The 137,064-nt window shown below is 32.1% G+C and overlaps 10 protein-coding genes, 1 long non-coding RNA gene, 1 other non-coding gene and 3 pseudogenes across 12 annotated transcripts; 7 read left to right on the top strand and 8 right to left on the bottom strand.

The window, feature by feature from the left end:
* Nucleotides 1-6,821: 6,821 nt before the first annotated feature.
* Nucleotides 6,822-10,530, bottom strand: LOC110637775 (glycosyltransferase BC10-like). Its single transcript, XM_021788108.2, has 2 exons — nt 9,214-10,530; nt 6,822-7,896 (listed from the first exon to the last, which is right to left on the bottom strand). The coding sequence occupies exons 1-2, from the start codon at nt 9,751-9,753 to the stop codon at nt 7,255-7,257; spliced, it is 1,182 nt and encodes a 393-aa protein (XP_021643800.2). The 5' UTR covers nt 9,754-10,530; the 3' UTR covers nt 6,822-7,254.
* A 3,503-nt stretch (nt 10,531-14,033) lies between these two features.
* LOC110637811 (chloride channel protein CLC-c) lies at nt 14,034-21,353 on the top strand. Its single transcript, XM_021788140.2, has 7 exons — nt 14,034-14,571; nt 15,838-16,038; nt 16,669-16,846; nt 17,336-17,598; nt 18,018-18,287; nt 18,573-19,701; nt 21,071-21,353. Exons 1-7 carry the CDS (start codon nt 14,372-14,374, stop codon nt 21,158-21,160), a joined length of 2,331 nt encoding a protein of 776 aa, XP_021643832.2. The 5' UTR covers nt 14,034-14,371; the 3' UTR covers nt 21,161-21,353.
* Nucleotides 21,354-26,624: 5,271 nt separating this feature from the next.
* Nucleotides 26,625-32,800, top strand: LOC110637778 (chloride channel protein CLC-c-like). The gene is made up of 7 exons (XM_058135658.1): nt 26,625-26,906; nt 27,982-28,182; nt 28,476-28,653; nt 29,171-29,433; nt 29,865-30,134; nt 30,413-31,541; nt 32,549-32,800. The coding sequence occupies exons 1-7, from the start codon at nt 26,638-26,640 to the stop codon at nt 32,636-32,638; spliced, it is 2,400 nt and encodes a 799-aa protein (XP_057991641.1). The 5' UTR covers nt 26,625-26,637; the 3' UTR covers nt 32,639-32,800.
* A 1,314-nt stretch (nt 32,801-34,114) lies between these two features.
* On the top strand, nt 34,115-46,122 carry LOC110637796 (dynamin-2A). Its single transcript, XM_021788126.2, has 22 exons — nt 34,115-34,504; nt 35,107-35,157; nt 35,255-35,375; nt 35,558-35,650; nt 36,628-36,689; nt 36,916-37,033; nt 37,199-37,541; nt 37,886-38,033; nt 38,649-38,750; nt 38,841-38,960; nt 39,636-39,719; nt 39,804-39,931; nt 41,028-41,112; nt 41,214-41,343; nt 42,523-42,599; nt 43,076-43,132; nt 43,616-43,763; nt 43,862-44,010; nt 44,223-44,336; nt 44,433-44,500; nt 44,765-44,937; nt 45,586-46,122. Exons 1-22 carry the CDS (start codon nt 34,355-34,357, stop codon nt 45,804-45,806), a joined length of 2,742 nt encoding a protein of 913 aa, XP_021643818.2. The 5' UTR covers nt 34,115-34,354; the 3' UTR covers nt 45,807-46,122.
* A 1,359-nt stretch (nt 46,123-47,481) lies between these two features.
* Nucleotides 47,482-48,261, top strand: LOC110637813 (40S ribosomal protein S16-like). Its single transcript, XM_021788143.2, has one exon. It carries the CDS (start codon nt 47,556-47,558, stop codon nt 47,997-47,999), a length of 444 nt encoding a protein of 147 aa, XP_021643835.2. The 5' UTR covers nt 47,482-47,555; the 3' UTR covers nt 48,000-48,261.
* Nucleotides 48,262-51,679: 3,418 nt separating this feature from the next.
* Nucleotides 51,680-52,371, top strand: LOC110637806 (40S ribosomal protein S16). The gene has a single exon (XM_021788136.2). The coding sequence runs from the start codon at nt 51,735-51,737 to the stop codon at nt 52,176-52,178; it is 444 nt and encodes a 147-aa protein (XP_021643828.1). The 5' UTR covers nt 51,680-51,734; the 3' UTR covers nt 52,179-52,371.
* Nucleotides 52,372-54,168: 1,797 nt separating this feature from the next.
* LOC110637805 (NADPH-dependent pterin aldehyde reductase) lies at nt 54,169-56,751 on the bottom strand. Its single transcript, XM_021788135.2, has 5 exons — nt 56,408-56,751; nt 56,243-56,312; nt 55,955-56,148; nt 55,525-55,697; nt 54,169-54,587 (listed from the first exon to the last, which is right to left on the bottom strand). The coding sequence occupies exons 1-5, from the start codon at nt 56,657-56,659 to the stop codon at nt 54,518-54,520; spliced, it is 759 nt and encodes a 252-aa protein (XP_021643827.2). The 5' UTR covers nt 56,660-56,751; the 3' UTR covers nt 54,169-54,517.
* Nucleotides 56,752-57,651: 900 nt separating this feature from the next.
* On the top strand, nt 57,652-61,787 carry LOC110637804 (mitogen-activated protein kinase kinase 2). The gene is made up of 8 exons (XM_058135670.1): nt 57,652-57,850; nt 57,939-58,023; nt 58,603-58,737; nt 59,888-60,112; nt 60,233-60,415; nt 60,562-60,797; nt 61,152-61,197; nt 61,347-61,787. The coding sequence occupies exons 1-8, from the start codon at nt 57,753-57,755 to the stop codon at nt 61,422-61,424; spliced, it is 1,086 nt and encodes a 361-aa protein (XP_057991653.1). The 5' UTR covers nt 57,652-57,752; the 3' UTR covers nt 61,425-61,787.
* A 4,186-nt stretch (nt 61,788-65,973) lies between these two features.
* LOC110637803 (uncharacterized) lies at nt 65,974-66,456 on the bottom strand. The gene is made up of 3 exons (XR_009143674.1): nt 66,295-66,456; nt 66,133-66,193; nt 65,974-66,040 (listed from the first exon to the last, which is right to left on the bottom strand). It is a non-coding gene; the product is annotated as an uncharacterized LOC110637803 (long non-coding RNA).
* Nucleotides 66,457-70,286: 3,830 nt separating this feature from the next.
* LOC131173623 (small nucleolar RNA R71) lies at nt 70,287-70,393 on the bottom strand. Its single transcript, XR_009143936.1, has one exon. It is a non-coding gene; the product is annotated as a small nucleolar RNA R71 (small nucleolar RNA).
* Nucleotides 70,394-82,870: 12,477 nt separating this feature from the next.
* On the bottom strand, nt 82,871-88,240 carry LOC110637802 (E3 ubiquitin-protein ligase UPL5-like; annotated as a pseudogene).
* An 8,538-nt stretch (nt 88,241-96,778) lies between these two features.
* Nucleotides 96,779-99,824, bottom strand: LOC131173229 (iridoid oxidase-like). The gene is made up of 3 exons (XM_058135233.1): nt 99,346-99,824; nt 97,597-98,044; nt 96,779-97,515 (listed from the first exon to the last, which is right to left on the bottom strand). The coding sequence occupies exons 1-3, from the start codon at nt 99,822-99,824 to the stop codon at nt 96,997-96,999; spliced, it is 1,446 nt and encodes a 481-aa protein (XP_057991216.1). The 3' UTR covers nt 96,779-96,996.
* A 7,762-nt stretch (nt 99,825-107,586) lies between these two features.
* On the top strand, nt 107,587-111,452 carry LOC131173326 (E3 ubiquitin-protein ligase UPL5-like; annotated as a pseudogene).
* An 8,741-nt stretch (nt 111,453-120,193) lies between these two features.
* On the bottom strand, nt 120,194-121,768 carry LOC131173418 (probable glutathione S-transferase; annotated as a pseudogene).
* Nucleotides 121,769-127,843: 6,075 nt separating this feature from the next.
* LOC131173282 (probable glutathione S-transferase) lies at nt 127,844-133,804 on the bottom strand. The gene is made up of 3 exons (XM_058135363.1): nt 133,415-133,804; nt 132,784-132,957; nt 127,844-128,197 (listed from the first exon to the last, which is right to left on the bottom strand). Exons 1-3 carry the CDS (start codon nt 133,727-133,729, stop codon nt 128,009-128,011), a joined length of 678 nt encoding a protein of 225 aa, XP_057991346.1. The 5' UTR covers nt 133,730-133,804; the 3' UTR covers nt 127,844-128,008.
* Nucleotides 133,805-137,064: the final 3,260 nt, after the last annotated feature.

Here is a 137,064-nt window from a genome sequence, read left to right on the forward strand (position 1 = left end):
AATAAATAAAACTTAGTGTTCATCCATAATAATAATTACAAGCATTACTCTCCCAATTCCAGAATAAGAAAACTACTCACTCATGGTGAGTTCAGCAAACATCATGATAAAAGGTAAAAACAGTAAAAAGAAAATCATGTAGAAGAAATAAAACAATAAAAATCTGTCTAAGGAGATGAAATGAAGGAACCGAAGAGAGTTTGCAGCTTTAATCTTGTAGAGCTTCAGCTGGAAAACTCCTTTTGGTACTGATGTTCCTCTCCTCGAGACGGCTGGAGAGAGTGCAGAGTGTGGATTTCTCTCATTCAAAACTCCTTAAAAGTGCTGTCAAAAGATAAAAGAGAGCCCTCCCCTTTCTGATGTTTTCTTTTCTATTTATAATGGTTGCTCTAGGGTTAGGTCATTTTGAGTCCAAAAGGCTTTAGGAGTCTCATTTGAATCTGAAAACAAGAGCGGGAATTCGAGTTATAAAACTGGCTGCCGCATAGTACACGACCCGTGTGTCACTACACGGCCCAGGGCCGTGTAACTTGATGGAGTGGAACTGCAGAGTCTTGCATTGGCACAGAGACTTACACGGGTCTGCGCCAACTACACGGGCCTAGTTACATGGGCCATGTACTTTTGTTCCCATAAGGTTCTTCAAGCTTGTGCCCTGCAGAGACTTACACGGGTCCCTACAGATTACACGGGTCCAATTACACGATCCGTGTACTTTTATTTCTCCATTGGCTCTCTGGCTTTCTTCTGGCAGAAGGTTACACGGGTTTGGGGCTTGGCTTACACGACCCGTGTACTTTGTGTCAGCAACAATACTCAGTCTCTTGACCTCTCCAAGCTTCCTTTTGCACCCCTATACTGTGGGGCTTCACCCAAACACCTGAAATAATGCAAAAAACATGGAATTAAGGGCTTGATAATAGAAATTACAAAAACTAATGAAATCAATTACTATGCATGAAAATACTTGCCTAAATGCTATGAGATAGTATACAAATGTGTTTAAAAACATCTATACAATTCAAGTGTATCACTTTTCCTAGCATTTTGCCTCTATGAAAAAATTATTGAATAGCTGAACAAATATAATCCTCAATTATGCTATAGTATTTCTAGAAGAACAAGCCTGTCAAACCATCCATCCCTGGGGCTTTTTTAGGATGAATGGAAAAAGCCGCCTTTCTAATTTCCTCCCTACTAATTGATCTTATGAGTTCCTCATTCATATTGCTAGTAATTCACAGAGTAATTCCTTCAGTCACCAAGTTGAAGTTGGTCGGTTGACATGAGGAGTAGATAGTTTGGAAATAATCAATAGCAATAACCTGAATGTCCTCCAACTTGTGCTTCTAATTCCCAAAATTGTCTTGCAAACCAGAGATACCGTTCTTCCTTCTCCTCTGAATAACTACTGAATGGGAAAAAGCTAAATTTCAATCCCTAACTTTAAGCCATTATTGCCTAGCCTTCTGAGCCTAATATAATTCCTCATTTTTTATCTCCTGAACAAGTTAATGATCAATTTGTCTCACCCTCTCCCCATTCCAGTTTGACATGTTTCGTTTTGCCTCCTCTAATTGTCCTTGCAGATTTTTAATTTTGCGAGCAGAATTGTAATTGACCTTCCTACTCCATTTAATTAGAGCGGACCTGCATTGTCTCAATTTCTGTTGAGTGTTTCACATGTTATATTCACCCTATTCCTCCATGATACAAAAATTAGCTCCTCCACTTCCTGTATTTTTGTCCATCTTGCATCAAAGTAAAAATTCCTTTTTGGTTTGCTGATTTTTGCCGTTGTACTCAACTTAACAACTCAACTAAGCATTTATCTCAAAATTTTGGAGTCGGCTATATGGATTCGCTTTCTCCACTCTAAACAATTTTGGGTTAAATTCTCAGAAATGTGTAATACTTTTAGGTCATGTTGTACTACTCTCCTCCAAGTCAATTTAGGTCTACCCATTTTTTTCTTTCTATCTTCTAACCTAATGTGCTCTACTTGTCTAACTGGAGACTCCGTATGTCTACGTTTCACATGACCAAACTACCTCAATCTCCCTTCTCTCAACTTATCTTCAATTGGCACCACTCCTCCCTTTTCTCTAATACTCTCATTACGGACTTTATCTAGTCTAGTATGGCCACTCATCTACCTTAACATTCTCATCTCTGTAACTCTTATCTTGGACGCATACGACTCTTTAAATGCCCAACACTCTTTCAGTGCCCAACATAGCTGATTTTTGGCGCTGTAATCAACAAAATTAGTCGATGGTCTGACCCCCAATCATTCAAATGCAAAACATTTGATACAGAAAAAATAGCCAACCAGTTAGGACTAGCTAAGACTCAATCAATTCTTTCCTGTACATTTTGTTGCCCATTTCTCCTATTATTCCATCTCATCACTGGCCCAACAAAGCCTAAATCCACAACTTTCATATCTTGAACAAAATGGTTGAATAAATCCTTTTTAGCTCGAGAATTCTACTCCCCACCTTTTTTCTCATTCAAGTAAAGGAAAGCATTAAAATCTCCCATCAAAGTAAAGTGAGCTATAAGTTGAGTCTTATAATTGACTGAAAAATAAAATTGAGCCCGCAGAGTATCAATATCATGATAGATATAGAGTAATAAAAGATCTCATACATGAATGAAAAAGGAATCAAATAAGACGAGTTCTACATCACAATAATCCTCCCAAGCTAAACATAGCCTGCGTGGATTACCTTTAGGATCCACAAAATAAAAATTAGACATCCCACACCTTCTTAATTATTTCTTGACAAAAGGTTCTTTATTCTTGGTTTCCATTAAGAACACCAAGCTAACAAAATGGAATTTATAAATTCCTTTTAGATTATGGATTGTCAAGGGGTTCCCAACACCCTGACAATTCCAACTCAAAACACTCATTTATCTGGTTAGGCCCATTTATGGCTAGCAACCTCCACTAATTCATCATCATATTCGTTTACACATGCCTTCTTTGATTCTTGTTGAGCTCCCTCATCATTTCTGCTTTATTTGTCAGGCAAGATTAGTGCTGCATCATGAACTTTTTATGCTGGTTCTTGTGTAAAAGCAAGCATCTTCTTAATTGTTACGACAAAGTGTTGAACGAGAGCAAGACGCTTCCATTTTGTCGTAAAAGTAGCTCCTACTGTTGTTTTGGTTGTAAGAGCATCATTGTTGGGGTTTAAGTTGGTATGGGCATCATTTCCATTTGGAACATGTTCCAAGTCTGTTGGAGATATGGGCTTAAACAAATGCACTGCAAGATGGACCATTGTATTCAATGGAACCCATTCCTCTAACTCAATTCCTCGTTATGGAATAGAAACTACAGGCTTTGCAGTAATTGGGCAAGGGGTTGGGTTTTCTTGTTGCTGGGTTGGGCTTTTGATATTAGACAGGGAAGATAAGGGTGTTGGGCTTGTGGTAAAATTTTGAGATGGTAAATGGGCTGGGCTTCTGTGTTCTCATTCTTAGCCCAGGTAAGGAAATTGTATTTTTGAATGTCCTAAGGGAGAGAGATTCTCTTTATCTTCAAGTTGGAAGGAGTAAGAAATAGGGTTGAGGTTTTTCAGAGCAATGAATGCTCCTTGTTGAAACAGGTAACTGAGAAAGGGAAATTTTTGAAAAGATCTTTTGTATTGATATTTTTCATACCCGAGAGGGAAAGATATTCATTTAGCTTCTGCAGCAATTCATATTTAGGGAATAGATCTACTACTATAGGTTTAAAGGTCAAAGATTGCACATTGCTCGAGGTAATACCAACAAGAAAAGTTTCCTGAATGGGTGATCGATTGGTCAGACCATGTTGACTACCTTCTCTTTCATGTTAGAAATGGAAGTTTTCAACATCTGGTGGTTCCTTCTCTGTTACTCTCCCATCATCAATTCACAGAATAGGGGAAAAAAGAACTGTGGAATTTTCTGGTGGATTATGAGGTTTTGTGGTTTGGTTGGTGTTTAGTTTGCATATTGGTACTTCGACATGAATGTAAAGGGGACAACCAAGTTTTTTGGTTGGTGTCTTAGGCAGGAGAAAAGGATTTTTGGTCCTATTTGCCTATTGCTGTTGAACTTTATTCAATAGGCCTTACCGGTAGCCAAAGTAGTTACCAGGGATGGATGATGTCCCTTTACTACTCAAATACACTTGTTGTGGAGTTGACACCGTTTCTTGGCTAAGATTCTTCTTAGGATTGTGAAAAGGAGACAACTTTCACCAAGGCCCAAACATCAATTTTGTTGTTTCGGATTGTTCTTTCTCTACACAAGCTTCTTTGTTCTTGCAGTCCCTTCCAATATGCCTAATTAGTCCACAGTTGTAACATACATTAGGCAATTTCTCATATTTCAGATGTATCCAATCGATTGTATCATCCACATTGCTGTTATAAAACCCTGGTTTGATGGGTAGATTTAGAGGCATCTCTGTTTTGATTCTCAAGAACATACTGTAGCCTATTGCTCCATCCTGAGTTAAGTTTACTTTAAGATATTTACTGACAAGATCACCAATCAGTTTAGCATTATGTGGGTTCATTTGATTAGGAGAAAGGCCATGAGCTTGAACACAAATCGGGGTAGTGTTGAAGCTGAGTTTATCAAAAGGAACATCAGGAGGCCATTCCTGTATAGCTAATAATTGATTGTGCACACAGCAAGGCCTATTATGAAGAACTTGCTAAGCGTCCACCTCATGGCCAAAAGTTATGAGAAAGATGTTGGGTTTTTTAGGAATGATTTGAAAGTCTTGCTTGGTTGCCTAAGACTTTGAGAGAGCTGCTTTTAGGGTAGATACACTAAAAGTTTTTTGCGAACAAAGTTTGGCGACCAACATTCCTTTGTATAGGTTTGTACTAGATTGGTCAAAGGATTTGAGTTGCAAAGCTTTGTCATGGCAATTAAGGTTGATGGCTTTATCAATAAGATCAAAGACATTTGCTTCATAGTCAGACATGGTCGGGATGATTTGTAGAAGTAATGGTGAGCAAGATGGAGTAAATGGAAGAGAGAAGGGAGCAATAGGTAAGTCAATGATGGTGAAGGGATTGGTAGGTGAACAACACACTTGCTACAAACCTTTAGGAACTAGCTTCAAAGGAAAGGGATGGAACCCCAGAGAACAATATTGATGACTATAGTAGCGATGGTAAGGTGTCAAAGAATATGTTAGCTCCCTTTTTTATTATTATTTGATTACCTTAATTAAAATATAGGAGAAATTATGTTTTTTAAATAAAAAAATTTATGAAGTTTATTTTTATAGTTGTATTCTCACTGCCAAAAGGGCACTAGTCCTCTTGGAATTTTAAAAAATTTTAGGAATATATGTAATTTTACAAATATCTAAAAGCCTCTTTTTGAAGTTACAATAGGCGTAAATTTCTCTATCAAAATTCTGATCAATAGTTTAAGTTTCTCTCCATTTTCTTCTATTTCCACAATACTATCAAAGCTACAACTATTAAACCCAAAAATAAGTCTTCTCTCAACTGTTAATAACCATTATTAATATGTGTATTTCAGTTTGAATTTTCAATTTGAGCATTTGATTTTCATAATGCACTCATATATTTGAGTTTGGGTTTTCAATCACCCAGCTAATTAGATATTTGATTTTCATAATGCATTGAATTTTTCATAATGATAATTAGGTATCACCACATTTCACCAAGTTAATTTTTATGCATTATATTTTAAATAAATAAAATTTAAATATTTTATAGAATTATTAAATTTTAAAATATAAATTATTAGTTAAAATATATAAATTAAATGAATTTAATAATAATAATAATAATAATAATAATAATCAATTTTACATACTGAAAATCTGAATCAAATCTAAAATTTAGAGTGATTTTTATAGATATCCAATTCATTTTCATTTCTATCTGTCCTGGGTCGAAAATTGGCTCGATTCACCACAGCCCTTCAATGGGCATTTCAGCAGTTGGATGTCCAAATGAGGCGTTGGGACTTGATAGGTAGGGAACACAATCTTGGTGGCCAATCATTCAAACTCACATCTATTCAACGAATAGTCTCTGACTTCTTCGTCTCAATTTTCGAATTTCCAGTAACGGTGGGCTGTGAGAATGGTCGAAATTTATAGTCTTTGATGAAACGCCACTAGCATTGCTGGAATTCGAGGTCAATGGGGTAGCCGAAATCACCATTCTAACAACTCATGGCATGCTTTCTTTCTCTTTCTTAAACTCGAAAAATTATAGACCAAATACCTGATGTTAATTCAAAATTGTCGATAAAACTCTAATTTCTCATAAAATATTATATTAAATATAAAATATCTGAAAATATATAAAATTAAAATTTAGAATATTACATATAAAAATTTCAACTTGGCATATGGTCGTATTATAGCTAGGGAAAATGGATGAATAAGATTTCTAAATTAGGCTCTGTTTGTTTCACAAGAAAATATTTTTTTCACTTTTTGGTGTTTCAACACTCAGAAAAAACAGTCAGTGAAAAATATTTTTTTATCAAAAAAAATTTTAATTTATTTTTAAAAAAAATAATTTCATTTTTCATTTTGTAGAATTAAAATGCGAAAACATTTATATATATATATATATATATATATATGAAATAAACAAATACCATCAATTTAACATTATAATCAAATAATCAAAAATATTTTTCATGAAAAACATTTTCCATATAAAGTTATTTAAGTGAAACAACAAACCCTTAATATATGAATCAACATATATCTAAGGTTGCATTTTTGTTTAGAAAGAGAGAAAAAAAACAACAGAGGAGAACACGCTAGAATCTAAATCACTAAAATCTCCTTGAGGTTTGCCATAATATTCTCATTTTACAAAATTGAATTTGAGAACAGTACTAGAATAGTGGAATCATAACTCAAGCACAGTATACTCTAGCAAGCAGTGAGAGAACTACAGCATCTGCAAAACTTTTCTTATGCCAAACAAAAATTTAAGACCCCCAACTGATCATCATCCAAAATGATCTCAGGAATCATTGGCATAAGTTTTCTGAGTTGTTGTTTCTCGTTGAAAAGCTAGCTAGAACTCTAAAAATTTGATCAAAAAATGGCAATTCATAATGGTCAAGAACCCAATGACCTATAAAAAAAATCAACTATACAATTGTGCCTAAACAAATTTGTTAGAGCCGCCTGCAAATGTCTAGGAGCATTATAGAAATGATGTCATACCTCTGCCAAGAAAAGAAAAAGAAAGATCAAAACTCCATTACTGTTGAGGTGAGGTTAAGCAAGGGCTCCAGTGCACTTGGATGAAACTTTCGAGCAAAGAGGTAACAAACAGAAGTCATCTCTGAATTGTATGAACATTCTGTCCCATTACTCCTAATAGACTGTATAAAACTTTCTGTAACATTAATTCCCCTGTATGTTGCTGGATGTGGGCCCCCCAGGGACCAATCAACCCAAGTCACAGTGCGATTCGAATTAAGCGGCCCATGAAACATGTTCAGATAAGTTGGAATGTAATGCTCATCAGGATAGCAAGCAGGCTTACAATATTTCTTGAAGATAGCATAGTACTTGGTGTCTGAGACTATATGAACAGCCAGAGCCCGTTGGATCTCAAACCATTGAGACCCCTTCCTCCACTGAAAGAGCTTAATATCAGGAAGCATTTTACGGTTGTAGCGTCCACGACCATAACGAGAGGGATCATCATATGACTCAACAAAGCTATATTCAGAATGAATGAGATACTTGTAGACAATTGGGAAATTATAGATTGGGATGCAGCTCTCAGAGAGAAGAACAAAACGCTCATTTGAGAAATCCAGAAGGGCATTGGCTAGAAGGCGCTTCTCTGCATCAACCAGTGAAACGGTTCCCCATTCAACATCCTAGAGATGGGATAGGAAATACAGAATGAAATCAGCAGTAATTAAGCGTCAAGAAAAATATGGAAGGTAGAGCTTCAGCCCAATAAAAGAAGTCAATGCTCTTTTTGCACACAAAGTATATGCAATAAGTCCAATCATTTCAGCTTAGTCACTGAATAAGTCCATCTAAAAAATATTACCAGCAATAAATTCTTCACACAACCGAGCATATTTCTCATACCTCTTATTGTCAATATAAATTAAAAGATTAATTAATAAATGGCAATGACACTCTCATATTTCATAGAGTATAGAAGTGCTTCATACAGTGTCAGTGCTTGTTTTCTCACATGCAGTAACACATAGAGAGAGAGAGAGAGAGAGAGAGAGAGAGATGACAAAGAATCCTACATAATCTGTAAAACTAAATTTTTGCACAATTTCAATCAATAGCTATGACAATGAGAACCAATTATCCTGTCTCCTATCAAATGGCAACCACTTCACATTATCAAGCTATTAAAGTTCTCATCAGAAACAAATCATCAAATAAGTAAAATGAATAAAGTAACATTCCCATAAAAATTTAAACACACCACACCGCTACTTAATTCAACTAAGCCTCAGCCTCAAACTAGTTCAGGTTAACTGAATAGTCCATCGAAAGCAGGGTGCACAAATCCAGAAAGGAAAACACTAGAGACAATCCAACTCTTTGGCCTTATTGCATAGATGGCCAAGGCCTGAACCTTCAGCCTAGCAATTAAAAGTCAAAGACTTGAATAGACTAGACTAAAGACTATTTTCATATGGTTCTGCTTCACCACTGTTTCTCAAACATGGCATAAGCATATCTAGATGTTCCACCTTGATTAACAACGATGGCAATAAGTTCCTAATATATCCACGGTTTGAAATTTGTGTAGGATTCTACTCATAATGTCAATGGATCTCTCTCTCCATTTAGCAATTGCATGGTGTCTTAAACTCCAAGAGGCTTTTCCTGGCCGTGAATTGGATTGGCTAAACTTCAAAAGACAATCTAGAAAAAAAGCACCGCCATAATTCATTTTCGTGAATTTATAAGCAAACTTCATCAATTTCTAATAAAAATAAATAAATCATTTTAAGGAGAATTTACTACACTTAATAATGTTTCTTGCTAGCCTAGTAACATTGGTATGAAACTCAACCCCATTTAACCGAGAAAAATAAAGAAACAAAATCTGCCATACCAGCTAAAACATGCCATTCTAAAAATAATTTATACAGAGCCAAAATTCTTATAACTCAAAAGCATTGGCAACAACAAGAATAATCAGAAACCAACCACTGTACCTGACTTGGTATCTGCCTTCTGTAGAATGGAGAATCCATTGAAACATTGAGCACATATTCAGGAGGCGTATGGATATAGATAGAGAAATATTTCTCATGACCTCTAAAGAACCTCTCCCACAATGGCAACATTGGCAAAGGCCCTCTAGTCAAAAACATGAAAGCCACTTTAGGCAATCTATCGAAGGGATACTCTTCCTTAGTTGGCATCAAAGAAGCCCTCCAAAAAAGCTGCTTATCAGTCATACTATGAGTCAAGTTCTTGGGATGAAGAAAAGCCTCCATACTCAAACAATCAACTGTCTTGCAAGGTCTCAAAATCGTGCAATTACCACCTGGGATTTTTGTTGCTGCTATGTTGTTAGTGAAGAATAACCGAGCTTGTGAAGTGAAGTACTGACTGATGTGAGAACTTGTTGCCAAGCCCATAATTATACCCGCCACAAAAACAACCAAAAAAGATAAAATCTGCACCAGTTTTAGCAAACCCATGTGCCTATCTAGTCCACCATCTTCCTTGTCTCCTCTACGCCTTGCCATTGCCTTTTCCTTTTGTATCTCACTTCATTCAATTAAACAAATCTCCACAACTCTTATGGAAATTGAATTCTAATAGCTCCAAGCACTTCCTCTCATGCAAAATTTGGGCTGCTTTAATACAAAATTAAACGCTAAAATCCAGTGATCACCAAAAAGAAGAAAAAAAAAATTGAACGATCAGTAAAATTGATACCACTAACAGAAACGAGAGAAACCCACCACCTACACTCGAATTAAAACTAAATGAAAAGTCCAAAAACCCAAGATTTAAAGTGCCTGAGTATAAAAATCAAGCAAAAAAAATTGCAGAGAATCAAATTCCAAAAAAAAAAAAAATCCAAATCAAGAAATTTAGTTCTCCAGGATCAATGGCAATGGATCATACAGTCCTATTGCGAAACCCAACGGAAAAAAGAATGAGAGCCAGGGATTTTGATTAAAGATTAAAAGAGAAAGAGGTACTATACAAGCAGCGGATAGGATCTAAATCACTATCAAAGAATCAATACTTTAGAATCACGTCACCAACCACATACAAACAGAGATAGTTACGTAAACGGGTAGAAATAGAGGAATCTGTAAGAGGGGTAGGTAGAGAATTTGGGTGAAAACGACAGGACGTTTTCTTAGCGTGGAGAAAAAGAGGGGAGCAGATGCAAATCGAAGGATCCAATGAAGAAGCAAAGATTTGGAAGCAGAGGACAGACTTCCGGCGAGACAAATGTCGACGGCAGCCCCATGGAATATATCAAATTAATTAATTAATTAAATTCTTTTTTTTTTAATTAAACGCAAAACGGGAAACCGCCGCGTGCTGTTTTGCTGTGTGAATGGTTTGTTTGCATGCGGCTTTAAAGAGAAACGGTCTGCAGCTGAGGCGGCTTTTGCGCACGTGCTAGTTGTGTTGCTTTTCTTGGGTCTCGAGGATATTTTTATTGGGCCAGCCCAAATCCGAACCCGATCCAACATTTATGGGTCAGGGTCTTGTGGCCCTATCACACTCAATTATGGATTCTCTCTTAACTTAGTTGTGTTGAGATTCGTTAATGATTGTTTATAGAATATAAAATAAATTAACTATGCCAAATTAAGCTATATTATATATTTATTATTTAATAGAAAGTTAAAATTAATGGGGATATTTTATTAATAAAATAAAATTTCTTAGATTTATTTATTTCATATTAAAAAAATTAAGGATATTTTTTATATTTTTCTATAATCAATAATAACTTAAATAAAAATATATACATAATTTTATATTATAATTTATTTACAAATATATAATTGTCATCACCGTCCCACTAAATTATTTAAATTTATATTATTTATTAAAATTATAAACTTTATTTGATGCTTGAAGATGACATGCACGTCTCATTATTAACGGGTCAAGCATACGGAGCACTCCGCTTATAATATCCTTTGGTGTTGACAATTGATAGCGTGTCAAATTTGCAATAACTCGTACTATGGGCGGCTCAAAGACGTATATATCTATCCTCTGTATCAATGAAGTTGGTATACCAGCCAGTTATCAGCTTCCACGTGTTTTATCACGTCATTTCTTTGTTTGTGGGCGGCCACTGCACGGGAGTCTCCTATTTTATTTTATTTACTCTAAATTTCAAAACCTAATTAGTTAATTAATAAATAATATAATTTGAAAAGTTAAATAATTAACGAAATGGATTTGATGTATATGTATATAAAGTTTTTAAAAATGTGATTACAATTTAAGATTTAATCGTCTAATTTAATTAAAAATGACACAATATTTATTTAAAAGATATTTTTGAGATTTTTTTTTACTTTTCAATTAAGAAAGTATTTAATTTAATTTATAAAAATTAATTTATAATATAAATATTTAAAATTTTAAATAGTTATATATTTAATTAAAATATTTTTAAATAATTGATAAGTAATTAATATATTTAATAAAAAATAATTTATAAATATATTTATTATTAAAATTGATAAAAATTTATTAAATAAAATTTATAATTAAATTTTAAAAATTATTATAAATAGTGAAGTTTATAAGCTGATTTATAAATTAAAATAAATATTTCTAAATTTTATTAATATTAAAAACTAAGGTTTTAGTTTTATTATAATATTGGTTGAATTAATGAGTTGATGTGCATTTTACTATTCTAACGTCATTTTATACTTTATTCCCACTTAAATAATTATGTGAGTTTTGGATAATAAATTTTAATGACTTTGGTTCGTGAGCTAATGGATGGGTTGAACGTAATAATTGATGATGTTAATTAATGTTTATTTATTTAAAAAATAGTTTTTAGAATATAAAAATGGTAGGCAAGTCAACAAGTAATGGTTATGCTTGCTGCATGATCTTACTTTTTTTTAATAAAATTCAATCTATCATGTATTTATTAAAAAAATTTAATTTTTTTAATATTTGATTTAATTTAATTTAATTTACATTTAAATTAGTCTAATTAATAAAAATATTATTTTTTAATATTAAAATATAATATAAAAATAAATTATTTAATAACAATATAAAAATAATATTTTAATATTATTTTTAAAATATTTAATTATTTTATTTAAATAATATTTAAAAAATAATTTTTATAAATATTAAAATATTATTTTTATATTATATATTTAATTAATTAATTTGTTTATATATCAAATAATTTATTTAAATAAATTATTTAATATTTAATTATTTTTTAAATATTAAAATATTATTTTTTATATTATATAATTAATTAAATAAAAATATTATTTTTATTTTTATTAATTAATTATACAATATAAAAAATAATATTTTAATATTTAAAAAATAATTAAATAATTATATATTTTTATTAATCGAGTTAATTTGAATATAAATTAAAATTTATGAATTAAATTGAATCAAAAGTTAAAAATAAATTAAATTGAACCTCAACAAGTATAAGGAACAAATCAAACCTTACTCATTTTTTTCTATGTGAAAATGATTTTTATAATAAAAAAATTATATAACCCATTAATAATTATTAAATTTCCATCAAATTAAAAAAAATTGATTAATATCTAATTGTCTTCTTCCTCTCAACAAAATATTTAGCGTACTTCACATTTTTCTTTTATTTTTTAATAAGGAATTTAGCTTCTTTAAGCAACTGGTTATAGAAAATTGTAGTGTCCTGCTATATTTTAAACTGTCAAATTGAGAAACAATAGGCAAAATCTTTAAGCAAAAGAAAATAAAACTCTGGTGATGGTTGAGTAGAGCTCTAATATTTTGGAAAAAAAATCCCAATTTCATTCATAACGAATACAAATATTAGGCGTTAAAACTATATATATATATATATATATATATATATCAAATGAATACAAATTTTTTTATTTATTAAAAAAAAATAAAGAGGATAACCATCCATTAAAAACTCACTGATGACCGTCAGAGGATAAGATTAAAAGAAGAAAAGAAAGAGCAGAGCATAAATAATGAGAAAGATTGGCCAATAGAAAGATACCTGTCTTCTTCTTCTTTTACTTTTTTTTTTTTTTTTTTTTTTTTTTTTTTTATAAAACGAGCCGGTTAATGCAATTAGGTAATCCTTATCTTATTTTATTTTTAATAAGTTCATATTTATTTTATTATAATATATATTTTTATTTTTCCTTACTTTTTTTTATTTTATAGAGTTATAATTTTTTTTATGAAGTTAGAAAGAGTATTTGATTATTTTTTAAATATAATTGATAGTTAATAAATATTAAAATAAATAAATTAAAATAATTGATAATCTCTAAAAAATAAATTTGTTAATTGATCGATAACCTTTATAAAAATTATTGATTACAATCTGTATTAATTTTATTTTATTTTTTATTTAGGTTGTATTATTTTTTTTATATAATTTAAAAATTAATATTATTAATGTTATTTTTTATTTATAACATAAATATTTTAATTAATGTATTATAATTTTATTAAAATATTTTTTATTAATAATATAAAATATAAAATATTTATTTATTATTAAAAAATATGCTTTTTTCGTAAAAACTTAAAATTATAATTTTTCCTATTAACAATATAATGTAATGTAAAATAAAATTTAGAAATCAAATTATAAACCTCCCACCTTTTGAATCTGAAGTCACATGCAATGAAAACGAAAATTTTGTCTTTTTGTCTGTTAACAACGTAATAAATGCATTAAAGTTTATTTTAATAATATTACAAATTATTCTGAAAATTATAAAATAATAAGTTTGAAGGCATGGATGGAATTATCGAAGTGCAAGCATAAAAAGAAACGAAAAGAAAAGAAAACAAAAGAAACTAAAAGAAAAGACAAGGACAGAGAGACATTCAAATTTATCAGTTGAGATTTCTTTTTGTTGTTCAGTTCATTTCACAGCATTTCTGTAGGAGAAGATTTCTTTCCTTAGTTTCCTATATATCTGTAGGAGATTAAAGAGGATTTTTCTTTGCATAATTGCATATATATATATATATATATAGATTACAGAAAGAGAAAGAAGAAGATTTTTGGAGACAGAGAGAGAGAGAGAGAGAGAGAGAGTTTTGGGAAGATTTTATAGATATGTAAGTATTTAAAATAGAGAGAGAGATATGGATCGGGGAAGAGAGGTGAAGATGGATCATTCAAGAGAGGGAAGTGATATAGAGATAGAGGGATCATTTGGAGGAAATACAGAGGACAAGGAATTCAGTTCATTGAGAGAGCCACTCCTCAGGAACAGGAAAAACAATACTTCCCAGATTGCCATTGTTGGTGCCAATGTTTGCCCCATTGAGAGTCTGGATTATGAGTACTTTTCTTCACTTTCTTTTTCTTCTTCTTATTATTTTTATCAAGCTGCCATTTTTTATTGCTCTTCTCTTTGTATTTTCTTTTGTTTATTTTGCCTCGATAAAGAAGCGGAATATCCTCTATTGTTGTTTTGATTGATTTCTGAAATATTATTCCTATTAGGTGTACTGGGTTTGAGATGGATTCTTTATATTTTGATATTTTGCAGTTGAATTTTTAGTATTTGAGGAAAGAAAAATACTTAATTTTATATTTTTTTACTTTAAATAGGCTTCAAAAAATAAATGGCATTACTAAACGAGAACTTTGAGTAGAATCATCCTCAGGGGTTCTGGTAATATGAAAAGGCTTACATTTATTAGCTAATTTGGTGCAAAGGCAATAACGAGGTTTTTTTTTAACTTTTTAAATTTACTTTATATTAATTAGAAAATAATTGGTTTATTGAGTATTTGAGTTTTAATCACTCAGGAGTAAATTGGTTGTTTGGTGCAATATTCTGATGTGATGAGATGTTATAAATCATTTTTGACACAGGTGGACAAAGCTTCAGTTTAATGTTACAATTTTTTTTTTTTTTGAAAAAGAAAAAAGTAATTTAGGTTGAAGGTAGCTTATGCTAATTTCAGAATTTGTATAGTCCTAAGGCTAAATGTTTATTTGGCAATATAAAGTCTTTTTCTTTTTTGCATTGCATCTATTAAATCTGTTGCTAGGTGCTTGAAGTCTTGCAATGGATGAATATTGATGGTGTATCTGAAAATTGTGACTTTGATGCTTTATATTGCTCTCTCTCTCTCTTTCTCTCTCTCTCTCTCTCTCTCTCTCTCTTATAACTTCTAAAAAAATATGTTTATTTTTATTTAGAATTTGCAGTTGATTATATTGTTTATCTGTCTTCTTGAGTTTATGTTAATTTGCATGATACTCCTAATATCTACCGGATGTGTTGCAAAAAAAATTTGTATCCTGGTATGATCAAGTCTTTTATGTGAAAAAAAGGATAGTGATGAAGTATCACTTCAACATTCCATTTTTTTAATACATGAATAATAAATTATGCCATGTGACACAATCAGTGGTGGATTGAAAGTGATAGGAACAAAAAACTGTAGTGGCCAAATTAAACATAAAACTGTTTCCTACAATTGAATTGCTGTAAGAGTATCCCAAGATGCTTTTCTCTAATACTGCTTTTGTTGAAAGGCATACTTGTTGATGGTTATGTCAGATCTGCCTCACTTTTTTTCTTTGCATTTTGCAGGATTGTGGAGAATGAACTTTTCAAACAAGACTGGAGGTCTAGAAAGAAGGTTGAGATATGTCAATACATTTTTCTCAAGTGGACATTTGCACTTCTTATTGGGTTGGGTACAGGACTTGTTGGCTTTTTCAATAACCTTGCTGTTGAGAACATAGCTGGTTTCAAACTTCTGTTGACTAACAGTCTCATGCTTAAGGACAAGTAAGCCAAACTATCACCTCCTTTGCCCTTGTCTGAATTTCTTAATGTAATCAAACTTTAATGCACTTCATTAAGCAGTCTTCTATGTTATTATATTGCACTTACTATGGATAATACTTGTTAATTTTGTAGACAATTCTAATTTAGTTTGAAATTTGAAGTCTTGAAAAAACCACCATAATTTATCCCATGTCTCTTGGATCTGGATTACCTATTATTATTATTATTGTTGTTGTTGTTGTTGTTGTTGTGTCTTCCCCATGTAATTTTATCTTTTATTTAAATTACCCAACAACTTTATAAGTTTTGTGCTTGAATTTTGTGTTCCGAGGATTTAACCCAAAATCGTTTCCGAATATTTAACCCAAAATCATTTAGAATGGAGAAAGAGAATCCATATAGCCGACCCCAAATTCTTGGGATAAAGACTTAGTTGAGTTGAGTTGAGTGCTTGAATTTTGTGCTTTTTGGTCATTGATTTGTTGTTAGAGTAATAGAGTGTAATCAATATTCTAATTGTCCACTTGGCTTTATTTCTCCATGAAACAACTTTTGTGCCTTGTTGAATTTATCTTGCAATAAAAATTACTTTCTTTGGAGTAACTGTGAACGATTTGTATTCCAGTGCAGGTATTATCTGGCATTTGCTTTATACGCTGGTTGTAACCTGATTCTGGCCATTGCTGCTGCTGTCCTCTGTGCTTATGTTGCTCCTGCAGCAGCAGGCTCAGGCATTCCAGAGGTTAAAGCATACCTGAATGGTGTAGATGCTCCATCTATTCTGGCTCCTACTACTCTTTTTGTAAAGGTGAGCCAAAACTTGTTGCAAAAATATAGTGCAAAAGATTGGAACTGAATATGCTCTCATGGAGTACATGAGGAACGGGGTATAACAATCCATTCTTCATTTGTTTATAGCATTGTCCTTGGCCATCAGAAACATAAGCAAACATTAAAAATTGAAAACAATTTCAATGCAGTCTCTTATGTTGAGAAACTTTGGCCGCTGGGATTATTTTTGCTGCGCATTCCTGTTATCCAGTGAAATCTTTTAATTTTGTCTGTCACTGTGGATGTGTTGTCATGCTTTTCCTTCATGCCTTTCTTCTTCTTCTAGCTATATCTAAAACATTGTGATCATTTGAAATTTGTTGATGTGAGCTGAAGAGATCAAGATATAGGATTACATCAACCTTTCTGTTTCACGTGGTTCTTAGAAGTCCATGGATTATTATTTTTTGTAAACAGCTGGGGCTTTGTTGGAAAACAAAATTAATATTAGTTCTGAACTTCTCAGATTTTTGGATCCATTTTTGGAGTTGCTGCCGGATTTGTTGTTGGTAAGGAAGGACCTATGGTGCACACTGGTGCTTGCATTGCCTCCTTGCTTGGACAGGGTGGTTCTCGTAAGTACCATTTAACTTGGAAGTGGCTGAGATATTTCAAAAATGACCGGGACCGTAGAGACTTGGTTACTTGTGGTGCTGCTGCTGGTGTGGCAGCTGCTTTTCGTGCTCCTGTTGGTGGTGTTCTTTTTGCCCTTGAAGAAGCTGCTTCATGGTATCTATTTTTCTGTCCTCACCCGTTTTTCCTTCCTTGAATCAGAGCAGCAGCTTCTGTGTCTACTTAAAACTGTTATAGTTGCTTCTACGTTTCACTAAGTTTCAGAAGTACAGAGTCATACGTTAAATTGCAATCTAATTTAAAAATGTTGCATCTGTATTTATGATTTGAATGACATGCTTAAAGAAGTATGGAGTCTGGACTTGTTCAGAATGCAAGGGATGGTGGCTATCTTCAGGTGGTTAATCGTTTTTAGCGCTAAGAACATATGGAATTGTGTTGCAAGTAAACAGAAATTTCAGTTCTGAATCCATTACCTGTTTCATGATTAGAAACTTGTTATGTTAATAAAATTTTGAGCATTTCCTTCCTGTTCTAACTTGAATGGCATTGTGCCATTTTCTCATGTAATTCAGGTGGAGAAGTGCTCTTCTTTGGAGGACTTTCTTTACAACTGCTGTTGTTGCAGTGGTGTTGAGAGGCTTCATAGAATTTTGCCGGACTGGAGAATGCGGATTATTTGGGCAAGGAGGTCTGATTATGTTTGATGTAAGTTCAGCAAAAGCCACTTACAACACAGCTGATCTTCTGGCAGTTGTATTCCTTGGAGTGTTGGGGGGAATTTTGGGAAGCTTTTACAATTACTGCATTGACAAGGTCCTCCGCACTTATAGCATCATCAATGAGTATGCCCCAAAAAGTTTTTTCTTTTAATGCTTTTTATGTTTATTACTATGTTACTATTAAGCACCATTAATATTTTCACAGAGCACTTTTGGAATTATTTTATTATGCATAGGTGAATAATTTGCAGACTGAGTTTATCACAAATGTTGCAGTATAATTTGAATCATCAATGAAACTGGTTGATTCAGAATGAAATTTTTTTTCAAGTGCTCATATGAATCTATGTCTGAATATGCAAAATTCTCTCTAGTTTTTCTCATGTTTATTTTTTGAATGACTTACAGGAGGGGTCCTTCGTTCAAGATCCTGCTTGTGATCATCATTTCCTTTTTGACCTCATGTTGCTCTTATGGCCTCCCATGGCTCGCACCATGCATTCCCTGTCCCACTCACCTGTCAGAGATATGCCCCACTGAAGGTCGTTCTGGAAACTACAAGAATTTCCAGTGTCCACCAAACTACTACAATGACCTTGCTTCCCTTTTTTTCAACACCAATGACGATGCGATACGCAATTTGTTAACATCAAGCACTGAAAAGAAATTTAAGCTCGCACCCCTTCTGGTTTTCTTTGTTGCTACTTATGGCCTTGGCATAATTACTTATGGCATTGCTATTCCTTCTGGACTTTTCATCCCTGTCATTCTTGCTGGGGCCTCTTATGGTCGCCTCGTTGGAAACCTGCTTGGTCCCCTCTCAAGTCTTGATGTTGCTCTTTTTGCCTTGCTTGGAGCTGCCTCTTTCCTTGGGGGCACCATGAGGATGACAGTTTCTCTCTGTGTCATACTTCTTGAACTCACTAATGATCTGTTGATGCTTCCATTGATGATGCTCGTTCTCCTCATTTCAAAAACTGTAGCAGACTGTTTCAACAGGGGTGTTTATGATCAAATAGTGAAGCTGAAAGGATTACCTTACATGGAAGCTCATGCAGAACCATATATGAGGAATTTAGTTGCAAGTGATGTTGTATCTGGCCCGTTAATTGCATTTTCTGGGGTAGAAAGGGTAGGGAACATATTACATGCTTTGAAAATAACAGGCCACAATGGATTCCCTGTGATTGATGAGCCACCTTTCACAGAAGCTCCAGAGCTATGTGGACTTGTTCTAAGGTCTCACCTGCTTGTGTTGCTCAAGGAAAAGAAGTTTACCAAGGAGAGGGGGATGACAGGATCAGGCATTTTGAGTATGTTTAAAGCACATGATTTTGCAAAGGCAGGTTCAGGCAAGGGGGTCAAGCTCGAGGATTTGGAATTTTCAGAGGAGGATATGGAGATGTATGTGGATCTCCATCCCATTACTAATACATCTCCGTACACTGTGGTTGAAACCATGTCTCTAGCTAAAGCTGCTGTTCTCTTCCGGGAGCTTGGCCTGAGACACTTGTGTGTGGTACCTAAGACACCAGGGGTAAGACTCACTCATTCTGCTTATATCCATTTTCGTTGCTAATAATTTCAGGGTTTTAAATATTTTATTGTTTCTGATTGGCCTAATAACAAAAAACACAAATTCAAACCTTTTTAAGAAATTGCATTTTAATCTAGTGGCTTTAGTTTTGGCAATTTGGGTATAGAGATACAATCTATACGACAGACTCCAATTAATTTGGGATTAAAACTTAGGGCCTGTTTGGATTAACTGTTAAATACAACTGATAGCTATTAGCTGATAGCTGTTACTGTTAGCTGATAGCTGATAACTGATAGCTGATGATAGCTGTTTTATTTTAAGTGTTTGATAAAATTATATTTAGCTGTTGCTGTTAACATGTGAAATGACTAATAAGGGTATATATCATATAATTTATTTTATTATTTAAATAAATATAAAATTATAAATTTATTACATTATATTATTTATTTTATTATTAAATTAAATATATAATTATTAAATTAATATATTATATTATTTAAATAAATATATAATTATTAATCTTTTATATTATATCATTTATTTTATTATTGAAATAAGAAAATAATTATTTTTTAAGATAATTAAATAATTTTAAAAATATAGATAAAATAATAAAATAATTATTATTGTTAATAGAAAATTTTATAATTAATTTTAAGTTTTTGGATATAAATAAATATTTTATATTTTATGTTATTAATAAAAAATATTTTAACAAGTTGAAATACATTAATTAAAATATTAAAATTACAAATAAAAAAATAAAAATATTAATAATATTAATTTTGAAATTAAATAAAAAAGGATAATATGGTCAAAATAAAAAATAAAATCAGATTAGCTATCGGCTGATGAGAAACAGTTCTAAAAATAGAGCTGAAACAAACTGCAGCTGATGGGTATCATATCAGTTGCCCATCAACTATCAGCTCTATTTTTTTAAACTTGCCAAACATCACAATTTATCTATTTGGATGCCTATCAGTTATCAACTGCACCCAACAGTTAAACCAAACACCCTCTTAGTTGTTGTTACTTTTGCTTAAATTAGTTACAATTTTATCCTTAAGGTGAAATTGATTTGGGGGAAGTATGCCAATGAAATAATATAATATTAAATGATGAGTTTCATGTGATATGTGATTAAATAATAATAATAATAATTAAGGTTGGCTTCTTTAACTTTGGTTAACCAATATTAACCATGGTTAAAGTACATTAAATGAATAAAAAAATGGGCTAAACACATCATCACACACCTATGTTATTTTTGTAATTAGACCTTCTTGTATTATAGAATTATGAAAACACTAATGCTGAAGAACTATTTTTCCCTTTTTTTTTTTTTTTTTCCCAATTGCAGAGGCCTCCAATTGTTGGAATCCTTACCAGGCATGATTTCGTGCCAGAGCACATATTAGGCCTCTACCCGCATATGAAACCCCACAAGTAAAGAAAGCAAAGAGTAATTAGATCAATTGCTGCCTTCTCCATTATTTGTTATTGTGCCATTATCAAAATGCTATTTACTTTGTCGTTGCCCATTTCAAATTCTGGAGTTCTTTTGGATGCACCATAATGTATTTGCTGCATATTAGTTAGTCAAATTTTATTCCTTCGCAAAAACTGTGTATTTATATCATCAATTTTGGGTTATTTGGTTTGACTAGATTACGGCTCTTATAATTTTAGAGGTGACTTCAGTACCACTGAGTTAAAGCTCATTGTGAGAATAACAACAATAATAATAATAATAATAATAATAATAATTTATTAATAGCTATCAATTTAAAGAAAATTAGTCATTAATATATGATTTTACATTCTTAAAATTAATACATGTTGTAATTTATGTAATTAATTAATAAAAACATGATAATTATTTTTGTTGTAATATTGATTATCATTCAATTATCATAATTATTGTTATTATTTAAAATGAAAGTAATTTAGCTTAATACTATAATTACAGCTAAAATTTATAAAATATATAACTATATTTATTTAATTAAATTTCAATACTTTCAAAATTATTTATTTATTGATCATCGTGATGAAATTTTTATATTTGTTAATCTTTTTCATTTGTTTTTTCTTATGAATGATGATATATCTAAAGTATGTAAATTAACTAATTTTATTGAATATATAAATATTAAAAGTAAAGCATTAAAGTGAAAGTAGTATAGTTATTGATAATCAAATTATAAAAAAATAGTAAATAATTTTAATAAAAAGTAAAACAATAAAATTTAAATTAGATATATAGAAAGTTAATTTTTATTGAATTTTTGCATAGTATAAATATTTAGTTAGATATATTGTAAAAATTAAAATATATCATTATTATTGACTTACTATCTTAATTTTTATTATTTAAATTAATTCATTATTTCATGGTCAATGTTTTCAAAGACTGTTAACTTAACACATGACACAAATCTCTAGGCTAAGATTTGGTCAATATTAATTCGATTACTTTATGATTTAGACAACTACCATGACATGGTGATTAAATCATATATCAAAAATAATTTAATTACTTTTATTGTTGAAAATTTTCGATCCTCATATCTTTTCAAAACTATCCATGCAAAGTCCATATATATATATATAGAAATTTAAAAATAATATATAGGGTATACAAATTTTTTTATAATTTTATAAATATTAATATAAAAAAAATACATATAACGTCTAACTAATTTGATATTAATTATGGTGGCTGTCACGCTCATCAATTCCACCAGATTATTTTGGCTTTCATCATTTATTGATGTTGTCTCTTATAACGTGTCAAATTTGCTTTCAACTCAAATTGACAAGTAATATGCCTTACCTACCATATCAAATCAAGCTAAGCATACTTTTTCAAATTATTAGTTTTTTTTTTTTGAAAATAATATTAATATTATTAATGATGATAATATTTAAATATTTTTATCTCAAATTATTTTATATTTTTAATATGTATTTTTATTCTATTATTATAATTTGTTATAATAATTTCTTATTTTTATAACAATTAACAATAAATTAAAATTATGTGTATATATTAAATTGTAATTCTAGGCACGTTATCCTACGTGAATCAGGGTTACGTGTTAGCGGTTCATAGGTAGATGTATATGTCCACGGTCTACCTATGAATGGAAGTTGGTCTACTAATTGTTAGTTATCAGCTTCCACATGTCTTATTGATAGTGGACAGCTGGGCCACTACTCGTTATCACTGTTGATAGTGGACTGTTTCTCACCAAATTAATAAATTGAAAAGATTCAATACCACCACAAAATTAATAAAGGGGAATTTATAATTTAAATAAAGGGTAATTTACAATTTAATTTTTAAATTTTATCTTTTATTATATTTTAATTTTTTAAATTTTAAAAAATTAATTATTTAATATTAAATTTTATTACTTTTTAATTTTTAAATTTTAAAAAATAAATTATTTAATCCTTTTAATTTTGATATATAAAATAATTTAATCCTTATAATTTTAATATTTATAATAATTTTATCCATTAAAGAATTATTAAATCATCTTATATATTAAAATTATAGAAATTAAAGTATAATATAGTCTAAAATTCAGAGACTAAATAATTTATTTTTTAAAATTTAAAAACTAAAGTATAATATAGAGTAAAACTTATGACTAAATTGTAAATTTTCCATTAATAAAATACCTTCAAATTTTAGATAAGTAACTAAATGAAATTAATATATATATATACATATATATAATTTTTTGAAAAAAAATATTATAATTTAAGATTTGATAGTCTAATTTAATTAAAAATGACACTATTTATTTACAAGAGAATTACATGATATTACAGTGAAAATTAATATGATTTAAAAGATTTTTTTTCTTTATCTGTTGATTAATTTCACTAATAATTTTTTTTCAAAATTAAAAAATATAGATATTATTTTAATTTTAAAACATCAATTGAATTAATTACTTATTTTATGGAATTGAATTAATGACTTGATTTGTGTATACAAATATAGTAAAATATAGTTCACTTGATCCTTAAATTTATTTATCCATTCAACTAGATAGTTATAAATTCTTTATAAAAAAACCAAAATTGTTGAATTTATAATTTTATTTTTTATTTACTTGATAAAAAAAAAGACTATTCCAATGTTTTTGTGAATATTTTTTTTATAGATAGAATACAAGCACACATGTATTAATGATAGAAATGGATCACTGTTAAAATCATGACAATTTTAATAGATTTACACATAGGTACACTCAATATTCAATGTGGGATCCTGAAAAACAAACCTTTAAACATGCTCGACTCACTCGTGGATCTCAATCAGACCACACCGAAAAACTCAGCTCTTCTTTATTTTTATTTAGATAACTTTTTTTTTTCAATAGATAAAATACATGCACAAATAGGTTAGTAACAAAAATAAACCTCTAGGTTAGTAACAAAAATAAACCTCTGTTAATAATTGAATATATATTATATTACTACTCTAATTGCACAATCAATCTTATAATTTATTTCTACTTAAATAATTAGCTGAACTTCTAATGAATGGGTTGTGCTAATAATTGACATGTTAATTACTGTTTGTAAGTTTTATATCATTGGTGCTACTATGAGTCTCCTTTAGCTAGTTTAGTTGTTTTAACTACCTGTAGCACAATGAAAATAGATAAAGTCGGTGACTTATTGATTAGTCATCTCGATATTCAAGTTAATGTTTCATTCAAAAAGAATTTGAAATAACGAAGATAGAGTTCAATAGTAATTTTAACAGAATAAATATACATAATTTATACCTTATTTTAATATTTATAAACTAGAACTAGAGAGCTGTTGGAGTTAATTTCGAAAATTTTGGAATGATCGGCTGCTATATCGAGATTCTTGCCTGTAACTCAGCCACATCTGTTGAATCATTATGTCAATGCTTGGTCAGTGATTTCTCGAGCTTATTGGGCGAGCATCTAGTTCAAATATTGCTCAGATTGCTCCATCCAAAGATATATTCGATTTGAACCAGTCTGAGCCATCTAATGTTTGAACAAGTTATTCCTAAATTTTCTTGGCCGTTTGACTATGTTGACTCTTTGACTAAATCCTTTAACTATTTGACTATCTAATCGTTACATTCATTTTTTAACTCGATTTTGGGGAGATTATATCAATTATTTATTTTAAAAAATAAAAATTTGGTAAATTATATATTTAAATTTAAGATTGAGATTTACAGGATTGTAAATTAGGGTCCATATGCATTGAAAATATAAAATAATTAGAAAAATAATTAAGTCAACCTAGCTTTTCTTTATATGTACACGTATAACGTGGAGCAATACAACTCATATCTTATGCACACTACACCAGTGGCGTGAGATCCTGAAAGAGGCCAGCAGCATAGACATGCCAAGGCAGGAAGGGTGCTTTACACCAGCCTAGCGAGTTAATGACTAGCGTTAGGTCCATGACCCACATTTTCCTCTACCTATATCATGTGAAAATGAAGTTTATAATAAAAAATATTACATAATATATAATTCATTAATTATTATTAAGTTTTCCATTAAATAAAAAAATATTGATTAATCTAATTCTCTTCTTCATCATCCTCAACAAAATATTTAACCTACTTTACATTTTTTATTTTTTATTTATTTTCTTTTCGAGTAATTACTCATTTAAAAATATTTTCTCTAATATTTTGATTTTTTTTATTTCAAAATTAACATTTTTGGTTTATAAAATTAGCTAATAACTCTATCTTTTAATACTCAATTATAAAATTTTTATTACATGTTAATTATATTAAAACATATTTTAGTCTTTAAATTTAAAAATTTTAATTATTATTTTTTATTTGTTACTAATTTTATAATAATATAAAACAGTCTCCATAATATATTATTTATTTTCATCCAAGAATAAATTTTATATTTAAAATTAATGGGTTTAATATAATTATAAGAATATAAGTCTTACTCTCTTATTAATTATTTTAAAATTATTTAGAAAATAAACTCAATTTTAATTTATTTAAAAATAATGTGATCATAAATTAAAAAAAAAAATTATATTCAATATCTAACACCCCATGTTGCCTCTACAATTGTAACAACTCCGTGGAGTTACCAAGGCTTTAGCTGACTGATATTGTAGGCAATGAATTGAAAATCTTGTTTTTTTATTAATAAGCCACGTAATAAATACATTAAAATAAATTATTACATAAATATAATTTTCAAAATAAATTATCATTATTTTTTAAATGATATTTAAATTTTAATCCACAAATATTAAAATTACCTTGAAAATTATGAAATTTTAAAAGGTAAATTATACTAATAGTACCTCAATTTATGAGTATATAATAAAAAAGTACACAAACTTCAATTTATAATATAAAATTCTTTAATTTTAATTTAAGTAACATAAAACTCCATGTGATTTTGAGCAGCCGATTTCTATATTTTTTATGTTAATATAGCTTTTTCAAATTGAAAATTTATATTTCCATAAATTGATAATTTTAGATAAATAGGTTATAAGTTACTGAAATGTCGATCAATGTAATTTAAATTGTTAAGACTTAAGTAGATAGAGAATAAAATTAAAATTTTTTCCTAACATGCCTCAAATCAATAAAGGGAGAATTTAATTTTTAATTTAACAAGTGTCATGCTAAGCCAAAATAATCTGAAACTGGTTATTGAATGTTATTAAATTTTATATTACTTAAATTAAAAATTAAAAAATTTTACGTTATAAATCAAAGTTTAGTTATATAATTTATTAAATTTTAATTGTTGAAGGTGAAGCAAAGAAAAGACAAGAAAGAGATAGAAGGAGATTCAAATTCTAAGTTTTGAGCCAAGTTGAGGCCATGTTAGGAGGAGAATGGATACATATAGATAGAGAATGGAGAAGAAGAGAGAGATTTCTGGGAAGATTTTATATATATGTACAAGAGAGAGGGAGAGAGAGATGGAGGGGCTAAGAGAGGTGAAGAAGGATCATTCTAGAGAGGGAAGTGGTATAGATATAGAGGGATCATTTGAAGGAACCACAGAGGAGAGGGAATTCAATTCAATGAGAGAGCCAGTCCTTCTCAGGAACAGGAAAAACAATACTTCCCAATTTCACATTTTTGGTGCCAATGTTTGCCCCATTGAGAGTCTGGATTATGAGTACTTTTCTTCGCTTTATTTTTATCATTTTCAAGCTGCCTTTTTAATTGCTCTTCTCTTTATATTTTTCTTTTGTTTGTTTTTCCTAGAAAAAAAGTGGAATTAAGGGTGAGCAAATTAAGTTTAAATTGAAAAAATTAATCGAATTGATCTTATTTAAAAATTTGGTTCAATTTAATTTTTAATTTTAAAAAATTTAGTCAATTCAGCTCGGTTCAGTTTTAAAACTAAATTAAACTGAATAGTTTAATTTTTATAATTAATTATTATTAAGTCTTGAATTAGAATTAAACATAAAAAATATGATAGAAATTCAGTCTAAAATGAGTCCAAAATAAGAAAAAGAAAAAAACAAAAGCTGAAACCCAAAATTTTAAATTGAACATAACCAAACCAAATCTTTGGGTTTGATCTGCTAAAAAATTCAATTTGTTCAGTTTTCTTCCTAATTAAATTCGGATCGATTTGGGTTTTCCCGCTAAAAATTTTGGTTTATTCAGTTTTTTTATTTTTCAAACTGAATTGATAATGCTCACCCCTAAGTGGAATATCCTTTACTGTTGTTTTGATTGATTTCTGGAATGTTATTCCCACTGGTTGTACTAGGTTTGAGATGAATTCTTTATTTTGCAATGTAATGCTCAATTTCAAATTTTGTATTATATTGTTTTATTTTGCATAGGTTTCAAAAAATAAATGGCAAACTTTGAGTAGAATCCTCCTCAGGGATTCTAGTAGAATGATATGGCTCTCATTTGACCATTAGCTAATTTGGTGCAAAGGCAATGCAGGATAACAAGGTTATTTTTTTATTATTTTTTAAATTTACTTTATATTAATTAGAAAATAAATTGGTTTATTGAGTCTTAATCATTCAGGAGTAAATTAAAGCTTCAGTTTAATGTTACAAAATTTCCTGCAATTGTCAAATTAAACTTACAACTCTTTCCTGCAATTGCATTGCTGTAAGTAGAGTATCCCAAGATGCTTTTCTCTTGCACTGCGTTTGTTGAAAGGCTTCCTTGCTGATGGTTATATTAGATTTGCCTCACTTTTTTTCTTTGCATTTTTACAGGATTGCGGAGAATAAATGTTTTAAACAAGAGTGGAGGTCTAGAAAGAAGGTTGAGTTATATCAATATGTTTTTCTCAAGTGGACATTTGCCCTTCTTATTGGGTTAGGTACAGGACTTGTTGGCTTTTTCAATAACCTTGTTGTTGAGAACATAGCTGGTTTCAAACTTCTGTTGACTAATAATCTCATGCTTAAAGACAAGTAAGCCAAACTATTACCTCCTTTGCCTTTATCTGAGTTTCTTAATGTAATCAAACTTCAATGAACTTCATTAAGGAGTCCTGTATGTCATTATATTGCACTTACTGGAGATAATACTTGTTCTTTTGTGGCAGATAATTCTAATTTAGTTTGAAGTCTTGAAAAATCCGCATTCTAAGTGTCCATTTGGCTCTATTTCTCCATGAAACAACTTTTGTGCTTTGTTGAATTTATCTTGAAATAAAAAATTGCTTCCTTTGGAGTAACTGGGAATGATTTTTATTCCAGTGCAGGTATTATCTGGCATTTGCTTCATACGCTGGTTGTAACATGATTCTGGCCATTGTTGCTGCTGCCCTCTGTGCTTATGTTGCTCCTGCAGCAGCAGGCTCGGGCATTCCAGAGGTTAAGGCATACCTGAATGGTGTAGATGCTCAATCAATTCTGGCTCCTACTACTCTTTTTGTAAAGGTGAGTCCAAAACTTGCTGCAAAAACACAGATCAGAAGATTGGAACTGAATATGCTCTCATGGAGTACATAAGGAACGGGAGATAACTATCCATTCTTCATTTTTTTATATTTTTCCTTGGCCATAAGAAACAAAAGCAAGCATTAAAAAATGAAAACAATTTCAATACCGTCTCTTATGTTGATAAACTTTGGGCGCTGTGTTTTTTTTTTTTTTTTTTTTGCTGAGCATTCCTGTTATCCGGTGAAATCTTTTAGTTTTCTCTGTCATTGCAGATGTGTTGTCATGCTTTTCCTTGATGCCTTCTTCTTCTTCTTCTTCTTCTTCTTCTTCTTCTTCTCCTAACTACATCTAAAAGATTGTGATAATTTAATAATGAGCTGAAGTGATCAAGATATAGGATTACATCAACCTTGCTGTTTCATGTGGTTCTTGGAAGTCCATGAATTATTATTTTTCTATATACAGCTGGGGCTTTGTTTGAAAACAAAATTAATATTAGTTCTGAACTTCTCAGATTTTTGGATCCATTTTTGGAGTTGCTTCCGGATTTGTTGTTGGTATGGAAGGACCTATGGCGCACATTGGTGCTTGCATTGCCTTCTTGCTCGGACAAGGTGGTTCTCGCAAGTACCATTTAACTTGGAATTGGCTGAGATATTTCAAAAATGACCGGGACCGTCGAGACTTGGTTACTTGTGGTGCTGCTGCTGGCGTGGCAGCTGCTTTTCGTGCTCCTGTTGGTGGTGTTCTATTCGCCCTTGAAGAAGCTGCTTCATGGTATTTCTTTTTTCTGTCCTCCTCATTTTTCCTTCCTTGCGTTGGAGTAGCAGGAGGTTTACTCCCTCAAACTATTAATAGTTGCTTCTATTTTTCACTTTTAAGTCTCAGAAGTACATAGTATCATATCATACATTCAATAGCAATCTTCTTCAAAAATGTTGTATCTGTATTTATGATTTGAATGACGTGTTTAAAGAAGTATGGAGTCTCAACTTGTTCAGAATGCAAGGGATGGCAGCTATCATTAGGTTGTTAGTCGTTTTTAGCACTAAGGACATATGGAATTGTGTTGCAAGTAAACAGAGATTTCAGTTCTGAATCCATTGCTTGTTTCATGATTATAAACTTAGTATGTTTGTAAAGCTTTGAGTGTTTCCTTCCCGTTCTAACTCGAAAATGGAATTGTTCCATTTTCTCATACAATTCAGGTGGAGAAGTGCTCTTCTTTGGAGGACTTTCTTTACAACAGCTGTTGTGGCAGTGGTGTTGAGAGGCTTCCTAGAATTTTGCCAGACTGGAAAATGTGGATTATATGGGCAAGGAGGTCTGATCATGTTTGATGCAAGTTCAAGGAAAGCCACTTACAACACAGCTGATCTTCTGGCAGTTATCTTCCTTGGAGTGTTGGGGGGAATTTTGGGAAGCTTTTACAATTACTGCATTGACAAGGTCCTCCGCACTTACAGCATCATCAATGGGTATGTCCCAAATAGATACTTCTTTTGATGCTATTTATGTTTATTACTATGTTGTTAATGAGCACCATTCAGATTTTCAAAGAGCTCCACTGAAATTATTTTACTATGCATAGGTCAATAATTTGCAGACTGAGTTTATCTCAAATGTTGCAGTCTAACATCAATGAAACTAATTGATTCGGAGTGAAGAATTATTTAAAGTGCTCGCATGAATAGATGTCTGAATATTCAAAATTCACGCTAGTTTTGCTTGTGCTGATTTTTTTAATGGCTTACAGGAGAGGTCCTTCATTCAAGATCCTGCTTGTGATTTTCATTTCCTTTTTGACCTCATGTTGCTCTTATGGCCTCCCATGGCTCGCACCCTGTATTCCCTGTCCCACTCACCTGTCAGAGCTATGCCCCACTAAAGGTCGTTCTGGAAACTACAAGAATTTCCATTGTCCATCAAACTACTACAATGACCTTGCTTCCCTCTTTTTCAACACCAGTGATTATGCCATACGCAATATGTTAACATCTAGCGCTGAAAAGAGATTTAAGTTTGCCACCCTTCTGGTTTTCTTTGTTGCTACTTACGGGCTTGGCATAATTACTTATGGCATTGCTATTCCTTCTGGACTTTTTATCCCTGTCATTCTTGCTGGTGCCTCTTGCGGTCGCCTTGCCGGAAAGATGCTTGATCCCCTCACTAGTCTTGATGTTGGTCTCTTTGCCCTCCTTGGAGCTGCCTCTTTCCTTGGGGGCACCATGAGGATGACAGTTTCTCTCTGTGTCATACTTCTTGAGCTCACGAATGATCTATTGATGCTTCCATTGATGATGCTCGTTATCCTCATTTCAAAAACTGTAGCAGACATTTTCAACAAGGGTATTTATGATCAAATAGTGAAGCTGAAAGGATTACCTTACATGGAAGCTCATGCAGAACCATACCTGAGGAATTTAGTTGCAAGTGATGTTGTATCTGGCCCGTTAATTGCATTTTCTGGAGTAGAAAGAGTAGGGAACATATTGCATGCTTTGAAAATAACAGGCCACAATGGATTCCCGGTGATTGATGAGCCACCTCACACAGAAGCTCCAGAGCTGTGTGGACTTGTTCTAAGGTCTCATCTGCTTGTGTTGCTTAAAGCAAAGAAGTTTACCAAGGAGAGGGTGATGACAGGATCTGGCATTGTGAATATGTTTAAAGAACTTGATTTTGCTAAGGCAGGTTCAGGCAAGGGGGTCAAGCTCGAGGATTTGGAATTTTCAGAGGAGGAAATGGAGATGTATGTGGATCTCCATCCTATTACTAATACATCTCCATACACTGTGGTTGAAACCACGTCTCTAGCTAAAGCTGCTGTTCTCTTCCGGGAGCTTGGCCTGAGACACTTGTGTGTGGTGCCAAAGACAGCAGGGGTAAGACTTGCTCGCTCTGCTTATATCCATTTCTGTTGCTGATAACTTCAGGGTTTCAAATATTGGTTGTTTCAGAGAGGTTCAGTCCAATCCCTGTATATTGTTTCTGATTGATCTAATCACAACAAAATTAAAATCTTTTTGAGAAATTGCATTTTGTTCCGGTGTTTTTAATTTCGGCAATTTAGGTCAAATTGCTTAAATTAGTTGCGATTTTATTCTTTAGGCAAAATTGATTTGGGAAGAGTGTGCTAGTCCTGCCCAATCCGGGCCTGGCCAGGGGGATGAACTAGAGCTGGAACGATTGGCCACAGTTCTGGCCGGTTTCAGTTATAGTCCATTTTAATTTCGGTTTTGGTTTTTGATAGTTTTGATTTTGGTCGAAAAACGGTTTGATTCACATGACGCTCTCTAAAGTCATCATTTAAAAAACAAAGTTTAAATTAGACTAAAATCATGATTTTGGTCCGGTTCTAGTTCAAGATCTCAAGATGCGACCTCTAAGTAGCTCCCTAGAACGCAGTTGGGGGTTGGTCCAATTCGCTGAAACTTTGAGCAGGTCCTAATCTGGTTCAGGGTTGAACGGACCCTTAATCAGGCCTAGAGTTTGCCGATGCTAATTATGCCACATGGGTTGCCATGTCAACATTGACATACTCCCCCAAATCAATTTCACCCCTTCAGTAATGTTGCTGCTGATTTAAATAATTTGGTCAAAATTACAAAAATTAAAATCATTGGATTAAATCGCAATTTCACCACTAATTTTACACTATTTTCGTAATTAGACCTTTCTGAATTTAAAATTATTTCCAATTATTATTTAAAACCTTATTTGCTAATGATTTAAAAGTTTTATAAAATCAGTGACTGATTCATTCTATTTTAGCTCGATTCTGTCTGGTTTCACAACTTAAAACCTTGAATGGTTTGCTTGTATTATAGAATTATGGAAATACTAATGCAGAAGAACCATTTTTCTTCATTTTTTTTTTCCATTGTTGCAGAGGCCTCCAATTGTTGGAATCCTTACCAGGCATGACTTCATGCCAGAGCACATATTAGGCCTTTACCCGCATTTCAAACCCCACAACTAAAACAAGCAAAGAGTAGTGAGATCGATTGCTGCCTTCTCCATTAATATTTATTGTGCATTATCAAAATGCTATTACTTTGTTATTGTGAATTAGTAATGGACCCGATAAGGACTAAAATCGAAATATCTCCAATACTATTAAGTTAAAACTCGTTGATTTTCCTTAATTACTAGTGTAGATTGTTGTTTTGATTTTTAATTAAGATTTAAATTGAATCACTTATTATTTTGGAGTAAATTACAAATTAATTTCATTTATATATAAATTATAAATTAAAAGTCTGATTAATGCATTCTCATTATATAATTAAAATCTTAACATCCTTACATGTCTCTAATCTTACACGCGGGTGAGACAAAGACTATAAAATATTTTAACATGCTTAAATTAAGCAAAATCAGTTTAGCTCATCGATGCTATAGTTTTATCATGTGGTACGCTGAGATGTTTGATAATTTCTTAAGCCTTGTCAAAATTGGCTTTCATTACCGTCACTGACAGATACAGTCCACCCCAAAACCCAACCCTCTCCAGCCATCCGGCAAGTCAGCAACCGCCAGTCCACCACCCACTTTTTTTTACTAAACTATAATTTAAACTTTAAAATTTAACAGAATATATAACTTAATTTTAATATTTTTAAAATTAAATAATTTAATTTTTAAAATTTAATAAATTTTATAATTTAATTTTATATTTTTAAAATTAAATAATTTAATTTTTAAAATTTAATAAAACTTATAATTTAATGGCTGTGTTGAAATTTTATTAAATTATAATTAATTTTAATAAAATATCAAAATTCTTTTATTTTTTAATTTTAATATGAAAATAATTTATTACTTTTTGTTTTCTTAAAAATTTAATTTTTGAAATTTAATTTTATTTATTTTATTTTATTTTTAAAATACTAGTCCATTAAATTAAAAAATTTTAAATTTAAATTACTAAAATACAAATTAATTACTTTAAATTTATATAAAGACAAAAAAACATTGAAATTGTATAAGAACTCTATAATTTGAATAATTTTGTGATTACTTTGTCTAAAAGAGAAAAGGTTACTTTATATCAAACAATTTAAATTTTATTTATTTTATCTTGCAAATTTCAAAAAGTAATTATTTCATAAAATATTTATTATAATAAATTTTTTATAAATAATATAATAAAGTTATTTTTATTATAATCTAATAATATATTATAACATTACTTAAATATAATATTTTATTATATTAATCGTAAATACCTCATATTTATATATTTTTTGTTAATTTAATATATTTTGTGTAAAAGTGATTATTTTATAAAATTAAATATTATTTGAAGTTAAGATAAAATATACAAATTTTATAATATTTAATTAACTTATTTAAAAAAAAAAAGTAGTCCATAATTGGATATTTATTCATTTCGAATAAAAATAAATAAATAAACATGAAATTGGAGTATTTATGGTTTTAAAAAAGAGCTACTATTCCATCACAAACCAAAACCAAAAAAGCCAACATAAAGCATCTTTTCAACTGCATTTGGGTTCGTCATAATTACTTCTCATTTCTCAATTTTTTGATTTCAATCTTCCTTCTTCAGATCCAAACTTAGGGTTTCTCTTCAATTCGATCTCTATTTTCATACGCAAAATTTGTGCCTCTTTGGTTTGGAATCTGTAAATCCATAGAAGTATAGATTGATAGTTAGATTGAGATATTGAATATGGAAGCGATCGAAGAATTGCAACAGCTATCGGAGTCTATGAGGCAAGCCTCTTCGTTGCTTGCAGATGAAGATATTGATGAAACGACGACGTCTTCCTCCTCCAGACGATCCTCCACTTTCCTAAATGTCGTCGCTCTTGGCAATGTTGTAAGTTCTTCCTCTTCTGTAATTTGTGTATTTGTTATGAATCTACATTTTGTATCTGTGGTTATGTTGCTAGATCTTTGGATCTATTAGGTAATGCATCTAGCTACAGTTGTGAATCTTAAGGGCGTGTTTAGATTCAGAATTAGAAACATCTAGAAATGTAACACTTGGTTTTGATTTCATGAGATTTCTTTTGTAATCCTACATTGATTTTTTAGTCTCTTATTAGTTGTGGAGTTGCTATTTGTTGAGGAAGACATGTAAGGAAATGAATATATGTGTTTATATAAGCCTCCTTGTCATTTGATATTTGAGAAGATGGGATTAGTGGTGCATTGCTTCAGTTGATGGTTAAATATCCATAATGTCTCATTTTGTAGATGTATTTGCTTGCTCATCATTTTTATACGACTATGCACTTGGAATGAAAGTAATTGCATGTAAGGGATGCTGTCTCTGCAGTATTAGAATGTGAGTGATGGAGAATGGTTTTTGTTCAGGATAGAACATACTCCCTTAAAGGATGTGTTTTATGGCTGTTTTGATGGCAATGCTGTAAGATGCTTTAATAAAATTTTCTTTTCTTTGGATATCTTGAGCAGGGCGCTGGTAAATCTGCTGTATTGAATAGTCTCATTGGACACCCTATTTTGGTAAGTTGAATTTAGTTTTATGCATTTTCATTCTGGTGATAATTTGATTGTCCTTCATGGATCTATGATTTTTCTTTTTTTGATTTGTTTATGGCAGCCAACTGGTGAAAATGGTGCAACTCGGGCCCCAATAAGCATTGATTTGAATAGAGATAGTTCATTAAGCAACAAGTCAATCGTTTTACAAATTGATAATAAATCTCAGCAAGTTTCTGCAAGTAAGGCAACTTAAAATTGCTTGTGATTTCATGCTGTTACCTTAGTGGAGCTTCATGTTATATGGTTATTGTATGCGAAGGGCACTTGTGCATGCTTGTAACTTTACTAATGTCTCTGTGAATTGGTATTCTGATGTCTCTGACTCTGATTGTCGTTGGTCTTTTAAATTGGCAAATCATAGGTGCTCTTCGGCATTCTCTACAGGACAGGCTAAGCAAGGGTTCCTCAGGCAGGAGTCGTGATGAAATATATCTGAAACTGCGCACTAGCACAGGTTGGCCCTTGTCTTATTTGACTTTTTATTCCATACTTACAAAATGAATAAGATCTGTTATTTAGTTAGTATTACTGTGATTCTTTTCAATGGACAAACAGCTAGTTTTTATGGCATTTACACTTTAGCTTGTGTTGATAATAGAAATGATGGCTTGAATGCTATTTCCTGGGTCATAACATGGAAAAAGGTCATAACATGGAAAAAACATAGGGCTAAAATCTCAATGTCAAAGCACACATGAACTCAGCAATAATGAGAGGATTTAGGCTTTTTAGAGGTTTACTGATGATAGTGCGACATGAGGGCCTGCTGCTTTTGGTTTGATGACCAGTGCACATTTATGCCCCCATGGATTAATCTGGATCAAATGCTTATAGTGCACAGTAATGACCACATGCTGGTTTAGATAAAGGATGAATTTGGTGAAGAGATAAGAATTGGATTATTAAAGCTGATCTCTAAAATCCACTGGGATAAAACACTTTGAAGCAAATAAATAAAAGATTTGTTCATTTGAAAATGAATTCTCATGCTTCGTCTGCATATGTGCATTATCTGTAATTCAGTTGAACATATAAAACAGAGCCAACAGGACAGAGGGTAGAGACTAAGGAGAGCTGATAGGCTTGGGAGAGAATTTGTTGGAGGCTATTTTATCTCATTTAGTTGTAGCTTTGATATCAAGAAGTTCATTAGTGAAATGCTATCAATTTTTTCCTACTATGTTAAATTCTATAGAAATGAATTCAATTAACACCATTTTGGGTTGCAAATATGAAATGTATATGTATGATATTGCAAATGAAGTTTACTAAATTGGGTAAGGAGGGTTTTGATGTGTTTCTTGACTAGCAAAATTACCAGAATATAAACATGAATTGGGATACTTGTAGACATAAACATAAGTGCACAAATTGCATATATGCCCCAGTTTGCTTCTTTTATGAATGATGTTTTTCTGGTAAAATCTTCAGCTCCGCCATTGAAATTGACTGACTTGCCGGGATTGGATCAAAGAATCGTGGATGATTCACTGGTAATGTTATCTACTTTTTGTTAACATGTTTTAGCTGAAGTTTTTATTTGATTCTAAAGATAATATTTTCAGTCTGGTGAAGCTCCACACCCCCAACCCTCCACCCCCACCTCCCAACACACACACACACACAGAGAAAAAAAAGGAAAAAAAAAAAAAAATCCCTTTTTGTGTGTGTTTTACTGGAATCCTGTCTAATAGCTTTATTTCTTTTTAATGGTCTCAGCTCAGTGAATGTGTTGAACACAACGATGCTATTTTGCTAGTTATAATTCCTGCTGTTCAGGCACCAGAAATTTCATCTTCTAGAGCCCTTAGAATCGCGAAGGAATATGATGCCGAGAGTGGGTTCACAGTTCAGCTGTCCTCTTCTTTTGTTTTCGTTGAAAAAAAAAATTATGAAGTTATTTTCTTCATATTTTTGGTTTTTAAGTTTGTTTTGTGTTAGATTTACTTCTCATATATATATATATTTTAAATTTTTGTATGTTATTCTGTGTTTTATTTAGGTACTAGAACAATTGGTGTTATTAGTAAAGTCGATCAAGCAGCTACAGAGTCTAAAGCTCTTGCTGCTGTTCAGGCACTCCTCCTGAATCAGGGACCTCCCAAAACATCTGATATTCCATGGGTTGCATTGATTGGCCAATCTGTTTCCATCGCTTCAGCACAGTCTGGAGGTGCTTCATCTGAGAATTCTTTAGAAACAGCTTGGCGTGCTGAGAGTGAAAGTCTAAAATCTATATTGACTGGAGCCCCCCAAAGCAAGCTTGGGAGATTAGCTTTGGTGGAAGCTCTTGCTGGTCAGATTCGTAATCGTATGAAACTTAGGCTTCCCAATCTTCTGTCTGGGTACTTGACCTTTTCTCCTACTATCATTTGATCCTTGCTTAAATGAGCTTATTTCCTTTCTTGAACAATCATTTAAAACTTATTGTCAATTCTTTCTCTTTGCTGCATTTATTTATGTGTGCTTATTATTACGATTTCTCTGATAGATATGGACTGGATTAGAATATTACATGTGAATAGATATGTAAAACCCCATTACCACCCTCATATCCCACCGAATTGCTACCCTGATGTGGGATATGAGGATTGTAATGGGGTATTACAAGATAATTACTAGATTAGGTCAGGGATTGTCATGTGTTATATTTGACTTCTAATGCTGTCTTATGTTAATTAAACTGCAGGCTTCAGGGGAAGTCTCAAATAGTTCAAGATGAACTTGTAAGGCTTGGTGAGCAAATGGTTAGCAGTTCTGAAGGTACAAGAGCTTTAGCTTTGGAACTCTGCCGTGAGTATGAGGACAAATTCCTCCAGCATCTTACAGGTGGTGAAGTGAGTAGTTTCTATTAAAAGTAGCTTTTTGTCATTATTTTTTTTTTAATTGTAAGAAGAAACTGGTAACAAGACACCACTTTCTCTTCATGCAAGATAATTATTAGCACATTTTATGCAAGAAAATGGAATCTGAAACGTTGAAGTTTGATAGCATGCTGTTGCTGCTTCACTTGTGTGCTTTTTTTTTTTTTTTTTTTTTTTTAATCATTTTAGATGTAGTAGTTTAACATGAAACTCAATGTACTTGAAAGTTCATAATGTGCCAGAAATTCCTTAATGTGTGACATCAACAAGGTTACTTGAGGAGTGGTGAAGAGTGATGGATGTAATTAATGGCTTACTGGAAATGACAATTTGCATGTTAACCTAGGTGCAAGTGTGATTTTATATTAATATTTAATAGATGGTGACAATTTGTTTAATTATGAATCTTAAATAACCCCATAGGTACATATTTATTGGCTTCTGGTTTAGCATTCAGTTCCCACCCACTTAATTGGATTTGGACACTTCATTTGAAAATTGACTGCTTTCTCCTTGCTTTGTTGTTAGGTTTCTCGGGATATTCTGTTTTAGGATCATTATGGTTATTTAACACATTTATTTGCACAGGGTAACGGCTGGAAGGTTGTTGCAAGTTTTGAGGGAAATTTCCCAAATCGGATCAAGCAACTCCCTTTAGATAGGCATTTTGACATGAACAATGTCAAAAGGGTATGCTTTGACTTTTAGGTTGATCTTTTATTCTGCCTTTCACTATAATGTCTTTATGTGCTTTTATAGTGGTCCATTTCATGACCTCAGATTGTTCTTGAAGCGGATGGTTATCAACCTTATCTTATATCCCCAGAGAAAGGGTTAAGGTCCTTAATAAAAGGTGTTCTAGAGCTGGCAAAGGAGCCTGCACGCCTATGTGTAGATGAGGTATTTCTCTATATGTGCTATGAAGTTATACGCTTGTGTTCTTCTATAGGTTCTTCAACTCTCATAGATTAAAACCAAGATATAGCTATTTGAACAAGCAAATAATTCAATTCAGTATTGGTAAGAGAACTTGGAATTCTTATTCCAGTTTGATATATGTGTGCTTATGTGGCTATTTTACACTTTCATTGTGTTCTGCCGTAAGTGGCATTGGCGCTGCTTGTTTAACGCCCTTACTAACACTTAACAGTTAACAGTTGTACATCATTTGGAAAAATGCAGATGTCTGGTGGATCCATGATAGTTTGTGGATAAAAAGCACTCTAGAATCTTCAGTATTGTTGATATCCGTTCTGAAATTGTTGATCATTATTTTGCATTGCCTTGTCATTACAGCATGTGTTAGGTCTATCAGACTATTGACGTCACTTTTACTATTTTTATCATGGAATTTCCCCATTTTATGTTGTTATTCCCCAGTGTCCAAATTCTAGGCAGTTTCTGATCAAAAAAGACATTTTAACCATTAATAGAAAGACATTGTTATATTATCATTTACATGGCATGTTTGCTGTACATCTAATCTGAACAAGCAATGCTTGGATCTTCATCTTGTTTTTCCTGCTATAATACAAATGGTTCTTTAAGCAAAATTTGGAATGTATGCTAAAATAGGTTCATCGTGTGCTGGTGGATATAGTATCTGCTGCAGCAAATGCAACTCCTGGTCTTGGAAGATATGCTCCCTTTAAGAGAGAGGTACTACTGCCATGCATTCTTATATGCTTTTTATAGGGTGTTTGCTGGTCTATATTTATTCATCTCAGTTAATTTTTCAATTAGATTGTGGCAATTGCAAGTGCTGCACTTGATGGGTTTAAAAATGAAGCTAAAAAGATGGTGGTAGCCCTAGTGGATATGGAGCGTGCATTTGTTCCACCTCAACACTTTATCCGATTGGTTCAGAGACGGTATGATCCTAATTGAAAATGTTGATAAAGTGGGACTTGTGTTTGCAAAATACAAAATATGTGCTACTCTTAAAGTTCAGCTTAGACTTTTCTAAATGTCTCTTCTGGCAAGGAATTTTGTTTTTAGTTTCTGTTAAATCTCATTTAGTTTATAATTGGTAATTTTACTTTCATGTTTTGTTTAATATAGGCAGGCTCTTTAATGTGAATTTTGAGTAGTTTATTTTGTTTGATTGTTTCTATAGCTGTTGCATAAGGGATTGATCGAATGCTGTATCTTTTCCATACTGCTTCCACTCTCCTACAAAGATGGGCTTCTATTTTTACATAGTTTAAGAAAATATAGTTAATATAGTTAAAGCAATACATTTTGTTTAGTACTTTCTTAATATACCTTCCACTCATATTACTCCATTAAAAATTAAATAGCTCATGTTACTAATTATTCTTAGAACTAATGAATTTTACTTTTTTTCAATGCCCATTAAATAGGGCCATATTAGGAAATAAATAAATGAACTGCTATTTCAAAATAGCAAGTGGCTTATAATTTGGGACATATTAAAAAGCAAAATAAGCTTATCTTTGTGGGATAGAAGGAGTATATTTTAGTGCTACTGATTTGGCAACTTGAGAACATCTCTAAAAGTCAGAAGATGGAACTCATTTTTATCATTGGTTAACGATGTAAGCTCCTAAAACATTTACAGGAATACATTTGGTTTAAAAGCTCTAACGAGGAGGAATTACATGCAGAGTTTTTTGCCGTTTATATTACCTTGAATATACATTTTGTTGCCATCCCCATACTTTCTTGTCTGCAGACTATTTCCTGTATAACTTTTTGAGAAGAATATACAAAAGATAGTGTATTAAAATTAAAATCAAAGGCCTTTTAGTGTTTTTATTTCCGCCTTGTGTACGAGATAGGTAAATGTATGCATATAAGTTATGTTCTGTATTAATAGTGTTTTCTAATTTTTATAATGAAATGTTTTATTATTTTGGTTCATAAAGAGTGGTTCTGTTTGTCATGTAGCAGTTCTTGTGGTTTTCTGTTTTGCATGTCTGATCCTTTCATGTTTAATTCTTCCAGAATGGATAGGCAGCGCCGTGAGGAAGAGATAAAGAACAAATCCTCCAAGAAGGCAAACGAGGCAGAGCAATCCATATTAAATAGGGTATGAATTTATTTACTTTCTATAAACTAAGTTCATTGTGTGAGGTCATAGTATCTTATGTTATTTGTGTTATTCATTAACTAATCATCATCTTCTCTCAGGCAACTAGTCCTCAAACAGGAGCCCAGCAGTCTGGAGGAAGCTTGAAATCAATGAAGGAAAAATCTGATAAAGATTCACAAGAGGGACCAGCCTTGAAAACAGCTGGGCCTGGCGGTGAGATAACAGCAGGTGTGTGCACAAACTTTCTAAATATTAGCATCTAAATAATATTGAAGCTGTTTCCTAGTTGGACACTGAAAATGTATGACATGCTTCATTTGCTCTGAAACTGGTGCAAAAATACATGCATATAATTTGGTTGCTTTTTTTTTTTGGTTATTAATGAGTTCCGTCTCCATTTCTGTTTTCATGTTCTTGTGTTGGTGTAGATCTGGCCATGGGTGTGGCTGGGCCCAAAAGTCTTGGAACCATTGGTTGTGCGTCAGAGATCAAACGGAACCAGGATTGTGTCGGCTCTTACTGGTTCTAGTCCGGTCCCATGTCCAACCTGGTTTTTGGCCAACCCAGATGCAAAGACAATTTTTTCATAGAAAAATATTTCATTGAGCAAGTTTTCAAAAGTTTAAAGACAATCCTTAATTGGATTGAATGACAAAGCAAATATCATATTGGGAAATTCAAAATTTTGAATAAAATCCTTAATTGTATTGAATGAAAAAGTACAAAGAATATTTGTAAGAGTAGATTGCTCCTCAATTATTTTTTGCTTTCAATGTGGGATAAATATACAACTTGCGAGTAACTACATTTATAAGGAAGAGTTGGCTCTTCAAGTCTTATAAACTTTCAATGTGGTGCAAGTTATGTCTATTTATGAGAGGAGAAAGATAGCTTTGAACATAAATTTTCATTATCCTACATCGAAAGTGAATAAGTGTAAAAAAATTGTGCTTATAAAAGAAGCTTTTAACCACTAAGAAGATATTTGCTTGGGCTTGTATAATGTACAATACTTGAACCCATTAAAGGAGTAGCTTTTTTTATTATTATTTTATTGAGTTGCTCTTTTTCTTTATTTTTTTAATTTCCAATTTGAACCGGACTGGACTGTGGGATAGTTAATTAAAAATTTGGCTGTCTTCCTTGTTTCTTGCTTTCTTTTATTTCTCCCTTTTTAGGAGAGATGGCAAGTACTGTGTTTGTAACTGTTGTTTACATTCTTTTTTTTTAGTGCATTTTGTTAATTGGTATTGGATGACTGGAGCCCCTGTGGAAATGTCTTTTATTAATATCTTGTCTTTTCCCTCTCAAAATGTAAAATTTCTTTATGAATGTGAATGCGCTTTTGACAACTTAATGTTTTATGCAATTTAACTGCTTATAATTGATTTTAGTCTGTGTCTGCAGGATTTTTATTGAAGAAAAGTGGAAAAACAAATGGTTGGAGTAGGCGGTGGTTTGTATTGAATGAAAAAAGTGGCAAGGTTTGTTAGCATATAGGTTTTTGGCTAACTTGAAGTGAAAGTACATGATTGTTTATCTTTTCTGGTCATTACTGTTGATGATTCTTTGCTAATGTGGAATCTACCTTTACTTTCCTGGCTCTTGCGATGTTATAACTTACAACATCACACATTCACGGCATTTTTTCTGATTTAGGATTACTATGGAGTGTTTCACTTAAATTTAATATGGTGCCTAAATATTTGAAAATGGAAAAGCAAATATGACATCTCTGATTCAGAAATCTTATCATTTGAACATTTTGAATGTTGAAAGTTGCATTTTATTGCCTTTTTTAAAATTGTGACCTATCTGAAAAAGGGGTCTGAAATTAGAAGGAAAAATTTATTGCCCTCTTATTAGGTCTCTGAATATACTTGTTTACATAACTGCCATTGTTTCACTCAAACCTGTTTCTTGATTGGCATATCTTATAATATTTTAAATTGTGTTGCAGCTTGGTTACACCAAAAAGCAGGAAGAAAGACATTTCCGTGGTGTCATTACTTTGGAGGTAAGAATCTCAATGACAAAATAAAGAAATAAATAACTACCCTTCGATTGCAATAACTTAATGTGAAACTTGGATTACTTGTCAGTTGGTTACTTTAGCATTCTTAGATTTATGGTTAAAAGTGGCAAGGACTGACAAACGTCCTCTCCATGACATTGTAATGGGTTTTTAAAACTTGGTACATGATGTCAACAGATATGGTGTAGATTCATACATATGATAAATTATTTTTAATTTTGAATTGATTTATATTTATTAGAATTTAGAAGTTGCTTTTTAAATTTTGAAGTGCCTTGATTTAACTCCTGTTGGTTATAGGATTTTTTGGTACATGTTTAGAACTGACCTTTTTTTCTGGTGATCTAAATGCATGTTTGATAATGAGTTATTACATTACTCCTGCCCTATTGTTTTCTACAGTTACTGAGTTCAAACTGCTCATATTGTAATTGTCTGCATGCTAATCTTTGGATGAACTATCAGGAATGCAATATTGAGGAAGTTTCTGACGAAGAAGAAACCTCATCAAAAAGTTCCAAGGATAAAAAGGCAAATGGACCAAGTTCTGAAAAAGGAGCCAATCTTGTTTTTAAGATAACTAGTAGAGTTCCATATAAGACTGTCTTGAAAGGTATTATTGTTTATCTTTGGCTTTGCGTCTCTATCTTGTTTACATGGTGCTGCTTCCTTACTCCCTGTGCCAATTGATTATCCTTCTTCTTTTTGCAGCACACAGTGCTGTTGTGTTAAAAGCCGAGAGTGTGGCTGACAAGGTTGAGTGGCTAAACAAGCTCAGAAATGTCATCCAGTCTAAAGGAGGTCAAGTTACTGGCGAATCTGGCCTTACCATGCGTCAAAGTCATTCTGAAGGTTCTCTTGTGAGTTACTCATTGTTACACATTGATTTCTGTTGTCCATATTTTTACTTAATTGGATAGCATAAGTAGATAGGTTCACTTTATCCGTCTGCTGTAAGTTGGGACTTCCTACTTACCCAGTTAGACTTAATTTTTAAGAGACAAAATGATAGCTTTTCAAGAAGGAAATCTGTTGAACATTTATCTTGCTATTTTCTTGCTCAAATTTGTAGGATACAATGACTAGAAGGCCAGCAGACCCTGAAGAAGAGCTCCGGTGGATGTCTCAAGAAGTGCGTGGTTATGTTGAAGCTGTTCTCAACAGCCTTGCTGCCAATGTCCCAAAAGTAGTTCCTTTTGCCAATAATAACTGCCTTCGCAGCATTTAGCTCTATTATATATTTGTGTTTTCTAATTCATAGGCTTTTTTTATGGTTGAGCAGGCAGTTGTTCTTTGCCAAGTAGAGAAAGCTAGGGAAGACATGCTTAATCAGCTTTATAGTTCCATTAGGTTGGTAGCTTTTTTTTTTCCTCCTTTGACTTGTGGATGTGCAATATCTTCTTCTACTGAATGTTAAATGCAAACAATTGATTTTGTTGTTCTGTCAATAATATTTTTGGTATGCTTTTTCTGATGGAAGTTGGCCTATGTGCATGCATGTTGTGCTTAACAAAATCTTAGGCCTCAAGTATAGTTGAAACTTTTGTTTCTAGATTTCTTTTTTGGTTTCTGAATTGTTATTAATACTTCGTGCTTTTGCTTTGGTGGTGGTAGTGCACAAAGCAGTGCAAGGATTGAAGAACTGCTCCAGGAGGACCAGAATGTAAAGCGTAAGAGAGAGCGTTATCAGAAGCAGTCTTCTCTTCTTTCAAAACTAGTACGGCAACTAAGCATCCATGACAATCGAGCAGCAGCTGCATCCAGCTGGTCCAATGATGGTGGTGCTGGTAATGGTGGTTGTGATGAGCATTCCAATTAACATTTTTTGTTTGCTGTGTTGTGTGACACGTGCACTGACACAGTTGTCTAGCATGTGCGGATTTGCTTTTATTTTGGTCTTCAGTAATGCAATTCACAGGAAAATAATTATCAGGATCAGTTTCTTTAGTTGATGTTTTTATTTTTATTGCCCAAGTAAAATATGTGTTTTACATGTTGACAGTGGTAGTTGGAACTTAGTTTAGGGTGCTTTTTATTTTTTTAAAAATTCTTTTGCCAAAATTGGTGATATTTGAGTTCTCAAGGATTTTGACCTTAGTGTTTTGGGTTGATTATGCCAATCTTTTTGCCAATTGCAGGTTCTTAGTGTTGTATTATTGAGGCATAGCACATGTGAGAGCAATGACTTTTTATCGTTTTAACAGTTTGTTTGAGGACTGATATTCTAAGACAAAAACTGGATTTGTTATAAACTGCTTCAACTCCTAAAATATTTACGAGTAATTCCTGTTGTTTGGAATTTTCCATTTCATAACAGTTATGGCTAACCATAAATCACTTGTGCTAGACTAACAAAAATCAAATCTGTCTTGAAAATCTATGATTGTCATTTCCCAATTACTTACATGTACTTTTGGAATGTTAAATTTGCACAGAAAGTAGTCCAAGAAAAAGCGGACGTGCAGGGGGGGAGGACTGGAGGACTGCATTTGATGCTGCAGCTAATGGCCGTGCTGACCCATTGAGGTCTCACAGTAGACGGAACAGTGATCCACCTCAAAATGGTGATGCAAGCTCAGGCACAAACAGCAGCCGCCGCACACCCACTCGGATGCCACCAGCACCGCCACCATCAGGCTCATCCTATAGATATTAGATAAAAAGGTTTGATACCCAATTGATAATTCATGCATTCTTGTTGGATGGGAGTAGCTTTTCATCTCACTCCAGGTGGAGCATTTCTCAACCTCACATCCATGCCATATTAGCTTTTGTAGAAGTGTTATAGGTTTGTAGATATATAGAGTTGCGCTTACATGTGGTTGATTTTGATATGTATCAATGTTCATTAAAAATTTTTCCCCATTTTCCATTTTGTTGTTGACAAGTCCATCGCTCCATTCAGTTTTCAATCAGATGCAACAGTTGTATTTGTTGTGCTGAATCTTACTAGAAAAGTAATTTTTCCCTCACTCTCTACTAGTTATTTCTCTCAAACTTGGTCAGCGTAAACCATTAACTTCAACATTTTATGCTTTTCTAATAATCTTAACCGCTTATAGTAATAATATCTCTGAACCATAGAATACTGTAATTGGGTGACTTTTATTGTCCAGTTCTTTAGTGGGAAGCATAAGGTAGAAAATTTCAATGGCTGGCGTGGTAAAATTTCTTGTTGTGGGGTCAAGAACATGTGTAACTTATTCCTAGCTTTAAGCAAATCATTTATTTTTTTAGAAAAAAATTAATGGAATCGTATAGAAAATTTTATTTTTTTAATTAATTATTATTAGATTTTAAATAAAAGATATAATTGAAATTGAATTTGAAATGTGTCTAAAATAAATAAAAAAATTAATTTAAATTTGATTAAAATTTGAAAAATGAAATTTTTACTTTTAAAAAATAAAAAATTTTAAAAAATTTTAAATTTTATTGAATTAAATAAATCGGATCAAAATAGATTAAATTAAACTGAAATTAAATTGAAATTAAAACTATTCAATCAAATCCTAATTCCCAATTTTGAGTATAATTTTGTTTAGTATTATATCTTATTCACTTAGTTTATGACTGCTCGTTGAACCACTAAATTTGCAATTATTTTTCATGTTTTTCGATATTTAAAAGGTGACATTCTATGGGTTATCTGGTTACCCTCTCTGTGGATATTTTGATTGATGATACTGATTGGTTTGGTAATCTTAGTACAGTAAATTATTTTTTTAAATAAAAATATTATTAAAAAAATAATTTAAAAAATTATTTTATTATTTTAATATTTTTATAATTAAAATTTATAAAATTTAATTTTAAATATTTTTTAATATTCTCTCATTAATATATTTAAAAAAATAATTTTTTCAATTGTAATCTAATATACCCTTAATTACATTCCACTACTAATTGTTTCCATTTTTTAATATATTAATTTTTTTACCATTTTAATTTATAATTTTAAAAATAATTTTAATACCATTCAATTAAAATTTATTATTTTTTAATTAATTTTAATAATAAAAAATAAAACATGAAAGTAAATGTCATTCAATTAAAATTTATATTTTTTTACTAAAATATTTTTTATATATAAAATAATTTTCATAAAATAAAGAGTCTAAGGTATTAAATATTTAATTTATGGTAAGTGGTAGAAAGTAAATTGGACTCTACTTGAATATCAATGAAGTTTAGACATATTTGAGTTCAATATTATATTAAAATTTTATAATTTCACTTATTCCTAGACGCAACGTGGCAACTTCGTAAATTCAAATGGTTTTCCCACGAGTCTTATTACACGCCAAAAACCCTAATGCCCCCACAATATAAACCTATATCACTCATTCTTTATTGATTTTCTCTAGTATCGTTCAGTTTCCTCTTCTTCTCACAAGCCCTAACAATGGCAGCGCAAGCGGCACCAATCGAGTCTGTCCAGTGCTTCGGCCGTAAGAAGACCGCCGCGGCCGTCACCTACTGCAAGCGTGGGAGAGGACTAATCAAGATCAACGGCTGCCCAATCGAGCTGGTGGAGCCCGAGATCCTTCGCTTCAAGGCTTACGAGCCCATCCTCCTCCTTGGACGACACCGTTTCGCCGGCGTTGACATGCGCATTCGCGTCAAGGGCGGTGGGCACACCTCCCAGATCTACGCCATCCGCCAGAGCATCGCTAAAGCTCTCGTAGCCTTCTATCAGAAGTACGTGGACGAGCAGAGCAAAAAGGAGATCAAAGACATTTTGGTCAGGTATGATAGGACCCTGCTTGTGGCTGATCCTAGGCGCTGTGAGCCTAAGAAGTTCGGTGGTCGTGGTGCTCGTGCCAGGTTCCAGAAGAGTTACCGTTGAGTTGGATTTTTATTTTCTGTGCTTCTGTGATTTTGAAGGATGATTTTAGAACTAAATTGTTAATGGGTTTTTGTTAATGTTGGTCTGTGAAGGGGTTTCTCTTTATTGACCAAGTTCTTAATTTTGTTTTCAGGAAAATTTAATCTTCATAGCTAGTTGATTAAACGTATTATATTCACTTGTTGAATGTTTTGCAAGATACTGTTTGTGCATGTTACTCTTCTCCACATTGGCCTTGATCAAAGGCAATTCTTCTGTTCTACTTGTGGTTTTCTGACTTTTGATTCCTGTATATTAGTGGGTTTTGTTTTCTATTTTCAAGTTAACTTTGATGTTTTAAATTTAATTGTTTTCCATTGGAATCTTTGTGCTACTTTATGCTCAGTTGGTTCTTTAATGTGTTAAAGCTTGAGTAACTGGTTGTGTATATTTGGTGGATTGTTATTATTATGTTGGGAAGTGTTTGGTTTTTGAGCTGCAGGGATCTGGTTTGGTCATACCTTGCTTTAATATAGTGAACGAGCCATTTACACTTTCACACTTTGATAGGGATTATGGGTGCTCTTTTACTCATTTTTGTTACGCTAGTTTGTTTCTTATAGAGGATTGTTTTGCTTCTGTGGATCACAAGTACCTGACGCATTTGATTGCCTTTTTCTGGCTTTCTACACTTCAGTCATGCAGAATGTCTCGAATATGTGTTATGGAACTTGTAATGAGTTTGAGAATTGTTGATTTGGATTTTGTCATTATGGAACCCCACTCTTTCTAGTCTGTGGTCTAAATGCTTTGGGGGTTTAGCGTCAACACGCTAGTTTGCATATCTATAGATATGGATTGTCAAAGGTAGTAAAAATTGGATATGCTGCATGAAATTGTGGAGCGTGTTTGTATGATGATTATTAGAGAATGTTGGGGATTGGTTTTGGTGGGAAGTAGAAGCTGATTGCCATATTATAATCCTTGGAACCGGTAGTGATAGTGTGAGCTTATCTTTTAATTTAGGTTCGCTAAATTTCCCTTCTGTTTGATTGTTTCAATTCTTCTCTTGCTGCAGCAGTGGGTTTTTTTTTTTTTAATTTTATGTTATTTTATTTTATTTAAGTGGATATAGCTCTGTGGTAGTGTGTTAACCTTGGAGACCCCGGATCAACTCCCCCCTCCCTCCCTCCTACACATGTAATAATAGTTTTAAAAAAAATAAATTATCTTCTTTTGCTATCTGCTGGTGTAAGTTGCTTTTAATAGTTTTCATGTTGTAGCAATGGTGATGTTCCTTTGGGGAGAGGGATGGTGAGTGGTGAGGAATAGTAGTTAGCACAAGTAAATCTTATCTTTACATTTGTGAAATTGAATTTGAAATGAAAGTGAATTAATGTTTTCTTAGATGATTTTCATTTAAATGCACATCCTAATAGATAAGCTCTCGTCATTGAGGGATTGTGGACAAAACTTGATTACAATAGTCATGTGCTTTTATATTTCTAAGCTCCCAATTGTACAACAAGTGAGACTGCTTCATGTATAGAGTGATATTGCAAAATTGGGTCTGCAGGTTTGCTATCTCAAATTGTAATTTCTCTTATAATTGAAGTGTATATTTTCTTTCGTTATTTTGGTGCTTGTGCAAGAACTGTAGAGATTGTTGTTTAGAAGAGTTTGCCAAGCACATTCCTTTCCAACCAACAAATAAAAAAGATGTTCCTAGGGTTACATATAACGCCCTAACAATTTAAAAGATGTTTTTAGGGCATTTAACTACAACGAAATGCATTGGTGATTTCAATAATAATCCCATCACAAATTATTTCCAATTTCCCTCTGCTGGAAATTTTAAAAGCTTAAATGTCTCGCAAGATCATAATTATATATTACCTCAACGATGTTTCACTACTAATTGTTGTTTCCATTTTTCAAAATTATTTTATTTATATTTATTTTTATTAAAATTTTAAATGTCACTAAATTGAAACTTTTTTTTTTAATAACAAAAAGCAAAATATCACTATCAACTCTCAAATGTGCAAATCACTTATTTAGCTGCAATCGTGCTCGTGATGGTAAAAGAGCCTGCTATTTAAATATTTAATTTACTGCATTGCTTGAAATTTCACTGAGGTGGAAAGTAAATTAGATTCTATTTGAATATTTATGAAGTTTAGACGCATTTGAATTCAATATTATATTAAAAATTTTATAATTTCACTTGGAACAGAAATTTATGTTTCCAATAATTTTAAATATAGAGACAAAAAATAGTTATAAATTATTATTGACACTAAGTGAAGGTAACTTAATAATCAATATTTTGCCTAAATCCTTTATAGTAGATTTATTACACTATAAAAAGTTAAATTTACATATATTAATAGCTTAAATTTTTGACATAATGATAAGTGTTTGGTCTTACGATTATAATTATATATCTATATATATATATATAATATATATAAATGTATGAAAGAAGAAAACATTAGAATTAGTTAAAATATCTCTAGTAATTTAATATTATTACAATGAATGATTAATTTTAATTGGTTATTATTATTTTTTATTAATATTTTTAAATAATTTTAATTCTAATATATATATATATATATATAATTAGAAAAATCGTGAGTGTTCAAATTCTAGTTACAACAACACACGCGTATAACTAAATATAAACTTTAATTTACTATGTGTCATGTTCTTTTTACTAGCAAATGATTATTTAATAAATTAATATTTTATTAAATTTCTTTTTTAACACATTTTAACTAAATTTCTTTATATTGTTAATTATTACAAAGATTATTCAATTATTCATAATGATTAATATTTTATTTATTATTTAATATTAATTATTTATAATTATTATTATCGTATTTATTTACTCAAATTAAAAATTATATTAAAATTATTAATTACAAGATATTAATATGTAAAATCATAATTGTATAGCTATAGTTATAATTATAATATAATTATAATTTAAAATTTTAAAATTTAATATTATACAATGGTGACAAAAAATATTTAAATAAATCATACATATTAAATTGGGATAGAACTATAATCATATTAGAATTTTTATTTTAGTTTAATAACTCCTCTAAATTGAGATTAGATTGTTATTATTAATATATTTATTTATATATTACATATTAATAATTAAATTTAATTATAACAGATAATTTTCATAAAATATAATTTAATTAATATTTTTATTTATAAATTAATTAAATTAACATTAATATTATTATTTTAATTTAAATAATGGAATTTAATATTTAATATTTATCTATAAATTATAAAGAGAATAATTAAAAATGAGTAGAGATAAAATTGTCATTTTCATTATTATAAGATATAGGTTTTAAGTAAAAATTGTTTTCAATTTTTATTATAAAATTTTATAAAATTTTATAAAATTTAATATTTTAAAATACTATAATTTTAAAAATTTTTATATTTAATGGACGAATATTAATCTGATACAATATATTTAAAATTATTAAAAAATTATATACAAATAAAATTAAATTACAAATATTAATAATGGGTATAATTAACGTGCTAAAAAAAAAAAAAAAACTAGTACTTCCTAAACGCAACGTTTTATTTGTGGCAGCTTCGTAATAATTAGAAATTCTAACGGCTTCCCATCACAGGCCAACAACCCTAATACCCCAATATATAAACCTAGCTCACTTCATTCAATTTTCTTTCTTATCTCTCAGTTTCCTCTTAACAATGGCAGCGCCAGCGGCACCAATCGAGTCCGTCCAATGCTTCGGCCGCAAGAAGACCGCTGTGGCCGTCACCTACTGCAAGCGTGGGAGAGGCCTAATCAAGATCAATGGTTGCCCAATCGAGCTGGTTGAGCCCGAGATCCTCCGTTTCAAGGCGTACGAGCCCATCCTCCTCCTTGGACGACATCGTTTTGCGGGAGTCGACATGCGTATTCGCGTCAAGGGCGGTGGGCACACCTCCCAGATCTATGCCATCCGCCAGAGCATAGCTAAAGCTCTCGTCGCCTTCTATCAGAAGTACGTGGACGAGCAGAGCAAAAAGGAGATCAAAGACATTTTGGTCAGGTACGATAGGACTTTGCTTGTAGCTGATCCTAGGCGCTGTGAGCCTAAGAAGTTCGGTGGTCGTGGTGCTCGTGCCAGGTTCCAGAAGAGTTACCGTTGAGTTGGATATTTATGCTCTATGCTTATGTGATTTTGAAGAATGTTTTGAGGTTTATATATTGAGATTTGAGAAGTAGAATGTTAATGGGTTTTTGTTAATGTTGGTTTGTGAAGGGGTTTCTCTTCATAGACTAAGTTCTTAATTTTGTTGTCAGGATAATTTAATCTTCATGGCTAGTTGATTATAAGCATCATATTCTCATGTGTTGAATGTTTTGCAATATATTGTTTCTACATGTTACTCTTCTTCACAGTGTCGGCAATGCTTCTGTTCTACATGTGGTTTTATGGCTTTTGAGTTTGGTATGTTAGTGGGTTTTGTTTCCATTTTAAAGTGAATTGTGAAGTTTTAAATTTAATTGTTCTCCACTGGAATTTTAGTGCTGCTTATGTGCAGTTGATTCTTTAATGTGTTTAGCTCGAGTAAATGGTTGTATACATTTGGTGGGTTGTTTTTATTATGTTGGGGAGTGTTTGGTTTTTGAGCTATACAAGGATCTGCTTTGGCCATACCTAGTTTTAATATAGTGAACAGGCCATTTCCGCTTTTACAATTTGATTGTTATGGAACTTGCAAATGAGTTTGAGAATTGTTGATTTGGGTTTGTAGTGATGAACCCCATTCTTTTTTTAGTCTGTGGTTTAATGCTATGGGGGTTGAGCTGCAACGTGCACTAGTTTGCATGTCTGTGGATATGGATTGTCGAAGGTAGTGAAATTGGATATGCTGCATGACATTGTGGCGTGTTTTTGTATGATTATTAGAGAATGTTGGAGGTTGGTTTTGGTGGGATGTAGAAGCAGATTGCCATATGATAATCCTTGGAACTGGTAGTGATAGTGTGAGTGCATCATCTAATTTACATTCGTTAAATTTCCTTCTTTTTAATTGCTTCAAGTCTCATCTTGCTGGCTGTTGAATATATTTTGAACCTGGATCTCCCATGTTCAACTCTCCCCTCTCCCCTACATGTCTAATAAAAATAAAATTCTTTTCTTGCTGTCTGCTGGTGTCAGTTGCTTTTAGGAGTTTTCATGTTGGAGCAATGTTGATTTTCCTTTTTTGGGGGTGATTTACATTATCTTCAGAGTACTATGGAAATCTTACGGTTGTTTTGTTTTGTTTCGATTCTTTGATGTGTTGATGCTGTATCCCAGATTGCAAATGGCCTGGAATTTTCTCTTCCCAGAACTTTATTAAGTATATTCTGTTAGCCTGTGTATTTTCACAGATTAAGCAAATATATCTGTTATTACTAGGTATCTGAATCTCGTTCCACTACCTACTGAGACCAGAACCAACTAGAGTCGCTGATGCGTGAGAAGTGTGCTTACAAGGACTGAACAAGTTGCCACTGGAATATGTTTAACATGGAACGGAAAAAGAAACGGAAAAAGATGCACATTGTCGGCCGAAGATTATTTAATTCCCTAAGGTGTAATAGAGGATGTTACCTTCAGATAGCTGAAATTCAGATTAATTGATTGTAGTTAGTCTAAACTGAAACCGATCAAATTTTGATGATCGGATTTGACCAAAATTGAGTTAAATCAATCTGGAGTGAGCTAAAACTGAAATCAGAATTAAGAGATCCTTCGATCTGGTCCTGTTCTCCCTGTCCCTGAAACGTTGATCTGATTCCAATTTCAACCCATAACCAAATTGTGGCCAACCCTGTTTTAGAGGCGCCATGGTAATCTTAAATCGCAGGCATTGTGCGCTATCATACAAATCAATATAAACTCCATTTGCTGGTTCCTGGTGTTACACAAATTTAAGGCTTCAACAATTCAAAAGATGTTTCAGGGCATTCAACTACAATGAAATGAATTCATATCTCTGATATTGACAAACGCTAAAACTGCAAAGAAATTAACAAATATAACTAGAAAGGAAAATCCAATGCAGATGCAGCATGCCAATGGAAAGTACCATTTTTAAATCTTTGAGCAATTACATTCTCACTCGTTCAATTAACATAACTGCTCACCAATTAAAATCATAGGTAATTTCATGATCAAAAGCTCCTGGGAGAAATTCCCTTGGTCCATACATCACAATAATAAGACTTGCTACATTCTTTGGCCTCAATTAATAGTGCATATAGACAATGAACATAGTAAGTTCCTCATCTACCTAAAGAACTGTTTAAAGTAAAACTATGGAGTTCATTGTAATCCAATTCTAGTATTGACAGGGCCACAGAGGAAGAATTTTTTTTTGAAAGGTGTGATACCATCACAATGAATAAATGCCTGACAACTGATGAAGAACTCTTCTCACAAGATGTGCTACCATCTGCTTCTGTTTGAGCATCATTACAGCCTTGGAAACCTTCATCACACAGTTAGAGATGCACCATTATCAGCCCCAGTTAGATTGAGTATCATTGTAGCTGCCTTTGAGGCCCTGGTGATTCAAGAGCAACAGGTTAAGCGAGAACTAGAAAGGCCTACATGATTTTCACAAGGAAATGTAGGAGTTATTTAATACATAATAACAATTAATTTCAACACAACGCCTGTGAAACATACATCAAAGCCTGTAAAACATACATCTATGTATAAACCTATGTAGGTAGCACAAGTTTGTGATTAAACATAATATCCATATGTCAAAACTCAAAGGGAACTGTCTACACATGGAAGCCATGTCTCATGAATGGATGAACAACAGCATGAGACCAAGAAGCATAACTTACTGGTGTAAAACAGTGGTACGAGCATGAGAGGGTTCTTTTGTGTAAAAAATGAGAGCATTTGTATAAGTTAATCATATAAAACATTATTTCCACCTCTTTTTTTTTTTTTTTTTTTTGAAGTACATGTTCATTGCCTATATATATAAGATCATTTAATTGCAGAAGAACAGACTACTTTCAGAACATTTAAAACCCACTGAGCAGATACATAAACAATTTCATCATGTCTCCACATTAATGCCTTCAGATGTTAACATCGCAACTTAGCTACATTTCATACAGTAAATATATTTGCTGTGTCTCTGGGAACATAAGCACATGGTGAATTACATTACAACTAAAAGAATCACAAAGGTGGTTTTTAGAAGCAAACTTGACAGGAACAAAGAATTTTATAAACAAGTTCTCAAAACTTTGGTAAAAGTTTATACAAGGTATGAGATTTTAAACTTTAGTCATGTATTTTTCACTGGAGATAAAGACAACGGTGCTCAATTCAATAATCATTTGCAAGTTTTTCTTACCAAAAAGTTCTAATAATTATAAGCACAAACTTTGTTAGAATTGGAACAATAAGAATTGAGCACAAACTTTGTTAAAAATATACATAAGACGCACGTAGACAATCTAAGGGAAACTAAATACCATGTATCAGGTGCCTGGTAGTGTGAAGCCGAAGTGCCAAAACATGACCGGAGCATTTCAGTGTGTATCACCCCCGGATTAAGTGCAATAGCTGCCATCCCATCAGGCAACTCCTTTGCAACTGATCTGGTCAAACCCTCAATTGCCCATTTAGATGCACAATAAGGAGCAACCTGGTAAATTATAATCAGATGAAAATCCCAGAAGGAGCACTCGAAAGGAAGAACCAATGTAAAGCAGAGAATAAACATTTACCACAAAATCCTACTACCATAATGATGACACTCCAGCAGAAGACATCAAAAATAAAAACTAGCATTCGTTGAATGAGCTAAATCCCACATTTTTATACTTATTTTATAATCAATTTAAAGGAAATATTAGAGCATAGCTACATAAAATCAATTTTTTGGAAATTCATTCATTTTACCAGGGCAGCACCGGATCTTCCCCACCCAGAAGAGAAGTTAACAATAATTCCTTGCTTTTTGGGTAACATTAGAGGGATGAAATGACGCAGAACATTTGCTATTCCTTTCACATTGGTATCAATTACAGCGTCAAACTCTTCCACTGGAACCTCCCATATCTTGTTGTTTCTGTTAATGGTACCAGCATTGTTCACTATCCAAAAAAATTCACCATTTTTTTTAAATACCATATAAAAATAATAAAAATTTAAAAAGAAAAATGGGAATTATTGTATATGAAAATTCACCTATGATATCTGGAACGCCTTTCTTTTCCATTACTGCTCTGGCCAGCTCTTCCACGCTACTATTAGATCTCTAACAATCCCCCACATTAAAATTAAACAACTGCAAACGATATTGATTGAAAAAGGACCAAAAATTGATGAAAATGTTAAAAAAAGGGGAAATACCACGTCGGCGTTGAGGAGGAGGTGGTCGTTGTTATGGTCGGAGGAAAGCTCGGATTGGAGAGAATTGAGTTTATCCAGAGCACGAGAGCAGCCGATAACGGTATGGCCTCTCTTGGCAAGTTCTAGAGCCAGGGCTCTGCCAAGCCCTTTGCTTACCCCCGTAATCAATACTGTCCTGCCGCCGGAGCTCACTCCTCCAGCTCCAGGTGCAGCTCTGTTAATCACACCAAACGACGCCGTAGTAATCGTCATAATCCGCCACGGGAGGTGAAGGGATGTTTTGAATGGCTAGGGCTTATGCCGCTCCCTCGGGCGCGGGAGGTTTTGTCCTCTCGTCAGGTTATTCAACTATGCCAATTATATATATATATATTAAAATTATTGTGTGGTATATTAAAAGAATTAAATGAATAAATTTTAAAAAATAATAAAATAATTTATTAATTTATTTATTTTAAATTCTAAAATTAATATATATATTAAATATAAAATTTTATAAAATAATATTAAAAATAAAGGATATATTATTGTTATGTTTTTATAAAAAATTTAGAACAAATAATTAATAATTATTTTAAAAAATTAAATTAATTTTGATATAGTAGGTCTATAATTATTTAAAATTTTAATGTAAATTTAAGTTACATTTAATTTAATTAATTTAAAAAATTATAATTAATAAAATTTTATAATATAATTTTGACAATATAAAATATGATAACATAAATATTAATATTATGTTATTAAAATAAAATAATATATAATTTATATAATATATCGATAAAATGATAAGTTTTACTAATTAATTTTAATTTAATGGTATTAAAGTTATTTTTAAAATATTAAGATTTTAAATTTATATTAATCAAAATAAATGAAATAAAAATATTATTATATAAAAATTTTAAGAATTATTTACAATTTGATTTTATTATGAAATATTTTAATTTTTCAAATCTTAATTTTTTATAATGATATAGAAATTAAAATTATTAATTTGAAAATAATATATGAATTATTGTTTATTTTAAGATAAAATTTAAAAAAATTTATATAATTAATATTTTTTTAAAAAATTTTAAGTGGCTGAAATAATATTACTCTGACCGAGTTGGAGACCTACTCATATAATTTCTTATTGAAGAGAGACGGAGTCTACAACAGAGAAAACGGTACGAGTAAAATAACGGAAAAACATAAACGGGAAAGGGTCAACATCTTCGTTATTATATAGTTTCCGTTATCTCTGTGACTGGTTGGTCGTCAAAGATAGTAGTAAAGTTGCTGATTTTCTCCTCCAAGTATTTTGCAGTTCTGTTCCACACTCTTCAAATTTCACCAATTAATGAACAGGAACGGAATGGGAGCCTTAAACGGCCGTAAAGTCGACCTCAAGCTCTCTCTCCCTCCCTCTCCTCATGGAGTTTCCATCGCTGAGTTCCTGTAAGCCTGCAACTCTCTTTTCATTCTTTGTATCAATATGTGTATTTATTGCAGTTTTCACTGATTTCTGGTGTTGGATCGGTGGCAGAACCGAAAGCGGTACGTTTGTCGATGGTGATCTGCGCGTGAATCGCGATGGAATTCGAATTGTCTCGCAAAACGAAACTCAAGCTGTAAGACTTTGTTAATTTCTAATTTTTGTTTTCTCTTATACGGACTTGGCAATTGATTTCCCCTTCCCCCAGAATTGATATGATGTTGGAAATATTGTCTAAGTAGAGAACAAGCTGATTTGTGAATTCTTATTGTAATGTTATTATATTGACCTTAGAATAAGCCTAATGACAGTAGATTTAATTTAATTTGAAATATCTTATTCTTAATGGATTTATTTATTGTTTATGTACCAACTCTTGTAAAGAGTTATTTTAATTGCCAAAAAGAAGTACATTGAAAAGCAATAATTAAAAATTATTTAGACAAAAAAAAAAAGAAAAGCAATAATTAAAAATTTAAGATTTTAATTAACTGTTTATGATATTAAAATACTATTACTTACCCCTTATTTGGAAATTAGATTTTACAAAAATTTAATTTAATTGATTTCTTTTTTAATCTATTTTATGATTAAAATGAAAGATTTCAATTCTTTTTATCTTAAAAAATTTTTATTTAAAAAAAAATAAAAATATGTGAGAATATTGCAAATGATTTATTCCAAAGAAAACCTAATGTGTATGCCCTGTCTTCAGGCACCCCCCATAAAGCCATCAGACCACCAGTTGGCTTTGGCTGACTTAGAAACCGTTAAGGTCATTGGCAACGGAAGTAGTGGAATTGTGCAACTGGTGCGTCATAAGTGGACTGAACAGTTTTTTGCATTAAAGGTATGATCCATTCAGGACTAATCTTTCTTTTTCTTAGTTCTTACCTTTCTCAGCTTTATGCTTCTCTTTTCCATGAAAATATGCATGCTTTGCTATTTACATTGCTGTTCCTTTGTGTTGGAGATATAAATTATTCTTGGACCTCATTGAGAATAGCTTGAATTTTTAAGTTGAGTGATCTCTTATATGCTATGAGAGCTTATCTGACTAAGAGGTCAGAGTTCGAATATAGATTTCTTATCCTAGCTCTAGGCATGTGAGAGGGCATGATATAAACTATTATTGGACTTTTCTATGTGTTTGAGCCTTTAAGTTGAGTAGTTTGAAGTTGTTGAGATTTTCACTTGATATGTAATGATTGTAATCTTTGCTAGTAGGTGAAAAACCTTGTGTACAAGCAAAATTACTTGGCTATGCTCAAGTATGGTGTAAATGTGAGCTTTCGTTGTCTAAGGGAAGCCATCTTTCTCTATAAAAGGAAAGAGACTATTGCTGGAATAGAGAGAGAGAGCTGAGAGTTGGAGAGAGTTCAGAAAATGAAGAGGAAAAGAAGGGGAAAAAAATCTCTATGTTTGTGTTTGTATATCCTCTGTTTTTAGTAATGAAATTTGAGTCTCTCCTCTCCAACTTGTCTCTTTTTGTTATGTTATGACAAGAGTAAGCAATTTAAGAGCAGAACAGAGTAGGAAATAAACAGAGAAACTGGAAGATTGCAGCAGCAATGCAAATTATCAGCAAGAGTAATACAGGTGGAAGGAAATATAAGTTTCTCTCACCCCAGCAGCTAAAATACTGCCCCCAAGCTGTCTAATAGCTGGAACCAAATTACAAAATACTAGTCATATCCCTCCCTCACACTCTCTTCTTCTAATATATGACACCTTGTGGCTACTGCTTCACATTTTCCCTGAATTCTTCTCCAATGGAAAAGGGATGAGCTGGACTTCTTGATCCTTCTAGAATATACCACCCAAAAGAGATTCCTCTTGTCCGTTCCTTTGGACTCAGCTGGATAATTTTCTGTATCATGTTAATGCTAAGCTTCTGCAACGTCTTGTGAAAGCTAAAATCCTGCTCTCCATTTACTCTATTTTCCAACTAAGTAGTTGACACTTTCTATCATGAATTTTGTGATTCTTGTTTGATTTAGGTTATACAGCTGAAGATTGAGGAGAAGGCAAGGAAAGCAATTGCCAGAGAATTAAGAATTAATCTAACCTCTCAATGTCCATATGTGGTCAAGTTTTACGAGTCATTCTTTAACAATGGTGACATTTCAATTGTCTTAGAGTATATGGATGGTGGATCTTTGGTAGAGCTTCTGAAAAAAAGTAAAAAAATTACAGAACCATATCTTGCTGCCATCTGTAAGCAGGTGAAATATTTGGAAACTCAGACCCATGAGCTTCTGTTATTTATGGTAGTTTATAAGGATTTATTGTTGCCTAGTTATTTTTGTTAATAGTTTTTTTTTCTATTTTTTTTATTGCTGTAGGTGCTCCAGGGTTTATTGTATCTTCATCATGAAAAACATATTATTCATAGGGACTTAAAACCTTCTAATATATTGATAAATCATAAAGGAGAAGTCAAGATTGCTGACTTTGGTGTGAGTGCAATAATGGCAAGCACCTCTGGACAGGCAAATACTTATGTTGGTACATACCACTATATGTCTGTGAGTATTTAATTGTATAATTTTCCTTAATTGTATATATGGTAATGCACAAGAATTTTTACTCTTTCCTCTGGCTGCAAAGTGCAGAGGTTACCCATTATTCTGCTTGTATTTAAAACTTGTTCGTGTGTGATTGTGCTATGTAGCCTGAGAGAATCAGCAGTGAAATTAGTGAAGGATCACATAACTACAAAAGTGACATTTGGAGCATGGGTATAGTATTGCTGGAGTGTGCAACTGGTCAATTCCCATATTCCCCTCCAAAACAGGATGAAGTCTGGGCTAACGTCTTTGAACTTATGGAAGCTATTGTTGAGCAACCTGAACCTTGCGCACCTTCTGATCAATTTTCCCCAGAGTTTTGCTCATTCATATCTTCATGGTAAAGATTAATTATTTGGTGCTTCCTAAGTTATGTTCTATATTAGTTTTGCTGTCTCTAGTTATAAGACTGATTTCAGGCTTTCAATATGATATTTGATGAGTCCATCCTCTAGGATATAATTTGCATATAGCCTGTGCATGCTTTTCATGTTGATTGATTATTATGAGTATCAAGCAATTAAATAGAAAATATTTAATCTCTATTTAGAATATTTGATATAATAAGGTTTTTGCATGTCATTTCTGTGTTTGTTTTCTTTTAGATTGAATTGGTAATTTTCTTTTGGCCGAGACAATACTATGAACTATGAGGTTACTCATTCTCATTTGGGATTTCTACTGTCTTTTTCAGTTTGCAGAAGGACCCAAAAAATAGACTGTCAACACGTGAACTTTTGGTATATGCGTGAAATTCTTTATTTCGTTTTTTTTTTTTCTTTCTTTTTTCTCCTCCTTAACATCCAAATGAAATCCATTAAATTTGTGCTTATCACCAGACATTTTTGTATTTGATTTTCTTTTTTAATATTTTCAATTGCAATGCCAGACTCATCCATTCATGAACAAGTATGACAACCTGCGAGTAGATTTCTCATCTTACTTCACAAAGACAGGCTCTCCATAAAACTTCTGGTAAGTAAGCGTGAACAGCTCTTCTTCAAGAACTGGTTAAAGAATGTTTGCCACTAAAAAAGGTTAATCCAATTGCAACTCTTTTCCACTAGCATTCTGCCATAACAACAGCTGAAGCTTCTTGTCGTGGACATGCGTGTATTATAGGAATTATTTTTCTGGCTGTTTAACCTACAAACACTGTACTAAAATATTGTCAGCCACTGAAATTTCTTGCTTACTAAAGACCAAGACCATGAAAAAATCTATCAATCAGGCCTTGAATCTTTTTATTAAAATGGCTAATTAAGTTTCTATTTATAAATGTTGAATATTAGTGCATCCGCATTGATAAAGATGTATCTTGTGTTGCTGCTTGTGGTGGTGAAATTTTAAGACAATATATATGTTTTTTTTTTTAATTATTAATATACCTTATAGACTTTATATTATAATATTTAAGATATAATGTGATTATATATTTATTTTATAAGTAAAGCTGAAATGTACCCAATTAGTCGAGAATAGGAGTTGATCTGTTTACAAATGGATGCTCTAAATGCTTAGCAGTAGTGGGACGATCTTGTGGATAAACTTGTATGTATTGCTAGATGAAGTCCGGTGAATCATCTGAGGGAGAATCAGAAGGGGAGCTGGATGACATCCCCAATATGAAAGATTACCTTTTTAGGTTCCAAATCAGAGTATGGAGGCTTTCTGGTTAATTTTTCCAGCACAGTGCACTCGAGGCTTCATATGCATAGGAATGGCAATGAAGCGGATGGGGGATGAGGATCGCTCATCTTATCTCTGCCCCATAAGAGAGTGTAAACGAACTGAGCCGAGCCGAATTTTGAATAATTCAAGCTCGGCTCGTTTTTTTTTTTTTTTTTTAGGAGCTCGAGCTCGATTTGAGCTCGGCTCATATCAAACTCATTTATAATATAAACGAACTAAACTTGAACTTGACTCGTTTATAAACTAAATTCAAGCTTGAATTCGGGATCGACTCAAAGCTCGTTAATATTATTACATTAAAATAAAATTTAATTTAAATAAAAATAAATTAAAAATTAAATTAATTATAATTAAAATATATTTAATCTTAATTAAAATAAATTTAAAATTAAAAAAATTACTAAAAAGCCTATTTGGGCCCCACATGTTGGCTTGTTAGCCAATCAAAAGAAAGCATTTGAGTTGAAGGGAAGCCACCCACCCTTCACCCCTTTCTATTCGATGTGGGACGAGTCCCACATCAGATTTTCATTTTTTTTTAACTTTTATTTTTAAATTTTAACTTACTTTTATTTTATATAAATAATTTATTACAATAAAAGCCTAGTAACTAGGGCTGAGCAGAATTCGGTTCAAACCGAAAAATCGAACCGAACCAGTCAATTCGGTTCAATCGGTTCGGTTTTAAAATTAAATCGGTTCGGTTCGGTTTTAATTTATAAAAATTTCGATTATTTCGGTTCGGTTCGGTTTTGAAGAGAAAAAAATCGGTTAAACCGAACCGAACCCAATAGTGATTTATACAGTCAAATCGAACCGAATTGATTTTTGAATTAATTTATTTTTATGGAAAATTTATGAATTATATTTAATTATATATATATTAATTGTTTAATTTCATTGATTAATGGTTATTAGGTTCAAACCAAAGTTAAAATTAGACCAAATAACTTGAAAATCAAGTCTAAATTAAAAAATCAATTAAAAATCAATTAAAAATCAAACCGATCGGTTTAAACCGAACCGAACCGAAATAAAACGGTTCGGTTCGATTCGGTTTTTCACCAATTTCTGTTCGGTTCGGTTTCTAAAATTGACGGTTCGATTTTTATAATTTAATTCGGTTCGGTTCGGTTCGGTTTGAACCGATTGCTCACCCCTACTAGTAACACAAGATAATGTATAATTAAAATTTTATCATATTTATTATTACATTTATAAATTTTTAAGGTTTAAATTTGATTAAAAATCATATTTACATTTTATACATACTTAATATAATTTCATGGCTCTTTAATAAACTCAATAGTATTATGATTTAATTAAAAAGATTACCATATGATACAAATTCAAGATATTATATGATATCAATATATTAATTATAATTATAATTAACTCAATTACATGTGTATGTATATACACAAACAATCTAATTTCATGACACCTAACTATACTTAATAGTATTATGATTTGATAAAAAAGATTACTATATAATATAAATACAATATATTATATGATATCAATATATTAATGACAATTATAATAAACTTAATTAAATAAATGTATATATATATATATATATATATATATATATATATATATATGCATACACACACACATAATCTAATTTCATGGCTCTTAACTAAACTCAATAATATTATAATTTAAATTTAATATATTAATAATTTAATTTTTAGGGAATAAGCGAATAATATTTAGTAGGAAAAGATTTAAGAGAGAGAAATTTTTAAAGGATGTATAAAGAGAAAGTGTCTAGAGAGAGAGAATAATAATAAATAAATAAATAGTTTAGTATTAAAATTGAATATTAATCTTTTAAAAGTTTAAAGTTTATATAAAGAAAACTAATTAAGAGATTGAAAGTGAGACTGCATATAGAAAGAAAATAATAATAATTATTAAATATATTAATATTAATTTTGAAACTTAATCTTTCAAAAGTTTAAAATTTTAATAGAGAAGAAGAGAGGAAAAAGATACGCTTCATGTTTCAAATCACACTAATGCCAAATATATGTAATTTTAATTTTTTAGTAATTTAATATAGATAAATAGTTCACAATAATTTTTATGTATTTATTATCTAATATTCTAACTTTATTTTCATATAAAAATTAACTTTTTTTTTTAAATCTAAAGCATAAATAACTATATAACTATAAATATATTTTATATATTGTTTATATCATATTTTTAAAGAATATATTATTTTAAAAATAATTATAAACAAAATAAATATATTTATAAAATTATAAAATTATAATAATTAATATAAATATTTTTGTAAATAAGCATATAAACGAGCTCTCTCAAGCCAACTCGCGAATTTATAAATGAGTTCCAACACACGGGAAGGCGACTCCCACTCTTACTTATTCATCAAAATTAATCTGATCACGCTGCCAGAAAATTTCACAAACTCAAGGGAAGTAGGAGCCAGCTCAATCACCCTGCACAATTATCAACCATAACAATAGCCATAGCCAATCTTTCGGTAGTATATTAATCAATACTAAATCCTAGAACCCGGATTCCACCATCAGCAATCTCTTTGTTATCTTTAATCGGTGAGGTAGGAAGTGTAACAAAATTAGCAGGAACATACGGAATAAGCACATACAAATGCTCTGTACTCTTTATCCAGAGAATAAGCTTTCTTATTGAGCTAAGGAGAATGGTATTTACATCCTCATAGGTCCTACTAAGAAAATTTACATCCGCTTATGAATTACAATAACAAAAAACTAGTACAAGATGGTTCAGATAATGAAAGGAAAAGATAGTCAATTCAAGTTTTGTAGAGTTATTTCTAAATTTTAAGAGTCTAAGGAGATAACACATGAAGATTTGTGACTTTCATGATCATTATCAGCTATCAAATTTGATGTAGTTCATAAGAAAGTCCTAAAAAACTCAGATTTCTTTTTGTCCCATTTTTACTTCAGCCTATTTTTTCCCCTTCTTTTTTCCAGTTGCAGTACTTACTCTAAGGAGTCTTCGCTGTCGTGTGTAAGCAAACTCTCCAAATTTATGACCGACCTTTGCTTCTGTGATCTTACAACGAACAAAAGTTCTTCCATTGCAAATTCGTACCGTGTAACCCACAAATTCTGGTATAAAAACAGATCTACGAGACCAAATTTTCTTGTTAGCAAGCAGATCTTTTTCCTTCTTCAGCTTCAACAAGAATGCATCGATGAAAGGAAGTCTTGTTGCAACATGCCTTTTTACCTGCAATAGCACAAGTGGCAAATTTGAAAGTAGCATTAGCAGGATTCCTTTTAGATAATAGGTAGAGGAAGAAAAGTAAGAACAAGAACAATAAGTTTTACACCCTCAACCCCTCAAGACCTTCAAACAAACCACTCAAAAGGAATTTCATTTTAGAAAAGAATAGAATAGCCAAGTTGATGACACTTGCTCTTCTTTCCCCTTCGTTAGAAGGCACTTGAGATTCTGTTGCTGAAGATTTTGAAACCGAAACAGACATTTTAGGCCTGTCTGAAGAAAATGCCCTGCTCAGTATAGAAATGGAGGGATCCACTTAGAAACATGAGATAACTTCCCTGTGGTAGAACACAAAACGTTAATGGAATATGGCAGCGTCACACTTCTTTGCACTTTTCTTTAAGTTTGTTCAAGAAAAACAGAGGATTGCCTAAAAATATGTGTCAAGGAAATTGAAATAAGAACAAACATTTTAGATAGAAGTTCTTTACGAATATGAAAGAGCTAATGGAATAACAACGCAGTGTGTATGCATATGCCATGGAAAAAGAAAAAGAAATAGGAAAACAAAGCTGACCTTACAGGACTTGAACCAACTGGAAATCCTGTAAACACATGAAATTCAAAGAAACCATGGAAATCCTGTAAACACAAAGACAAGGGTGTAAGCACATGCTTAAATAAGAGCCTTAATCAAATAGGCAAATCTAAAACATCACCCACAATATACTTACTTAGATAACCATGGGAATCAACATTTTGTGAGCTGTTTGATCTTCTTTCAAGTGGCAGTATCTGAACAAGTACAAATAAAACTAGCAAGAATTAACATTACACATAACAATAAATGCTATAATTTGAAAAAACATAGAGCAAGAGACATCAAGCTTCTTCACCTCCTTCGAGGCGATAGAGTAAGATCGTGATGATGGTGCCAAATTGGATTGAGTACCTAGCAATGACTGTTCTAAAACCTATTTTAAAGAAAACACAGACAAGTAAACTTGAGTTCAATAAAATCACAATCATGTTTTAAATAGAATAATATAGGCTTTAAAGCTTATATACATAGAAACAGCAAATAAACTCAAACAAAAGAAAGAACTCTCACTACTGATCAAAGAAGCAGAACAGCTGCCAGTGAGAACTTTTCGCGTTACACTTGCCCACATCATTTCTTCAAGGCTAAAGAAGAACCAGGAATCTGAAAATGATTATAAATGTCAATTTGGGTTCGTTTAAACGACAAAGTTTAAAATGAAATCTAAAGAACACCAGATTTTGCATTGAGAACAGGGAGTAAGAAATGCAGCAAAGAATACGACATGGGAAAAGAGAGCAATGATGAAGGAACAGAGAAGAAGATCTGAACATTGTCGATAAAAGCCTGATTCAGGATTGTGATACAAGAAAAGCGATGAAATTTGGAGTTGCACAAGGGACAGAGTGAGGGGGTGGAGGGTTGCCAGAGGCTTGGGTTTAAGGGCGGTACAGAGCGGCAAAGGCAAAGGCCCAATTTATGTCCAAAAATAACCAAACCCGTGTAATTAAGATTTACCAAGTGGTCTAACTCTATCTTAAAAATTCAAGAACAATGTTAAGGATTTGAGTGAAAAGATGTTAAACTCAAAGTCCATCATACTTCTTTTAATCCATACAATACATCACGCAACGATATAGTATCTAGATGTGGGTACTTCTTAGAAAAACAAAAATAAAATTTAAACTCAAGATTTTATATGATCTTTGAGTACCTAACTCATATTTTATACAAGTCACTTGAGTTACAAATTTTGGTTATAATAATTTTTGTTCATGTCTCCTTCCCATAGTGCTGCATTCAAGCATTTAAGCTTTATAGCAATGATTTTGACATAATAATAATATATGCATGTTCAGACTGACAAGTGGTCCTTCGGTTCTCTGAGGCTCATAGGCCTCCATCTTTGCTGATTTCGCGGCTCAGGGGGGTCTCCGTCTCCTGTCCCAGAAGTGGGTCTCCCTCCTCACCTTCGGGAGAGATGGTTTGTGCATCAATAATTGCGTTTGGTTTTGCTGCAGATTTGCGGTTTATTGGAGAGGGTTTCTTGATCTGCAGGTCTGATGTTTGTTCTTGGCCTCGTTCTGTTTGATTGCTATAGCTTTGGGTTACTGAGGGGAAGGTTGACGAGTTATGGAGGGTGGTCACTCGTGGGGTGTGATGCGGATCAGCCTAACCCGGAAGGCATGAGTGAGATACCGAAGAGCCTGCCACTTTCCACCCCTCTATTGACCGGTGTTTGTCTTCTTTGTCTGCAATACCCATGGGTTATTAGTTTTCTGCTTCGTTTGCTCTTGGGTCCTTCTGGCCTTCATGTCATTGGGGCAACCTTGATGTCTCTGCAAGGATGACTTGGTTGGTGGCATTCTTCCTCTATCATGTACGGCGATGCTTTCCTTTGTTCATTTCTCCTGCAGGTTGATTTCCTAGGCTAGGGTTTGTTTGGGTTTAGGCCTCTACACCTGCTTAGGAATGGAGCAAGCTATTGGGCTGATGCATACATTTTGCATAGTCATTTAGGTCTAATTTCATAGCCATTTTATTTTATTATTGGTTATTTTTAGCTAATTTCATTAATTAATTAGTTAGTTTTTCATAATTGTCGATTTTGGATTAATTTGTAATTTTTACTTTGTTTTGTAGGAAAAATGGTGTTTTTGAAGGACTGAAGAGAAATTTTGCCATTGAGGAGTGACTTCTACAGCCATAGATGTCAAAAACAAGTTTTCAAGCTGAAATATGCATTTGACCAAATTATGCATAATCTGATGCATAAGCTATGCAGATCTGCATAAGGAGAAAAATCACTGTTCCAATACCTGCCGAAATGTGCATAAGGAGACTGCATAGCTTATGCACATTCACGCCTCCCTTATGCATTCTCACGGAATTGTGCATAACCTATGCACTAAGTCATGCAGTTTCGCACAAGTGAACCAAACCAGCCGAAAACTGCATAAGGGACTGCATAACTTATGCAGTCCACTTATGCAGTCCCATAAAGGTTTCATTAATGAGCTGGCAGAAGATTCTCTCAGATAATTCCTCATAGAACACACCATTTTAGGGCTCCATATCAGAAAAATGCTATAAATAGTCTCATTTCCCATTTTAGAAGGAGGGGGGACAAGGAGCAGAAAAGGAAAAGAGAGGAGAGGCAGAATTTGAAGAGTCACTTTCACCTTCCACACCATTTTCAACCAAGATTTGCAGATTTCTTTCTTTCCTTACATTTTTCTACATTTCTAGTGTTTAATTTCTTGTTTCTTAGCTTAGATTAAAGCTTTATTTCCATTTAAACTCGATATATCTTGTAAGCATTATGGATAGTGAGTAGTTTTATTTTGATTCTGGAGTAAGGGTTGTAATATTTGAGATATTTTGTGGATTTTGATTGAGTAATCCATATTTTGTGGTCTTAATGAGTTTTATTCATTTCTTGTATACTTAATGACATGCTTAGTGTAGGATCCCATTAAGTGATGTTCTTAATCCATGGTTGAAGCGCCGAAAGGAGAATGCCCTGTGATAGATAATCAAGAAATTGGACTTAATTAACTTAGATCTAGAAATAGACTAAGGATTAAGAGGATTCACAGATTAATTAAAGAACTTAATGGGTCTTAATTAACTCTAACTCCACGAAAGTAGGATTAGATCGATTAAGGCACTCTTTGTCTCACTCGAAAGGGAATTCAAAGGATTTAAGAATTAATCTCCTTAAAACCCATAAGTTTCATAAGATTGGATAACCAATTTAAAATCCCAAAATAGCTCGAATATGAGATCCCGAACTCCGGAATCACCTTTTTATCATTGCTAATTTTTAATTGAATTTAATTGCTTGCCATTTTAAATCTTGCCATATTTGAACTTGCTTATTTCAATTTGATGCAATTTTAGTTTAATTAATACATTGTTGGATATATTATTAATTTTGCACATATAGATTTCATACTCCAATACCCATTCAATCTATTGTTTTAATTTTGAAATTAGTTCAATTTAGTCAACTTTTTATATCAAAAATTCAATCATTAACACAACTCCTCGTGGGAACGATATCTTTATCAGACATTTGTACATGCCGTGCACTTGCGGTTGGGCCACATCAAGTTTTTGGCGCCGTTGCCGGGGAGTTGTTTGTTTAAGATTGAATTCTTGATTATTTTAGTTGTTTTTAGTTTTATTTTTATTATATTTTCATTTTTGTGTTTGTTTGTTCTTTTTCAGGTACTTTTAATCTTTTATGAGAAGAGCTAGAAGCACAAGTGACACATCCTTATTGTTCAATCCTGAAATTGAGAAATTTTGTAAGGCCAACAAGAAAGAAACCAGAAGAAGGAAAGAAGCTTTGGGAGAAACTGAATTAGAAGCAGACATGGCTGATGAAAGAATTAGAATTGGTGTTGGTAATGCTGGAAATGGTCAAAACAATGAAAATGAAGCCCAAGGGGAAGAAGTTGTTAATGCTAACGTGCCTAGGGGAAGTATGATGGATCATGCTTTTCTCGTTTTGATGACTTGAGAGAAAGCATAGCAAGACCCAGAATTGATGCAAATAGTTACAAGATGGATTTTGGAGTTCTTCAAATGATTCAGAATTCTCAATTTGGAGGACATCCTTCTGAAAATCCACACACACATCTGAAGAAGTTTGCTATGATTTGTGATATGCAAAAACAACCTGGAGTGTCTGATGATGCAGCAAGATTAAAGCTATTCCCATTCTCTTTGAAAGATAGAGCATTGGATTGGCTTGATTCTTTACCTCACAACTCCATTACAAATTGGGAGCAACTCACTAATGCATTTCTTGCACAATATTTTCCACCTGGAAAAACTCAAGAACTAAGGAATCAAATGACAGCTTTCAGACCAAGAGAAGATGAAACTCTATATGAGTCATGGATGAGATGGAAGGAATTAGAGAGACAATGCCCACATCATGCCATTCCGAAATGGATGATTAACCAGAATTTTTACACCAATGTCACTCCAGCAATCAGAGGGATTATTGATGCTCAAACAGGAGGAGAATTTATTATGAAGCATGAAGATGAAGCTTATGAGCTATTGGAGAAAATTGCAAAGAATACTCATCTTTGGAGTAGTCCAAGAGGACCAGCTCCAACTCAAAAGAGGCAAGCTGCTGGAATGTATGACCTTGATCCATTCAACATGATTAATGCAAAATTTGATGCACTTACAAATGTCCTTGCTAAGAAGATGGAAGATTTGAGTATGTTGGTTAGTTCATCATCATCATCTGGAAGTTCACAACAAGTGGCTTATGCAGAGGGAACAACCAGCTGTGGAGTAGACTATGGAGAGCAAGCTGCATATGTTGGTAATTATGGAAACAAGCAAATGGGGAATCCTTATTCTCAAACTTACAATCCAACTTGGAGGAATCATCCCAACTTTTCATGGGGAAATCAGCAAAGTCAAGTTCCAAATCAGAATTTTCAACCATAACAGCAACAAGGAGTTCCATATCAGCAAAATAGGCAACCATTGCCTAATTTTCAGCAGAAAAATATGAACCCTCCTCCAAAACAGCAAGAACAAAATTCCACCATAGAAGCTTTATTGCAACAGATTCTTGCTAACCAAAATAAGCATGATGAAGAGATGAGAGAGATGAAAGCAAGGCTAGAACAGATGCAAACACATAACAGAATGCTGAAAAATCAGATTGCACAACAAGCATCTTCCTCAAGTACTAAATCTTTTGGAAAACTACCAAGTCAACCAGAAAACCCAAGAGAGCAGTGTCAAGCTATTACTTTAAGAAGTGGGAAAGTTGTAAATAATGAGAAGAGTGAAAAACATGAGAAGAGTGAAAATGATGAGAAGAGAGAAAATGAGAAAGAAACTGATGAGAGTGAAAAACAAGAGAATGCAGAAAAATGTAAAGAGAAAATTGAAGAGAAGGAAGAGAAGTATATACCTCCTGAGCCCTACAAGCCACAACTTCCCTTCCCACAAAGATTTCAAAAAGCCAAGCTTAATAAGCAATTTGGGAAGTTCTTAGAGGTTTTGAAGAAACTTTATATAAATGTGCCGTTTGTTGATGCTCTTTCACAAATGCCCTCTTATGCAAAATTCTTGAAAGAAATTCTCTCAAACAAGAGGAAACTTGAAGAGCATGAAACTGTAGCTTTGACAGAAGAATGTAGTGCTATCCTTCAAAGGAAACTTCCTCCAAAGCTCAAGGATCCAGGGAGTTTTTCAATTCCATGCCACATTGGGGAATCATGTTCTACAAAAGCCTTATGTGATTTAGGGGCTAGTGTTAGCCTTATGCCCCTCTCCATTTATGAGAAGCTCAATATGGGAGATCTAAATCCAACCCACATTTCTCTTCAGTTAGCTGACAGATCAATTAAGTATCCTGAAGGGATTTTGGAGAATGTGCCTCTGAAGGTTGGGAAGTTCTACATACCTGTTGATTTTGTCATCTTAGACATGGAGGAAGATTCTAATATTCCAATTATCTTGGGAAGACCCTTTCTAGCTACAGCAGGAGCATTGATTGATGTTAAGGGAGAAAAGCTGACTCTTAGGGTTGGTGAAGAGCAATTGGTTTTCAATATTAATAACACTATGAAGAAGCATCATTCTGAAGCTGATACTTGCTTGAGAGTTGATATTATTGATGAGCTGGTTGAAGAACACTTTAGAAAGAAATATCCGGAAGATCCACTTGAAAATTATCTGGTTCATGGAGGAGGCATAGACTATGACAACCCTCATGTGGCTGCATATGCTCAACACTTAGAGGGTAGTCCACCATTCATTTCTGCTCCAGTTTTTCAACTCACACAAAAGGAAAAAGCAGAATCTAAGCAACCATCATTCAAGAAAGAAGATGCACCTAAGGTAGAACTTAAGCAACTTCCTTCTCAGCTCAGGTATGAATTTCTTGGCACTAATAACACTTATCCAGTAATTGTAAATGCAAACTTGAGTACCTTAGAGGCTGATAAGTTGTTAAGAGTGCTGAGACAATTTAGGAAAGTCTTAGGATATACCATAGATGACATTAAGGGAATAAGCCCGCACTTTTGCATGCATAGAATCATTTTGGAAGAAAATTGTAAGCCATCCATTCAACATCAGAGGAGGTTGAACCCAAATATGAAAGAAGTTGTTAAAAAGGAAATTTTGAAGTTGCTTGATGCAGGGATCATATATCCCATCTCAGACAGTACTTGGGTGAGCCCAGTACATGTTGTTCCAAAAAAAGGTGGAATTACAGTGGTCAAAAATGAAAATAATGAATTAATTCCCACCAGAACAGTGACTAGTTGGCGAATGTGCATAGATTACAGAAAATTAAATGTTGCCACTAGAAAAGATCATTTTCCACTTCCCTTCATTGATCAGATGTTAGAAAGATTGGCTAGGCATTCTTACTTTTGCTATTTAGATGGATATTCAGGTTTTTTTCAAATCCCTATCCATCCAAATGATCAAGAGAAAACCACTTTTACTTGTCCATATGGAACCTTTGCTTATAGGAGGATGCCATTTGGGCTGTGTAATGCACCAGCCACTTTTCAAAGGTGCATGATGGCAATCTTCTCAGATTTCATTGAAGACATAATGGAGGTTTTTATGGACGATTTTTCTGTTTATGGATCTTCATTTGACATATGCTTGGCTAACCTTTCTAAAGTTTTGCAGTGATGTGCAGATACTGACCTTGTGTTAAACTGGGAAAAGTGTCATTTCATGGTTCAGGAAGGGATAGTGCTTGGACATTTGGTATCTAACAGAGGAATAAAGGTTGATAAAGCCAAAGTTGAAGTGATAGAGAAGATGGCTCCTCCTACCAATGTCAAAGGAATTCGAAGTTTTCTAGGACATGCTGGGTTCTACAAACGCTTTATCAAGGATTTTTCTAAAATAGCTAAACCTTTGTCTAATTTGTTAAGTCATGACATACCATTTGTATTTGACCAAGAGTGTTTGGATGCCTTTTGCAGGTTGAAGCAAGCTCTTATCACTGCACCAATCATGCAACCACCTGATTGGAGCCTACCTTTTGAAATTATGTGTGATGCTAGCAACTATGCAATTGGGGCTGTTCTTGGTCAAAGAAAGGACAAAAAGGCTTATGCTATTTATTATGCTAGTAGAACACTAGATGAGGCTCAAACAAATTATGCAACAACTGAAAAAGAATTCTTGGCAATTGTCTTTGCATTGGAAAAGTTTAGACCTTACATTATAGACTCAAAGGTGGTTATATTTTCAGATCATGCAGCCATCAGGTATTTGCTCCGTAAAAAGGAAGCTAAACCTAGGCTCATTAGGTGGATTCTGATGCTACAAGAGTTTGATTTGGAGATTAGAGATAAGAAGGGAGCTGAAAATGTAGTTGCTGATAATCTTAGTAGGTTGAAATTGGATGATTAAGAATTGGATGAAATCCCTATTGATGAGTTTTTCTTGGATGAACAACTTTTCTCTCTTCTTGCTAAATTACCTTGGTATGCAGACCTTTTAAATTATTTATCTTGTGGAGTTTTACCTCTAGGTATGACATGGCAACAAAAGAAAAAGTTTTTGCATAAGGTGAAGTTTTATAGATGGGATGACCCTTTACTCTTTAGGAGATGCTGTGATGGTTTAATAAGGAGATGTATTCCTGATGAAGAGACACAGAGTATTATGCATCATTGCCATGCTTCTGATTATGGAGGACATTTTGGAATCTCTAAAACAGCTAGTAAAATTTTGCAAGCTGGTTTCTTTTGGCCAAATCTTTTTAAGGATGTGAGGAAATTTGTGTTGGAATGTGATAAATGTCAAAGGAGTGGAAATTTGTCAAAAAGAGATCAAATGCCCCTAAATAATATTCTTAAAGTGGAATTATTTGATGTTTGGGGAATAGATTTTATGGGGCCATTTCCTCCTTCATATGGTAATAGATACATCTTAGTTGGGGTTGACTATGTGTCAAAGTGGGTGGAAGCTATTGCAACTCCAACTAATGATGCTAGAGTGGTAGTGAAATTCCTGAAGAACTTTGTCTTGAGCAGATTTGGAGCTCCTAGGGCTGTAATTAGTGATGGGGGTTTCCATTTTTGTAATAAGCAATTTGAGAGCTTAATGAGGAAGTATGGTGTAGTGCACAAGATAGCTACCCCATACCACCCTCAAACTTCAGGACAAGTTGAAATTTCTAACAGAGAGCTCAAGCATATTTTGGAGAAAACAGTGAATAATTCTAGGAAAGATTGGTCTATCAAACTAGATGATGCTTTATGGGCATATAGGACTGCCTACAAAACCCCTATTGGAACTACTCCCTTTAGGTTGGTGTATGGTAAGTCTTGTCATTTACCTGTGGAGCTAGAACATAGAGCATATTGGGCCATTCAGACCTTGAATTTTGATCTTAAGCAAGCTGGTGAAAAGAGACTATTGCAACTCAATGAGCTTGAGGAACTAAGGATGGATGCTTATGAAAGTGCCCGTATTTACAAAGAAAGAACCAAAGTTTGGCATGATAAGCACCTTAGGAAAAAGGAATTCAAAGAAGGTGATTCAGTTTTGTTGTTCAACTCAAGATTGAAATTGTTCCCTGGGAAACTTAAATCAAGGTGGACTGGTCCATACAGAGTTTCTAAGGTTTTCCCCTATGGAGCAATTGAAATTTGGAGTGAAAAATCTGGGAATTTTAAGGTCAATGGGCATAGATTGAAACATTACATAACTGGAGACCCAATAATAGGAGCAAGCTATTACAAGCTCTCCAATCCCTCACCTCTTTTCAGTGAAATTTATGAAAAGTCCAGCTAAGGACTATAAATTAGCCCTCTTGGGAGGCATCCCAATTCTTTTTATTTTTATTTTGCTGATTTACTTTCATTTTCATTGCTTTTGTTTTTATCTTGAATCTCCCCAAATTCAATTTTTGACATTGTTGAATTTTGTCCCTTGTAGATGTATTTCAATGGAGGAAGGGGCTGCTATCTAGTTTATGCAGAGAGGAAAAATGAAATCTGCAGCAAAAAGGGTGTCTGCAGCAGATGGCTTGTGTTTTTGGTGAGGTTGGGTGTGTAACTTTTAAGTATATGTGCTTTTAATGTTAATATGGCAGTAAGTTGGTCATCTTTGTAGTTTTGAGATTATTTGGGTTGTGGAATTCAAGGTGGACAATATTGCATTCTCTTGGCATAACTTGGAGAGTTCATTCATCATTTGTGGATAGATGCAACTTTATGCAGATTTTATTGAGTTTTAATGTGCTAAATGTTTATTTGCAGAATTTGAGTCAAAATGGAATGGGTCACAAATGCTTTTTATGCAGGATCCATCTTCTACAAGCTTGTGTGATGCATTTTTGATGAACTTTGTATATATTGATGTGTTTTTGGTGAAAATTTCTCATAGTTTATGCTTCATAGAATTATATTTCTTCATTTTAGGGTATTTTTCACACTTGCAAATCATGTTCCATTGCAATCTTAATCTTGTTGAATTGTGCATAAGCAACTGCATAGCTTATGCAATCCTGCATAACCACAATTCTTGCCATTTTCATTCATATTGCAAAATGCATGAGAAGAGTGCATAGCTTATCCAACTCTGCATAGCCTAATTTTGTCAAATTTCATATCTTTAGAAACCTGCATAAGCAGAGTGCATAACTTATGCACATTTGCATAACTTCAAATTCCTCATTTTCTCTCTCTGCCGAAGTCTGCATAAGGAGGGTGCATGACTTATGCACTACCGCATGACCAAAAAACTCTGAATCTCCAAACTTGCCGAGGGGTGCATAAGCAGAGTGCATGACTTATGCACTTCTGCATAACCAGAAACTCAAAAATTCCAAACTTGCCGAGGGGTGCATAAGCAGAGTGCATGACTTATGCACTTCTGCATAACCAGAAACCCAAAAATTCCAAACTTGCCGAGGGGTGCATAAGCAGAGTGCATGACTTATGCACTTCTGCATAAGCAGAAACCCAAAAATTCCAAACTTGCGTAGGGGTGCATAAGGAGAGTGCATGACTTATGCGCAATTGCATGACCACCAACCCCAAACACCAAAATCTGCCGAGACCTGCATGAGCAGAGTACATGACCTATGCACTTCCGCATAACCACCTTCCACAAAAATCAGAACCCACCGAAACATGCATAAGCAGAGTGCATAGCTTATGCACAACTGCATGACCACATTTTCCAAACACCAAAACCTACCGAGACCTGCATAAGGAGGATGCATGACTTATGCACTTGTGCATGAGCTATTTCTCTGAAGTTCAAATCATACCGAAACATGTATAAAAGGGTGCACAGGTTATGCATAACTCAATTTTCACTTATGCAGTCTCTACACAAACCCGATTCAAATCAAATTTCTTTTCGGCAATTTTCTTTTCCCACCTCCACCTCCTCCTCCCGATATCCCTGCTCACCCCTTTTCCCCATGACCTCAATTCCGGCAAACCCTTTTTCTCTACTCGCATTTTCGTCGGATAAACCCTAACTTCTCCCTGCATTCTCATTTCCGCCCTTATCTCTCCTCACTATCAAGAACCATGGAGTCGCCTCCTCATTCCCCTCCAGCTTCTCCTCTCGAGGTCTCGCCATTATCAACGCTACCTCCCAATCCCGATTCCCCTCCACAAGCGACACCCCCACCACCCTCCACAACCATGTACAAACGAAAAATCAGGTCAAAATCCACTAGGCCCATGTCCTCTGCACCTCCTCTATCCAAACGTAAAGAACCACCCACCCTATTTTCAGAACCACCACCCAAAAACCCCAAAACCTCAGCCTCCACACAAGCCAAATCACCCTCTTCCAGCAAAAAGCAAATGTCAGCAGTCTCATTGGTATCAAAACTACCTTGGCCTCTTCCGGATGCAGTTCAAAAGGCAGCCTTTAAGAGACTTAAGGAAAGGAAGGTGCAGCCCACTAGGTATATTTCTGTGGACTCTCTCCAGTCACTTGGTTTATTTGACAATGTGGTTGCCTATCTAGATGGTATGGGTTGGATGGAATTTGTGCACAAGCAAGAAATTATTTACCCAGATTTAGTTTTAGAATTTATTTCCTCATTCTCTGCCACCCTGAAATTGCATGATGTAGATTTTAAGCCAACTATGAAATTTAGATGTTTGGGGCAAAACATAGAGTTATCATTGGATCAATTTCATAGCATTCTTGGTTTTGCAATGGATGGGCTATTTAGAGTGCCATATACTGGGGTAGAGGTAGCAAATAAGGGTATTTGGAATGCTGCCCAATTTTGGAGAATTATCACAAACCAAACTCAGACTTTCTCTGCTGGAAGATCAAAAACCTCTCAAATACTTGACCCTGCACTTAGGTTTATTCATAGACTGATTGCTAGCATTATTTTGGGCAGAGGAACTAGTTCTGGTGCTGTGGGGAAATCTGAATTATTCATGTTATGGTGTGCTTTTCACAAGGTCAAGGTTTCTCCTGGTTATTTCTTTTGTGAGCATGTGTTGCATATTGCCACTAAATCCATAGGTGACATTGTCCTGGGGGGGCTCATAACAGTTATAGCCAAGCATTTTGGTTTTAATCCTGAAGAGCACCCAATACCAGCACTTGTAGACACCATATATTTTGATACTGCACACCTATCCAAAACAGGGTTCAGTTTTCCACATTCTGACATTGCACAACCTGCAGCAGAAACTGAGCCCATTGCACAACCAGAAGCCCAACCTTTCCCATCAGTCCCACGACACTCTACTGAACCTACCCCACCCCCTCAATCTGCACAGGAGACCCCAGCAGCTTCTGCTCAGCCCACACCTCCTACAGCTGAACCTTCCTCATCCACAGCCCCTCCTGCATTCAACACTAAAGCCTTATTCACCTATCTTGAAAGGCTTAGTGATGATATATACTTTGTGGATAGGAAGCTTGACACTGGTCTTGATACACTCAAGGATCGTCATGATCAACTGTTTGACCTTGTCATGGAAACCAGGGACAAGCAGAAAGAATTGAAGGAGATGGTGAAGCAACTCATGATCTTTCTGGGAATGCCACCTCCACCTCCATCACCTCCTCCAGCACCATCATTTCGACAAAGAACTGCAGCCTACCATTTCTTAGCAACATCCTTGGACAAGGGCAAAATAATAGAACTAGATTAGTTTTTGTTTTACTTTTATTCAAACTTGTAAGACTTTTCCTTTGTAAATATGTTCAAACATTTATAGTTTGTTTTGAATTATGTTTGTTTGTTTTGAATTAGTTTGTTTTAAATTCTGTTTTTCTTGAAGTTTTATTGGATAGCTATTACATTAGTTTTCTTTGATTTTCATTGCACTTATTGCCCTTTTGTACATATTTGCCCATCCTCTATATATATTTCCATGCTTCTACTGCTGGTTGTACATTTCCCCTTGCTAATCATCATGCAGCAGCTTTTGTATACACTGCACAGGCTATGAATTTCCTTATGCAAATATTTTGCATAGCCTGTGCAACCCTTTCTGCTACTTATGCAGAACTGCACAGGCTGTATTCCCCTTATGCAAATGTCCTGCATAGCCTATGCAACCCATATTGCCATTCATGCAGAACCGCACGACTTATGCACCCTACTTATGCACTTGATCTGGACAGCACTTTACTTTGTATAACCTGTGCAGCTTCTTATGCATCCCTTTATATCTTGAATTCTCCCCTGCTCCATACCAGGTAACTCTTTCTTTTTGCTCTTAATTTTCACAATTCCTGGTAAATATTACTTGCTTTGAGTTTTGGTTATCTACTACTTGAGACATTGGGGACAATGTCCAATTTTGAGTTTGGGGGTGCACATTTTGATTTTTGCTTTATTTTTCACATTTTGAGTATAGGAGCATCTCATCCCATTCCATTTACATATATTGTAAATATTTACATACACATCCATACATACATATACATAACACATTTACACACACATTACATATTTACATACGCATTATACATAACATAGCACATATACAAATAGACAAATTGTACACATTGCACACAAATAGACAAATAGACTTCCTCCATTTAGTTAATGCATTGCTCATTTTAGGAATCATGCATCATGCATTAAAATCTTTTGCCAAATCCCTTGAGTATTGAAAAGCTGCCTATGAGAGTGATTTGACTCACCTTTTAGTTGGGTTTGTGGATTGAAAGTTTCCTAAGAGGTGCAAGGTTTTGAAGTGTCTATCCCTTGCCTATATCTTCTTAGCCAAAAAGCCACTCAACTAGTCATTTGGAGATGGAAGTGTTTAGAGGGAGTTATTGGATATAAGGTAGTCAAATGATGTCTCACCAATCCTAGAACAAATTTTCTAAACCTTTCAAGGTGAAATACCAGCTTGAACTTGAAAAGAGAGATGATTAGGCATTTTTTGATTTAAACCTTCTCATTTTAAACCTTTGGCCCTTTTTCCTAATTAAAATTGACCTTTGAAAACCCCATTGAGCCTTTTTATCCCTAATTTTTCTTGAAATCCTTATTGCTACCTAGCCAGTGAACCAAATACTCCAACCCTTTTCATGAGAATAATATTGAATATTAGGTACACTTTCTAAAAAATTAAAAATAAAAAAAAAGAAAAAAATATACAATAAAAGGGAGAAGAAGTGCTTGTCATCTTGTAAAAGTGCTAGTATATGTGCTTTTCACTATTGCCATTCAAAATGAAAGAAATCCACCCAAAGTATTAAAAGAAATGAGTTTGGGGGTGGCATTTTTAGGGACAATCATCAAAAGAAAATGCAAAATACAAGTTTAAAGTATCAAAATGTCCCTCCATTTTATGTGTTTTGTAAACTATGCTAGCACTTGACAATTCTCATTGTGTACTTCTCTCCTCCATATATAAAAAAAAAAGAAAAAGAAAAAAAATTATAATAAAATAAGAAGTGTACCTTATGTTGTTAAGATTGGAAATATTCTCATGTTTTGAATCCTTTTTACCCATTCTTCTTCTTAGCCTCATTTTGAACCCCATGGCCCCATTACATCCCTAAAAAGACCTTTGATCTCTTGATAGTACTTGCTACATTAGTGGAGATGGGAGTAGGAAATTTGCCTATGGGATTAGAAAACTATTTATTCATTCATTCAATTCCATCATTCCATATAGAGACACTTTGACTATTGATTGTTCTAGAATTCCTTTTGAGCATGACTCTCCCTCTTGATTGGCTGGTTTAGGGATTTTGAATGATAATTGACTTGATGGCTAAGCGGTGAAAGCTTGGATAAGCATTAGATTCTTTGCATTTTGAAGGATGGGTATATGGATTGTTGGTATGGCTAAAAGGGTGTTAAGTTAACTTAATAGGTGATTTTCATAGCTCTTTGGATAAGGCACCTCTAAAAATTTTGCATCACATTTTAAAGTTTGCTTGAGGACAAGCAAAAGCTTGAGTTTGGAGGTATTTGATGCATACATTTTGCATAGTCATTTAGGTCTAATTTCATAGCCATTTTATTTTATTATTAGTTATTTTTAGCTAATTTCATTAGTTAATTAGTTAGTTTTTCATAATTGTCGATTTTGGATTAATTTGTAATTTTTACTTTGTTTTGTAGGAAAAATGGTGTTTTTGAAGGACTGAAGAGAAATTTTACCATTGAGGAGTGACTTCTACAGCCATAGATGTCAAAAACAAGTTTTCAAGCTGAAATATGCATTGACCAAATTATGCATAACCTGCTGCATAAGCTATGCAGATCTGCATAAGGAGAAAAATCACAGTTCCAATACCTGCCAAAATGTGCATAAGGAGACTGCATAGCTTATGCACATTCACGCCTCCCTTATGCACTCTCACGGAATTGTGCATAACCTATGCACCAAGTCATGCAGTTTCGCATAAGTGAACTGTAACCAGAAAATCGCATAAGGGATCAGATAACTTATGCAGTCCACTTATGCAGTCCCATAAAAGTTTCATTAATGAGCTGGCAGAAGATTCCCTCAGATAATTCCTCCTAGAACACACCATTTTAGGGCTCCATGTCAGAAAAATGCTATAAATAGTCTCATTTCCCATTTTAGAAGGAGGGGGGACAAGGAGCAGAAAAGGAAAGGAGAGGAGAGGCAGAATTTGAAGAGTCACTTTCACCTTCCACACCATTTTCAACCAAGATTTGCAGATTTCTTTCTTTCCTTACATTTTTCTACATTTCTAGTGTTTAATTTCTTGTTTCTTAGCTTAGATTAAAGCTTTATTTCCATTTAAACTCGATATATCTTGTAAGCATTATGGATAGTGAGTAGTTTTATTTTGATTCTGGAGTAAGGGTTGTAATATTTGAGATATTTTGTGGATTTTGATTGGGTAATCCATATTTTGTGGTCTTAATGAGTTTTATTCATTTCTTGTATACTTAATGACATGCTTAGTGTAGGATCCCATTAAGTGATGTTCTTAATCCATGGTTGAAGCGCCGAAAGGAGAAGGCCGTGTGATAGATAATCAAGAAATTGGACTTAATTAACTTAGATCTAGAAATAGACTAAGGATTAAGAGGATTCACAGATTAATTAAAGAACTTAATGGGTCTTAATTAACTCTAACTCCACGAAAGTAGGATTAGATCAATTAAGGCACTCTTTGTCTCACTCGAAAGGGAATTCAAAGGATTTAAGAATTAATCTCCTTAAAACCCATAAGTTTCATAAGATTGGATAACCAATTTAAAATCCCAAAATAGCTCGAATATGAGATCCCGAACTCCGGAATCACCTTTTTATCATTGCTAATTTTCAATTGAATTTAATTGCTTGCCATATTTGAACTTGCTTATTTCAATTTGATGCAATTTTAGTTTAATTAATACATTGTTGGATAGATTATTAATTTTGCACATATAGATTTCATACTCCAATACCCATTCAATCTATTGTTTTAATTTTGAAATTAGTTCAATTTAGTCAACTTTTTATATCAAAAATTCAATCATTAACACAACTCCTCGTGGGAACGATATCTTTATTGTATTACTTGTACGACCCGTGCACTTGCGGTTGGGCCACATCATTGGGCCCATTTCTATTTCTTCTTCTACACCATTTTTTCTAATTAACTAAAAGAAAAGAAAAAAAAATCCTAATTATTGCAATGAGAGTAGCCTCAAATACTCAAATGAAACATTAAGCCTTCAGCAAAGATTGTATTTGTGATGCAGGCTAACAATTAACAGTCGGTTGGTAGTCTCATATATCTCAACTCAACTCATATATCTCAAAGCCATGGGTAGCTCAACTCAACGTGAACTTACCACACAGGCAACAAGCTGCATCATATATCTCAATTCTCAAGCATGCAATAGTCCATGGATGAGGGATCTCTCCTCAGCCTCTATATCCATACATAATTTAAATTATAATTATAAATATAAATATATTTGTATAGTTGGAAAACCTAGCTCAATTCTTATTCAGTCATCCATAAAATGTTATACACGCACACCAAAAAAAAAATTACATAAGTAGCTGTGGAGTATTTGAAAAGTGACATGAAATAAGATACAAACCAGTAACAACAAAAAAATGCGAGGAAAAGAAGTAGGTAAACCTTTAACAATGAAGATTGCTTTTCTTCTCTCCTGAGAAAATAAATGAACAAAAATAAGTAAGTATTCGATTAACATTAACAGAGTTTAGATATTAAATATAATTATTATTTCTATAACTACTAAGGACTAATGCAGTCATAATATGAAATGCACACCAAGTAAAAATGCGGACAAAACACCGAATAATCGCACAAAAAGATAACTTAGAGCAAAACATGCATTTTATAACGTCCTTATATACATATATGGGAGCAAATCTCCTAAATTAGCCGCTTAATCCATAAACTTGACCGGAGAGCAGAGGCTACAATCATGGTCACTTAAAATCTAAAACTGATTGGAGAGTAGTAGCTACAATTAACAGCCCATGCAATGCACACACATGTGAATGTATGGGCATACCAAGATATTTAATAATATTGAATTTATAAAAATACAAAATATCTAACTCACAGTATGATGGTTCATGCAATTTCTTGATCCAGCTGAAAGGAGGAAGACTGTTGGCTCGGATCACCTACACAACGTATCAAACACTTATCAGCAACAGATCAAAAAAAATAATAAACCGAAGGAAGTATAAATAACCTATATGATAATGCCGAATTTTGACACAGTTTCCCCTACAACTAGTAACTAATTCCTAATAAGAAAATAATATTAAATATGTTCAGCAACCTTTCAATGGCCTCAAGCCCACAAAACTCCACTCAAAACCCATTCAAGCCCGACAGGTTTACCTAACGATCTCTGTCAGAATATATCAGCCTAACTGTCTAAATTTCACTACTGTCAAAATTATTCAACAAGCTTAGAAAATTTCATAAATATTCATGGAGTCCTGAGTATTGCCATCCTCTTATTTAAATTCACTAAAAGTTCCTAAAAATAAGCTCTACTAGCCATGGAGGTTTTTCTTTTTTTAGGAAGCAACATGAAGAAAAGCTCATAAACGCCAAATGATTTATTCATAGAGTTTAAGCTGAAGAAAAGTTTTAAAGGAGTTGATTAAAATATGAAAATGCTAAAAGCTAGAACCTGTCACAAAAGGATGTTGCAAAAGCTCAGCCACAGTTGGACGATCATCTGGATTAAATTTAAGGCACTTCGTGATAAAATCTCGTGAAAGGTCTGACAGAAAATCAGGAAGATCTGGCAGTTTCCCATTTTCAATCTCACATTCTAGAGTTTTATTCCCACATCTCAAATCAGAGTATGGACTTTTCCACGTTAACATCTCTAATACAGTGCAGCCAAGGCTAAAAATATCAGCCTTAAATCCATACTCTTTGTTTTTTTTAATAACCTCGGGAGCCTTCCAGCCTGTTGTCCCGCAGTTAGATTTCACACAAGCATTTAATTCGAGTACCTTTGCCAATCCAAAATCTGCAATTTTCACACGTCCTTTATCATTCACCAGTATATTTGCACATTTGATGTCTCTGTGGGCGACTTTTCTCTCATGGAGATACTTCAAACCTTCCAATATCTGTTTGGTGTAGTGGGACACTTGGGAATCCTTCAGATCAAACTTGTCATATACTTTTTTAATAGAACCTCTACTTACAAGCTCAAGAAAAATATGGACCGTCGATTGACGTCTCTCCATGCCATAAAATTTGACTATATTTGGATGTCTTAGTTGACATAATAAATCAATCTCATGATTAATATTGTCAATCGTCCCCTCATCTTTGATTTCAATTTCCTTTACAGCAAAAAAGAAACCACTTGGAGCATATCCTTCATACACTATTCCGAAACCCCCTTCTCCCAGAATCTTGCCACTTTGGAATATTAAGTTTTTGTTTATTAGCCTGCGAAGGATTCAACATAGTTAATTTCTATATTATAGTTCAATAGGAATTGCAATACTAATCATGGTTATTATGCTAATGAAATCAAAAAATGAAACTAAATTCGAGAAGGATTTCTTCCAAAACATTTGCAAAACTTAGTCCAATAATATTATGAAATTGCTGAAAGGTAAAGAAGAGCCTAGAAGCCTATAATTGCTTCAGAAAGATGAGAAAGCTAGCCATTTATTTCCAAAGAAGATTCCATTAATAAAGCAAACCACGTAATAATATTTTGAAATCAAGCTTCAGAGATGTTAGAGTAACACAAAGGAAATTATTCAAGCACATACCTTCAAGAACTGGGACATTAGAGGATCGCTTTCATTGTCCTGGGACAACATCAGAGGATCACTTTCATTGTGGTCATGTTTTCTCTTCTTACCAGAATTAAATTCAAGATTTAAGTTTCCTTTCAGAACCTGGTTAAGATCTTCAAGCTCTATTCTGCCATGAGATAGCAGTTGGATGATTGATTTTCCAAAAACACTATCAAAGCCTTTTGTGAAAAAGCTTATCTGTTCAGAGACTGACTTGACGAATTCATTCAGAATTTGATGATTATCAAGTAAAGGTTCCTTGGCCTTGTAAAAAGATGGAACTGCATCCCTTACGTCCTCTGCAGAAATATCCTTGCCAGCCAGTTGCAAAAGAAACACACGATGAAAGGCAACACCGACCTTTACCTCATGCATCAATGCCAGTGCAATCACCATACCAGAAATTTCAAGGTTGTGGCTTCAATTCTGTACATACATGTTAGATGAAAAAAAAAAATTTATAATCCACACACACTTCTTTATGATTTATATAATTTTAATAAAATTGATATTTAATAAATTTAAGATCAAACAAAACAAGGATTTGTCAAATATGATAATGAATGTTATACAATTTACTACATCCCACAAAGATAGACTTGCTTTTATTTTCACAAGATTAAAAAATATAGTTAATGTAGTTAAAATAATAAAATTTTATTTAGTGTTTTCTTATTTGTTGTTAAAATTTAAATTTAAATAACCCATATTACTAAACTATTTTTGAAACCAATAAATTTTACCTTTTCAATGCATATTAAACAGAGGGTATTTTTTATGATTACTTGATTTCATACAAAATAAAAATTATTTTATTATAAAAAATAAGATAATTTTATATAAATTTATAAATTGTCTAATGAAATTTTTATAAAATAATTATATTTTCCGTAAGATAATTAATTACGGAAATTTTAAATTTTATTAACTTAACAAAAAAATAAAGTTTCTTCATATAAAAAAATACATATGATATTTTTTAAAAATCTAATAAATAATATTTAACAAACCTAAACTTGTTCTTATAATTTTTTAACAAAAATTTATCATACATAATTCATCTCTTAGATTTTTTTTTAAGATATTATATGTACTTTTATTTAAGGAAATTTTTTTTGGTTAAATTAATAAAATTTTCGTAATTAACTAATTTACAGAAAAAAAATTATTTTATAAAAATCTAATAAGATGAGTAGTAAATTTAAATTATCTTATTTTTCATAACAAAGTAATTATACATTGTATGAAACTAAATAACCATAGAATTTGTCTAAATAGAGGCATATTAGGAAGTTAGTAAATAAACTACACAGTGACTTATAATTTGGAATAGATTATTTGCGGGATAAAAGGAATATAAAATAAATTGTAGCAAAACGTTATAAATCATTTTCAATAAAAATAATAATAATACAAAAAGTATAAGCAATAATTATGGATGCTAATTCAAAGAAAGGATATCTTACCAGGATTAGGATAGAACTTTGTAGGATCATTTGGACACTCCAAGAAAAGGAGATTTTGTGGTTTGAATAAGGCTTGGCATAACTTGCGTAACCAATCCTGCAATACTTCAGGATTCATAAGATCCTTATTTTTGAATGCCTTAAACAGATTTTTGCACCTGAGAATGATAGGCTTGTAGAGCTCTGCATCGCGTAATTTTTCCTCAGAGATCATCTTCATCATTACTAAATGCATCCTGGATTCAGAATCAAGCAAAGCACTATGCTCAAGAAGCCAATCGTAATCATCTTTTCTTGTAGTGTTTTTAACCATTAGTTGTAGTGAAATCTTTTTGTCCTCTAATACATGCCGAAATTCTTCTGCAGCACCCTCCACAAGTTGAGATATGCTATTCAATTCATTGAGAATGGTCAGATACAGGGATGAAACAGAACTCACAACATCATTTGATTCAAATATTTGTGTTATAACTGGCAAACGATTGAGATGCTCCTCCATTTTTTTCAAAAGGTCATGAAAAATAACTTTAATTGCCGTCGATGAAAGAATAATCATAATCTTACACTCATCATCCTCATTGGCTTTTTTCAGATTATCAATTGCTTTACGTAATACACAAGAAAATGTCTGGAACTCGCGAAATTGAATTTTAAACAACTGAATGTGTGCACCTGGATAGAAGGCCCAACCCAGTCCACTCAGTAAGGGTGCTACCAACTCGACAACAAAGGGTACGATTTGAAGCATTGAGCGCGGCCCATAATTGAAATCGATCTCATAATTGCCTCTTTCTAACAACTCTCTTAGAGTTGTCCGGCATGATTGATACAAAGGATCGTCATCAGATGCTTCATCCCTTAGCAAATGACAAAATTCTAATGCTAAAAACTTGTTTTCATCACCAAGAATATTATCTGCGCTCATCAATATGAGATCCATGGTAAACCTTATGAGAAAATCACCATACCCTTTGTTACCTTCAATTGGTGAGCTATAAAGCATAACCAAAGTTGCAGGAATAGAATACAAATCAAGAATCTCCAAATTCCCTTTTCTTATGGACATCAAAACTTCAATGGTCTTCCTGTCAACTCGATCTATGGAGACGGGTTCCCCTCGGCACATGCGACAAATCTTTGAACTCGTTTCGTGAATCATTTGGAGAAGTGCTGATGATTCGTCCGAGTCATCCCATACAAGTTCAACCATCAACTCGAGGCAAGCTTCGTTTTCAATTGAGCAGTCTTCAAGTGTCTGCCACCGCTCTAGTTGCTTCCCGTCATGAGATAATTTCTGTTCCGTAACTGGAATTTTCTCTTTATTTAGAATTTGCTCGTGGATAGACTTTATTAAACCATTAGAATACACATCAATTTCTATAGTTCTACCTTCCGAATTCATCATTTTCACGAATAATTTGACGGGTTTAATTTCAAAGAACTCCATCTACTCTGGATGAGAGGTCTTCAATGGCTTTCCAGCATAATGGTAACACACAAAGTTTGCAAATCCCTGTTCTCTTGAATATGAGCAGAAATATAAATTATTCAGCAAGTTGGAACTGACATTAGATGGGAATTCTCATCTAGACTTAGTTCACAATGCGAGATTTATTTATTAGGTGAATTTCATATTTGTTTATTTATTAGGTGAATTTCATATTTGTTATAAACAAGTCTGAACAAGAAAAATCCTAGAAATATAATTATAAAAACATAGAATGCAGACAAGGAAGAATAATTAATGATGAACATAAAATTAAGATTTTGACATGCACTCTTGTAATAATCCAGGAGTTTAGATTTCGCTAGAGAAAAGAAAGGAAACAAAATGAAAAATAATGTGGAATGATAGAGCAATTTACAATTTTCAAGTAGAGGTCAATAGCTGCTCCCAACTACTGAAAGGAGCTTGAAAAAGACACAGATTCTTCCATTGGTGGATATGTGTTAATTAAGACCTAGTAATACAATTGATTCATTAAAGCAGCTTTAAGGAAATTTCTATGGTAAGGGCACCAAGTCAAAGCAAATTTTTCGGGTTAATTTTATTCATAATCTCTTAACTTAATTTGTTATATTAGTAGAATCCTTCAACTTCATTTTGTATCATAAAAATTCTTAAATTTCAATTTGAATATCGTTAAAATCTTTGTGACCTGCTATTATAATTTTCCAGATTAACTTATGGCTCTCAACTTTAATAAATGTACCATATACATCCCTTAATTTTAATTTATCTAAAAAAATTTTTAAACTTTAATTTAATATATAAATAATTTTAATAAAAAAATGTACTAAATAATAATTAAGATTGATATATTATCTTAATAATTTAAAAAATAATGACAAAAAACAGTATACAATATCAACCTATATAAAAAAAAGGTATAAAATCATTCATATTTAATTAGGTTTAAATATTTTCAAAATAAAGTAAAATAATTATATACTATTAATTTTTTTCTTATATTAAAATAAAATCCAAGGAATTAAGATAAATTATATATAAATCTTTTAGATATTAATCTAAAATCAAATTAAAAAATAATATATGTAAAAATAATATTTTTATATGTTAAATTAAATAATTAATTGTAAATATTTTAAAAAATATTAAACTATTTCAAAAATATGATTTTATTTTAAATAAATAAAGATTTATTTAAAATTTTAGATTGACTGTAAAGTTGAGTAATAACTATGATAAAACTATTTAAGTTGAAAGATGATAAGTAAAACTTTACAATAAGTTAATTAATAATAAGTCACACGAATTTTAGTGATAATTGAATTGAAATTCGAGAATTTTTATGATACAAATTGAAATTGAAGGACGATAATGATATAACAACCTAAATTAAGGGACTATAAATGAAATTGATTCCAAATTTCTATGTAGTTTTAAAATATCATGAGTCAATGGGTAGCTTGTCCCATTATTTTTCAAAATTAAATGCAATAAAAGTTAGGAACTAAGGTAGTACTTCCTCTTCTTCTAGAACTAATTTAATCTTTTTCATTTTTTTAAAAAAAAAAACAAAGTCAACAAATATAGATTAGGTTTCATGCATTCATATGAATATGCTTAGACAAGTAATTAAACTTGGTTAGTTAATCAAACATTTAAAAAACTCGGTTAGGTAACAGGTACCCGTCACGATTATAAAATAACTCTTTAAACCCTGATAGCATTATTATTAAAATTGTTGTGAAAAAAAAATATTTTTTAAATATGTTAATTAAAGAGTATTAAAGTTAATTAATATTAAATTTGATATATTTTAATTATAAAAATTATAAAAAAATAAAATAATATTTTATAAATTAATTTTTTTAATAATATCTAAAATAATATATATATTTTTAAAAAGTGCTTTTTCTGGCCAGAATCTAAATGACAAACACGGCCTAAGCCTGAGCACCGGAGCAGCCAATGACGGTGTGGCTTTCTTGGCTAGTTCTAATATCTATTTGATGGGGTTTATTTATTTGCAATGCCAGACACATGCATTCATGAACAAGTATGATAAGTAGCAAGCAGATTTCTCATCTTGCTCCACAAAACACAGGCTCTCCAGAAACTTCTGGTAAGTAATAATATTTAAAGTTTAGATATTATTATTAATTTTTTATTTTCAATATTTATAAATAATAAATAAAAAATATTTTATAAATGAGTGATTATCCTCTTAATCAAAATTTCCAAATTCGACTCGGTATATGAGCAGTTTCACTTTTGTTTTGACTAAGGGAAGTTGTCTTTATTAGTCCACATACATCATTATGCCAATTCCAATTTCTCACCTGCCCTACAGGTTGCAAACTGACGACTATCACCCAAATTGTCACTAAGAACGATTTCAATTAAATCTCTAACCATCTCATTGCCATATTAATTGAATCTCAATTCAAAGGAAAGCTATTTCCCACCATTTTTACTTTGAGTCTCTTATTATAATATAATGTGTGTATTTTATTATCAATATACCTTATGGGCTTTCATTTTAATTATAATATTCAACGAATAATGTGTGATTATATATTTATTTTTTAAGTCAATCCGAAATTAGCACAATTGGTCTATATTGGAAGTTGATCTGTTTACTAATGGATGCTCTAGAAGCTTAGCACCGGAGGGACGATCTTTTTGGTCAACTTGCATGCATTGCTGGATAAAGTCAGGTGAATCATCCGAGAGAGAATTAGGGAGGGACGGTGGGTGACCCTTTTCAATCCAAAAGATTACCTGCACAGGCTCCAAATCAGAGTATGTAGTTTTTCTAGTTAACATCTCCAACACAGTGCATAGGCTCCATATATCAGCTTCGAAGCTTATACCCTTCTGCTCTCTTTCAATTAAAAACTTCAGGAGCCATTCAGTATGGAGTCAAATTGCTGGACTCAGTAAGAGCACTAAATAAGGTGACTTGTCAATCCAAAATCAGCAATTTTCACACATCGATTCTCATGCACTAATACATATGTTAGCACATTTGATTTCCCTGTGAACAACATTTCTCTCATGGAGATAATTCAAACCTTTCGATATCAGTTTTGCATACATAGGCACAAATCTTTTTACAAGGAAGCCTGCCTTGCTCAAGAAAAACAAGTTGGAAGGCTACTCCCCCTCACTTTATTCATCAAAATTAATCTAATCACCCTGCCAGAAAATTTCAAACTCCAAATGAGCATCTCCAAATGCTCTTTACTCTTTATCCAGAGAATGAGTCTTCTTATTGAACTAAGGAGAATGATCAATCGTAAAAATTTACATCCTCATAGGTCCTAGTAAAAAAAATTTACATTTCCTCATAAATTACAATCACAAAAAACTAGTCCAAGATGGTTCAGATGATCAAAGCAAATATGGTCAATTCATGTTTTGTGGAGTTATTTCTTAATTCTTAAAGAGACTAAGAAGATAACACAAGAAGATTTGGAACCTTCACAGTCATTATCAGCAAGCAGATTTGACGTAGTTCATATAAAGTCCTAAAAAACACTTACTCTAAGGAGTCTTCGCTTTCGTGCGTAAGCAAACTCTCCAAATTTATGACCGACCTTTGCTTCTGTGAACTTACAACGAACAAATGTCCTTTTAGATAAGATGACAGGTAGGGAAGAAAAGTAAGAGCAAGAACAATACGTTTACACCCTGAATGCATCAAAGCCTTCAAAGAAACTACTTAAAAGGAATTTCTTTTTGGAAAAGAATAGAATAACCAAGTTGATGACACTTACTCTTCTTTCCCTTCATTAGGAGGCAGTTAAGACTCTGTTGCTGAAGATTTTGAAGGTGAAACAGACGTTTTAGGCCTATCTAAAGAAAATGCCTTGCGCAGTATAGAAATAGAGGGATCCACTCTGAAACATGAGATAACATCCCTGTGGTAGAACAGAGAACGTAAATGGAATATTATGATTGGCAACAATGAAATTTGACAAGACAAGCGAGCTCAATGCATAGAAAATGACATTCTTTTCAATCTTGCCAAAATATGCTATAGGCATCACACTTCTTTGCACTCTTCTTTTCTTTAAATTTGTTTAAGAAAAACAGACGATTGCCTAAAATGTATCAAAGAAAGTGAAATAAGAACAACCATTTTGGGTAGAAGTTCTTTAAGAATAACAAAGCAATGTGTATGTACATGCCATGGAAAAAGTAACAGAGAAAAAGAAATAGCAAGACAAAGCTGACCTTACAGGACTTGAACCAACTGGAAATCCTGTAAAAACAGGAAATTCAAAGAAGCCCACATAGACAATGGTGTCAGCACATGTGTAAATAAAAGCCTTAATCAAATAGGCAAATCCAAAATATCATCCAGGACATACTTAGATAACCATGGGAATCAACATATTGTGAGTTGTTTGATCTTCTTAGCAGCATCTGAACAAGTATAAATAAAACTAGCAAGAATTAACATTACACATAACAATACAAGCTATAATTTGAAAACACAGAGAGCAAGAGACATCAAGCTTTATTGCCTCCTTCAAGGTGAGAGAGCAAGAGACATCAAGCTTTATTGCCTCCTTCAAGGTGATAGAGTAAGTGTCACGACCCAAAATTTTGTGTCGTGACCGGCGCATAATTTAAGTATTCTTAAATCATGCAAGCCTTATCAGAGTATATTGAATAAATATATTGTCACTTACTAATCCCAAAAAAATAGATAAAATCCAAATAAACAAAATACTAAATAAACATTATGAATATCTCATAAGTAAACTGCGGAATCTCTACAGATTTCAAATAAGAACTTAAACTGTTCAATAAACTAAACTAATTATTAGCTCGAGAAAACATGAATACCGACATGCCATGAGAACAAATCAAATATTGTCTCTCTCCAGAAAATAAACTTAATATTTGGATCAGGTGCAGAATTCTACTGATCTGAAACAGATAACAGACAGAGAAAACGTGATTTGAGCTAATGCTCAGTGAATGATAATTATAGCACACAACGGAACAGACACTTGATTAATTTCGTAATAAATTTTGTATTCAATAAAATCATGCTCATGCTATTAAAATCATTAATAAAATAATTTCATAAAACATATATATAAAAGAAATTCATTCAATAAAATTTTATGGTACAGTACACCAGGGTAATGATACCTCACATCACCAAAGGCCAGATGATAAGCGCGCTACCAGATATTAGATATCTTCCTCCTCCTTCCCAGATATCAATGCATATGATACTAATGCAAACCATAAATTGAAATGATGCTTGACTCAATAATGCAACCTAATACCGTAATAGTCCATACGGTGGGGCCAAATAACAGATACAGATACTGGGCATAGGTACCAATTCAAAACAGAAAATCAATTTGGACAAATCAATCAAAATCAACAAAAAATTTCAGATAGCAAATAATAACTGATAGTGTAATTTCAACAGTTTATTTCAATAATTTCAGAGAGTCAATAAGATCAAATCAATCTCAAATCAATTTAGAGTAACACATCAGTAATTTTTATAGTCAAATATCAATCAATATGAAGACATTAAAGGTCTGTTCCCGGAATCATAATGACTTTAATTCAGAGATAATTGACAAAATCAATTATTTAATCAAAATCGAAATAAAATTCAATAATAAAATAAAACTCTAGAAAGTCACATGTAAAATAAGTGTTAAAGTATTGATTTAAAATTTCATTTAATGACAAATTTAATGCTAAGAAATTTTAAAAGGGATTAAAACGGTGCCATGTATTATAATTACCACTCATCTGAAACTCCAAGACAATAATTATTTTCAATGGAAGAGAGACAATTTCAACTGACAGATTGAATATTCGAATCTCCCATACACCCAAAATATAAAAGAAAAAAAATCAAATAATAATAAAATAAAATAACTTTAATATATATATAATCTAAATTCAATGTTATTATCTCACGGTAATCATGATCAACCCAATTCAATATCAATGATCAAAGAAAAAAAAATAATTTCTAGAGTAGTTGTAACAAATTGAGAAAAATAAAATAAAATCAAATTCACCAATTATTGAACGAAGAACGAGAATTTTTACTTTAAAAACAGAATCGAAAGTGATGAATTGAGAAGTAAAAATTTAGAAATTCTTTGCGCACATCAAATTATAAATCGTAAATATATATATATATATATATATATATATATATATATATACACACACACACACACACACATATAACAATAATTAAAGATGATGAAAATACCTGTTGAGAGTATTTGGTAAAAAAATGAGGTGATAAATAAGTTTTGAGTAAAAAAATGAGGTAATAAACAATTTTTTAGTATATATATATACACACACATATAACAATAATTAAAGATGATGAAAATACCTGTTGAGAGTATTTGATAAAAAAATGAGGTGATAAACAAGTTTTGAGAGCAAAGTTTAGCAAAAAAAGATGATTAGGGTATATATATTTGAAAAGTTCTATAAAATGAGATAAGAGTTATTATTGAACTGGATTGTTCAGATTATAAATATATATATTTAATTTTAAAAATAATATATATATATATATATATAAATAAACAAGTTATCTAATAAAATATTTTTTTATAAATTTATTAAATTATTATTAACTAATTAAAATAAATAAATAAATAGATAAAATATTGAATTTCCACATAAAATCGTGATGATGATACCAAATTAGTTTGAGTACCTAGCAATGACCGTTCTAAAACCTATTTTAAAGAAAACGCAGACAAGTAAACTGGAGTCCAATAAAACCACAATCATGTCTTAAGTAGAATAATATAGGCTTTGAAGGTTATATACGTAGAAACAGCAAATAAACTCAAACAAAAGAAAGAACTTTCACAACTGACCAATGAAGCAGACATGCTCCCAGTGAGAACTTTTCGTCTTCCACTTGCCCACATTATTTTTTCAAGGCTAAAGAACAAACCAGAATCTGAAAATGATTATAATGGTCAACTGGGGTTCCTTTAAACTACACAATTTAAAATAAAATCTAACAAGGACCAGATTTTAAATTGAGAAGAGAGGGTGAGAAATGCAGCAAAGAATACGACAGAGGAATGACAAAAGAACAGAGAAAAGATCTGAATATTGTCGATAAAAACCTGATTCAGGATTGTGATACAATAAAAGCGTTGGAATGTAGAGTTGCAGCGGGGAGAGACGTAAGTGACAAAGAGGGGGGCGCAGAGAGGCAAAGAACCAAAGATGGAAATCCGCTGGAATTGCGGCTCATTCAGTAGACGAAAATAGAAGTTCTTAATGCTGAGGTTTTGGGCATTTACTCAATGAACGGTGGGCCATATTTGCTGCCTGCTCTTAAGTGAAAGCTGTCTTTCACAAGCAAAAATAAAAAAAATAAAAAATAAAATTACTATTAATCTTTATCCATTGGAGACCTACAATTTAATTTCTAAGATTTAAGGAAAATTTTATCTAAATTCAATTACCATTGATAGATATACGAGGTTTTCTTTATTTGATATATGAATTCCATTGTATATAATAATTCATATTAGATTAAATTTAGATAGAAATTTCTCTTTTAATTATTATAATTTATTAGCTAATCTCTTTATTAAATATTATATATTAATCTTTTAATAATTAAAAAAATTATATTAGTCTCTCTCCACTTTCAACGTCGACCTTGACAGCACCATTAGTTGCACTTCTTTGTCGTAAGTACAATGGTGTCACCCACTTGCCTAGCGAATCGATCACTAATGTAGTTTAAATTTTGAATATGTCTTTTTATGAAATAGAATTTTAATTCAATCTCAAAGTTTCGTGCTACAACTCAATTTAAATAAAAAAATGAGATCTATAGTAATAGTAGATTGAAATAAATATTGTAATATTCTGTTTTTTATGGTAAACTAGTAAGATATTAAAAAACACACTAGATTAGATATTTGAAAGTATTATATTTTACTTTCATAATAATGAATGGATCTTTTTCTCTTGTGATCATAGATTTTATAATCGAATCACATAAATCTTATATACTATGTGATTATATGATAATGTGTATCTTAGATTTACATACTTATTATAACATGCATAAATAAAAGCTTCAAAGCCTCAAGTCCTATTGCTATTATCGATCTATCTAACCGTAGCTTTGTTTGCATCACCGTCAGTGTCCTGGTACTCCGACTTGCTCTATCGCTGCCAAAATCACAAGTTATGGCCCTTGGAAGCTAGGTCTCTCTCTAACTTCACTATTTCTGCTACTTCCTCAATCTGTGTTCAAGCTTGGTCCCAGTCGACCTTCCACCATCTTCATTTTTCTTCTTCCACCAAATCAATTTTAACTTCTTCCAATTTTTTTTTCACAAATTTGGTGGATGTGATGAACACTTAATAATTTAAATTAAAAAATTTAAAATCTTAGATTTTTTTTAATTGAATTGAGCGTTTTTTCATAGTGTTATGCTCATGTGCCTTTCCATGTATTAGTATGATAGAAATAGGTAGAGTGATCTAACTCTATCATAAAAATTCAACAACAATATCAAGAATTTGAGTGTAAAGATATTAAAATCAAACTACATCATAGTTATTTTAATCCATACAATACATCACACAACCATCTAGATGGATTTTTTAAAAGACAAAATAAAATTTAAATTTAAGATTTCATCCAAATTGAAAAGTGAACCTACCACGCTAATTACGTTTAGAGTATTATTTAGGCAGCCATTATCCTTGGACGTTTCTTGGGTATCACATTCAAAGGTATAAGTTTTTTCACACTCATTCCAATCTTCTCTCATATCTAAGGTCTCAGGGGTGGTTCAATCCTTGTCGAGTTCCCAATCAAAACAGTGAATTAAAGATGCTAGACTAAGGAGAAGTACCCGTTGTGCCAATAACATACCTATACAAATCCTCCTCCCTGATCCAAATGGAATCAACTCAAAATTTTGCCCCTTGTAGTCAATGTTTGAACCTAAAAACCTCTCAGGCTTAAAGGTCAAGGGATCTTCCCAAGAATCTGGGTCTCTTCCTATTGCCCATGCATTCACAAAAACTTGAGTATCTTTGGCTATATGGTACCCCATGAAATTTGTATCTTGCATTGTGTTTCTTGGAACGAGTAAAGGAACTGAGGGATGTAACCGAAGTGCTTCCTTCACAACAGCTTGCAAATATGGCAATTTCTCTATGTCGCGCTCTTCAACATTTCTATTCTCTCCAACTACTTCATTGAGTTCTTCTTTAACCTTTCTCATGGCTTCAGGTTTACGAAGTAACTCTGCCATAGCCCATTCTGTTGCTGCACTTGTAGTCTCTGACCCAGCAAAAAACATTTCCTTTAAACATCAAACACACAAACAATTAGTTAATTAATTATGTAATCTAAAATGCATTTAATTAATCAAGTAAATGCTTACCAATATGATTATAATGATTCTTTCATATGGGATCTTCTCATGCCAATCTTTACCATCACCTTCAAATTCCAACAAAGTGTCTAGGAAGTCCTTATTATTCTTCTCCTCATTCCCTAATTTGTATTCCTCAAGCCTCTCTTTCACAAACCCTTCAACAATCTTCAAAGCTCTTGCCATATCTCTCGACATGTTCCTCCTTAACCCCTGTGGATCAAACCATTTCAAGAATGGTAGAAAATCTGCTACATTTGGCGTCCCTGCCCACATTGCAGTCATTCCTGTGGCTTGAAAAAATTCATACCCTTCTTTGCACTGTGAATCCAAAAGGTCTCTTGAGAGCATGAGGTTACCAATTACGTTGAATGTCATTAGAAAGAGATAGTGGGGTAAATTCACTGCCCCTGACTCTCCCCTTGCATTTGCAGCTGCTGTATCATCTTCAATATTCCTATTGAAACAATTTTATATATATGAATTGCTATGATATAATTAATAAATTCAATAAAAACCACAACATCAACAACAATGATATAGCATATGCAATATTTGAATCTAATTTCATCATTTAATTATATGTTAAATCGATATACTAATTTCTAACATGATATCTGAACTTGAATTGAAGATATTGTGAAAGACTTGTTATTAATCAATTGACACAAGCTGATTTCAACATTTAATTATATGTTAGACCTTCTCACTAATCTCTAATACCATTTCCTAATAAACATAATGAAGAGTGTAGAATTTACTTTAATACCATATTAAAAGTTCAAACTCAATTTCAAGTGTTTAAGTTAGAGATTTTTAAAGTTCCGTTTATTTCACGAACAACATTTTTCTGAAAAATAATTTTTATATTTTTTGTTGTTTGGGAATAAAAAAATAAAAATCATTTAATTGTATATTAAATTAACATAATCTCCTAAAAATATTGTGAAAGACTCATTATTAATTGATTGACACAAGCTAATTTCAACATTTAATTATATGTTAAACCGTCTCATTAATCTCTAATACCATTTCCTAATACGCATAATAAAGAGTGTAAAATTTACTTTAAAATCATATTAAAAATTCAAACACAATTTCAAGTGTTTAAATTAGAGATTTTTAAAGCACTATTTATGAAAAGTGTTTTTTTTTAATATTTTTCATATTTTTTTTATTATTTGAGAATAAAAAAATAAAACACTATAAGAAAATCATTTTCTCGAAAAATGCTCTTCAAACTTGGAAATAACTTCTTGTTTCAAGATTAAGAAGTCATTTTCCTCACTGCTTCGTTTTTTTTTTTCATCAGAATGATCAATTAATATCTTTAGTTATTTTTTTCTTTTCACTTAGTGTTCTTCACTGTTTTTCACTAATGATTTTCTTACTATGTTTAATGTCATAGAAAATAATTCATTTTTTCATAAAACACTTTCCCCTACAAACAGATTATTTTGTGAGTCAAACGAGTCTAATTCTTTTTTTTTTTTCAAGCGATTTTCAGAAGTAGTTGATCTTTATAATTAACATCAATAAATTTTATTTTATTATGCAATCTTAAATTGTTGAGCTAAACAAGAAAGGACAAAAACTCTTCATGATTGAGCGACCCAAATCAGAGGTCATAATTAAGAAGGCAATATTTAGACTAAACAAAGGTCTAACAAGTTCAGGCTCAATTATATCGAGTTATAAGACTATAAGTTGATACAAGAAAACGATATCTGTAAGATAAGATTCAAGAATCAGCGTTACCTTATCATCTGGTCGATGCACTTCCGCCGAATGGAGGCTGTATCATTGATTCGCTTGACGGTCATCATTTCCACCGAAAAAAGACGCCTAACCGTGCGCCAGTAGGGGCTAAACCGGCCAACAGCAAGTGACCCATCTCGATAGTTATGACAAGTGAATACATCAAGAGGCTTGCGGTCACAGAAGCTGGCGTCATGATTCTTGAGCAACTGTGCCGCTGCCTTGGCTGACTGGATCACTACTGTGTCCATGGATCCTAGTCTTAGCCTGAGAACAGGTCCATACTTCAACTTAAGCTCCTGTAGAGCTCGGTGTGGCTCAGTTCCAAGATCGAAAATATTGCCTATGATTGGCCATCCTGGAGGCCCTGGAGGCAGTTTCTTGGTTCTACGTCCCAAATTTTTCCCTTTGAGGCATAGAATCATAGCTATGGCCAAGAACAGGCCTGAGCAAACAAGAAAACTGCAGATGGACTCCATTTTTTTCTCGAGTTGTGAGACAGCTTAGTGTTGGCCGCTGCTCTTTTATAGTATTGTTATATCTTCTATAATAAATCAATAATTGTGTAGGCACACGTCGCAACAATGCAAATTATTGCCTCTTTCTTCTTGGGCCTAAGCGGACGTTTGTTAGCGCCCGGAAAAATCAGTTATAATTGAAAAATTAGATTGAATGAGTAAAAAATTTGTTATAAATTATTTTTTTATAAGAAAATAGAAATCTTAACTTATCAAGAAGTTAAAAATATACTAATTAAGTAAATAAAATTTCAATACTTCTTACAAATTTAAAGTTCTTAAATTGAGTTATTTCAATTAAATAAGATTAAAAATATATTAAAAATATTTATAATATGATTATCTAATAAAAAATTTTTAATGCAGTTTAATTAATTTATCGGTTTAGGCTTTTTTTTTTTAATTTTTGTATTCTAATTCGTGCGTTCTATAAGTTCTAAAATTTATACATTGTATTTTATAAAAATTCACAAAATTAACAAAACATAAGTAATAAATTAGATAAATTAATTGATTATTTTTTATTAAATTAAATTAAAAATTGAACTTTCTAAAAGATATTAATTGAATTAAAATGAGCTGACCAAAACACCAAACTAAAAAGGAAAAATTCTTATTTAAACTCGATTTACTATTAACTCACGATATAAATAAATAAGATCTATATATTTTATAAATGAATCCCACCATACATGGAATGACAAGTCAATCATAGAGTAACAATTAAATTATAATAGGTCTCATAAAATTCAGTTTTATCCATGTATTAAAAATATTTTTTTTCAAATAATAACTACTATTTTATGCTTAATTATTATTTCATGATTGATTTGCCATCTCATATTAAATGCTGAGATGAAATTACGGTTGTATTATGTACTATCTCCTTAAATTTATGATAAATTGAGTGTAAATAAGAAAGAACATATCTTAGCATAATTAATTTTTTAATAAGTATGATGAAGTTTTAAATTTATAAAAATCGACTCTAATAAAGTATTTTAACAAAAAGTTTGGATTAAGTGACATTCAAATATTTTTAAGCCGGCGACATATGGAAATCGAAAAATGGGACAAAAGAAAGAGATCAAAAGCCTAGAAGTTACAATTGAATATTGTGAACTCTCAAGTACTCAAACATACTTTATTAGGTGAGTACCAAAAAAAAAAATTCACATAAACTGCACGACCAATAACAAAAAAATTTATGAACATTTGGTTCAAATTAAATTGAACTAAATTAAATTGTCAAAATCGAATTAACTGAATTACTATATTTTAAAAATCAAATCAAATTGAAATGCATAAAATATCGAACCACCCTAATTTGGTTTAGTTTGAATCGATTGTTTTTTTAGTTTTAATTGATTTTTTATTTAGACTTGATTTTTAAGTTGTTGGTGTAACATCCTCTCGGTAGCAACTCCGTACATTCTACTGTTCCGGTGACCGGTGTCGGTCCGGACAGCTAGAACATCCGGAAAAATATTTAAACTAAAGTGAGGAACCATAATTAACTCAAATATTAATAAGAAAAATTTAGTAAAAATTTTAGAAATAAAATACAACGAAGTCAAATGAGCTGGTGCCCAAGCGATGGGTAAACCAGAGGGAAGTTGCGGTTCTCGCAACGAGGAGCCCTAGACCCGGGGAAAAATTCATAAAATAATTTTAAGGACTCCAGAGAAGGGTCATTGAGGTTCCTATGGCATTAGAATGCCAAGAAAATATTTAGAAAAAATTTTCAATCGGTACAGACAATTTTGGCCCGTTGAGCCAAACGGAGGGCATTTTGGTCATTTCGCCTTCAGAGGTGATTTTTGGCTGACTTGTCCAGTTAAGTAAATAATTAATATGACATAAAATATGAATAAACATTACTAGAAATTAAATTGGAAATGAGTAGTGGAGGAAAGAAAAAAAAATAAGGAAAAAGGCTTATTTATGACATCATGGTGATGTCATTAAAAACCACCACCAATTGCATTCAAACAACCATATTATTAACAAATAAAAGAGACAAATTGAGACCAAAATAAATCAAAAAGCCAGCAGCCATCTTGTTTCTCATTTCAGCCGCACCATAGCCAAGGGAGAACCTCCATTTCTTTTCTTCATTCAAGCTTGACAATCTCTCTCACCTTAACTCAAAACCCTTAAGTCCCTTCATTAAAACTTGACCATATCTCTTGGGGAAGCTTTTGGCAGCCAAAAAGAAGAAAGAAAGTGAAGTTTTGAGTTGGGAAAAATCTGCCTACAAGAGGTTAGTGCACCTATTCACTTGAAACTCTTATATTCCATGATAGTGACTTGATTTGAGTAAGGATTTGTAACTTAAATGAACAAAAATTTGGTGTATACATACCATGGATTTCGGCAGCCTTATTGAAGGAACAATAATGGAGTGTTTTGATGGACTTAAAGTGGATTAGAGATTATGTTTAAACCATATATGCATGTGGATAGTGAATGAGTTAGTTAATTAAAGCATGTTGTGAAAACTCATATGGAAATTAGGGTTTTAAGGAGTGAAAATTTGACTTGGCTTAGGAAATTGTTAGAGAACATATTAATGGTCAATTAGTGACCATTTTAGGTAAGTTGACCACAATTTGGACTGAAATATAGCATGGCAAAGTGAATGTGTAGGCTGCCTAGGGACAGCAGCAGAGTGACTGAAATTTCAGTCCACTTGGACTATCATATCTTTGGCTGTGTTGGTCCAATTGGTGTTTGGCCAATTGGACATGAAACTAGGCTTATAATGGCACATTTTTTCTGAAGAAACCATGCCCAAAAGACCAAAGCAAGAGGACCAAAATTTGGCCCCAATCCGGATACCCTGCAACAGCACCTGCAGAAATGACCAAATGAACAGTTGGCCATAACTCACTGTAGATATGGTCAATTGACCTGAAATTTTTACAGAAACAAGTTAAGACATAGACAAACAACTTTCATGAAGGAACCTACCCCAAATTATGGCCAGAACCCATCCAACCAAGTGATTTCAGTTACTGTTCATGTTACTGTAGATATGGTAATTTCTGCAGAATGGAAATTCGGCCAGCTGTGGTTTTTGGACCATATCTGGAGCTACAAAACTCCAAATGGAGTGATTCAAAAAAGGAAATTCAACTAGACAAAATAAGAAACAACTTTCATGTTTGCCATTTCTTCAAATTCCTACTGCAACAGTGTTTAATGGAACAGTAAACTTAGGCTTCAAAAACTGAAATTTCTGTCCTCTTGGTTTTAAGTTAGAAATGGTAATGGTGACCAATTCCAACAAGTTTTAAATACAAAATGTGGTATGTTTGGGGTGTTAAAACCAATACACCTATTTTCTATCCAAAAGTCAACATTTTTGTTGACCAATGAGGTGAATAGTGACACCAAAACTTGAAATTCAAAATTTGAAATTAGAAATGCATCTAGGGGACTTTAAATTGCAATTGGCAATTGATACTAGCAAATGTAAAACTCAAAATGTGGGATCTTGGTGTAATTAGAATTAACATATCCCTTAAGTATGAAAAAGTCAACATTTTGGTTGACTAGTAAGGTGAATAGTAATCAAAATGAGTAACAAACTAAGATGAAGACCTAGAACCAATTCTAAGCTTAAATGCTTAGAATTGTATGACAAATGTGGACTATGCATCTTAGTCAAAATTGTTAAAAGGAAATTAAGGCCATAAATTTGAAATCCATGAAATATTCATGGATTACTTGAAACATGAAAAATAAGTCACCTAATTGATGTGAATAGATAGTTAGGGCTTATATGCCCATCACAAATGGAATTCATAAAATATTAATAACTCAACTTGAAATATAAAATTTGAGACTACATAAGTAGATTCTTAAATGTATAAATGAGAAAGGAAAAATGTTTTGAATACAATGGTACATGTGAACCATTGTTTAGAATTGTGATCAATATGAATAACATAATGAATGAATAAATGAACTATATTAATGTATGAATGAGACATTAGTTCTCATTATTATAGAAAGGAGAAGTATTTTGAGTACAATGGTATAAAAGGATAATTGATGTGAATTGTGATCATATAAATGATCAAATGAATGTATGAATTATAATTGAAATTTATCATGAAATAATGAAGTCATAAAACACAATATATTAATATTTAATGATATTATGTGCCCTTGTATTGCCTAGACATGTGTGTCAGATTGGATAGTTTGGCATGCCAATAGGTATTGTTTTAGCAGTACTGCGAAAGGCTTTATGCCTGTATTCATGGCTTTATGCCTGTATTCATGGCTTTATGCCCGTATTCATGGCTTTTATGCCCGATTATGTGATATCATGGCTTTTTAGCCATACTGACTACATACATGGTTGACGCTCAAGGCCCCATGGTATGACGCCCGAGGCAATCGCGGTGTCCAAAGTACAACGACCGTTATCCAGATTTAGTCACCACATAGGTTACTTGGGCAGTGTAATTTATTGAGATAAGTTAAGAATATTAGCAATTAAAAATATTAGAAATTAAATAAAATAAATGAGTAAGATGACCTAAAATAAATTAGGATAGTTATTTATTAGAAAGAATCGAAATGAACTGGACAGATATCAAAATTTACTTATTATGAAATAATCTGAGACAACCTAGCAAGTATAGAGAAAATGCTAAAGGATTAGCAAAGAAAATTATAACATAAATGAATATTGCAAACGTGCTTATATAACAATATAAGCATAAATTTATTATTTTCAAATCATTTTTCTTTGTACATCATTACTGTACATTGGCAAATAAACACTTTCAAAGAAGACTAAATTAGGATTAAACATATTAAATTCCATATGAATATAAATTGAGTATTTTTATAAATTCTGTATATTGTAAATTATCACTGTGAATTTCGAAATTAAACGCTTCCAAAGCGAAACAAATGAGAACAAAGGATAATTAATATTAGACACATTGTATTAAATTAAATTGATTCTTAAATATTCAAATTATGCTTTATTCTTTCTTTATTTGTATATTTTATTTTCTTGTTCTATTATTGCACCACTAAGCAACAATGCTTAGCGCGATGGAATTGTTTCCTCGCGCAGGTACTGAAGTTAAAGCCCAGCGAATACTAAACAGAGATTTTGGAGTCCAGATCTGCAGAAGTGTCTGAAGTATTCAAGGTTGTCACCTCCTCAGCAATGCATGTAGATAGGGCCCATATAGATCATATTTTGTATTTAGTATAAAATGCTAGATATTGTATTATAATGTAGATTATGAGCAGGTAATTAATAGAAATGTAATGTAATTTAATAAATTAGCTTTTTCATATGTAATTAATTTATATATCATGTAAATTATGAAATTATGTAAATTAAAGAAATTTGAAAATTTTACTTATGTGATTTGAGCATGAATGAGATTGTATGGATTCGAAGACAGATTTGAAATATATAGATAATGCATGGAAATGAATATGAAATTGAGATATATGATTGAGATGTGAATTATGAAATGGTTATGAAAATAATTGATGAGATTTTATTTGTAAAATATTATTGAAACTTTCGAAAAGGTAAATAGTAAAATACGTCAACTGGTAATAAAATAGGGAAAACTCCGCTGGTTTCTCCGTCGAAAAATAATTAATATTAAAATATAACGAGATCAAAATATGAAAGGAATAAAGTAAGATAAGATAGGGTGCTCCGGCACCGAATGTAGCACACTTTGCTCAGCTACACTGTAGTCGGGTGAGGGGTGTTACATTTATTGGTATCAGAGCCTGGTTTAGGCGTTCCTAGGCATAAATAGACGGAAAGGGATAGTGTGCATAACATGCGTTGCATTCATATGAGTTGAGGTGACGCTAATGCAGATCTATTTTCATGGTTATTTTAGGTTAAAGTATGGACTCAGAATCGCAGAGGGCAGTGGAAGAAGAAGTAGTAAGCCGTATCCCGACTGAGAGTGATTTTGGAAATCGGGGAGATCCTACTCCACCAGTGCAAGAGGTGCCTGTACAACCCCAACAGGCCTTGTTTGAGCAGATGACTGGATTCTTTCGACAGATGACTGGGGTTGTTCCACCATTGTCTCAGCAGAAATCACCTCTAGGAAAAGTTAGGAAGTATGGAGCTGTAGATTTCAATGGTAAAAAGGAAGACGATTCTTCAGCGGCTGAGTATTGGTTAGAAAGGACTGAAAGAGTCCTGCAGCAGCTCCATTGCACACCAGAACAGAGTTTGGAGTGTGCAGTTTCGTTGTTACAAGAAGCTGCATATCGATGGTGGGATGTCGTAATTATATTTTAACCGAATAAAAAATTATATTATCCTAATAATTTTTAAAAACATCAGTACCATCTTCATCTTAATAACCACAACATTCAATAATACATTATTTTTTATCATTTGACATATTAAATTTCTTTTAAACACTTTTTAACTAAACACTTAAATTATTTAAAAATTAATTTTAAATAACTTTATCAACTATTAATTATTTATTTTTAAATTAGTTTATAAATTAAAAAATATTATTTAAATGAAAAAATTAAAAACAATTAACCAAACCTAACACTTTCTTAATCAGTATTCTTACTAAAAAATTACTGTAAAGTTTACAATTCATTTACTTAAAAATATCGATATGAATCCAATCTAATAATTTGAATACTGAGATAATATTATTAAAATTAAGATTTTTAAATAAAATTTTAAAAAATAGCTTTTTATCATTGGACCTAATTTAATCATCGTGTTCTCTTACCCTACGTTTGGATATGAGCAAAGTGAGAGGAAAGGAAAATAAGCTGTGAAAGATAAGAAAATATTCTCACTTTTCTTTGTTTGGAAAGAGAAGGGAAAATATTATGAGGAAGGAAAATAAAAAGTATTTTATCCTATTTATCTTCTCTCCAATTTGAATAGAAAATAATAAAAATAGAGGAATTGTGCATTAAAATTTATGCAATTATATATATAACATTTATTTAATTTTTTTTATTTGTGTCTTTATTAAGTAAAATGGTAAATATACTTTATAAAGTAAGGATAAAGTAGTAATTTTAATTTTTTTGCTTCACTCATTTTCTTCTAAAACAAGAAAAAATAAATTTATTTTCCTTTCATTCAAACACAAAAGGACAAAATAAATGAGAAAATAAAATATTTTTCTATATGTTATTTTCCTTTCCCTCTTATAAATTATCCAAATAGTGTGTCAAGGAGGACGCAGCTTCTTAGCATTTGATTGGGAAAAAATAAATAAATAAGTCTAGTGATAAATAAATTTAAAATTAATTTTTGAGCTGAATAAGGAAATAATTTTTTAATTAAAGTTAAATAGGATTAATATTTAGCAAACAATATTAAAATATTATTTTTTAATTTTTTAATAATAATATATTAAAAATAATAATTTTAATATTACATAATTTTTTATTTTATAATAATTTTATTTTAATTAAAAATAATAAATAAAAAACTATTTTATTTATAAAAAAATAATATTTTGTCAGCCAAAGATTTATTTCACTTTAGCTAGTTAGAAAGTTCCTCACAACTTAATTTTGCACCGGCCACCACGGAAAATGGCAACGCCAGTCCAACACCTTCGAGAAACTGGGAAATCATATCCGCTACCGACTAGTATGCCTGGTCGGTTAGACCTACTCATACAGCTCAAAATGGGGTCACTCCTCCTAACGAATTCACTATAATAATGTCATCTACGTCTCTGCAAATTTGCTTTCATTTTGCTGGAAAATGGACTGGAAATTCAGTTCACGTCATACAGTAGAGTGCATGTTTATCAGCAATTTGATCTCTCGTGATGAAACCCAAGAAATTCAAAAGAAATGGACCGATACTATGAATTCTCTTAATCAGAAAATCCAAGCCATAATCAGAATTCCATCTATCAGATTAAGGTTATTTCGTATTGGGAAGCAGCTAGAATGGGAGAAGATGGTCATGGATGGTTCAATTCAAAACACTAGACGCCTCCACCTGGTGAGCACAACGCATCTACGGCCTTGGCAGATTGTTGATGAAATGATTTCAGTGATTTATCGCTACTTTTACAGGAAATACGTGCCTTCACCGTATACCCATATCGAGAATTGCATGAATGAGTTCTTCTCAATGATCCCAAAAGAGAACAAATGTTATTTAGAGGTAATTCGGCTGTCCTTTCTTCCAGAACTGTTGGTCTCGCTTTATTTGTCCCCATATCAAGTGGACAAAGTCTTTGCTTTCGGAATGATTATGCATATTCTGAAGTTGAGTAGAATAGCATTGGCGAAGGATTGGCGTAACGAATGTGCATGTTTGGTGTTAGAGTTTTGTAAGTTGTTCAGAAGGGTGTCTCATGAGGATTCCCTGTATCTCTCTTGCCGGAGTGCTCTTGGGTTGTTGCTGAAAAACATGGATATTGCTAGTTGGTTGTTGTATGGGGAGGATACCAAGGGAGCCAGCTGTTTGATGAAGGAGATTTTCTCTTTTGTTGGTGAGCTGGGGAATAGATTGTGTGAAGATTTGGCTTCCAGTACAGAATCTCCTGGAGTTCGGGGCCCTTTTTTTGTGATGTTTGTGACTTTAAGGCTTTTTTGCTCCCTTTGTTTTCTGTCATTAAGAGAGGTCCTAGTTCTGATCCCATTCTCAACAGGGATTATGTGGACGCCTTTGGGTTTCTTTATGCTACATTTAGTAAATTGCTGAGAAAGATGGATGAATGCCTTCTTAAGATGCAGAGCTGTTTTCCTTTAAACACAACATGGGAAGATGTTACAGTCTGGAATGGATGGTTTCAGCATCTCGCCATTTTGGAAGAATTGCACAAAATCAGTGAACTTTATGACGTCGCTGAATAAGAATTGTGGATGTCTTTACGGCAGAGAGAGTTTTCACTATGTGTGCTGCTTGTTAAATATTTGAAGCCAACAGATGATATTAAGTGGCTTCTAGAGCATAAGAATGATTCTGGCTTTGAATTTAGGAGGCAATTGGCCAGGCAGATGATTCCCAAGGCAAATGAAGATTTCCAAAGATCGCTCAAGATAGTAATTGACAAGTTCCTCAACACGGGAGCTCATGTTGAAGGCCATCAGGTGCTGCCTAATGATTTGTTTTCACAACTCAGGGTACAAGAAGAGAGTGCAGCAGGACTGAAGAGTTACAGCACACGTTATTTGACGGAGAAGTGGTTTCTCTCAATGTGCCAGGCTATATTCAATCCACAAAATGCCCTTTTTATTGCATGTCCAAATGATCCTGCACGACTCTATCCTAATCCTGGTAAGTTTTCCGCTGAATGTAATGCATGTTTTCTTCAACAGGATCTTATTGCTGTGTGTCGTGATCTTTTCCTGATAGAAACGATTTGTTATCCCCTATCTTGCATTAATAAAGCGTCAGTTTTCCCAGCTTATTTAGAATTTGCTGACACCATAAGATTTATATTTATAGCATTGGTCCCCTGAAATTGTGAGAGATAATCATGCTGTGACATAATTAGAAATAAAGTTTACAGACAAATTAAAAGCTTAATGTTGAATAGGAAAAAAGTGAAGTTTCATTCATAATATTGAAATAGAGTTCTGATAGAAATGAATGCTTTTTAAATTGAAGGTCTGGGTTATGTATGTGATTCTCTCCTCTGATATCTCTTTATTCCTTTATGTAGTTGACATACAATTATGTTTTTGGTTCAATAAATAAGATCAGAATTGCACATTTTTTATTCCTACAGAAAGGATTTAGTACTCATACACTTCTAATATATGCAGCAATTAAGCTGGAGAACTTGCACCTTGTGTATTTCCGGTTAGCTGGTAAGCTGATAGCATTAGCTTTGATTCATCAAGTGCGAGTAGGTGTTGTCTTTGATCGTGTTTTTTTCTTACAATTGGCTGGAAAGAGTATTTCATTAGAAGATATACGGGATGCAGATCCATGCTTGTATAGTAACTGCAAGCAGATAATGGAGATGGTTTCCAAACCCATTGTTTCTGATGCTTTAGAACTGAGGTTTATTGGGGGTGCAGAGTACAAAAGGAGCGCAGAACTTTGCCCTGATGGAAAGAGCATAGTTGTGAATGGCAAAAATTGGAAAATATTTGCTGATCTTATCATTCAACATCACTTTGTTACATCTATCTCTAAACAGGTTTCTTATTTTGCTCAAGGTCTTGCTGATGTTTTTGGTAACAAATGCCTCCAGAAATTCTTTTTCCATTGTTTAGATCTTGAAGATCTTGATTGGATGATGCAAGGAATCGGAAGCAGTGTTTCTCCTCATGATTTGAAGGCAAATGCAGCAAGCTATAGATATTATGTAAGTGATTCTCTTCCAGTTTGCTTATGCTATGAGCTTGCAGAATTTTTCTCATATCAACTCTGTTTGAAATTATCTCTAAACTAAAGTCTACTTTTCCTTTATGCTTTCTTCTGTTATATTACAGCTTACAAGTAGTTTAAAGATTTTCTTCTAACAATTTTTGGACAATCAATCTGAATATTTGGCAGAGTGACAGAAGGAGACATGTTATTACAAATTGGGAAAAGGGTAGGCTTTTGGGACGCGGGTCATTTGGATCAGTGTATGAAGGATATGCGGCCGGGGGTTTCTTTTTTGCTGTGAAGGAAGTTCAATTGCTTGATCAAGGAAATCAAGAAAATCAAGCAAAGCAATGTATTTACCAAATAGAGCAGGAGATTGCTTTATTAAGCCAATTCAATCATCCAAACATTGTTCAATATTATGGAACAGACAAGGATGAAACAAAGCTTTATATTTTTCTAGAGCTTGCAAGTAATGGCTCTCTTACGGAAATTTACAGCAGGTATCATCTTAAGGATTCCCAAGTGGCTGCTTACACTAGACAGATACTACATGGCTTGAAGTACCTCCATGAGCACAACGTAATTCATAGGGACATCAAATGTGCAAATATATTGGTGAATGTTGGAGGAACTGTGAAACTTGCAGATTTTGGATTGGCAAAAGTGACTGAGTTTAATAATCTCATAAAATCCTGCAAGGGAACGCCATGTTGGATGGCCCCGGAGGTTGTCAACCTGAAAAGAACAGGAGGGTATGGGCTTCCAGCAGACATATGGAGTCTCGGATGCACTGTGTTGGAAATGTTAATTCGGAAACCTCCATACTCTCATTTGGAACCTGCACCGGTTTTGTACAAGATTGGGAGGGGTGAGCCACCTCCTGTTCCTGATTTTCTGTCAGGTTTATCACAGGACTTTATCCTGCAATGCCTGCAAGTTAATCCAGACGATCGTCCCACTGCTGCTCAGCTCTTGGACCATCCATTTGTTAAGAGGTCATCTCATGCCTAATTAGGCTTTGCAAATATCTCGGTAATTGTGGTGATTTTCCCCACTTCAGCCACTTATGCCATTATAAAATGGAAAAATTCTTGCCCATCTCCAATTCATCACAGACATACGACATAGATATATAGTCATATCAACATGTAAAATAGATAGATTTTATATATTTGTATCTTAAATCATGACAGACTAACTAGAGAATAAAACAATCCATAAAAATATTACCATTTTTTTTCTTACATTGGATATTCTTAGAAGGAAAAGACAATGCTAGGAGCATTTGTAGCATTTATAAATTTACTTCCAAACAACCATTTTTTTACCCTGTTCAATGTTTGCTAATAACATATTCTTAGCAATTTAATTTCGGTTTTTCAATACAACGTACCTTAATATACATATTTTATTGACTATTAATCGGGTTGAAAAAATTTATTATAATTATTTATCCCAAGAGAAGTTATATTTTTGATATAATTAGTTCCGACTAAAATTTAAATTCATATCTTATAACCCAGAAAATGATTCCGGTACTATGATATCTGACCTTGTGAAATTCATGATACATTCAATCATTGAATTCTTAGTCCAGTAGTTCATAAAATCTAATTCTCTCTACATATATCGCTGTGTGTGTTTCTACATCGGCTACATCTTTTTTGCCTTTGTTGTAAACTGATTTGTAGTGTAAGGGCAACTCCAAGGTAAAAAACAATCAACAAAAGTAGTATGGCAGTAAGCCTGTAACTAAATATATAATTTCATTTATATATTGATCCCAGAAAAATTAAATAGCAATATCAAATACACCCTTATATTGAGGGCCAATAAAAGCCCAACCCAACATTAAGAAATTAAACTCCATAGAAAATATCACACTTGCACACTCCAACACAAGCACAAACACACATATAGGCATCACAAAAGAAGGTGATGCCAATGTTTTGTGCATTATTTCTGTAGGGAAAGTTTTGCCTCCTCCAAGAGTATTACACTAAATTAATGGGTGAATATCATATGTACCCTCACTTGCATTCATATGAGGTTTATTCTTCTTAATTCATGGAAGACTCACATTTTTGTGATGAGAGAGCACTCTTATTTTGGGTCTACCTTGGAAAGGCTAGCCTCACGAGCAGCAGTAAGCTTGACAATAAGTTTGTCCCTAGGTGGCCAGCTTTCTTGGATTATTGGGATATTAGAAAATTGCTGCATCCAAGCCGTTAACAGTGGGAACTTTTCCTGGTCTATTAGTTTTTGTTGGATTTTTCTGAAAAAAAAATGAGAGATATGGAGAACACAAAAAAAATGGAAGGAGAAAATGGAATTCATCTTTTTTGAGTCTGACACAAAAATACATATAAAAGATAAGTTTGATAACCAAACCTCCATAAATTAAGAAAGTTTGTCTCCCAAACTTAAACTCTTCCACTCATTTTCACCTAAACCACCTAATACAGATGTGAGGGAGAAAATATCATTAAAATACATCAAAAATTCTGCTAAACTCCATCAATACCAGTAGCAAAATTAGTTAGCTATTTTTGTGAAAATAACGAACTAAATTCAATGCTGCAACACTACATCAGTTCCAGAAACAAAATTAATTAGCTAAAAAGAAAAAAAGAAAAGCTAGTGAACTGGATTTAACACTCCTCCTTGATGCTAGTGTTGCTGTAAACACCAAGATGACTCCTGAGGTATTCAAACCTCTGTTTCTGCAATGCCTTAGTGAAAATATCTGCTGTTTGCTCATCACCAATGCAATGCTTCAACAAAACTTCATCATCTTTCTCAGCTTCCCTTATGGCATGATACCTAATCTTGATATGCTTAGTTTTGCCATGGAAAACTGGATTTTTCACCATAGCTATAGCTGATTTGTTGTCATAAAAAATCTCAGTAGGATGATTTTGCTGAAAACCCAAATCAACAAGAATTTTCCTTAACCAAATAGCTTGATTTACAGCAGCAGAGGCAGCAATATATTCAGCTTCAGCGGTTGATTGTGCAACTGAAGTTTGCTTCTTTGTTCCCCAGCAAATGACACCTGAACCAAGAGTAAAGCAATAACCAGTTGTGGCTTTCATGTCCTCAACTGACCCAGCCCAATCACTATCAGAAAACCCCAATAACTTCACTTTTGTGGATATTTTATAAAATAAGCCATAATCAACAGTACCACGAATGTATCTCAACACTCTCTTGGTTGCCACAAGATGAATCTTAGATGGAGAATTCATAAATCTTGACAATATGCTTGTAGCAAACATGATATCAGGCCTGGTAATTGAGAGATAAAGCAAAGAACCAATCATGCTTCAATAAATTAATGCATCAACTGGTTGAGAATCATCATTTTTCTTCAGTTTTTCTCCATGAGTAGCAAGTATGCTTACTGGTTTGCATTTGCTAAAATCAAATTTCTTAAGAAGTTCCCAAGCATATTTCTTTTGAGACACAAAGAAGCCTTTATCTGATTGAGAGATCTCCATACCAAGGAAATAACACATCTTTCTAAGGTTATTCATCTCAAAAACTTGCTGCATCTTAAGTTTGAATTCTTCAATCAACTTTAAATTGCTACCTATCACTAGCAAATCATCCACATATAATGAGACAACAACAACATCATTGCTTTGATGCTTGACATACAAAGTTGTTTCATTCAAGCTTCTTTTAAAACCCAAATCCAGCAAGTAGTTATCAATTCTTGAATACCAGGCCCTTGGAGCCTGTTTAAGGCCATAAAGAGCCTTCTTCAACAAACAAACTTGATTGCTCCCATCATTAAACCCTTCAGGCTGCTCAATATACACTTGCTCTTCCAAGAAACCATTCAAGAAAGCTGACTTCACATCAAGTTGAAACACTTGCCAGCCTTCACTAGCTACTAATGCAAGAATCAACCTGATTGTGTCAAATCTTGCCATAGGAGCAAAAGTTTCAGTATAATCCACTCCTTGCAACTGAGCATACCCTTTCACAACTAATCTTGCCTTGTACTTGTTGATGGAGCCATCTGAATTCAGTTTCACTTTGAAAATCCACTTTGTTCCTATCACCTGTTTATCTATTGGTCTAGGAACCAAAGTCCAACTCTCATTCTTTTTAATCATCTTCAACTCCTCCTCCATTGTAGCTCTCCACTCACGAATTTCCAAAGCTTCACTAACCTGAGTTGGTTCAACAGAAGCAATGTTGCATCTCTCATAAATTTCATCCAGTGACCTGGTTCCTCTTATTACATATTCATCAATATCAAAATCTTCATCATCTACAGTTGGAACTCCATTTTGCTGGATGAGATCTTCAAAAATAGTTTGTTGGTCTTATAAATTAGTTTGTTGTTTTTGAGCAAGTTCAGCTGGTTCCATTTTACTCCAATCCCATTCACTCCCTTCATCAACTTTGATGCTTCTACTTACATAAACTTGATGAGTAAAGGGATTCAGAACCCTATGGCCTTTTGATTCACTGCTATAACCAACAAACACACCCTTTTCAGCTTTTGAATCTAGCTTGCTCCTTTTTGCCTCAGGTATAAAGGAATAACAAATACTACCAAACACCTTGAGATGAGCCACTGAAGGTTTCACTCCAAAGCAAGCTTCAAATGGAGTTTTACCATCCAGAGCTTTAGTTGACAACCTATTTTGCAAGTACGCAGCAGTGTTAACTGCTTCTGCCCATAACTCCTTTGGCAAATTCTTCTCAAACAAGAGGCACCTGGCGATATTCATCAAGTATCTATTCTTCCTATCACTCACACCATTTTGTTAAGGTGTGTAGGGAACTATAAGCTGATGGTGGATGCCAGCCTTCTCCAAATACTCCGTAAACTGAATGGAAGTATACTTTGTTCCATTATCATACCTCAAAATCTTGATTTTGGAATCAGTTTGAGTCTCAACAAAGGCTTTGAACAGCTGGAACTTGCTGAAAACTTCAGATTTCCGCTTGAGAAAATAAACCCAGCAATATCTACTAAAGTCATCAATAAACAATAGAAAATACTTGCTGCCACCATAGGAAGAGATGCTAATTGGACCACAAACATCAGTATGAATCAATTCCAGCTTGGTAGAGGCTCTCCAAGCTTGATCAACTGGAAATGGAGCCTGACTAAACTTCCCAAACTGACATGCTTCACAAACACTATCATCTTCAGTCACAAGTGGCATATCTACAACCAAATTCTTGCTTTGAAGCAATTTCAAAGTTTTGAGATTGGTGTGACCAAATCTCTTATGCCACAAAAATGTTTCTTCAACATGACTGAGACAAGACTCAAATTCAATGGCTTTCCAATTCAAAGGAAAACTCCTCCTATTCATTTTAACTAAAAATTTCTTCATACCAATAGGATCACTGATTTCACAGTTCCTATTTTTAAAAACTAGTGTATAATTCTTATCGAGCAACTGACCAACTGAAAGTAAACTTTGGCTTATCTCAGGAACAAAAAGAACATCTGAAATAACTTTAGTACCTGAGGAAGTTTGTACAGCCACAGCCCCTTTGCCTTTAACATCAACCAGCCTCCCATCTCCAATTCTAACTTTTGAGGAGTAGTTGGTGTCCAAGTCCTTAAAACTCTTCAAATCTGCTGTCATGTGATGTGTACAACCACTATCAACAAGCCATACATCTTCAGCTTCAACTGAAACATCACTCTTCTGAGTTACAGTAGTAGCAAGCAAACTATCTTCATAATTTTCTGAGTTAGCAGTGGCTCGAGCAAGCTGAGCTTGTTGTTGCTGATTTTGATTTGCTTTACACACCTTATCTACATGACCAAATTGCTTACATCTTCTACATCGAGCTCCAGGACAAAACCAACAAAAATTTTCAGTGTGATTGGTCTTCTGACAATGAAGACAAGGTGGAAACTTATCAAATCTTTTTCCCTTTCTCTTATGGTTCTTTTTGTTCCTATATTTCTTGTCAGTTTGCTGGTTCTTCATTCCTCCTTCACTTGGTTTCGATTTTTGAGCTGCAACAAGTGCCTTCTCCCCTTCAATTTCTTCTTCTCTGTAAGCTTTTCTTTGTTTAACAGCTTGCAGAGCATTAGAAAGCTCAGTTAAAGAAATCTGAGACATATCCCATGTGTTTTCAAGTGAAGAAATCTTTGCTTCAAATTTATCAAGGAGAGTCACCATAACTTTCTCCATAACTCTCTTCTCTTCCATTTCATCTCCCAAAAATCTGATTTGATTTACTATATTCATCACCCTATCAACATATTCTTTCACCTTGTCAGTATCCTTCATCCTCAACAACTCAAATTCTTTACGCAAATTAAAGACTTGCATCTGCCTTGTTTTATTAGACCCTTGAAATTCAGTCTTCAACTTCATCCAAGCTTCATGTGCTGATTCACAAGCCATGATCCTGGTGAAAACAGAATCTGATACAGCTGCATGGATATAGGACAGGGCCTTTGGAGCTTTAGCAACTTCATCTTCATGTTGCCTGATCTGATTCAGAGTTGGATTTTGACGTAATGGAGTAGGTACTCTGTTTTCCTCAACATACTGCCATACTCCCAATCCTCTGAGATAAGCTCTCATTTTTACAGCCCAAACATGGTAATTTTCACCATTAAAATGTGGAGGTGACAAAGGGTTGCTGCTGGAAGCCATTGGAAGTGAAAGAAAAAAAAGTTCAGCAAAACAGGGTGTGCGGTTTTATGGTGGTTTATCACTTGTTTATTTATTTTTATTTTTTTTTCAAAATCTCTCACAGTCACTTGAGATCATAGAAGCTCTGATACCACATGTTAGATTTTTTTGAAAGAAAAATGAGAGATATGGAGAACACAGAAAAAATGAAAGGAGAAAATGGAATTCATCTTTTTTGAGTTTGACACAAAAATACATATAAAAGATAAGTTTGATAACCAAACCTTCATAAATTAAGGAAGTTTGTCTCCCAAACTTAAACTCTTCCACTCATTTTCACCTAAACCACCTAATACAGATGTGAGGGAGAAAATATCATTAAAATACATCAAAAATTCTGCTAAACTCCATCAATACCAGTAGCAAAATTAGTTAGCTATTTTTGTGAAACTATTTTGGTGAAAATAACGAACTAAATTCAATGCTGCAACACTACATCAGTTCCAGAAACAAAATTAATTAGCTAAAAAGAAAAAAAGAAAAGCTAGTGAACTGGATTTAACAGTTTTGCACCACTCACCTCTTCATAAATTTCAAGATAATAAGCAAGCCACCCCAACGCAAGATCCACTAGTCCAATTTTCTCTCCTCCAAAGAATTTCTTTCCCCTTAACTCTTCTTCTAAATGTTTCAAGTTTTGCAGTGCTATAAGTGTTGCTTCTTGTTGTTCTTTCCCTTCTGTCAAAAGAACACCAAATCTTATTGACTGTAACACCTGCATCAAGAAAACAATAAAGAATGCAAGAAATGCATTATTTTCGGTTTAATTGTATATTAATTAGTGATGAGAGCTAATTACAATCGCCTTATTTTCACCAAATCTGATCCAAAACCGAGCCATGGCTTTCTGATAAGGATCTTCAGGCAACAATGGAGTTTGCTTCATGTCTTGTCCAAGTATTCAAGAATGACGAGATTCATAGATGGGTTTTCCATTGTGCACAAGCACAGGAATCTTCTTGTGGACAGGATTATATTTCAAAAGTGAAAGGCTCTTGTTGGAGAGGTCTTCGTATGTTGCTTCATACTCGATACCCTTCAGTTTTAGTGGGCAAACCACCCTTAATGAATATGGACTTTGATCATTTCCTAAAAAGCTTCATTTCTTCTCCCATGTCAGATTTCATATCACTAACTACTACCTAGCCAGCTAATTCCAGTGATCCAGTCCCTTCTTTATGATCAATTGTCTGAACTGTAATTTTTTTTTTTCTCGCATTGCCCAAAATTTTGTAAAAGTTTGTATATAATAACAATAATAAGATAAAAATGTTAAGAAAATAGATCGGTTTAATTCCACTCAAATGCTAGTTCAGGGAAAGATGTTTGCCCACATATATATCTCGCAAATCTTTTATCTTAAATCAAATCAATGTGGAATAATGCATCTCTCGCGTTCAGTTATAAACATCTGAAGTTTACAGACAAACACATCTATCAGTAACCTTGATACCATATAAAGAAAATAGACCAAACCTAATTTCACTCTAAAAGGCATAAGGGATTTCCTAATATATTTTATAAACAATTAATCGGATTTCTAGTTTAAATTGGAATCTAGTCTTATAAAAAAATAGGATATATATAAAACTATTGGAACATGCTTCTTGTTTTTATATTAAAAAGGAAAAAACAAAAATAAAAAACTCAGGATGCAGTCCAATAATTGGTATTTTTCTTTAGTTTCTTTTCTCTTCACGTTGATTTTTAGGATGAAATAAAATAAAATATATGAATAAATGAAGCTTCCTTTTAATGATGATTTCTCCATTGATCATTATGTCGGCAACTACCCTTGTTTTAATTTGTTTTAATTATATTTCTATTTTTAATTTATGTTTTATTTCATATTTTTTAACCATTTCATGAGTTATATGTTAATAGGTTAAAAATGTTGTAATATTTTTATAATGTTAATTATTTTTTAAAATTATTTATTTTAATTAGATATTGAGAGAGAAAAAAATATTAATAGTTGAGATTAATTATTTATATTTTAAATCAGGGCTAGTGCTTCTTTTTTTTTTTTTCTGTGGGCAATAAATGACATATATTTTTTTAATAAAAATAAATAAAATATATTTTAGTCGATATATTGGATGACATTTAATAAAAAAAGCTTAAATAAAATTTATTAAATTAATTTGATGGAGGTTAGCTGATTTAAAATACCTAATTATGTGTGGACGTTATATTGATATTCATCCACATACTTACAAATTTTATTAAAATTAAATATTTAGTTTTTTTTAATTAAATTAAATCGTCTCTGTATTTTATAAAATTAAATTTTTTAATCATTCTATGAAAGAAAATATTAATAAACTTGTTCTAATCTTAAATATTTATATTGTTTAATCCTTATAATTTTACCTATTTAAACTATTTAATTAATCTATTTGGCCGAAGTTAAAATAATTCGATTGATATTTTCTTTTATAGAAATTTAGTAAAAGGATTAAATGGTTTAATTTTATTAAATAAGGGATGTTTTAATTGAGTTTAAAAAAAATAAAAATTAAATAATTAATTTTGATAAATTATAAAAATTTAATAGTAATTTATCCTCATTAAAATTTTCAAATAGTTAAATAACTTTTTAAATTATTTTTTAATATACAATCTCAAACGGACGCTTATATTTTTACTTGTAAATCCAAAGAGTAAATGGGCAAGAAAGCCCAATCCAAACCCAACAAAGAAGATAACAATTCATTTGCACACCCCAATATTGGCAAATTAAAATAGTATATGAATAAGGGATAACTCAATATGAGTATTTTTATAAAAATGATTAAATTTTAATTTTTTTATAAAATTTATTAAATTTTAATTTAATTTTATAAAAGTTATTGTAACTAGAAATTAAAAATATTTAAATTAATTTGTTGACCTGCAAATTATTTTATAAATAAAATTACATTATTTTATTAATTTTTTTAAAAAAAAAAAGAAAACAAAATGTGTAAAATGCTTCTAGCTACCCTTCATCGTTAAACCCCTCCCCTTCTTCTATTTCTTCTCCACAAATAATCATTAGTTAGGCAATTTTATTTATAAAACAGTTGACAAGTCAATAGATTAACCTTAAAACTTTTAATTTTCAATCATAGTAACTTTTATAAAATTAAATTGAAATTTAATGAGTTTTATAAAAAAATTTAAAGTTTAATAACTTTTATAAAAATACTTGTAAAATTGAATAATCACATGTAATGATATCTTTAAATAAGGTGGTGTCACTAGGTTTATTTTGTGTTTATATATGGTAAGTGAAAGCTTGAAGCTTCCTTTACTTAAAGTCCTCCTGCAAGGACATCCTCACGAATGGCAGAAAACTTGGCAATGAGCTAGTCTCGAGGTAGCCAATTGTCTTGGATGATTGGGGCATTTGAGAATTCTTGAATCCATTGTATCAATAGTGGGAATTTTTCTTGGTCTATGAGTTTTAGACCAACTACTTCCTCAAATATACCCAAGTAATAAGAAGCCATCCCAATGCAAGATCCACTAACCCAAATTTCTCTCCTCCAAAGAATTTCTTTCCTTTTAACTCCTCTTCTAACTATTCCAAGTTCTCCATTGCTTTTGGTATTTCCTCTTCTTGCATTTTTCCTTGTTTCAACAAAATACCATGTACTATTGATCGGAAGACCTGCATCAACAAGAATTTTTAGTTTGAATTACTTTTTCGCATTTAAATAATATCGAAACTAATGTATATGTCTCTCAATTTTTAAAATTTAATGGTTTAGTCCCCAACTCTATTAAAATTGAAGGCATTTTTATTTAATTTTAGAGAAAAGTATAAAAATATACTTTGTGGTTTTGCATTTTAATACATGAGAGATCATCATTTAAGTTTTGTTAATTTAATATCCTATATTTTCTTTCGTTAGTAAATATGATGCAAACCGTTAGTTACCATTAAATAATACCAACATAATAACACATGAGTAAACAACACATGGTGACATTATTTACCATTAAATAATGTCAATGCTGCATGTTTGTCATTTAAGTGACACATGAGCACCACATAAACACCACGTTTGTCATGTATTGTATTGCGATATCAGCGTCATTTAGTGTTAACTAACAATTTGCACCACCTTTCCTAAATAAGGAATATACAGAATATAAATTAACAAAAACTAAACTAGTCTCTCCTATAAAATTATAAGTTTTTTTTTTTTAATTTTTCCCTTAATTTTGTGTCAATTTTCTATTAATCGTGAGAAATTATCAAGATACCCTTAAATGTAAATTACTTTTTTTTTAATTTTTGGATTATATCAAAGTTACATATATATCCTTGAATTTTTTAAAAATTAATGATTTAGTCCCTATTTTTTTACTCTGTCAAACTGAAAAGAAAATACATTATTTTCAAATAAAATAACAAAAATAAAAATACATGAACTAAACCATTAATTTTTGAAAATCAGGAGACATTTGTATTAATTTAAATATAATTAAGAACGAAAAATTAATTTACCTAAAGATAATTTCTCAAGGGGAAAAAAAGCCAAAAAAGCAATTAATAAACAATAATACCTTATCATCACCAAACTTAGCCCAAAAGCGAGCCTTGGCTCTCTCGTAAGGATCTTGAGGCAACAATGGAAATTGTTTCCATGTCTCATCCACATATTCAAGAACAACAAGAGATTCACAGATGGGTTTTTCATTGTGCAGAAGCACAGGAACCTTCTTATGAACAGGGTTTTATTGCAGAAGCAAAAAGGACTCTTGTTGGAGAGATCTTCATACACTGTATCAAACTCAACTCCCTTCAGTTTTAGTGCCCATATCACTCTTAAAGCAAATGAACTTGACCATGTCCTAAAAACCTTTACTTCTTCTGCCATAGCTAATTTGTTTTGTTCTCTCCAATAATTGTAGTTCAATACTGAGTCTGCCATTTATATAAAATTTTTTGGCTATACTCTTCTGCTACTCTCTGTACTTGGTATTTATTTTATTTAAAAAAAAATTAAATATTTTTTGATCCACCATCATAGTTTTTATTAATTTTTCACCCCCAACCTCTTGATTTTCCTTTTTACATAGTTGCTCAATTATGCCGAAGTAATTTTTTGGTAATATAAAAAAATTCCTTGAAAAAAGAGAATTGTTAAGATTTATTTGAATATTATTTGATCATTGGTTAAATAGATTAATAATAATAAATAAATTATTAAAATTTTTTAATACTTTTTCTATCAACTTTTATCTGTCATTTTTTAGAAATTATTTTATTGAAAATTATTTATTATTTTGAAAAAATTAAGGAATGTTAATTAATATTTTTTCAATTTTATCATTATTGCTACTAAATATAAGTAACTATTCTATAATTTCCTAAAACCTATTTTATCAACTCTCCTTCTCTCTTTTTAATTAGTTGAGATAAATAATAATTTTATTATATTAAAGAATATTTTATTATAATTTAAATAATTTAATTGCTTTTTTATTTGCTATACAAAAGCTTAAAACAAATAAAAGTGAATGGAAAGAGTAATTATTATTTGTTAAATTAAAAGAACTATAATTATTGAATTTTGATAACTATCCTCACTTTAATTGTTGATAAACTTAATATAAGTAGCCAATCTTTCATGTTGGGGGAGAACTAAGAAAAATGAAATGTTGAAAGACTATATGATAATTGCACCACCACAAATAAAAAAAATCTTTTCTTTTTTTTTCGTACGCAAGGATGACCAACCTCTAGTCCGAAGTGTGGTCTATTGTGAATTTAATTGGTCTATTTAAACCTTTGATAATCACTATAAGAGTTAAATTAGTCCTTGTTAATTTAATTGATTCATTTAAATCTCATGACAATTATTATTAGAGTTAAATAAGCTATTATCAATTTAGTTAAGCAATTACTCTTAGAGTCAAAATGTTAAAAATTTGGGCCAAAAAGATTTAATTTATATCATGTGACTTATACACAATAGAAGAACATTTAGTTGACGTCCACTTTTATTACATAACCTTAGAGTTAAACTCCCCACTAACACTTTCATCTCTTTCTCTATGACTTAATTCCATCAATAGAAGAAAAATAATTGAAAATATGAATGTTATGCACTGCTATTGCCATTTAGCATGCCCAATGCTAAATTCAGAATTTTTGGATATGTCCCATGATGGATGCTGAAAATGAGCTTCAGGCGCTGCAAGACTCAGTGGCACTGAGCATGCTGGATTCACGTTTAATGGAACATACATAGGATCAAGTGAGGACTTGTAAAAATGAATTTTTGATTCATAAAGACTTAAATAGATCAATTAAATTGACAAGAGCTTATTTAATTCTATGAGTAATTATCAGGGGTTTAAAAGGATAAACTAAGTTGATAAGGACTTATTTAACTCTAAGATTAATTATTAAAGAGTTTAAAAGAATCAACAAAACTAATAAAAGCTAATTTGATTCTAAGGATAATTGTCAATGGCTTAAATTTACTTATGAGCATTGAAGACTTTAGTTAGTTGACTACAATAGACCGAAAGCCCACTTTAAATTGGGCCCATTCAGGAAAGACGAAGTGGCCATATAAATGAATACATATTAATTTGTCATCTAACATTGATAAAATTTAGATAAAGAAAATCTAATATTGATAAAATTACTATTAATTAATAATTATATAATAAAGGCTTGATAACGAAAAAAATTATGAATTTTCACTTTTTTTTTTAATTATGATGTAAATTTTTTATTTTTAATACTTTCCAAATAATAAGCAGATTTATTGTTCAAATTGGAATGTAGTCTTTAAAAAGAAAAAAAGGATATATAAAAATATTGGATCATGCTTCTTGTTTTTATAACTCAACTCAACTCAACTAAGCCTTTATTCCAAAAATTTGGGGTCGGCTATATGGATTCTCTTTCTCCACTCTGAACGATTTTGGGCTAAATCCTCGGGAATCTGTAATGCTTCTAGGTCATGTTGTACTACTCTCCTCCAAGTCAGTTTAGGTCTACCCCTTCTTTTCTTTCTATCCTCTAACCTAATGTGCTCTACTTGTTTAACTGGAGCCTCTATATGTCTATGCTTTACATGTCCAAACCACCTCAATCTTCCTTCTCTCAACTTATCCTCAATTGGTACAACTCCTACTTTTTCTCTAATACTCTCATTACGGATTTTATCTATTCTAGTATGGCCACTCATCCACCTTAACATTCTCATCTCTGCAACTCTTATCTTAGACACATACGACTCCTTTAGTGCCCAACACTCACTACCATATAACATGGCCGGTCGTATGGCTGTACGGTAAAATTTTCCTTTCAACTTATTGTGGATCTTGCGATCACATAGAACTCCCGTGACACGTCTCCACTTCAACCATCCGGCTTTAATCCTATGACTAACATCCTCCTCACATCTCCAATTTACTTGAAGGACTGAGCCAAGATATTTAAAGTGATTACTTTGAGACAGTACCACTCCATCCAAACTAACTCCTTCCCTATCACCAGTTTGGCCTTCACTGAACTTGCAATGCATGTATTCTGTCTTCGTTCTACTTAACTTAAAGCCCTTTGACTCTAGAGTACTTCTCCAAAGCTCTAGCTTTCTATTGACTCCTTCTTGTGTCTCATCTATCAGAACTATATCATCTGCAAACATCATGCACGAAGGGATACCCTCTTGTATATGTTTTTTCAATTCATCTAAAACTAATGTAAAAAGGTAAGGGCTTACAGCTGAACCTTGGTGTAATCCCACTGAGATGGGAAAATCTCCTGTGTCCCCTCCTACTGTGCACACAACAGTAGTTGCTCCTTCATACATATCTTTTAGCACTTGTATGTACCTAATAGATACCCCCTTTTGTTCTAACACTCTCCATAAGACATCTCTTGGAACACTATCATAAGCCTTCTCCAAATCGATAAAAACCAAGTGTAGGTCTTTCTTCACATCTCTATATTTCTCCATCAAGCTTCTAATGAGAAAGATCGCTTCCATAGTTGAACGACCAGGCATGAAGCCAAATTGATTAGGAGAGATAGAAGTATCATGACGTAGTCAATGTTCCACAACTCTCTCCCACAACTTCATAGTATGGCTCATGAGTTTAATTCCCCTATAGTTTGAGCAACTCTGTATGTCCCCCTTATTTTTAAAAATAGGTACTAAAATACTCCTCCTCCATTCATCCGGCATTTTCTTTGAGTTTAGAATCTTATTAAATAATTTAGTTAACCATGCCACTCTCATATCTCCCAAACACTTCCACACTTCAATTGGTATTCCATCATGTCCACAAGCTTTACCCACTTTCATTCTCTTAAGTGCTTCCTTTACTTCTAAAAATCTAATCCTTCTAATATAATTCACATTCTTTTTTATTGCTCTATACTCTATATTCACGCTTTTACCATTTTGACTATTATTAAAGAGATCATCAAAATAATTTCTCCATCGTTCTTTAATGTCCTCATCTTTCACTAACACTTTTCCTTCTTTATCCTTAATGCACCTAACTTGATTGAGATCTTGACATTTCTTTTCTCTCCTCCTTGCTAGTCTATAAATATCTTTCTCCCCTTCTTTAGTTCCAAGTTTCTCATATAACTTTTCAAAGGCCTGCGCTCTTGCTTGACTAATTGCCTTTTTTGCCTCTTTCTTTGCTATCTTGTACTGTTCATATGCCTCATTATTATCACACTTAGGTAATTTCTTATACCATTCTCTCTTTCTCTTCACTGCCTTTTGTACTTCCTCATTCCACCACCATCTCTCTTTTGAGGGTGGTCCATGTCCTCTAGACTCTCCAAGTACTTTTCTAGCTACTTCTCTAATCTTTGATGCCATCTGTATCCACATACCATTGGCCTCCATATCCAGCTTCCATGCTTCGGACTCGAGAAGCTCATTTTTAAACTTCACTTGCTTTACTCCTTTGAACTCCCACCACTTTGTTCGAGCGACACTATTTCTTCTAACCTTACTTGGATTGTTCCTAAACTTGACATCCAAGACCACTAACCGATGTTGACTTGTTAAAGCCTCTCCCGGAATAACCTTGCAATCCTTGCATAGAGCTCTATTTGTCTTCCTGGTTAAGAGGAAGTCAATTTGGCTTCTATGTTGCCCACTTTTAAAAGTCACTAAATGTGACTCTCTTTTTATAAAGTAGGTATTTGCTAGTATTAAGTCGTATGTCATAACAAAATCCATAATACTTTTTCCCTCCTCATTTCGGCTGCCAAAACCAAAACCTCCATGAACATTCTCATAACCTTGCCTATCACTTCCTACATGTCCATTCAAATCTCCACCGATAAAAACATTCTCTTCATTCGGTATGCTTTGCATTAGATCATCTATGTCTTTCCAAAACCTTTGTTTACTCTCACTATCTAGTCCTATTTGTGGAGCATAAGCACTAACTACATTTATTATTTCTCCTTCTAGTACTAGCTTTACTAGTATAATTCTATCTCCTACTATTTTCACAACTATTACATCATCTTTCAATATCTTGTCTATGATTATGCCCACTCTGTTCTTGTTTCTCTCCTTTCCGGTAAACCATAGTTTGTACCCTGAATTACCCACTTCCTTGCTTTTCTCTCCTACCCATTTAGTCTCCTGAATGCAAGCAATATTCACCCTTCTCCTTTCCAAGGTATCCACAAGCTCCATTAATTTTTCTGTAGGTGATCCAACATTCCATGTACCAACCCTGATTCTTCTCTTATCCTGTTCCTTCCTAATTGATCTCCTTCTATGATATATTCTATTGTTCTCTATGCCTATCTTGTGTTCTATTCCACTATCTGTTCTACTATCTGTCTTATAGACTAACTTCTTTACCCACACCCGTCCATGATGTGGGAACCCTTGCTCATTTAACACCACACCCGGGCGCCAGCATCGTGCGTCGCTTTTGGTGAACGCCCTACACCCTTTCATATTTCTCACCACACCCGGGCTCCGATGTAGCGCGTCGTGAGTAGAGGACACCCCAACGTTTATATCATAAGGGTGTGACAAAATTTTTACGCTGGTTGTCACCTACCGCAACCCTCCTCCTTTATCCAGGCTTGGGACCGGCTAAGCGCAAGCTACTTAAGCGGAGTTATGCTTCTTGTTTGTATATATAAAAAAAAAATCAGGGTGTAGTCCAAATTGGTAAATTTCTTCCATTTCTTTTCTCCTAATGTTGATTTTTAGGATGAAATAAAACAAAATATATGTATAAATGAAGCTTCCTTTTAATGATGATTTCTCCATTGATCATTATGTTGGCAACTACCATTATTTTAATTTATTTTAATTATATTTCTATCTTTATTTTATGTTTTATTTCATATGTTTTAACCATTTCCTCTTATGAGTTATATATAATACAGGTTAAAAATATTATAATATTTTTATAAAGTTAATTATGTTTTTAAATTTTAATTTTTAGATATTGAGAGAGTAAAATTATAATAGGTGAGATTATTTATATTTTAAATATAATATTTTTATAAATTTTATTTTCAAATATCGCCAAAAAAAAAAATATTTCCAAATGAAGAGCCTTCATTGATTTACGTTGGCAACAATATCAGAGGTAGGTGAATTTTTCTCTTCAACGAGTTCAATATGCCAACGTAAATAGCTTACATAGCTCCTATGGATTTAAGTTTAATTAACGATGTATTAAATATTTATATTAAAAAATATATAAAATTAATTAAATAATATGAAAAAATATTTAATCAAATTAATCTATATGTACAGAGTGTTAAGTCTTTTAACTTTTTTTTTAACTTATAAATTTAATTTATAAGCCTATAAATTATTATAAATAATTCGGTAACATATTTTTAAAGCTTACAATTACCCTCTTACTTAATTGCTACTTTTAAACTGAAGGTAAAATATTATGTAATTAAATAGATAAGAAAAAAAAAATAATCACTAAAGGAGATTATAATTTTTTTTTTTTTTTAGGAATGAATGAAAGACACGTGAGCACATACGGAAGAGGGTGCTATACACCCTTTGACTCTAAAGAAGGTGATGTTTTTGGCTTTATTTTGCGTATTATTTGTGACAAACGAAAACTTGGACCATCCCTTATTTAAGTCCTCGTGCAAGGGCAGCCTCACGACTGGCAGCAAACTTGGCGATAAGTTTGTCGCGAGGTGGCCAATTTTCTTGAATGATTGGGGCAGTTGAGAATTCTTGAATCCATTGTAGCAATAGTGGGAATTTTTCTTGGTCTATGAGTTTTAGACCAATTACTTCCTCAAATATACCCAAATAATAAGCTGTTGTGGCAGTGGGTGTATAATAGGCTTTGAGGCGTGATGAATCACTATCTTTAAGGTATTAATTGCCCCCACTAGATTGCTGCAAGGTTATGGCAATATACCTCCAGGATACAACAAAGCCTGAAATCTGTGACAAGAACTCACGAAGATTTCCCTTAAGAACTCTTTATATGAACTGAATTTAGAGAGATTAGAAGAAAAGAAGAAGAAGAAGTATATGTAGTATATATCTGGATTGAAAAAACTCATCCATATTTATAATGAATGAAAAGTCATGGCACCTTTACTAGATAGACACATCTGTCTATCTCCAATAGATACAACTGTTTATGTAATAGACATGTCTGTTTATTAAAAGATACCTATACAAATAGTTGTGACTATTTGTATAGACATATCTGTTTATTAACAGACACCTATACAAACAGTTATGACTTTTTGTATAGAATAGACATGTCTGTTTATTAACAGACACCTATACAAACAAGATTGTATTTGTTTGCAGACTGACATGTCTGTCTATTAACAGACACATCTACTTGTTAATAAACACATCTGTTTGTAATTTATTTACGAAAATTACAATATGATAATTATTTTATTTCACACATATACTTTTCAAGTGCCATAATAGAATAATATATTGAATTATATATATATAATTCTATACATATTTCACTTTGCCATTCATTCACTTTCTTATATTTTAACAATATAAGAATTCTTTCTCTCTATATTATCTAACATACAAGCTATTTATAACAATCCCCCACTTAGCTTGTATTGTTAGATCCCATTGTTTCATGCATAATGAAAAGTATCTTTCGATTTAAACTTTTCCTTAGTGTAAGTATTTCAAAGTTCTAAAGAAATCATGGTGGCCTTAGCTTAAACCTAGATTCCTATTAAATAGAACCGGAAATACTACACACACGAATCAATTAGTTCAACTTAAAAAGTTCACCAAAATTTTAGCACGAATATGGCCTTGTGCTACCTCCTATTTTCATGAACATTTACAAAAGTTATTCTCACTTTTGTTGAAGCGGCACCACTTCCTATGTTCATATAGGTGAAGTTTCCTTTGTAATAATTTTAAACTTCATTAAGAGTATAAACACTCATCCTCATTCCATTAACTTAGTACATTAAGTACTTTAATTACACTATTTACTAATGACTTGTTGTTACCCTTTAAACTTTATTTAGTAATAATACTATAAAGTAGGGTTCCCATCATTAGTAAATTTAATGGAATATTCTAAATCCTAATCAGCACATGTACTTATGATCATAACTCTCGAGAGCCCTTTTATTAAAGAATTTGCTAGATTATTATAGGATTTAACATAAACATGGTAATAACACCATTAAAGACTAATTGTCTTACATTTTCATGTCTTAAGCTTATATATATATACTTTCAATTGTATATTTTACTATAAGCTTTAACCATCGTGATTTGACTATCACAATATAAAGAAATAGATAGCACAGGTTGTGGCCACAACTTAATATCCGATAACAAGTTTCTCAGCCATTCTACTTCTTTACCAACATTCGCCAAAGTTATAAATTCGGATTCTACCGTAGAATAAGTTATACAAGTTTGTTTCTTTGATGCCCAAGAAACAAAACCTCCACATAAAGTGAACACCCAACCAAAGGTTGACTTATTATCCTTAGTACTACATATTCAATTGGCATTTATAACACTTTAGGATCTCCACCATATTTGTTTCACTAGTTAACCATATAATCACATGTTTATAACATGAACTGCATAAATAATTCACAGTCTAGATTTGTACCTTATTTGCAGAAATAAATTGCTCCATAACTTGTTTAAAATGAGAGTATCCAACAATAAAGAACCAAGCTAAACTTGCACACACACACAAATGCATACTCATTTGTTCTTTTGTCACTTCTTACAAATGACTTGTAAGGCTCTTATTTTTACTACTCAAAATGTACCAACCTTTTGGCCAATTAGTTCATCTCTTCATGCCTGTAACTATTTAGAAGAATTGCATCTTTTCATTTAGTTACATCTTTTGGCCAAGGGACATAACTCTTTGCATAGATACAATTCTTTATATGGTTTTTATACAATTGAAAACTTATCACAGAATAATCTATAGTTTATAATTCATTTTTTAAATATCCAAAAACCCTTGAAATTTCTTTTCAATATTCCACACTAGGATTATTAGTATATCTTGACAATTTATACATTGCAAAAGCAATATTAGGAGTAGTGCAATGCATAACATACATTAAGCTACCAATAGCACTAGCACACTCAATTTGAATAATTATTCTACCAAAATTTCCAGTCAATTTGTAATAAATATCATATGGAGTATTTACTTCCCTCAATATAATGAAACTGAAAAAGAGTAAAACCCCCACTATGTTATAGCTGGGTAGTTTTAGGCAGATCCCTCAAGGATAATAACCAAAATATAAATCTAGACAGCAATTTTAAAATTCTTCCAAGAATAAATTAAAGAATAATAATGTTGATTGTCGGTAAAAATGAAGAGAAGAGACAAAAAAGAAAAGTTAATAGATTTTTGTTCCAAACTACTATTTATAAAGCATTTGCATCTCTTCAAACATATACAACAGTTCACTTTGTATCTATTAGAATAATTGCATCTGTTCACTTACACCTTTTAGAATAAATACAATCGTTTGTTTTGTATCTCTTAGAACAATTACATCTGTTCACTTATACCTTTTACAATAGATACAACCGTTCACTTTGTATCTCTTAGAACATAAACAACCATTCATTTATACCTCTTAGAACAGATACAATCATTCATTTATACCTCTTAGAACAGATACAACCATTCACTTTGTATCTCTTAACATAATTATATTTATTCACTTATACCTCTTAGAACATATACAACTGTTCACTTATACCTCTTAGAACAGATACAACTGTTCACTTATACATCTTAGAATAGATACAACTATTCACTTATACCTCTTAGAACAGATACAACCATTCATTTATACCTCTTAGAACAGATACAACCATTCACTTTGTATCTCTTAGCATAATTATATTTATTCACTTATACCTCTTAGAACATATACAACTGTTCACTTATACCTCTTAGAACAGATACAACTGTTCACTTATATATCTTAGAATAGATACAACTATTCACTTTGTATCTTTTAGAACAATTATATTTGTTCATTTACACCTTTTAAAACAAATATAGCTATCGATAATGAATAGTTCATTTTGATGCCTTTTAATGAACATACATAACTCTTTTAAAATGAGACAAATTTTATTATCACTAATATTTTTAACAATATCCCCACCTAGTTAGTGATAGACACAATTAATATGAATTAGGATTTATGCATATAAAAGTATTTTTCGACTTATGCACATAAATCTTATTACCTTCTTTATCACATTCACCATGAGCTTTAGCATCATAATATAACCTTATATTTCTTCAGACATATTATCAAGTATTTAGAATTCAAAATATTTCATAATGAGAAATTTATCCATACCCTTTTTTTTTCTGTATTATATTCGAATTCTAACGAATTCCAAATTTCTTTTGGAGACTTGACAGAGGTAAACAAATCTTATAGTCTATCTGATGAGTTGTTGAGAATATGACCTCTGCATGGCAATTCATCTTCTTTTCCTGATCTGCTTTTACCTTCTCAGTGAACATAATTTGTTCCTTAAAATGATCAAGTTTCATGAACTCTTGATTCATCACGGAAACAGCCTTAGACTCTATTGCTATTAATACCTTAAAATTGTTGTGGCAGTGGGTGTATAATAGGCTTTGAGGCGTGATGAATCACTATCTTTAAGGTATTAATTGCCCCCACTAGATTGCTGCAAGGTTATGGCAATATACCTCCAGGATACAACAAAGCCTGAAATCTGCAGACAGCAACTCCTGAAGATTTCCCTTAAGAACTCTTTATATGAACTGAATTTAGAGAGATTAGAAGAAAAGAAGAAGAAGAAGTATATGTAGTATATATCTGGATTGAAAAAACTCATCCATATTTATAATGAATGAAAAGTCATGGCACCTTTACTAGATAGACACATCTGTCTATCTCCAATAGATACAACTGTTTATGTAATAGACATGTCTGTTTATTAAAAGATACCTATACAAATAGTTGTGACTATTTGTATAGACATATCTGTTTATTAACAGACACCTATACAAACAGTTATGACTTTTTGTATAGAATAGACATGTCTGTTTATTAACAGACACCTATACAAACAGTTGTGACTGTTTGTACAGAATTGACATGTCTGTCTATTAACAGACACATCTACTTGTTAATAAACACATCTGTTTGTAATTTATTTACGAAAATTACAATATGATAATTATTTTATTTCACACATATACTTTTCAAGTGCCATAATAGAATAATATATTGAATTATATATATATAATTCTATACATATTTCACTTTGCCATTCATTCACTTTCTTATATTTTAACAATATAAGAATTCTTTCTCTCTATATTATCTAACATACAAGCTATTTATAACATAAGCAAGCCATCCCAATGCGAGATCCACGAACCCAATTTTCTCTCCTCCAAAGAATTTCTTTCCTTTTAGCTCCTCTTCTAAATGCTGCAAGATCTCCATTGCTCTAGGTATTTCTTCCTCTTGCTCTTTTCCTTGCTTGAACAGAATACCATATGCTATTGATTGAGAGACCTGCATCAACAGAAAATTTTAGTTTCAATCACTTTTAAGTTCTTGGGTTTTGTCAAAATTAATATATATATATCCCTAATTTTAAAAAATTAATAATTTTATCTTCATATTTTTGACTCTATTAAATTGATGGTACATTAAAGATAACAACGGGTAAGATATCTATAAAAATCATCAAAACCTAAACTCTCAATACCTGAACCTATTCCAAATCCAATTAAAATTTATCATTAATTAATTAAATTCATCCTAAATCTAATTATTATTATTATCTAAAAAATCCTCAAACCTATTTAATTTTACATTTTTTAATTAATAATCTAAATAAAAAAATCAATAATTTATATTTAAAAGTTTAGAGAAAAAAAAAAACCTTAAAGATAACTTCTAACTTCGAGAAAAAAAAAGGCTAAAAGAAAAAGCAACTAAGACTCATCAAAGTAGGAAGCAATAATACCTTATCATCACCAAACTTAGCCCAAAAGCGAGCCTTGGCTCTCTCATGAGGATCTTGAGGCAACAATGGAAATTGTTTCCATGTCTCATCCACATATTCAAGAATGACAAGAGATTCACAGATGGGTTTTCCATTGTGCAGAAGCACAGGAACCTTCTTATGAACAGGGTTGTATTGCAGAAGCAAAGGACTCTTGTTGGAGAGATCTTCATACACTGTATCAAACTCAACCCCCTTCAGCTTTAGTGCCCATATCACTCTTAAAGGAAATGGACTTGACCATGTCCTGAAAACCTTTACTTCTTCTTCTGCCATAGCCACTTTGTTTTGTAATCTCTTACAATTCTAGATCACAAAGTCTGCTATTTATATAAAAACTTTTTAGCTCCATTCTTCTGCTATTCTCTGCACTTGGTCTTTATTTTATTTTAAAAAAATTAAATATTTTTTTAATCCACAATCATAGTTTTTTATTAAATTTTCACCCCCAACCCCCTTGTTTTCTTTTTTTGGTCCTTTTTGGATAGTGGCTCAAATTTACCAAACTAAATTTTTTTGGTAATATAAAAAAAATTCTTTGAAAAAAAAGAACTATTAAGATTTATTTAAATATTAATATTTGATCATTGATTGGATAGATTAGTAATAATAAATAAACTATTAAAATTTTTAACACTTCCTCCATCGTCTTCTTTTTATTATTTTTTAGAAATCGTCTTGTCCAAAATTAGGTCATTTTGATATGATTAAAAAATATTAATTAATATTTTTTTAACTTTATATCAATATCTCTACTAAATAGACGAGACAAATAGTAATTTAATCAAAGATTATTTTGTTTTAATTTAAATAATTTAATTATTTCCTTAATTACTGTATAAAAATTGATAAAATGGAAAGAGAGTACTTATTATTTGTTAACTCTTTTTTTCTTTGATTTCAAAAAAAAAAAAATGATAACGATCCTCACTTTACTTGTTAATAAACTTAATATAAGTAGCAAATCTTTCATGCTGGGGAAGAACTAAGAAAAACGAAAAGTTGAAGGACTATATGATAATTTGATTATTGCACCACAACAAATTAAAAAAAAAAATGTCAGTACGCAAGGGATGACGAACGTTTAGTCCAAAGTGTGGTCTATTTTGACAGCTTTGTATAAAAATTGAAGACTTTAGTTAGTTGACTAATAGGCCAAAAGCCTACTTTAAATTAGGCCCATTTAGAAAATTCTTGCATTACGATAAAAAGAGATGTTCATTGTGAGTATGAGTACTCTATCACTGTTTACTGGTTTTTCAACCATGTAAATATACAGATCGCTAACAAGTAATAAAGCAGTGAGTAGAGTATTGTCCCACAAGAAATTTAATTTACAAGTACCAAGGTACATAGTAATTTTGACTGTCTAGGCTACCGAATAAAATGGGAGAGTGAATCTGATATATTTTGAATACTAAAGACTAGAAGGATAATGGATTTAAAATGAAACAATCTATTTAAAATAATTTTAAAATTAAGATTTCACACTTTAACCTTTTTATGGATGTAATCATGTCTATTCATTAGATTGAGGATTGTTGCTCTAATGGAAATTAATCATAAAGTATCTTAAGTCCTCTCTTAAGGCACCTAAGGTGTATTTCAATCAGAGCTAAACCCTACTTTCATTGACGATTAGTCCTAATAAAAATCCTTTAAGGTCTTTGATTAATTATGGAATTCCACAAAGGTCATCAGCCTATCTCCAGGTCAGATTTTCTAGATTTAATATTTTGATTTTCCAATATCAATCTTCACCTTTCAGTTAATCAATTAGTATCTTCTATCATGTCTAAGTGGGTACTAACACATAGCATGCATTAAGAACATAAAATATTGAATTAAAGAATAAAACTCAAATACAATAGATGAAACTCAATATTTGTCCATAATAATGATTACAAGCATTACTCTCCTAATTCTAAAATATAGAAATTACTCACCCATTGTGAGTTTAGCAAACATAATAAAAATGAAATTAAAGAACATAAAAATAGCTTAGAGAAATAGAATAAAAGAACCGAAGAGAATCTATAGTTTTGATCTTGTGGAACTTCGGCTGAGGACTCCTCATTGATGCTAATGCACTATTCTTCTAGACAGCTTGGAGAGAAAAATGAAGATATTAATGTCCGACTTTTTGATTCTGAACCCCCCTTCTCTATTTACTATTGCTTCTATTTATGTTCAATGTCTAGGGTTAGATTTTTAGAATTTTTTTTCTCTATTTTTTTCTTAATATTATTTACAAAAAGCTTTTCATTGATAATTAGAGACGAAAAATTTTTCGTAGGTATTTTTTCTTAAATTTTTCGTAGAATTTGCTCGTGGATAGACTTTATTGAACCATTAGAATACGCATCAATCTCTATAGCTCTACCTTCCGAATTCATCATTTTCACGAATAATTTGACAGGTTTAATTTCAAAAAACTCCATCTTCTCTGGATGAGAGGTCTTCAATTGCTTTTCAGCAAAATGGTAACACACAAAGTTTGCAAATCCCTGTTCTCTTGAATGTAAGCAGAAATATAAATTATTCAGCAAGTTGGGACTAACATTAGAAGGGAATTCCTATCTAGACCCAGTTCACAACACAAAATTTATTTAATAAGTGAATTTCATATTTGATATAAGTAAGTCTACACAAGAAAAATCCTAGAAATATAATTATAAAAACATAAAATGCAGACAACGAAGAATAATTAATGATGAACATAAAATTAAGATTTTGACATGTAGTGTTCTAATAATCCAGGAGTTTAGATTTCGCTGGAGAAAAGAAAGGAAACAAAATGAAAAATAATGATAGAGCAATTTACAATTTTCAAGTACAGGTCAATAGCTGCTCCCAACTACTGAAAAGAGCTTGAAAAAGACACAGGTTCTTCCATTGGAGGATATGGATTAATTAAGACCTGGTAATACAATTGATTTATTAAAGCAGCTTTAAGGAAATTTCTATGGTAAGGGCACCAAGTCAAAGCAAATTTTTAGGGTTAATTTTATTCATAATCTCTCAACTTAATTTGTTATATCAATAATGTCCTTTAACTTTAATTTGTATTATAAAAATTCTTAAATTTCAATTTGAATATCATTAAAATCTTTGTGACCTGCTATTACAAGTTTTCATGCTAAATTTTACTTACCGTCTCTCAACTTTAATAAATATATCATACGCATCTCTTAATTTTAATTTATCTCAAAAAAATTTTAAACTTTCATTTAATATATTAAAAATTTTTAATACAAAAATATACTAAATAATAATTAAGATTGATATATTGTCTTGCTAATTTGAAAAATAAGGACAAAAAACCGTATACAATATCAACCTATATAAAAAAAAAAATAATATCATTCATATTTAATTAGGTTTAAATATTTCCAAAATAAAGTAAAATAATTATAGGTTATTAATTTTTTTTCTTATTCTAAAATAAAATCAAAGGAATTAAGATAAATTAGATATAAATCTTTTAGGTATTAACCTAAAATCAAATTGAAAAATAATATAGGTAAAAATAATATTTTTATATGATAAATTAAATAATTAATTGTAAATATTTATAAAAATATTAAAATATTTCTAAAAATATAAATTTA

This window comes from Hevea brasiliensis, chromosome 14, assembly GCF_030052815.1.
Source record: "Hevea brasiliensis isolate MT/VB/25A 57/8 chromosome 14, ASM3005281v1, whole genome shotgun sequence".
In the NCBI taxonomy this organism is placed as follows: domain Eukaryota; kingdom Viridiplantae; phylum Streptophyta; class Magnoliopsida; order Malpighiales; family Euphorbiaceae; genus Hevea; species Hevea brasiliensis.

Bases quoted from the DNA above. Each gene is read 5' to 3' on its own strand.
- LOC131173282 (XM_058135363.1), bottom strand. From the start codon at position 133,729: ATGGCAGAAGAAGAAGTAAAGGTTTTCAGGACATGGTCAAGTCCATTT. The intron at 132,958-133,414 runs GTATTATTGCTT...CTGTTGATGCAG, and splicing joins CTAAGTTTGGTGATGATAAG to GTCTCTCAATCAATAGCATA. The intron at 128,198-132,783 runs GTTATAAATAGC...ACAACAGCTTAT, and splicing joins CATTGGGATGGCTTGCTTAT to TATTTGGGTATATTTGAGGA.
- LOC110637813 (XM_021788143.2), top strand. From the start codon at position 47,556: ATGGCAGCGCAAGCGGCACCAATCGAGTCTGTCCAGTGCTTCGGCCGT.
- LOC110637778 (XM_058135658.1), top strand. From the start codon at position 26,638: ATGGAGAAGAAGAGAGAGATTTCTGGGAAGATTTTATATATATGTACA. The intron at 28,183-28,475 runs GTAAGCCAAACT...ATTCCAGTGCAG, and splicing joins AATCTCATGCTTAAAGACAA to GTATTATCTGGCATTTGCTT. The intron at 28,654-29,170 runs GTGAGTCCAAAA...TGAACTTCTCAG, and splicing joins CTACTACTCTTTTTGTAAAG to ATTTTTGGATCCATTTTTGG.
- LOC110637806 (XM_021788136.2), top strand. From the start codon at position 51,735: ATGGCAGCGCCAGCGGCACCAATCGAGTCCGTCCAATGCTTCGGCCGC.
- LOC131173229 (XM_058135233.1), bottom strand. From the start codon at position 99,824: ATGGAGTCCATCTGCAGTTTTCTTGTTTGCTCAGGCCTGTTCTTGGCC. The intron at 98,045-99,345 runs GTAACGCTGATT...TTGTTTCAATAG, and splicing joins TGCATCGACCAGATGATAAG to GAATATTGAAGATGATACAG. The intron at 97,516-97,596 runs GTAAGCATTTAC...TGATGTTTAAAG, and splicing joins GAATCATTATAATCATATTG to GAAATGTTTTTTGCTGGGTC.
- LOC110637775 (XM_021788108.2), bottom strand. From the start codon at position 9,753: ATGGCAAGGCGTAGAGGAGACAAGGAAGATGGTGGACTAGATAGGCAC. The intron at 7,897-9,213 runs GTACAGTGGTTG...TCCCATCTCTAG, and splicing joins GAAGGCAGATACCAAGTCAG to GATGTTGAATGGGGAACCGT.
- LOC110637796 (XM_021788126.2), top strand. From the start codon at position 34,355: ATGGAAGCGATCGAAGAATTGCAACAGCTATCGGAGTCTATGAGGCAA. The intron at 34,505-35,106 runs GTAAGTTCTTCC...TATCTTGAGCAG, and splicing joins TCGTCGCTCTTGGCAATGTT to GGCGCTGGTAAATCTGCTGT. The intron at 36,690-36,915 runs GTAATGTTATCT...TAATGGTCTCAG, and splicing joins GAATCGTGGATGATTCACTG to CTCAGTGAATGTGTTGAACA.
- LOC110637804 (XM_058135670.1), top strand. From the start codon at position 57,753: ATGAACAGGAACGGAATGGGAGCCTTAAACGGCCGTAAAGTCGACCTC. The intron at 58,024-58,602 runs GTAAGACTTTGT...CCCTGTCTTCAG, and splicing joins CGCAAAACGAAACTCAAGCT to GCACCCCCCATAAAGCCATC. The intron at 60,798-61,151 runs GTAAAGATTAAT...TGTCTTTTTCAG, and splicing joins TGCTCATTCATATCTTCATG to TTTGCAGAAGGACCCAAAAA.
- LOC110637811 (XM_021788140.2), top strand. From the start codon at position 14,372: ATGGATCGGGGAAGAGAGGTGAAGATGGATCATTCAAGAGAGGGAAGT. The intron at 16,847-17,335 runs GTGAGCCAAAAC...TGAACTTCTCAG, and splicing joins CTACTACTCTTTTTGTAAAG to ATTTTTGGATCCATTTTTGG. The intron at 19,702-21,070 runs GTAAGACTCACT...TCCCAATTGCAG, and splicing joins TGGTACCTAAGACACCAGGG to AGGCCTCCAATTGTTGGAAT.
- LOC110637805 (XM_021788135.2), bottom strand. From the start codon at position 56,659: ATGACGATTACTACGGCGTCGTTTGGTGTGATTAACAGAGCTGCACCT. The intron at 56,149-56,242 runs GTGAATTTTCAT...TTTTTTGGATAG, and splicing joins AGGCGTTCCAGATATCATAG to TGAACAATGCTGGTACCATT. The intron at 54,588-55,524 runs GTATTTAGTTTC...TTGAATCACCAG, and splicing joins TACCAGGCACCTGATACATG to GGCCTCAAAGGCAGCTACAA.